Genomic DNA, 117,931 nt, shown 5'->3' with positions numbered 1-117,931 from the left:
AGAGGCAGCCTGCAGAACTTGTTGGTCCAGTCTCCGGCTGCTCTTGAAATTGAAATCGCTCAAGTATTATCTATCTGACTTGTCTTTAGAAGAAAACTCAGCTTCCTCCTGAGCTAATTTGAACATCAAACAGTTCACATGAGACAGAAGGAAGTATGTGTGCAAATAGCTGAGAATTTGGAACAATACAAAGGAAAACTTTTGAGTAATGATGTAGGCCCTTACGTTAAGTTTAACCATTGACTTTATGTAACTCCCCCACACTGTAATCCACAACTCAAGAACCTGAACTAGAATTTATCCTGCCCTAGCATTGCCAAATGTCTGCACTGCTGAAGTTACATGTATAGTTACTCCAGCTTTCCAGATCCCTGGTTGTCAGAATCCCTCTGCAGAAACTTGCTTGTATTAACTACAGAGAAAACGTAGGGCTATTATGCTTGTCACATAGGCATCTTGAGCTAACGCCTGAAGTGGCACAGAATGTGTGGACATGAGGCATCTGAAGAGTTAAATCTTGCTGAATGTCAGACACACTTAGCTGACTTGGTCCTTCCACAGACTGTGGTTCTGGTGTCTGGGTGCTACCTGTTGGACTTACACTAGTGATGGTGTTCAGCTGCAGTAGTAGCGTGTAATACTGCTCACGGCCTCACCACTGATGAAAATAAAAGCTATCAATCAATCATCAGCTCAAATTGGCTGTTTAGTCCACTTGTTTGGGGTAGAGAAAGGTAAAATGCATACAAAGCGACAGGAGAGAGCTACTAGATTGCAGTTTTGAACAGCGTCTGAAGTTTATTTATGTCCTGTTGCATCTTGCTCTGTATGTGTGGTTCTTGAAAAGTGCTTAGTTTTAAGATCGGCAACATGACTGAGTTTGTGGACTAAGGGCTAAATCACGACCCACGCAGTGCATGCAGCACCGCGGCACTGGTGGCTGTGCGACTGTGACAGCAGGGTAAGTCCCTCCAGCACAGGCCTAGAGTATCATGGTAGCCCAGCCCCGGAGTAAGAAAGGGCAGCTGTCAAACTGTGATGAAGATTACTGCAGTTTTTCCCCAAAGGCTGTTTTCAGTAAACAAGCAGTCCTTGGAGTAGAAACAAAAGCTAGCTCTTTAATTAATCTTCTCATCTCTAAGTCCTGTGCGGTCTTTCTTTACCTCCACAAGAAACAGCTTATTTTCTCCTTTAATATAATTAATATTCAGTGTACTTGCATGGAAGAAAGTAAGTGTGGGTTTAAGTTCCTTCAGATACAAGAGGGCAATAAGGAAGTCTCTCGCCTCTTCTACAAACTTGAAGTGGGGTATTAGAAATTCTTCTGTGTTCGGGGCATATAGGGGGAAGTCTCAAGTTACTGCATGAGTGGTGCAGGTAAGAGACACTGAAAAGTTGGTGGAATTTTTGAAGGGACTTTGAAGTACTAAATTGTTCGTGAATTCCTTTTGTCTTGACTGATCATAAGCAACCCTACCTTAGAGTATACTTAATAAAAGCAATAAAAGCAGAAATAGGGTGAGCATACTCAAAATAACTGAGGATTGAATTAACCTGAATAAAGCAAAAATGGATAGTACAGCCCATTTATAAACTCTTATACCTATGACATTTAAACACAGAATGGAATCATAAATAAAATGCATTTAACATGTATCATGCTGCTGTAGAATGAGATTTATTTTAGGATGTCTTTAACTTCCCAAAGGTCAAACGTAGTGTAGCATCGTGCATTGCCTTTTGAAGTTTGATTCGGGTTCTTACAACCAACATCAGCTCCCGTAAAGAACAAGGCTAACAAATGATTTGGACACAGACATGTCACCGTGTCATTTCACCTAGACATGGTGAATAATCACTCTCTTACAGCACGAGATTTAGGACACCCTGTGTTGTAAAACTAAATAAAGTAATTGCATAAAAAAAGTTGTGGAACTTGCTAAGAGGACATTTTTGATGCTGAAAATAAAAGTGGCTTCAAAACACAGTTGGACAGATTACTGGAGAACTGAAAGAACCAAAGGTCAAGGAACAATTTGCATCCAGTTCACAAAGTCTAATACAGCATCCAGAGCTGGGAAAAATACCAGACTGTATTTACCTTATACCTGCCTTAACGCTTGCTATGGGCAAGACTCATCTGTCTCGAGTGAATTTGGGGTGAAGAGGCCTGGAGAATGGTTGTATCAGATCCAACATAAAACGTATTTATCTTTTAACACTGAGAAAAGCCAGAACGTGTCTCAGGTTCTCCCCTTTGCCATCCATTTCACTTCATCCGTCAGAACACCACCTCAGCGCGACGTAACTGCGTGACACGTTTTGAAACAGTGGTCCCAACCCATTTCTTGCTCCCTGGCCATTCCACACATCCCCTTGGTGAGAGAGGTGACACACTAGGGCAAATAAGACTGAGATGGTGCTGCCTTTCCTACTGCAGTTGCAACTGTTCCAGGACCGTTCCTGTCTTCCCAAGTATGTACAGTTCTTTCCCGAATGCTAAGGTGATACTGCTTTCCTCGCTTTATTACCTGTGCTCGTTCTTAATTACTCCCCTTCTGCCCCCCCCCCCGAGAGCTTTCCTTGTAACTTCGTATTCAAAGAGTCTGCCTTGTACAACTGACTTCACTTTCTATTTGCAAGAAAAGAACAAAACCACAAGCTGAGTTTATCACCGATGTAAGCAAGACTGTTTAGCCACAGCGTTCTGTTAGCTGGTTACATAATTAGTCTCAGCTATGTCTTAAATGAGATGTATCGCTATCTGCTTCACATGGGACACAGAAGATTAAAAGGGTGTTTGCAAAAATTCCTGAAGTTAAATGATGAAGAATACCTCTCCGTGAAGGTTTTCTTTGGTTTTTATTTAAATACGTATGTTTCCTAATTGTAATTGATCCATTTTGTATGCAACTACTTATTTTAGATCAGCTCTTTAGATAAGCGTGAGCAACAACTGCTTCTGGTGGTTCATTTCAGACCTTTGTTTGTGATGGCAAGGACAGCCAGTGTTTCTTCTGAAATTCTACATCTTACTGTCACGGGCAGTCTTTCACCAATTCTGCTTTATTTCAGCTGCAACTGCCCTTGGTTCTGCATCCAGTTATGTCAAGTGTAAGGTAAAAATGCTGCCTGAAATGAAGTCCATCTTTTCCTTTAAAACTGATGATTAAATCAGGAAATTGGAAGAAGGAATTGGTTCATACAGGAAAAAAAAAAAAAAGGCAGGCAGGGACTGCTTAGGCATTGATCTAGCCCTTGGAACCCAAGTCGATACCCGAGTTGGGGACATCACTGTGGTTACCATTTCTGGTTGGTATACTCATTTTATGAAACGAAGCACTTTTGGGTCAGTTTTGCAAGGAAACCAAGAAGGTAAAGAATCACTCTTTCTTGTCACTAAGAATAAAGTGAAGGATGAATATATTTGTGGAAGACCAAAATGCTTAGTTTATACAATCTAAATAATCTGTAATTAGAAAGTGTTACTTGCTAATTACGTATTTCTTTTCTCTGTGTTTGGAGATAACTAAATGCAAGTTTGCTATGGTCAGCTCCGTATAGTGGTGGAAAACAATGCTACTGTAACGGACAGATCCCTCAACAACTGTAAACATCTACTTTGAGCTTGTAATTTATATTTACATTTAATCAATCAAATCCTTATGCTGGAATTTAAACTGCTCTAGATTGAGATCTCAGTTCTTTGTAAATTCATAAGCTGCTCTTGGGGAGCAAGGAGAAGCTATGAGTATTCCTAGTAAATGCTTGCTGGCCAAATTCCGCAGTCAAACAGGTTTCCTTCACTTGTACTTGGTGGGTAGGGAAAGAGCCCAAACGGAAAGGGGCAATGCCAGGGGAGCATGAGCACAGGTTTCTGGAGCAAACATAGATCTCAGTTGATACTTTCCATTACACACCCTTCACAAGACTCGAGTTCTTTGAAAAGGCTGTTGCAGATCTGTACTTCTTCCCCTTCCTAGCTTTGGTACTACAAAATATTTCTCGCTGCAGCGTGTACTTAGGTGTTACACCTGCCAACTCTTAAAAGAGGCAAAAGCTGTAAGATTCTTACGATGACACAAAGTATCATCTTAGTATCCTCTACACTTTTTACTGTAAAAGGAAAAAACACCCCTCTGCTTAATAAATTTATTTCTAAAGTTCCTAATGTACTGAAATTAACTGTTCAAATGAAACAGGTATCACTGCTGCAGGTTCACTGTATCATTATGCATTGGGGAACTGCTGCTGCAGAGATTGTTCCAGCACAAACGCAGCTTGATGAAAACTCCCACCGCTAACACAGCTTCTGCTTTACTACAGTCTGACAGAGAGCAATGTAAAAATAAGGGAGTTTCTCTACATTACAAATATGAGAAGGGTCGGAATGAAAGGTTTAGCAATCATGACGATTTTATATTAAAAATCATGAAGTAAACTCAACACAAACCCCACCCACTCAGTAACTTACCTCAATACTTCAGTGAAGGCTTTCAGCCCTTCTTTTGAAGTCATTCTTTCCTCAAAGGCAACAGTGCCTGAACTGCAGATGCTCCCATAACTCCTATAGAAGAATCAAGGCTTGCATCCAAAACATAGCAGCTTTGTGCTTTCAGTCACTCCTATTTTAAGTTTTTAAGAATTACATGTTTCGATTTTAAGGCCTTTTGCACCTGCCTATTAGCTTAAAAAAAATCTAACCTAATTATTAAATCTTAGCCAAGCTGATACTGAAACAGCGTGGTCTTAAGAACTAAGCCCTTAAAAAAAATTAAAAAAATTGCAGGTACAAATAAGTAAGACTAACTGGTACTATTTTACTTTTAAAAATAGTGACTATTAATAGTGACTAATAGCTCTCAGGAAAAAGTTTTTATAAAAAGCATGATTATACAATTAAGTATCCATATGAATAAGAAGCAAATTGGGGGCTGCAAAATGCTGTCACTTCAACTTTCCACATGAGAGTTACGTAGGAGCCTTCAGAGCACCCAACTGCTTGTTTCCAGAGACCTGGGATTTTCAGGTAAGCTTGTTCACTGCCCGCACTCCTGCTGGCGTGATGTCGCTCCACAGTGCTTTAAGCCAAAGGCCGTATTTACAGTCAAGCCTTGAGGGAAAATTGTATCACTTGTTTAAAAAGAAAAAAGTTTCTTCATCCTCTATGTCCCCCTCTACTGATTCGGAGAGATTAAACATCTCCTTTACAAAGGTCAAGGTTATATTCACAGTTAAAATGTAGGGGAAAAAATGGAGATAATAATTAACCAGTAACCATTGGAACACGTTTCCCAATAAGCTGCTTCAAACTCACCTAGTTCAAACTATACATAAACTAGAACAAATTGTTTTATTACTGCAGAAAAAGCATGTGCTGTTCTCATTTAACCCTAGAAGAACAAAGAAATGCTGACTGTTGATAGAATTAAAAGTTACCTTTTAAAATACTGGAGACAAAATGCACTATTAGTTTCTCCAAAGTACACTATATAATAATTTACTTAAATAGTACAGGTGTAAACATAACTGATGGAGTAACAATTGAAAGACCTGAAACCACAAAATGGTTAGAGAAACATCACGTGGAAACCAAAGCCACCTGGGAAAGAATTCAACAGATTTTCCTGAGGTTGAATAGCTTGAGTGAAATGAAAAGAACCAGAATCGAGGCTTAAGTCCAAAGAGCTAAGTGGAAAACCAATCTTTTCAAACAGCATGTTCTGTGGTATATTTATGATTACAATCATATCAATTTTTATTCAATAGTTGTCTTAAATCCATCTGAAAATAAAAGGCAGTGTTGACTACCACTAGAAAATTGCAAATAAAATGTTTAATTTCAGAAACTGAGTTCACCATTTATAAATACACTAAAACATAGTAAATGCAAAATTAGATTAGGCATAGGTACAGTATTTTAACAAAGCTACAACTTTTCTAAAAGGTCATAGGCAAATGATGACTTGTTTCCCAAAAAGTATTCAATGAAAACTGAAATGAGAAGATCAATCTTTCTAGAGTTAAAAACCATGGAGAACATTCCTTTCAAATTAAAATGCTGGCTATTTCTTTTCCATCTTATTTGAAGTTTTGAGGGCTCTACATCCCATTTGCCTGATGGACACCAACAGTTAAGAATCAACCCTACTACATAAAATTCTAAGCAGTGCACCATATCCATAAGGCTATTACTGAAAATCAGAAGATCAGTTATTTCTGAACTAGGAGCTTTAAGACAGGCTGTTCTACACAACTGAAATTAGGTTAGAAGTAAGGGCTCAATTTTTACAATAGGGAACCTTATAGTTTCGATGCACTAAAGATTAGAATAGGCTTTATAATGACTATTAGAGTCTTCATGGTAAGTTTCTTGCCTTTTTTGTACACGGCATTAAATAACAAGCATTAATTCACAAACTTTGATAAGACTTCCAAAGAGCTTTTATAAATACCCAGAATATTTCTGTAGTTCAGTTAAAATGTAAAACCTGAACAGGAGAACCCAGAATGGGAAGTTTTACTACCGATTGCTGTATAACTGACATTCCATATCATCTCAAATTTAAGATTTTTTTTCAGATACTAAGTCAATAGTCTCCTGTAAACACATCTTCTTCAATAACTCTTCTTAATCCTCTAAGTACTTTAGGGCTTGCAGTTAAAAACACCACATGATAAAAAGACGGCTTGAACCCCCATCTTTCATGTACAGCTTTCTTTTGACAACTACAAAAGCTGTTTTGTTGCAATTAAAGCAATGTTTCAACTAAAATACAGTACCTGGTTTATGGTTTTTTACATAATAATTGAATAAAAAACTACAGAATAGAACTGTTTACATCTTTTTTTTGCCATTCTATTAAAACAAACAACTGAGCTTTTTTAAAGTTCATTTACAATTATGGATTAAAACCTACATAATTTTGTATAATTTGACAAGACAGGCTATCTCTAGTGTGAACTTTTAAAAAACATATATACAATATCTGGCCTGAAGTACTATGAATAAGGCACATGTAGACATATTGAAAGCTGAAAAAAATGAAACTAAAATTTGGAATTATAGTCACTGATTAGATGTCATACATGGCCCCCATTGGAGCAATTTAAAAATTGAAGTTATAGATAGTTAATATCCAGTGAGCAACAATAGATTTAGTCTAGCAGTTTGTTCATTAGTTTCAATACTGGAAGTATATTAAAGGAAGATTCACTTTCAAAAAGATAAGCTTTTCAAAGTGTTCAATCATTAACCTTGACTGACTAAAGTTGTTGCTTTCATTGGATGTACTGAACAATCTCTCTGAAGGAACAATGCTTGGTGGACAACCCAAGAACCTGACAGCCAATTTTGACAGTACTGGCCAAGATGACTTCTTAAAATTCCAGTAAGTTAGAGGATCACAGTTATGCTCAAGCACTTCTTCTTCCAAGTAAGAAAGCACCATTTCCTCTGGTAACTTTGCTCTTTCTTTCAGGTCTTTTGTTTTCTTCATGTCACCCATGAGTGACCAAAGATTATCTTCCCCATATGAGTTTGTAGATGGTGAACCTATATCACATCCATTGGAAACAGGTTTATCATCATCTGAGGTAGAACTCATTATTTCCAGCTCCCTGATTAAGTCTTGTTTATATTGTTCAGCCTCCTCTTCTGAAAATAAGGATGTTTTATACCGGGGATCCAGAAGTGTAGCAAAAATGTACCTTGGATCATGAAGCGTGGAGGACAATCTACTCACCATAGCTTCTTTCAAAGATTTCAGCATAGTATCTATGCCCATTGTTTCCTCAAATAGCATTTCTATTTTCCTGTTAAGTATGTGAATCATGGGAATCACTTGGCTTAGAGTAGACATGTGTGTGCTCATCTCCCTACTTGCAGCTTCGAAAGGTTTGAGAGCATGACACACCGACTGCATGACTTCCCACTGATCACAACTAATTAGCTCCCGAAAGCTGCACTCTATTGACATTTCATCAATTGCTCTTTTCTGTTCGATAAGACGTTCAAGCATATGAAATGATGTATTCCACTTTGATGGAACATCTTGTATTAGCTGATGCTGAGGCAACTCATACTCTTTTTGCAACTCAGCTAACTTCTCTTTTGCCTTTGCTGACCGATGGACGCGTTCACAGATCTTTCTTGCAATACTAAGCAAATTCTGAACCATTCTCTGGCTTTTAATAGCCTCATTTACAATGACATTAACAGTGTGACTAAAACATTGTACACTTGAATGATCACCTTCATTTAAAGTTTTCTCTATACTCTGATTATCGGTAACAGTAATCCCAATCTGAAGGCCAATGGAAGTAATCCATGTTTCCCACCAGTACTCTAACTGCTTTTGAATACTGATACCATTGTAGTCGCAATCAATCTGTGATACATTTAATAGTGCTGAACAATGGTAATCCTCACACTGCGGTCGAAATGAAGACTCAAATGTTACCCAATGAGCTGTCAGGGTTAGATATTCTCGTGTTTGGTTGCTCATCCATATTCCGGATGTAAAATGGATCACTCCACTTTCAGCTTCTTTAAGATGTGAAATAATTATTTGCTTTACATTATCATACATATCTGGAATTGCTGTCCTAGAAAAGTAAGATGGAGAAGGTAAAGAATACTGAGGTTGCAAGTATTCAAGCAGCCTGTTAAAGCCAATGTTGTCTACAAAAGAATATGGCTGAAGGTCAAGTGCAATCATTTCGGCTACAAGACTTGTGATTTTTTTGGCAACTGGGTGAGAGTCACAAAACTTGTCATTGGTTTCATCAAAGTTTGAAGATCCTAGTAATTCTGTGCTCAGTGGCACGTGATTATCCGTAGATGAGGATAATACCGTCTCTGAGACATCAGTTTTCAATACATTGTTATGAAACCGCTGCAAATGTCTTAAAAGGCAACTTGTGCCTAGATTTGTTGGCTTTTTCCCCCTACTTATTGTACGTCCACAGTGCATACATATCACTTTAGTTGAATCTGCAGAACAAATTGAAAAGTGATTCCACAGTTTTGAGGTCTTCTTACTATTAACAGGAAATATAATTTGATTATCATGTGTAACCATTGTAGGCAAGTCAGTCAACTTTGAGGACGAACATTCTGCAGAAGCCAAAGTAGCGTAAGGAGAATTTGCCAAACTCATATCAAGAAAGCCCTTTTGGTTTCCAATTACATCGGGATGGCGTCTATACAGATGTCTCATCAAGCAGCTTGTGCCCACATCTCCTTTCTTACCACGGCTTATCATACAACTGCAGTATCTACATACTGCTTTTAGACTGTCTGCAGGTGACAGTGAAAAGTGGTGCCAAACTTCAGATTTCAGCCTTTTCATAATCCTTTTATTTTGCTGAAATACAGCAGTAGGTTCAAATATTAGTGGACCTAATCCCTCACACTGTTTCTCAGGAGATGAAACAAAGGAGACTTCACCTATATCATCAGAAGATGACAGCATTGAGTCTTCCACTAGAGCATCTCCAGAAGAGAGATTAGTATGGATCTCCTCAGAGATTCTATCTGGAGAAGAAGAAACAGAAGTTGATTCTTTCATTAGTTTTCCAGGAGAGGATGACATAGAATTCAGATCACTATCTGAGGGTAGTAAAGAAGGCAACAGAGTTGGAGGTGCAGTGTAGAGAGGTGGTATGCTGGTACCACCCCCATTCTCTTGCAGGACAATGGAACGATGGGCTCTCCACATGTGTCTTATTAAACAACTCGTTCCCAGGTCTTTTCCATTTTTTCCTCTACTGAATTCATTCATGCAGTGGATGCAAACAGCTTTAGAATTATCTAGCGGCGACAAATAAAAGTGTTTCCAGACAGCAGATCTCCTTCTGGAGCCCGACGTGCTCTTTGGAATTACAACAGTTTTTTCTGCTACATTCTCCACAGTGTCATCATACTGGTTGTTGGGTAGCTGTGGAGATGACCCAACCATGACTTCTTCTTTGCTGCACTTTTCAGAAACTGAGAGATCTGATATTTCTTCAGAAGAAACAATAGAAACAGATTCCTCGATTATTCGATCTGGAGACGGTATTTTGGAAGCCATTTTCTTGACCAGTTTTATGGGGGACAACATAGAACTCAGATCTCCAACATCTGCGGACTGAGGCTGCAGTAACAATGTAGATGAAGAAAAGGAGGATATACCTGGCATACTTCCATTTTCTTGAATAAGTACAGTGGGGTGGGCTCTCCTCACGTGTCTCATGAGACAACTTGTACTCAGGTCCTTTTCATTTTTACCCCTGCTAAATTCTTTCATACAGTACATACATATTGCTTTAGTGCTATCTCTAGGAGATATAAAAAAATGGTTCCAAGCAGGTGACTTTTTTCTGGAGCTTATGTTTCTGCTAGAAAGGAGGCTTTGTGTCACAGCTTCCATTGCTACATCATACAGCGTACTACTATACTGAGAAAAAAGAGATCCATAATCATCTTCACTTTCTGTAGATAAATATTTGCCAGGGTTGTTGGTAATGAAGTTCTTTTCTTTGTCTTCCTGTTCATCACCGCTGTCTGCATTTTTGAAATCATCTTGTTCTGTCTTTATATCCATTCTTTCCAGAGTACAGTTAATGCCGTCTTCCTCTTGCTCTACTTTTAAGTTATTGATTTTACCCAATACAAAATTACCATCCATTCTGGGGGAACCTGCTCTACTCTTGTCCATGGATGACAAATTCTTCTTGCCAAGTCTTCATTGATTAATAAATACGATAATTTAAAAGATTATTTAAAATTTGATTAAAATGATGTATCTTGTATACTGGATGCACAAACACAAATGTGCGTATGTGTTAAAATAATCTCTGGTTTATAAATTCTGTATCCGTGTTGTGCAGAAGCAAATATGATTAGTCATAAAAATGCATTAAAAATTATAGAATTAATTAATGGAATCTCTTTTTTTTCCCCAGGATCAGGACATTTCAGGTCATAGATGAATGTTCTCAAAGACAGCTACTGTTAAATGCTTCATGTTGTAGACATAATCCTAAAAAATGAATGTTCTATTTTCTTGTTGAAGGAAGCCATTCTGTTCATCTTGATTGGACAACTGCGATTCTTTTGCACCATCTAGAAATAAAAAAAACCAGAAGACAAAGTTGACTAACACATTTTAAATAACTACAGTAAAGGTGAACTGAAAACATGCACTAAATATTCTGTAGGGCTTTTTTTAATTCCCTTTGAGATAAAAACAATTCAGCATGCTATTGAAAAAAAGAAGAAACTCCAACATTTATTCAACACATTTGTTGTGAGCAAATACATGTCCACACATGCAGCTCTGGTTCAGCTTTGACAAAATCTAGAGTCCAAGCATCACTTTTGTACTTGCTTGGACATCCTACATCAACCACTGCATAATTGTATTACACATATATATACAAACATATACTATATAGGTCTCTATATCTACAGATATATATGAAGACAAGCAGGCATTTAATCACATTAGCACAGAAATATGTACTTAAACCCAAATGTTAAGTTATATACTCTTGTACATGCAAGCCCTTCATTGCTGACAGCAGTGTGTAAAAATACAACATTTTACAAGAAAACTCTGAAAGGGTGTCCAGTGTTGTCACACTAATCTCTCTCCCTCTGATCATAGCTTTACATGGTTATATTCATGCCGTAACACTCGCAGACAACACCATACTACAGAAAAAAGCTACTTTTAGAGTTTCACAATTGAAAACTGAAATGCTTAATTTAGGCTAACTGGGCTATACAAATGCCATATATAGACTGAGGTGTCCCAAAAGCATTACATCATCACTCAGAAGCAAAGACAGATACGGTTGCATACGCTTGTGCATAGTGCAGCACTGCCAGCTCAGGTTCCTCAAGTGCCCAAGGATTATACTAGAAAACCCATTTACACCAAGACAGCTTGTTCTCTTCATGGGTAAAGATTTCCCCCACCAATTCCAGTACAAAGAGCAGGTTTTGGAAGTACAGCTGCATATAAATCACAGGGCAACAACAGGCTCAAAGAACAGATACCTCCCACCCACCCTATACAAAACTGAAGAAGCTGTCTGCATTTGTCAGCCCCTTTTTTCTTCTTTTTACTGCAGTTCTATCAGAATTCTAAATTTTACCAAACCCTTTCTCACTTATTCTCTTGTGTCATTAATACAGTTATTGGTACCTTCATTCAAAATAACATTTTTTGACCCTGCAGCTGATGCTACACTATGCACTCCAATTATGCAAACTGGATTTTATGGGACTCTCTCCCCAGCTGAAGACAAAACAAGTTTGAATTGGTTATTTTAAAAACTTCTCACACAATTTTCATGTGTTACTCAAACCCAAGAAGGATTTCAGCACGCAAAAGGTGAAATAGCCATAGCTACAAGACACATAAAAGAAAAAGTCTAGGTTGTACTCAGGCATTTCCCCCTGTATCAAGACCAATGTCGTATTAGCTTTGTAACCTATTTTAATTAATATTTCTCTGAGGTCTATTTACAAGAGGGACCAGAAACACTTATTTTCTGTGGATTTCAGACTTCCAGAAAGCCTACTGTAGCACTAACTTTCTTTTCCAGTGCAGGGGGAGGGGCAGGGAAAAGCACAGCAATCAGTTTATTGCAGCTATTTTCATAAGAAGGACATGGAGCTGTTGGAGCAAGTCCAGAGGAGGGCCATGAAGATGATCAGAGGGCTGGAGCACCTCTCCTGTGAAGACAGGCTGTGAGAGTCGGGATCGTTCAGCCTGGAGAAGAGAAGGCTCCGGGGAGATCTAATTGCGGCTTACCAGTACCTGAAGGGGCCTACAGGAAAGATGGAGAGGGACTGTTTATCAGGGAGTGTAGTGACAGGACAAGGGGTAATGGGTTTAAGCTGAAGGAGGGTCGGTTTAGATTAGATGTTAGAAAGAAATTCTTTACTGTTAGAGTGGTGAGGCACTGGAACAGGTTGCCCAGAGAAGCTGTGGATGCCCCATCCCTGGAAGTGTTCAAGGCCAGGTTGGATGAGGCTTTGGGCAACGTGGTCTAGTGCAGGGTGTCCCTGCCCGTGGCAGGGGGGGGTTGGAACTAGATGATCTTTAAGGTCCCTTCCAACCCAAACCACTCTATAATAAAATTTTAAGAAAAGGGAGATGGAGCAGTCAGAACCTACAAAAAGGAAGGCAGTAACTCTGGTTTTCTTTCCGTTAAAGTTTTAGTATTTGTGCTCTGCCTTCCTCTCTCCTCCTCAGACACATGAAAAAAAAAAAAAGTTTTCAGATACCAAAAAGATATAAGGGTTGAACATGAAGAACATCAGTTCTAACAAAGTGAGAGACTTGAATAAAAAGAAAAACCTTAAATTTCTAGAAGAAATTTAAACACAGTACTTTCCACAAGTTTGTGAAATCACATCTAAGAACAACTCTGGCAACAGAGACTAAGGTTATATCACTCAGTAGAAAAGTGAATGAAACACAAGTTAGCGATCACACGCACACTGATGATATGGAAGCCTGTGCATCTAGGACAAGAGGGAGAGAGTGTAAGATAAATTTTTATTAGAAATCAATCTAAGAGGATTTTTTTTCCAATCTTTATTTCGATCTAATCTGTGAATTTGGAGCTTGTACAGCAAACAGGAAGAGCAAGTATATTAAGCTTTTGTGACTTAGGATCACAAAATAAAAAGGCTCACAAGCAAATGACTCCATGCAGAGCTTACAGAACATAAATTATGCATCTAAGTGCCAAATTACAGTAGGCACATTACAGATTCCTAGCTAGAGTTGCACAAGATACACGCACACATCCATGGCATCAGGTTATCTGAAGTTGTGCACAATTTCTTTGCCTCAAAACAGGTAATCACATCTCTAGCCTGCAAGTCCTCTTACTTCTTAACTATGCAAAACCAGTTGTAGGCTTTGAACAGAAAAATCCGTGGAGATGCTTCACTTGCCCCTGTCCTGATATGCAGTTAGTGCTTAACACAGCTAAGCATAAGGTAGCTGTAATGGGAAGATTTGGAAACCTGATAAATGAGACCAGTCGCAAACTTCCTAACAATACTTAACTAGATTGACATTCATTAACAATACACACTGCCAATGGTTAAGTTCTTAACCATTATCATCCATTATCACTACATATTCAAACAGTTAGGCCCTAATCATCTTATCCTAAATTAGCTTTGAGTACACACCACTGCTGAGATGATGCCATGTAGTTAAATACTGATGGCTGTGGTCCTTGATGGTCTTAGGTGCTGAGTTGAGGTGAATAGGTGAGAGCTTGTGTGGACTCTGAAGCAGGAACTGTGGTGGTGGACTTCTTTCTTCCTTATTTCTCCTTGCTGTTGCTGGGTGGTTTTTAATGCTCATGATCTCCTCCACCAAAAAAGGGTATGGGAAGCAATCTCATCTGTTTTATTTATCTTCTTTAGGACCAGAAACTGTTCTGGTTCCACCAGAAGTATTTTCTCCTTATTCTGTATCCTTTGGTTTTGCTTGCAGATTTTACTACTTGAATTGTTGATTCATGGTTTTCTGTCCCCTATTTGTGCAATTAAACATAGGACTCCCTCTGCATCTACATATTATTTCTACACTTATGCTTAGCTGTAATATAACATGCTTTCATGCTGTTAGGAGGGTTGTGCTATTAGCAGTGTTACAAAGTGCTTATATACTGTGGCCAGTGACACTATTTTAGTGTACTTATGATTGAGTTTAGGACACTCAAACATTAATTATCTTTTTTCAACTTTATGGCCATTACAGGTCTCTGGTTACACAGTACATATTTTTCTATGCATTGTTGCTGCCTTCTTGGAATGCAGAATAACCGAGATTCTTAGAGGAGACTCGTTAGGGCTGCTAGATCACTTCCTGGGAAATCCCCAAAATTGGATGCCCCTTAGAAGATTTAGCATGCATTTTTTTTCCATTTTCTTTCTAACATCTAAGCATGGTATCTATTAATTTGAGTGTTACTACATCATAGTGTAAATTCAGTCAAGCTCCCTCCCTTCAAATACCCTTGAGGGTTCAACCCAAGTTTTCTTTAGAATACAGTCCGCAAAATGCTTGAAGTTAGAAAAATAGGTATGTTTTTCACCTTCCCCCTCCCATGCCAGCTCTATGTAAGAGTCAACCTGTTTTAAAAACAAATAAAACACTCCATCCCATGTTAAAATTTTATAGTAACCTAGACAATGAGAATTTGCTTATGAGCACCTTTACACAGCTTATTTATCCTTGGACACAATCTACTCGAAGTTAAGGACTACTGCTAAACAGGATATTCAAGGAGAAAGAATGTTTTCAAAGGTACAAAAGGCTACAGGCAGTGAGCTCAAAATTAAAGTGATTTATGCCTTTGAAATCTCCTCAATTAGATACAGACAAGCAGGGATACAAAGAGATGTAAGAGTCACCTTGCAACAAAAATCTTCAAAGAAAATAAATGGAACTAGAGAACAATTATCTACTCAAATGTACTGCTCTAGACTATTAGCTCCTAAGTGGCTGTAGACAGTCAGTGGTTTGCTGTGGTAAGAAGCCTACAGAAACATTTTATAGGATTTTTTCATTCAAAATGGGATTACTGAAAGCCTATGGTGGTTGACAAGAAATGTTAGGAGAATGTCACTGATCCAGAGTGCCACAGCAGACTGCCATGACCAGAAGAAGACAGCACTGAAGGAAGGGGGGGGGGGGGGGGGGGAAGAGAGAGAAACACTGGTGTTTTGGGATTGCAGAGACATACATTAACATACAGAGAAATATGGAAAGTATGCAAGAACACTGAACCATGAACAGATTATTTGTTTGCAAAGGAGATAGTGGCCTGCAAGCTTTAAACAATTTTAGGTTGAGTAGTCAGGCAATAATCACAGACTTGACTATATTACAGAATCTTAGAGCAAATAATGGTCTAGAGAAAGTAATTTAAAACAACAAAAAAAATTATTACACAAGTGCATATAGTATAAATATAAACAGACACACCTGCAAAATGTAGGAGTAGTTGTTTCAAGAATGACACAAAATATGGACAAAGTGAAAGCAAAACTATTTACTATTTTGCAAAAAAAAAAATCAAAAGTAGTGACAGATTTTATGTGTAGGAGGTATATAAAACCACATTAAAAATAATTTGCACAAATGGATGTCAGTTTTAGAATGAATAGTGCTAATCCTGTTTATTTTTGGCATAATTAAGAATATAAAGTAAAAAAAAATCCCTAAAAGCAAGCTATATAAGCAATAAGGAGGAGATATTTTAAGAATTTATTATTAGCTTCCACTTCAATGGCAGGTACTATGCTAATTAAGGAATACTTGCTTAAAAAAACCCAAACACCACAAACAAACCCCAAAACACACTAAACCAAAAAAACCAAACCCAGACCTCCAAAAAAATCTGAAAACAAAACACACCTTCAATAACCTGTACCAAATAAGCAGAACATATTTTTATAAACGTATAGCCTAGATGAACCTTACCGCTTTTAAAAGTTACAAATCCCTTGAAGAAGGAAAACTGAGAATAGTGACATATTTTTTACAGAAATTTCCTATGACAAAGTATCAGTACTAGCTCACCCATAAAGAACTGCAGAAGTTTGCAAGATACTGAGCGATTAAAGTGTGGTATTAGAAGAGACTGCAAAATTAGCATGTTAGTCACACTCTGAAACAAGGCGAGCCCTACGCTCAAGTCTCACTGAAGCTCAAAGGAATCTGCACAAATGTACAAGCATGAACTAGTGGATGTAATAGTGTAACTGGGATCAAAGTACAGAAAGTCAGGCTTAATAAAAGAAACAAGTTGTTTTGGACCTCATGGGAGGTACAGTTTGTAGAGGACTGTTGGGAGAGGAAGTGAAGATGACAAAGCCACCTTTACTATTCCATTACTTTTCCAGTCACCTGAAAGGCAGATCTTACATTAACTGATAACTTGTGATTTTACAAAGGAATTCTCTCCAACTTGCAAACTAACCTCTCATGTCCATGACCCCAAATGCTCCATCTGGACACAAAAGAGTAAAGTGTGGAAACAGCATCACCAACACTGTATTTTGCTCCTTGTGGACAGAAATAGTCTTCACTTGGAGCAGAATATAACAACTAGGACAAGTAATAGTAGACATTTTTATTAATTTTATACAAAAGAGTTGAAGTTTATAGGAATCTGTGTACTTAACAGAAAATATGTAAAAAAGTTAAAAAAAAGGGGGGGGGGGGGGGGGGGGGGGGAAGGGAATTCTGTCCTCCATGGCTGGAGGATTTCACAGGTGTGTGGCCAGCCACGCTGGATGCCATGCACAGAAGCTGTAACAGGCGAGGAGGCAAGAACCAGGCAGCTCCTGAGGATGCTGTGACTGCTGGGCTTCAGCTGCTGGAAGAAACGGGGCAGCATCCTGGCAGGGCAGCTGATGCCCTCAACTCCCTCATCCCTGAGGAGAAGTGAAGCCCGGAAAAATTACAAAGAGAAAATAACATATTCAGAGTAACATATAGGGAAGGAAATGAAAACGTGCTTTGAAAAGTAACGGGACTAAGGTACATGCTCAGAAGCTTGAGAGACAAGGCAGGAAGAATGAGAGCCCTCCAAGAAAGGTATGTGAGCTCCCCAGTGTGCTCACACTACTTGTCAGGACACGACACAGAGACCTCCAATTTATCCAAGTATAAAGATCATTCATGCCTCTTCACGTTGCTGAAAAACTCACTGCTTGGTGTAGGCTAGGGCCTAAATCAGTCATCCCAGACAGACAAAAAACAAGGTGTGGAGAGCCTATCACCATTAGACTCTGGGTACTCAACCCTAGTTAAAAATGCAGGAATTTAGCTGAAGCAGAGACTGAAAAGTTAAAAAGACTACCAGCTAAATGTAAATATTCCCCCCTTCCTTGCCTCCTGTCCCCCAAAACATCAAATTTTACTGTGAACGCAGACTATTTTATATTAAGTAGTAAAACAGACCTGCTAGTGCAAAGTTAAATAATTTTGGTTTAGCGATCTCTGGACTCTTTTCTCTGTCTTCTGTTTTCACCACCACCACCAAGTTAACAATAATGCAGGAAGATAACAATCAGCAGCACAGCTCAGAAGTGACGGTTGCTAAAGGGACAGCATCGAGTTCAAATCTAACCAGCACTCAGAAAACACCTAACATTGCACACACACAAACTCCTCCAATTCAAATTTAGCCTCTTAACTCTTTTAAAAGCCTGTTTATTTTGCACATCTGTTTTCTCCTCTTGCTGCTGTAAACATCAAAAAGTCTATAGGACTGTGTTTACTGATCATTTTTCTGATATTCCCTGAAACCTCAGGAAAGACTCAAGAACTAAAAGTCCCAGCTTTGTACAAGTATCTCCATCTCAAACCCTAAATCATCTGCTTCATGGTGTATGGAAGAAAGCGTGCACAACAGCTCCCCCTGCACAAAACTATACTGGCTCTTACACCGATGTGTAAAAGGAGTGAGAATAATTCATGGCAATGGCAAAACTGGAGAAACAGTATGATTTCCAGATTAGCACTATTTTAAAAAAATACTTTGAAATAGACACAAGCAGAAATTAAGATTTCATTTTCAAAATCAATGTGGGGTTTTTTAAAAGAGGATCTAGTTCTTAATTCAGTTCTTACGCCAATATATCCTCAACCATAAAACTTCTTTAAAAGATTGAGATACTACTTTTTTAACTATTATACATTTCATACTCATTATTTTTGAAGTCTGATATAAATAAGGATGTTTGTGTTACCATGCATATTATTCGCATCTGGCTGACATTTAGTTCCGGCATCCTTGTTCAGTGTCCAACCAGATTTGCTAAACATACTCAGTACCTGAATGTTTCATCACACCTCAATGACACAGGCTGACTGCTCAGAACATTTAAGAGTAAAATAGGTGTCTGATATATGGTAGGGAGTCAAAATTCAAACTTATTTCTGGAGAAATCAGACTTCATAATTTATCTGACAATTTATTAAGCATATAACTATTTGAAGCATCATCCTCCACCTCCTAAGTTTAAACAGCACCATTAAACACTATAAAGCCCATAGCACAGAACTCGCCATTCCATGTGATTTCCAACAGCATTTATCTGTTGGAAATGCAAAGCTAAAACAACAAAAAAAATCACCTCAGCCAAAAAAAGTCACTCCCAAGTTTTATATAAAAAAAAAAATATCACTGTTGCATGTACCACCATACATAATATTATGTATCACCACAAATAGTAACACTACTCACACCTACAACCACCTCATAAGCCTTTAATTGTTGCTTTTTTCTCTTTAGTGCACTAAAAATACCATCAGATCTCAATGGGGCTATCTTCCTTCACATGTCTTTTGCTAACTTCCCATAGCAGCACACTCTAAGAAAGGAGGAGGAAAAAAAAAGAAAAAAAAAAAAAAAAAAAGCAGGTTGTACACATGCTAATGATTTCTGTCCCAGCTTTTACAAAGAGATTGCTCATAAAAACTGGATCTGTCACTGTAAGTAAATTATGTCAACATTTGTCTGGGATCCAAACTGTCTCTTAAGCACTGAAGTGTTCTTTCTCATTATCTGGTATGATACTACTGTAGCAATACTTGCAGGCTACATTTCTATGCTATTGTTCACATCTACCAAATGTCAGATCTGTCTGTTATTTGTTAAAATGCTGATGTTTTAAGCAATAATTTAATTAAAAACTTTAAGCAGGATTTTCCTAAGTCTTACACATCAGTTCAATGTTGCTCCAAGTGGAAGTTATAGATTATACTCTTATTTTGATATTTTTTCATTTGCATTTTTGACAAACATTATATGCTAATAAGATGGGGCAATTCTCAATGTTACATGAGATAAGGTGGTTTTCTTAAGGAAAAAAATTAGATTTTTTTAAACAGCTGAAGCATGTATTGTTTGGTTTATAGCATTTTTAGTGCAGAACAAGAAAGGTGCTTTTAGTATCTCGTGCTGCACACTTCAGGGTTGCAGGAAGCAGAGATGAACAAAGGTTGCAGTAACACAACACGAGGGTAAAATGCAGAAAATAAAAATAAGAACAGAGTAGGGAAGATGCATAAGTATTATCATGGAACAGGAAACAACACACAACCAAAAACACAGTAACAACAGATAAGTTCCAAAAGAATGAAAGACAAAACATTTACTCCACGTTGCTAGAGAACAGAAGCCTGCTTTCAGAAAAACGTCAGAAAATTCAAAGCAGAGCTCCTCTGACACTTCTCTTCCTCAAGTGATCAATTCCTGTGCCTAGCCCATTACATCTTCTCTTCCCCCTCCTTTGCAGTCCACAGCTGACAAAATAAATAGGATAGGATTAGGACAGGAGATGCTTCTGACTAGCCCATCTTTTTAGCTTGCAACATACTAGAAAACATACGCTTTTTAATTTTAAAATTTATCTTTAAACTCAGTTACAGTGAAACCTTAAGCACTTTAAATATGGTTTCAAATAGTTAAATTTGAGACACCTGTAAGAAGAAAGCTGAGAGTTACAAAGTTGAATAGGCAGGATGACAAAGAATGAAAAAGCAGTTAGGAGAGGTACGCCATGTCTTGTGTACAGTAAGTCTTCCTGGAACTCTTGCTGAAAACATCCATGTAAATATAATGTGGAAAAAAACCCTCACAAAATGCTAACAGGGTCCTTTACAGAATGTAATATTAACCTGTTTGAGCTATAATTTTTCTAAAACAAAAAAACTGAGTGATACCTGTTGAACTGCTAAGACTATCATATACTAGTATCTATTTTGATACTAACCATATCAAGTCTGAAGAGGTCCGTTTTAAAACCCTTCACAGCTACACATTAATCCAATTCTGTGTTCACATTGACATCACTTAGTTACATGTCCTCAGGTAGTTTCACTTGTGCTACAGAGAAATTTTCCATGATTTACATATATCATATTCGTATATGTGTAATATGACCTAGTACTGTGCTTACGTGTTTGTATCCTGGAATGTTTGGGCATATAAAGGCAGGTTAGAAAGAGTCATAGTCCCTGAAAAGATAAAAAAATATTTTCAAGAGGATTAACAGTAGTTTAAATACTTCGTAGGGATTTTTTTACAGCTAAGCCAAATCATTCTTTTGTCACAAAACTTTATTCAAGTCAGAAGATACCTGGTACAGAGAAGAAACAGATTTCTTTGGAGAATCATTTACAGTTGAAGGTATCTTCTTTCTTCTTCATGTAATAATTTGAAAAAATACATCTAGATTTTACTTGAAGCGAGGAAGAGACCATTCCTTTAATAAATATAACAGAAAATAATATTCACAATACCATCCAAAATAATTTTTATACAGTTCAGAAATACTCATTTTCATATTGCCAATGAGCGCAAGAACAGCAACAAAACCAACCAGGAACTTTAAAGCCAAGCTTCCATATCATATGCAGGCATAATCGATCACACCCATGACAGGGGTGAACTTCTTATGCCCCCGTCAAGTACTTTTTGTCATTCGGTATTTTCTAAGTAAATTCTACCTATATCGGTAGCATCTGACAGTTTCGCCTGATATCCCAGTTTAAAAACCAACAACCTCAACTCTGTCTTTCTCAAAACAAACATTTCTATTCATACAATGAGGGGGAGTGAAATGAGTGTACAGATCTCCCTATTCACTTGCCAACCAGCCTGTCCCTAGCATCCATGACAAGGGGTCTTTTCCCTCTTAATCTCTTTTGGGGACATATTCTCTTTGCCTTCTTCAAGGTAAGGTGACCCTGCAGCAAAGACCCAGCCGACATGCACAACCAAGCCAGGAAAGACGACATTGTTTCCACTAGCATCACACTGAGCATTAGCAGGAAATCCAAAGAGACACTCCTGTCCCTGGTGAACAAACAACTCAGTCTTCTTCTCCCAAAAGAAATGGTTTATAGGAGAACCATCCTACTGCCATAGACACAGATTCTAATTTGAGCAAACAAGGTTTTGCTTGAGGAGCTAACAAAAAATACAACAAAAATTGTAATTGAGAATAAAGCTTTTTGTAGTACTTATTCCAACCAGTGCAGTTTATGAGCTTTAATTCAAGTAATCAACGTGTAATTTAAATAAGTTTTACAGAATAAGGTTACACAGGTGTTTTATTCAGAACAGGATCCAAGACATTTTTAGTACAAGAGCAGATAAAGAAAAGGATAGCCCTTGCTGTTCTTATTTGCCTGATTTCTATTGTTATACAGCCACCACAATAACTATTTTAATAAACCTAATATTTGCAAGGTATAGAAAAGGGAAATAAATAAAAACGTTTAGAGAAGGGAAAAGGATCAGAAAACTCCCTGTTCTTTATGAGTATCATTGTATTTCCTGTCATAAACGGATTATGGTCTCCCCACCACACAGTAAGCCGCAGAAGGCAACTTAAAGTGACTAGGAAAGGAAAAGAAGAACGGAACCTCAGTTCCTCCCACTTCCCAGTGTCAAATGCAAAGATGCTGCCGACAGCATGGTCTGCACACCGTGTGGCTCCCCGAAAGCTGGCCCAATCTTCTTAGTATTTCAGCAGCTACTAATGCAACTCACAAAAAGCGAAAACCTCTCATGTAGTGAGTATTACCCTGTTGTCTTTTGGGTTTGGTTTTCTTTTTCCCCGTCTGTAGATACGCTCTGACAGTTACTAGCATATCGTGTTCCCACCTTTAACACAGAAGAAAGAAGAGGAACCACAGAGTAAAAACAGAAAATACGATGATTGCCATTACCTATGCCACATTTTAGCAAGGATTTGCAGTCCCAAATCTTAAATAAGAAAAGCTCTCAAGAGCTGGGAGCAGGTTGTTGGGAGTTACAAGCAGGCAGCAGTTTCAACACTGCTCTTTATTCTCCCACCTCCTCACGGCACATCTAACACCACTAGATCCCTTTAAACAGGAACTAGGTTTTCTTCAACGACCTAAACTGCACATAAAAGCTACTGCATAGCATATGCACTGGAAGACTTTCTTGGAGTGGATGCTAAAGGATGTAGACCTATAACATTTCTGACCTACTGAAACTTAAAATTTTAACAGAGAAAATATATCTGGACAGCAGAATATTCCCATATGTTCTCAGGACACTCCAGCTCTATACAAGTACCCATTCTACTAAAACAGTCTTCTTAATCACAAATGAAGAAAGCATCATGGACAGAAGGAACATTTGCAAAATGCTAGCTCTCTGGGCTGCACTGCTCAACTCCAGGAGCTTGTATGCAATAGCTTGTTTATAATACAGTGCATGGTGCAATCTGTACTGGTGAATACCTCACATATTGCATACTGATACGCTGAAACACAGATGAAAAACAAACTCAGCTTCAACTACCATGCCATGAAGGAAAAATACCCCAGCAGGAAGTAGTATGCGATCACTTAAAATATTATGTATTTGATACATTTCTCACATTTCATATTTCCCAAAATAAACATATAAAAATGACTGTGTTCTATAAAACCGTAACAAAATAGTTAAAGGAAAAAAAAACATCACAAGGAACTCAAAATATGTTCTGTAAATGCATTTGTTAGGCTGACCAAAATTATCTAAGCTCTATTTCAGGGTGCTTACAACCTGAATTTCAATGAAGCACATGAATATGACCAAAAAACCAGGTGATAAAATGTATATACTTCTCTGTTACAGCCCATATTGGCATTTAATTTCTTCCCACTTACAGATTTTATTATCTATCAGAACAACTGAACTTGCAGTCAACAGTTATTTCATCCGGGATTATAATTCAAGAAATAGTTCTTGTAGATACCAAGACCAGATACTTTTTTTCAGTAGACAGGTAGTACTGAAGTGGATATTTTCATTGAAGGGTTTTAACCTCAAGAACCACATTAGAAAGGCACTTTAGGTACAACTATAAAATGTTACGGTGCTTGACATCATGTAATGAAATGGTGCAAAGCATACAGTGACTCTGAGATGAGTATATTAGAATTCAGCATTAAATACATGAGAGGGAATTTTTGGACATTCTGGCAAAAGCAACATTGTCCCTTTCGTCAGATTTCTTTACAGTGGTCTAGAATTGACTTGAAAAGCTGTTGCAAACAACAACTACTCTTTCCTGCTCTTTGGTTATGCTATGGACTTGGAAACACTAGCAGTTCATTTTTGCTTAGGCTAATGAAGAACGATTCACAAGCAGATTTAGTATGTAACAAAATCCCCCACACCTTCTATATCTGTTACCTAGGATCACTTTCCTTCAATAAATGAATCTGAACCATGTTTTTATTTTTCTTTTCCTACAGAGGCCAGAGTCTTATGAGGAAAGGCTGACAGAGTTGGGGTTGCTCAGCCTGGAGAACAGAAGGCTCCAGGGAGACCTTATTGCAGCTTTTCAGTACTTAAAGGGGGCTTCCAAGAAAGATGTGGACAGACTTTTTAGTAGGGCCTGTTGCGATACGACAAGCAGTAACGGTTTTAAACTAAAGGACGGTAGATTCAGACTAGACACAAGGAAGAATTTTTTTTATTTTATTTTTTTAGGATGAGGGTGGTGAAACACTAGAACAGGTTGCCCAGAGAGGTGGCAGATGCCCCATCCCTGGAAACATCAGGACAGGCTGGACAAGGCTCTGAGCAACCTGATCTAGCTGAGGCTGTCCCTGCTTATTGCAGGGGGGTTGGACTAAATGACCTTTAAAGGTCCCTTCCAACCCAAACCATTCTGACCTTGCCAAGACTTGCTAGCTCAACATTTTACTTATCTCAAACATTTTGTCCATCTGTTGCTAACATGCATGTTAACCAATAATATAGGCAGCCTAAAAGTTGATCTATTGTATTCGGCGTGTGAGGGAGGGGAAATAAACAGAAATTTCTGAAACACTATACAAGAATATCATTTATTGTTAATCTCCATATAAATGCTGATCTGCATATGAACAATTTTTTCTACTGCATCAAGAATCTCAGACTTCCGAAAAATCGGTACTCAACAGCTCAAACTGAATATATAAAGAAAAAAATATGTTTCAGACAAAAACCCTAGAAGAAAATATTAAAGTTTACTTTATCAGTGAGGACATGACATCCGAATGAGTGTAATTTGAGTACAGGATGAATGTAGCATGTAAATTACTTCCCCCTTTTTAAGAGGTAGACTGCAGGGTAAAGATGTATATATGCCAGATGTTACTACAGAGTAAGAGATGCCCCCACAAATCATAAACTAGTTACTATTACTGTAACTCTGTAAAGAAATTCAGGCTTCCAAACTTAATTTTTAAGTCTCAGGCACGCCTGCAAGCCTCCTGCTGAATTATTAAGCTCCATACAAGTCAATGCACAGGCATACAATTATTCATTACCTTTATCCATTGGATTACTCTAAATTAGTAACAACGACAATGACACAAGACCTAAAACAAACAAGCTGCCCACTAGTTTGAGAAACAAAACAAAAAACCAAACAAAAAACTTACACATCTGTTCCACTGCATGCAGGCGGCTTCATTTGAAGTTAAATACTTGCTACTCAAACTTAATGATGATGATTGTATCTAAGGAAAAGAAGAAAGTAATTCCTTTTAATAAATATTTTTAGTTATGTTATCTGTCAGAGTGGCAAGTCATGCGATGTTTCTCTTTAGGTTTCTCTTTAGGTGACAGCTCCAGGAGTTGCACTTACATGATGAGCTCTCGCCTTTTTTTCAAAATCCCTAGCCCTCATAATTGTCAAGAAAAAGTAGATATTTTCAACTCTAGAGCTCCAAAGCAAAAAAATAAAATCCTCCCCTGCCGATGAGTACTAAAAGATTTAAAAGTCAATTTTTTGTACTTGTCTTGGTGCTGCTCCATTTATTTTTTTAATGCTTAGGGATGACTACGTCTCATGATGAATGAAACCAAGTCTACACTACTACAAGATTTCAAAGAAGCTTGCCGACACCTTTCAGTGCACTACAGGATTCATCTGGTAGCTTGTTACACCTTCTCTTCATGAGCTAAACATACTGCTTACACACTGCACCCAGCACGTGTATTAATCAACATGCAATAGCATGGGATCAACACAAGATTATCATTCCCCATGTATGAGAAAGAAATGATTGCAAGCAGAGCATGTTAAGTCAGATATTTTGACTTAGCAACAAACCAGACCAAAACAGTCTAACACAGGATGTATTTCTGGAGTTTTGCAACTCCAGTCCCACTGACCATTATACAGACATGAGGTTCATTGTGCAGAGGCCCCAGCTGTTTCACTGCCCCAGCACGCTGAAAACAAACAAGCCAAAAAACAGCCAAGAAATCTTTCTGCCATCCCATAAAACCTGGAAAGTAAACTTTGACTCCAAATCTGAATGCAGAAAGTGCTGGACTCTGCAATGCTTAGTGGTTAGGATGATGCTTTGACCTCTTCTCTAAACTTCGTATGGATCAAGCATCAACAGGGGTTAAATCAGTTCTCCCCACCAATCAGTGCTTACTGCTCTTACACTGAGAGACAGTGATTGATATATACACATATACACACACTTTTTTTTTTTCTTCTTGAGAAGGACAATGCCTCTTAGAGGGTGGAAAGTCCTGATTGCTGGCTTACTGTGCATTATGGAATGAATTATATGTAACTTCTTTTACTGACATTTTAATTTAAAAATACTTCCATGCTTCCTCTTGAGCAAGTGAAAGCATCTCCAGAGCTGTGCAGCTGGCTAATTTGACTCTTAAGATGAGACACTTCAGCTGTCCCTACTACAGCCAACACTTAAATAATGCATACAAAGAGGAAGGTGTCAGCCAAGGAGACAGAGACCCACCCGCGCAGGGTGCTCAGCAGGAGCAGTTAGGAACTCTCTGGAGATGTGGATTCAGTTCCTCAGGCAAAGCAGGGAAGTGAACCTGGCTCTCCCACATTCCTTGCAAGTGCCAGAGCCATCAGGCAAGATAGTAGTACAAATAATGCATCTTTATCCTCCCGATGCCTTTAAAAAAAACCAAAAAAACCCACCAAAACTCCACAACCCTTCCATTCCCATTTTCCTGTTCTTTCATTTGTTCAAGATGACTATAAAACAGTTCAAGCCATGCCAAACATTTCATTCAATTCAAATTAATGTTTAGGTTTTCCTGATTGTTTATTTTAGTGAGAAGAATAACAAAGAAAAAGTCATTTTAGCTGGATCTGAGCTTATTTTCTCTAGAGGCAAACACTGATTCAGAAAATAGCATACAGAATTACAGCAGCAGGTAAGCAGCATAATTATTGAAATTATTAATTAAATGAACTTATTTGTTCATTGTCATATGAGACAAATACATTATTAATTTTAAATATCTTTTTCCATACATTTTGTAAAAAATTGCAAAAGAGTATTGCTAAAGCGTCACAGCTGTTAAACCAAGCCTATTTTCAGCCATAATTTTCAAGCTACTGACTACTGAAATCCAGAACTGGCCTTTGTATTAAATGTACACAAAATCTGAGCACTCAGTGCAAAAAAATTATTTTAACACAGCAAGATATATATATACACACACACAAATACAAAATATATCTGTATGACACTAGCAAATGTAAACTAGCAGACATTACCAAAAAAAATCCAACAAGTTTTCAGACAGCTGTAACAGTGAACTAGTAACCTTCCAAACCTTCGAAGGGGGATCGTCCAAGCCTGCATGCCATTACAAAGCAAAGAGAGAAGGGAAAGAGCTGAGAGATGGGAGGGAGGCAAGCCTGCAGTAATAGCTAAACACAGCATGCAGGTTGCAAGTTGAAATAAAGATTATGGTAATACTGTAATATTTCTTATGTCAAGATCCACCGAAAACCAGTCTTACACAGGTTATAGGGAAGACTGATACTTCACTTCTCAATATGTTCAATATAAAAGATTCGCAATTTTTTTCTCAATTATCACACTTGAATGAAAATAAGAACCTTAAAAATCAAGTTATTTCACTGCTGTTGCTTTAAGAGACCATCATATTATGCTCTGTCTTATCACCAAAAAAAAAAAAAAACCAACCCCCAAAAAACCCAACCCACCAAAAAACCAAACTCTACCATGGTTAAACTATGTATCACACTAACTTAGAATGTAAGTTCCTCCACTTTGGGGGCGGGGGGGAAACCTCAACAACACCTCTTTCTTGTTGTGTGTGCTTTAAACTCTAGATTTCACTTGACAGCTATCTTTAGGCCACAGAAACTACTCAATTTCTTTACTGATTGGCTGAAATCAAACAATCCCATAGCTGTGAATTGACAGATATTGATGATGCCAGTAGCAAATGCAAAATAAACAGCCAAAGTTGTACAGAAAACAATGTCCATCTGCCACATACGAGAACACCTTTTTCTGAAGCCTGTTTTGAAAGTGTACGCTCAAAAAGAAAATATTATGTAAATTACATTAATTTATGTTGATACTAGTAAAATACCCAGATTGTCCCTACTTAGGAAAAAAATGATAATCATGATGATGAGTTAAAGACTATGGTCTACGTTGTGCAAAATCCCTGACTAAACTATCTATAATACTGTTTTCTATCTAAACGTAAGTTAATATACACGTATCATCACACCTATTTGCATAAAGCTGATTATTTTAACTTTACATTACAGTGGCAGCCCCATAGTACAATATGCTCATTTTGAAGATGAAAACTCCTACAAATTAAAAGCGAGCCTCAAAAGACAGGATTTACAGAATCCTCTCATAGAGAGTCTTCACTGTGAATGGTAGTAAAATGCAGCAAGGTGTTGGGAGATAGATCATCTGCATTCCTTAATTCAAATTTTCTTAGAGCCATAAAAAAAACCCTCTAAGAATTTACAGTATTTAGGATTCTAAAAGTTAGAAGATAACAAATTCCAAGGAAAAGGGGAGAAAAAAAAATACAACCGGCTCAAAGGCCACTCAAACCAGCAACTACTCCCTGCAACCTAAGAGTTTGCCAGGACTTCCTTCTGTAATACCTAGTTCTTAATAATCTTTGATAGGAGGATATTCTACTTTACATGGATAGACAATTTTAAATAAACGTGTGAAACTCAGCTGCCCTCCTGTATTTCCAAAGGACCTGTTATAAGCCTCAGTAATGTATTATGTGTACTGAAGTGGAGCCCCTCTGCACTAACCACCCGTGACCCCATGGACACTAGCTGCTCTGCAAACACAATTTCTTGCTCAGGATGTTTGCAGTCTAAGTTTAAAATGAGCCAGAATAGGTGGAACACCAAACAGAGAGAGAGGCCGCAGCAGACAGGTAACAGAAAGACGGTAAGTATTACTCTAAGCTCATCACTTGTCTAGCCTTCTAGTATTATATGCTTTGCCTTTCACATTATCATTGAGGATGCAGTACCTGTCACAATTTTGCCTTCTACAGCATAACAGTAAACGAGTTATGGTTATTCCAAAGTACAAACGTTTAGAAAAGTTTTTTTGCTGAGATCCTTACTTTAGGTATTTCATTTTACTTTCATTTTGCTTATTCTCAATCAATTCTTACATTTGTCTGCTCTGGCGAACTTCTATGGAATAAATTCTTCAATATCTGTTAAAGTTGAAAGATACTAGCAACACTCTAAGTACAAAAGCAGACAGACACCCAACCGTACAAAAAACTTTCAGCAACTTGCCTGTTGGTCTTATAACTAGCAGACAGCACTCAAATTTCTAAGAGTCCACAAAAGAATTTCTGCAGCTTTTAATATACAATGAAGACATGTAAGATTTTTTTCTCCACAAAAGCAATCTCCACAGTAAATAATAACTGTAATGCCCCTGGCCAGTATTAGTACAAACATAGGCTTTCTAGTAGCAGCACTGTATCTTGGGGATAGTTGATAAAGTCTTCCAGACTTCACTACCCCCCATATGTACTCCACGAACATCGTCCCAAGAGTGCACGGCTGCACTTTAAGTGAAATGTTGCATTACTGAAGATAACCTTTTGAAGAAAAGAACTGCGCTCAGTCTCTTGAAAAGCAAAACACATGCACAGTGGGCTATACAGACAACAACACATAAGGAAAGCCTGAGAAGTATGTTTATGTTATGCGGGCTTGAAAGTCCTTCTCTGCTTGGCATTATAGGCATAGCATGAGAAGTCATGCTAAAGTATTGAAAGCTCTCAAAGATACCCCCCAGAAACAAGACACAACTGCTTCTAACACAGAAGCACCAGGGAAAAGGGACTGGGGAAAGAAGACTTTTTTTCTACACTGCAAAGTCAAACACCACTAAACTTAGGAATGATAATTAGAATCACCATTAATACAAAAGAGGCCTTTTACCTTTCATTGCATTAAGAAATGTTTTTACACTTTTAGTAGACTATATGTGCAGCAGATAATTTTAGGTGTATCAGACACCCTCCAGAATTCAGTAAGCATTATAACATACCCGGTGTCTACCATCAGCAGCTGTCTCAGTGCAGATCTAGAAGTTACACAAGACGGTTTAAAGCAAAATTACCACATCCCAAGTAAAAAGCAAGAGAAGCAGCAGAGGAAAGTTAAATTCTGCAGTTTTTCCATGTGCATCTCTCTTGAGCGACTTTGCCCAAAAGGGACGGGGCTGGGAACTTCACCCCACACAGGAAGAGATGCGGTGTTTACGCCGCGACCGAAGCCGCCGGCGGGACCCTGCCCTCCTCGTGTCCCGCGTTCTCGAGGGGGCACGCTTTTGGGGATTTCCTGGGGTTTTCGACCCCGGCGCCCAGCTGGCAAGCCTGTGCCCGAGGAGCTCGTCCGCCGGTCGCCCCGCAGCCCCGGCCCGCACCGTGAGCCCTGCGCGGAGACACGGCCGCCCGCTGTGGGGGGCGGCGGGCGCTCCGCCCCCGGGGCTGCCCGGGCCATCTTAGCTCGGGATAGCAACGGCCACATGGTCACCGCTCCCCCCGCGGGCCCGGCTCCCGCGGCCTCCCGGCGGCGCGGCCCCGCCAGGTGGGAGCGGGCACGGAGCCCCGGCGGGTCCCGCCGGCCCGGCCCGCGCGGCGCACAATGCCGGGCGGACTCGGGGCGCGGCCAGCGCCTCGGCGGGCACCCCCCCGGGCGGGGCGGCAGAGCCTGCCGGGCGGTCCGGGCAAGCGCCGAGCCCCCGGGGACCGGCGACCCCCGCCCGCCAGGCCGGCCGGGCCCCCTCCCGGGGCCTCGCAGACAATGGAGCCAGCACCGCGGGCCTAGTCCCCGGATTCCTGCGCCGCCCCGCCGCCACACGCCCCCTCCCCGGCCTGGCGGCGCTGTCCTGCGGGCGCTCCCAGGCGGGACGGGGCGCCGCCGGGCACGGAGCGCGGGGCCCCGGCTGCGCAGGCACCGGCGCTGCTGAGGCAAAACCCGGCGGCAGCGGCGGACGTGGGGTGGGGGGGTGGGGATGGGGGGTCCGCGGGAGGGCGAGCCGGACTGCCCTGCCCGGCCCCCTCCCGGTGCCGGAACGGGGCCACTCACCTCCCCGGGCGGCCGCCGCAGGGCAAGCCGGAGGTCGCCGCCGCCGCCCGGCCGGGCCCGAAGGAGTTAAAAGGAAGGGCCGGGCGGGACCGTCCCATTCATTAGCCAGGCGCTTTGTCTCCGGCCGCCGCCACCGCCGCGGCGCTGAGCAGGCTGCCCCGGCTCGGCCGCCACGGGGCGCGGTGCGCAGGCGCCCGTCGCGGGGGGCGGTGCGGTGCGCGGCACGCACGACGCGCAACATGTCATCCGGGCCGTGGGCCGCAAAATGGCTGCCCCCGGGGCCGCGACGTACGGGGGGTGGCCCCGGATCCGGATCGGGCAGGCGGCGGCCGCTGGGAGTTGGGTGTCGTGCTGCGCCGCCTCCGCGGCGGGGCCGGGGTGAGATGCGAGCCCTCTCCGCAAAGGCGCGGCCACTCGCCTTCGCCCGCTTTGTTTGGGGGGCGGCGGAGGGGGGCGGCAGCGGCTGCCGAGGGAATTGCCGCGGCCCCGAGGGCGGCGGGGACGGGACGGCGCCGGCCTGGGGGTTCCTGCGGTGCCGCAGGCCTCGAGGCTCTGCCGGGGCCTCTGCCCGGCCGGCAGCGCCTTCCGCGGGAGGGGGCCGGGCAGGGCGCCCCGAGCTTCCCCCGTGCTGGCCGCGGTCGGAGCGGCCCTTCCCGTCCTTGCAGCGGGGCCTGGCGGGCGGGTCGGCGCGGGGAGCTGGTGCCTGGCTGGCGGCTTCAGGAAGGGCCGGCAGCATCCCCAGGCCGCAGCCCCGAGGGGAGGCCTTCGTGGGCATCGCTTCGCTGGAGCGCGGGCACGCCGCTGGTCTGAACACAGCCCTCGCCTTTTCAGGAATTTAATACCCGTTATGCATATCTGCATTTAAAACAGCCCACCTTGACATGTATGGTGGGCTAAAGCACACTTGACTTGGTTCTGGGCTCAGTTTTGCTGTGCTTGCAGCTGCTGTCTGCCTCAGGAGGGGCACTTCACATGACACTTCAATCTGATCTCCTGTGCAGCCATTGCAGGGAAAGTCTTTCAGGGATGGAGGATGTGCATTGCATCGTTTCAGTGAAGCCGTGGCCTGCTGTATGCTCAGGATCTTGGAACTTTTCTGGATAAGGCTCCTGCAGTTTTGGTGTTCAGTTGTGGGTTGGTGGTTGTCTTCTGTGATTAAGAAAGATTAGTCAAGGTTGTCAAGTGGACTGAGTGATTCAGACTTTTCAGGTGGGGTGGGGGTGAAGCAAGCAGGGTGGTTTGCTGGGGTTTTTGTTTGTTTGGGGGTTTTTGGCTTTTTTTTTTTTTTCAAATGTATGTCATTTCTACAGAGAGCTGGGTAAAGATATGATCTGGTGAGACTTTGACATTTATTGTCAAATTCCCAGTGGCAGTCATAGATTTCTGCTTCTTTGACTCCAGTGTTGCTGGTCATAATAACTTGCATCTTACCTTTGGGAGGGGAAGCAGGAGAAAAACATTAACGGCACTGGTTTGGAAGCAATGCTTTTTTGAATTAAGACAGTGTTTAGAGAGAGAAATAGTGCTTGAGCAAGTACTTGGGTTTTGATCTGAGTTGTTTTCATCAGTTAATTGACTGGTTTGGGTTTTTTTTTTTCCCTAATTGAACAGATTTAGTCAAAAAATGCTTTGGTGGATATATAAGTTGATCATTTTTTGATTTAAAATAGTGGAGCTCTTGAACATTCTTCGATAGTATTTGTATGTTTGCACTTCTGTAGTACTGGTGTGGTCTTCTAAGTGAATGGTGCCAGTCAACAGAAAGTAAACGATCTGTTATGGTTAATACTTCCTTTGGAAATCTTATATCAAGGGTGTTTTGTTTTGGTTTGTTTTTCATTCATGTGCTACTCAGAATCTCAACAAAATAGCTGTTACACTGTGTGTTGGCAGTTCTTCTCTGTTCCATATTACAAGTTCTTAACTTACAGTGTATTGTCACTGATACAGTTGAACTGCTACCATAGGTGACTGAGGCCAAGTAACTGAGGCCAAAGTGATTTGAGGTGAAGTTACTTTGACTTACGCAGTTTCCACTGTTACAAAGTGCATGTATATGAATAAAACTACTTAAAAATGAAGTTTGGTCTTGGCCTGATCTGCCAACTAGACTCAGTAATAGACGTGTGTGAGCTTAGTTAAGAAGCCTTTATCACCACTCTGTTGACAGGAAATTGATGATTATTTAACATGCAATAATAATAAATAGAAATATATTATCTCCTAAAGCATCTCTTGGAGAACTATAAAATTGTAACAGTTATGTTAAATTTTACTTGGAATTACATACTTATATTTATCACACCACAGAAAGCCTGATAGTAGAATATGTAATAGAATATGTAACTTTATTAACTGCTTTCTGTTTTTTAACAGCTGTGACTTTGAAAATTTGTAGTTGAAAATTGTACAGTAAATTAAAAAAGGCTCGAAATTCACTTAGTGCTTTCCCACTCCATGTTGCTCTTTCTGTATGCACCTCTCTATACCTCTTCATTTTTTCATACATTCTATTCTGAAAATTTCATTGAAGGTCAGTGAAAGTTGAGATTAATGAAAGTTAATTATTTATTTAAAATATCTTCTAAGTGGCTTGAGAGCCAGTCAGTGATTCAGTATATAATCTGTAGATGTATATCACAGATTGAGTGAAATAGCTGGAACTTCTTCCTGTTTTAAAAACAGGAAACTTAAGAAAATTGGTCTTAAAAACCTGAGCAAAGCTGGGGCCAGAAAGTCTTCTCACAAACAGCCAAGTAATATGAAGAATGAAGAGATGATGGTGATCTGGTGCCAGGCAAGGGAAAAAGTAACTACAATTCCTAGAGAAGGCTCCAGACTGCCAGCTTGTGGTGAATGTAGCAGCACTGGTGTAGCGATAGTCTAAAGATACAGATTCTCCATAAAGCATGCAGTCTGAGGTGTAAGTATGTGAAAGAACGTAGTCATGTGGCAAGGTGGATATTAGGAAAGTCGGTGCAAGGCACCTTGACAGGAAGAAACCAAAAATTTTCTTATTTAACTTCAGAAGAGCGATTTTTTTTTTTCTTCATTTCCCCCCATTTATGCCTTTATAAACTTCTTATCAGTTTCAGATATTGTGAATAAACATCTTTATTTGCATGTTTAACTGAACCTGGCATGAATTAAAAGTTATTTGATATTAAATGAATATAAAAAAGTAATTTCTCACTCCAGTCCCTGGATCGAAGTACAAGCATCTGTCTCCCTGTTATGTTTTGTAGAATTTTGGAAAGCTAAGAGAGCATGCTTCCAAAGAGACTGGGTTCTCTGGAGAATAGTGTTACAGGTTCAGAGAAGGAAATGTCACTGCAGTAACCGTAAGTAACCAGCTCTCTGTCATTGTCAGTACTGGGGTGCACATCAAACTCAGAAGGCTCCCAGGGAGGCTATAAGAACCTAAAACCAGTTGGAAACTAGACAAAATCCTTGTATCCCTTCCTACTGTGTCAGAAATTAAAATATGGCTTAAATATACCTATTTCTCTGTCAATATTAATGTTACGTGTTATTAGACAATGGCAGATGTTCAGTTGCTGCAGACAGAGTGTTGTGTTCTGTGGTCCCAGAGTCTCTCCAGTCACTGAGCTGTTCATCTTAATCTGATTTTTTTTTTGCTTCCTTCCATCCCTTTCTTTCTACGTAGTAAAGATAACATTGATACTGCAATGATAAAGTGGTGAAGTTCTGCCTTTCTGAATTTGTATACCTTTTGAAATATTAAATGTTATAGTGGCATATTGATAATATTCCATTGGGAATATTAACCATTTTTTTGCTGTTACCTTGTTGTAGCAGAATTGGGCAGTTAATGTATTTATCTCCAAACCTGCTCTGACAAGTTTATTTTCCTTACTGAATCACTGAAACCTTTGGCTTCACCTCTAGCAACTTCTGCATCAACGATGCATTTTCCATATGAAATCATGAAGACAAAAACTGTATCAAGAAATAATAATTCTTCAGTCAAACACAAAGAATTGCTGCCTTTTGTATGCACTGAGGTAATATATTCAATAAAATTATCTCTTTTCCTCCTTGTCTAGACTCTAACCTCTTCCAGGACCCTATCTAGACAGTGTCAACTTAATGATCAAAAACCTTAAAATAGAGGTCAGAAGTCCTAAATTTGGATGTCCAATTTAGTATCACAAGGGTACGATTTCTAAGAACACTTATGGTAGGAGAGTACTTACATGTTTAGCATACATACCCCATTAACTTCAGCGGGCACTTGGCTCTGCTCATCAGATCCAAGGTGTCAAGTTGGGTGCTCAGAAAATAAAGAATGAGCAATTACACAGTAGTTGTGAGCAACTTTAAGTGGCATTCACTGCCAAAAGCATGATGCCTTTGTGCTTTTATATTAATTAGCTCATTTGTTACAAACACAACTGTCTAATCGCTTTATCATCGTGGATTTATAGCACATCAGAGGTGTACGTCAATGATTTTTGACTTGGAGTTGAGCACGTGATAAGGACTTTCACAGGATTTATTCGTACTTACCCTTTATGTGGAGTGAGGATAATGCTGGAATACATCTTCAGGAGTCCTCAATTTGAAGTTTTAATTCTAGCTTTTTTTTTTTTTTTCTTTTTGAGTCTACTGAGATTCTGTCTGCATTATGAAGCCATATTATGTATCAGTAAGTGATTTATATATGTGTGAGTTTGGAAGATCTCTTTATTAGCCAGCAAGCACTGGCCGAGGTGGTAGACGTGTCTGAGGCAAAGCAAAGCAAACTTGTGTAAGGCTCATTAGTTTGTTAAATGATATATACAAGTTGGGTTTCTCTGAACAGAGGAAGCTATGAGCCATGTCTGATTCTCTTGTTTGTTTGGGGGTTTTTGTGGATGTCCTGTATTGAGTCTTGCTTCTGACTTATTTTTTCACTTTATTTTTCTTCCCCAGATTTGGGTGTCACCTTGCTTTGTAGCCCTTCCCCATGTAAATGAGGAGTCAAAGTTTTAATTCCGAATGAGCCCATCTATTTTGGGATTTCTTCTGCAGCAAATGACTAGGGATTCTAACAGCAAAACTTCCTCCATTGCGTACAGTCTTAATCATCTGCAGACCAAGTTTGTCCTCCAGAATGAATGAGGAAGAGGTAGAAAAGTAATTAAGTAATTAAGACTGCATTTGTGTGTCACTGCTGATTGAATTTTAACTTAATTATACTAAGGCTGAAGTATTAACTCATTGTAAACATTGGAGATCGTTTCTTGGAGATACACATTTGTGAGTGACCTAACTAGGAAAACCAGTATAAACTCACCCAGAGTTTATATTTTCTTGCATATTACACTTGCAAGTTTTGATACTGACAGCAGGGAATTAAGAATAGAGAAGTCACTCTGAGGGATGTAATAAATAAACTAAACTTTATATATTATTAAAATTTATGAAGACAGTAACACTTCTTTGCTTGGATGAGGGATGTGTAGAGGGTCCTTTTTAGTGTTGAGAAAAGGATCAAGGAGTAGGAAAGGGTTATCAGAGAAAGTAATAATGTATTTGCAATAATATTGTTTACATGGGTTTTGCTGGCTTAAGCAGTTACCTGAGTTCATGCTAAACAAAGTATCTTCTGAAATCCAAACCTGATGAGGAGAACAACCACAGAGAGAAATTAGAAATAAAAGTACTGAAATTGATGTTTGATTTGAGAAATATATTGTGTATCGAATGTTTGTGTGGAGAGCACTTTGTTTTCCCTCAGCTGTGGCTGCCTTTGACAAAAAATTTCAGTTCAAATAGATGCTTTTTTTTTTTGTATTAACTTTCTATAAATTCTGTCTTCATCTGCTACTGAGGTTTCCTTAACAGGTCTTGCAAAAAAAGAAGTCAAAATGCAACGTAAATTGTTCAGCTACAGTGTTTTGTAATTCTTTGCTATGCAAGTATGATATTTTTAGAACTTTTCACATAGCAATTATTGTTTTGCTTTTTTGATTCCTACCCATTACCAGTGACATTTTGTCTTTGCCCATAACAGTTAGTTATACTATGTGAATTGACAGAAACTTTGATTCCAAACATGCAGCTTCTTTTGTTAGCTGAGCTAATGATGGCTAATAACTAGGGATGCTGAAGGGGCATGCCGAAGAGGCAATGATGGGAGAGAAGGGGCAAATTATTCCCTTTTTTATGGCTCTGTCTGCTCTTTTGTAAAAAAAACCCCAAAAAACCCCCCAAAAAAACAACCAACAACAAAACCATAAATATCATTGTACATAAGAGCGTAAATAACTCTGCTCCAAAGGTTTGTGCTCAATAAAATAGTCTCCAGTAGACAGTAGTTTTGCTGTTTGGAAGACCTACAGGTGAGTAGATGGGCAAGCTTTGTGCTTTTGCTGCAGCATTTTGTAATTTGGGGATTTTTTTGTTTTGTTTTGTTGAAGTGTAGTTTACATATGCTTTCATGTATATGCTAATACCAAAGATTTTTTATTATTACTATCTTTGCAGTGTCTGTAGGGGTGAGCTCAAGCTCCACCTTCCATCATGCAACAGTTATGAACACATATGGTAGAGAGCATCCTGTAACTGCAAAATCCCAAAGGTACATGATGTTAAAGGGTTCAAGCTAGATAGTGGAAGGGTAAGTAAGGCAGGAAGTATCTCAGCAAAGTGCTTAACATATCTTTCTGTCTGCAAGTGACAGTCTACATAGTTCTTCTTGCAGTAGTGGCTCCAAGCAGTAGTTCCCACAACTGCTTAAATGGAAATGGGGTAAGGGCCTTTGCATAGCAGCTGTATAGCTTAAAGACCACTCTGTCAAATGGTCTTTAAATATTATCTATAGATAACATTCCATAGGACTGCTTAGCAGATGCAACTCACAGAGGTATTTCTTAGCAAGCACGCTGATATAGCTTGAGCTCTAGTGGAGCTCTGATGATAAAAAGGCTCTGTCTTTATCAGTACCATAAAAGGCATTGACACAGCCTCCGGTCTGTTTCAAAACTCATGTTTCAGTGAAGACCATTCATTTGGATCAACATGAACTGTTCTGGAGATCTAAAGGGTCTTCTTACCAGTTTTATAGAGAACAACTTTGATTCTGAGGATGAGAAGGATGGTACTTGTAGGAAGTAAGAGTGAGGCCGTAAGAAGCAAAAATCTTTGATTCCTTAGCAGTTGGTGAACATGGATGAACACCAATATTATTTCATCTTTACTCACCCTTTTGTCGTAATACGGCTAAAACTTCAGAATCAGAGGAATGAAAAGGAAAATGCAGACAATTCTTCCTAAGCAGAGAACAAGAAAGATAGCAAACATGTAGAGGTAAAAAGGGCCAAGACTTTTATTCCGTATTTGAAGCCAAAAGGTTGATCCCCATTCTGGAACTGTCATCTAGGACTTTGGAGCACATATCCCACTCAGTCTAATACAAAAAAGAAGCCAGTCTTTCTGCCAAAGTGTCAGTGATACCTAGGAGATGGATTAATGATATGTGGGTTTTTCTTTAAGTACAGTAGTTCGCAAAGATCAGCTAGAAGAGGTGGAGGGACGCTACACCACCTCACGGACTGAAGATACACAGTTGTGGTTTTGTTTGTCAGCACGCTGCCGTAACATGTCTTTTGATAGGGTTGCAGCATCTTTTCCACAGTGCGTGCTGTTCTGGCTTCTGTGAGGTTTGAGAACAACCAGCCTTGCAGAGTCATGCCCACGAATGCTTTGCCAGCACCATATAACACGACTGATGAGGTAAGTGAGATCAAGAAGCATCCCCTTACAGGATAAGGGGACCATGGTAATTTTGTATCTTATGAGACAGTATTCTAGAGTGGAATATTAATCATGCATAGATGAGTCTGAAGGTGTAAACCATATAGTGGGGAAACCAGACTTAACGGTGGCTTAGGACATCATACAGAGGCGTCACGTGATGCACATTAGGCAGATTTGTCATCGTGATGGGAAGAAGACCCACACACATGTTATAGCAGTCTAAAACATATCTTGAAATGGTAAGATTCTCACAGGTTCTTTAGAATGTGTGGAGTGGGCTCTACCTCTTGCTTGTCCCTTCACTAGCCAGCTGTTCAGGCCAGGGGAGGGATACAGAGTTCCATCCAGGGAAGAGCAGCACCACTGCCAATATTTAAGTGCTGCACCAAGTCTGAGTTGATTTTTATTAATTGTAAAACAAAGGTGATACTGTGTAGGTGATACACTTTATCAATGTAGAAATGTGTCTCATGAAGTTTGATTCTGCAAGGAAGGAGAGGAGGATGCCAAAGCAGATAAATAGCATTTGTGTTTGTTTACATGATCCTTACTTCTTGAAGTGTTTTTCTTAAGAATTTGATAACTAATGCAGGTGAAAGCTGGTAGGCAGAAGATACTCCTTCTATGGAAGTCTTCCATGCAGGGTGAGTCAGCAGTGGCAACTTGAATAAAAACTTGATGCTGCCAAATACAGGTGTGAAGATTCTGATGGACTGGGACTGAAGCCCAATGCATGTGTTGAGACAGTGCCAAAAAAGGTGGTTAGGGTCCTGTTGCCATTAGACCATGGTTCAGAGGGTCAGTTATTTTTCACTACGGTATCCCAGTAGAATTGTTTCCTCCTTGTCCAAAAATAGAAAAAATACTATTTTGAGGCACTAAGTCTCACTTGTGAGATGGAAAAGGCAAAGGAAACAGATCTTTGAGATCATAGAAGCATGTGCTGAGAACTGGTCAAATGCCCCAAACAATACTACTTACTGTTACAGTTTGAAATAATACAGGCTAACGTACTAATATTTAACGTGGAGGGGTGGAGGATCCTGATCTCAACCTGTCATAAGGTCAATGAGAAATTATTTGAAAGTGTAAGGTTCCTAATACTGAACTGAGCCTGCCCTGATCTTTGTGCCATGGCTCTGAGGTACTGTCACAAGGAATGACATGCATTCTGTGTCAGAGCCGGGACAGTCCATAGCGAAAACTCCTCATGCTTTCTTAATGAGAGGATCTAGAACACTGATAAACCTGGCCTGCATGCTATTCATTTGAGGTGAAGACACTGTCTTCAGTATGGGCACCAGGAAATTAAGCTCAGCAGTTCTGTGAAATTCTGTAGAGAATCTGAGGAGCAGGGAGGTCTTTCTGCATTAGGCTGACGTGGATTAGAAGCTTTTCATTTCAGATCTGCTAGGACCATAGCGTGCTGTCGGCATTAATTCAGGCTGTACTATGAGTCCTTGGTCAATAGGCTGTGGGAACCGATGGTGCTGCCGCTGAATTTTTAATGGGATCATTTTGGAACTGCCACTTCCTGTTTTTATCAGCATGACGTTTAGGACCTTGCACCTTATGAATGGAGTGTTGTTACCTAATGTGCCCTGTGCACAGGGCAGGTGGAGCTGGAAGATGAATGTCAAGAAAACTTGTGTAAGTAGAGCTTAGTAGGGAGAATAAAGCATGAGTTTAAACTACAAAAAAATGGTTAAATGATGGAAATGCCCATAAGGAACACTGCATTATTGAAGGGATGTCCAGCTATGAAGTGCTGTACTCCACGTAGCAGAAAGAAGAAACTGGAAAAGTGCCAGACATATGTGCGCACCAGACACGTGAGAGTATGGACACCATCAAGCTCTCGGTGGAAAAACTTGTCTCCAGTTATAAAGCATTTGTACAGATGCAGGGCAGATAACACACATGGATTATCACTTAAAAGATAAACAACGTGTTTTCTATCATAAATTAGAAATTATTATTACCTTCTTGACAATGTTTATAATTTCTAGTCATTTTTATACTTTGTGTGCTAATGTATATGATTTAGTATGCTGCTCCCTCTTTAATCTTTCTTTCACAAACTGAATTCTAGTGCAACAACATTAACTTAAATCGGCACGTTGTAAGACTTCTGAGACCGATGGTAGGATCCCTTAACTGATACAACCAGGGAGTAATTCCTCACGGGCAAGTACACAAATGACCAGATGGCCTCTACGTTTGATACAATCTTTTTTTTTTGTATCGGAAATTGAAGTTACTGGGCCTATCTGATCCTTAAGATCCATTTCTACACTGAGGGCGCTGCACAAATTGTACTGTTTTAATAGCTTCTGTTTAGTTAAGAGATCAGCATGCTGTGGATGTTCCCTGATGGGGAAGGGGTTGGAAAGTACTTTGGCTGTTCTACAGGATTCAGGACCTTAATTCACTTTCTACAAGTAATGACAGGTGTATCTATTTCCGATTTCCTAGTCATAAATTTATTGAACTAACTGCTGTTTGAGGCAAGGAAACACACTAATGCTAGAGAAAACATGAAAATGAATTAGTAAGTCATTTGGAAGGCTTTACTCAGTGGATGGTTGTTACAGATGGGCAGAGAATCATACATACTTGTGACCGTTTGCTTTTTACTGCATGCAGGACTTGTTCTGTATGATCGGCAAAGGCAAGTGTTTGTCTCAGGCTGGGCTAGCTTAAAGTTTTTTTGAGCATGTGGGTGCAGCTGCCTTGCAGAAATGTATTGCACTAAAATCCTCCAGATGTCGAATATGGTTGTAATGGTTGTCTAAAAATAATACCCAACAAGGGGTGTCCTTTGCAGGCAAAGCCAGAAATAACTAGCTTTTGCTTTGCCAAAGTGCAAGGCTATTATCAGTTAACTTAAAAGCAGCAGCCTCACGCGGAGACCACGCAAGAGCTAACTTTCAAGTAAATTTTCTACGTCCGGCTCCCGAGCTTGGACTTCCCCCAAGGAAATAATAAAAACCACTCGCTTATAGTTTCGAGCCTTGGTTTCGTAACAAGCCGCGGCCCGCCCCCGTTTCGTTCACCCTGCGCTGGGGCGGTTAAATGTTCTCGCTGGGGGCGCCGCGGCGGCGCTCGGTGGCCTGGCTGCTGCCGGGCCCGGCCGGCCCTGGGCGGGAACTCGGCGGCCGGAGCTAGCGCAGCACGTTCCCGCCCTGTCCCCCGAGGCGCGGCCAGGCCCCGCCCGCTCCTCGGAGAGCCCCGTGCCGGCTGGTGCCAGGCCGCCCGGCCCTCCGCTATCCGGGGGCGGCGGAGCGGCGGCGCGCAGGCCCCGCCCCGCGGCGGCGGCGGGGCTGGGCGGTGCCTGGCGCCCTCACGTCCCTTCCCTCCCTCCTTTCCTCCTCCCTCCCTCCCTCTCCTCCCCCCCGTCGGCGCAGCGCTGTGGTGAAGCCGCATTGTTTGTGCCGAGGGGGGAGGGGAGCTTCTCAGCCCCGGGAGCTGAGCGCCGAGCCCGCAGCCGGACGGCGACCTGCGCCGCGCCTCACGAATGCGCCGCGCCCGGCTGCAGCAGCAGCCCCGCACCCAGCGCCGGGTCGCCGCCGCGGGCAGCGCGGCCCTCTCAGCGCCTGCTCGCCCGCCCGCGGCTGCCGGACGCGGGGCCAGACGGTAGCACCGGCGGGACCTCCGCCATTAAACCGGCCGCAGCGTCGGCCGCAGAGGCGGAGCGGGAGGTCTGTCAGCCGCGCTTCGGCGGCTCCCACAGCGTGAGTGAAGCCGGGCGGGCGGCGGTGGGCCGGCGGGTGGGGGCTGCGGGGCCGGGAGCCGGCGGGTCCCGCCGCGGCGAGACGGAGACCGGTGGGGGGAAGGGCAGGGCGGACTGGGCACGGCAGCGGGGGAGGGCGCGGGGGGGAGAGGCGGGCGGGCGGGGAGGCTGCGCGGGGGGGAGCCGAGCGCGGCGGTCTGGGGGAGGGCGCCGCTCGAGCTGTTTTGTCAGCCGCCATATTTGTGGGCCGAGTATTTTCGCGGAGGGGAGGGAGGTGACTGTTGGGAAGGGCTGGAGATGATGGGCCTGGGCAGGAACCATCCTCCCGGGGGCCGAGAGGGGGGAATGCCGGGGCCGGGCAGGAACCATCGGCGCGGAGGGGTGTGTGCACGCTGGAGGCTCCCTGGGCGTGGGCAGGAAGTGTTCGCGCAGAACCGGCGAGGGCGGGCCCGTGGGCGTGGGCAGGCCCCGTGCGCGGAGCGGCGGGGGCGGTGGAGCCGCGCCGGTAGCCGGGATGGCTGCGTGATCCCGGGGGGCGCGGGGGAGGGGAGGCGCTGCCGGCGGCGGAGGCAGTGGCGGGGGCGGTCTTCCGCCGGCTCGGGGGAGAGCGGTTCTGGGCATCCCGCGTCGCTCAGGCGCCCGTGGGCCGCCTCGCTGGGCTGCGCGCACCCCGGTTCGCGTATTGCCCTGAGGCGATTGCTCCTGCTCCACGGCCGAAGTTGGGGGTGGCGTCCGCCCCGTCTGCGTGCAAGCACTGTTTGCTTACCCTCCCGCATTGTCTGGGACTAAAGAGCATTCCTGTGTCTTTCTCTTTTTAATGGTCTGCATGAAAGTGTCCTTTGAGAATGAAATTCCCTTTTCCATTGAGCAGGGGATCCAGGGACCAAGGGCAGTTTATTTGAAGAGGAGGAAGGTAACCAGGACAGAGATTGTAAAAGAAATTTGTAATCAAAAAGTATACGTTATCATACTTTCCGTGTTGGTTTTAGCTATCCTGCACTTCGATAAAAAGTATTTTTCCCCTCATACTGTGCATTCCACACAAACAGCTGTCTTCATGTATTTTCGTTGTGGTGAGGGAAAGCGTCTGCTGGTGACTTTCTTCCCAAGCAGCTGATGTAATTCCAAGAGAGTAAAGCTGTGGGTAACTTCCCTGTTTTATCTCCTGCAGCCTTTGAGTTGTTGTAAGAGGCAGAAAAGTGCTAACAGAAGTATATTAGAGTAACTTCATTTTGCTGTTAGTGTAGTATCTCTATTAGTATTGAATGGAAACTCTCTTGGTTTACTTTTTTTTAAAACTTCGGTCCATGGTCTTCATTCCTGTGGATCTACACGGGGGAGGGAAGAAAGATGTCTGATAATTAACTAGGAAAAGCAAACCAGTTGCCAGTCATGAATTTGCTGTGCAGAAATCTGATCTTCCTCTGAATATTTATAGGACATTTGCAAACAGAAGAATTTTGGAGAAACAAAACAAAACTCTGCTTTGGTTTCCAGAGCATTTAAGTTTTTCACACTAAGTTTCTATGAAATTTGGCCAGAGTATTACTAGTTCCAATTCTATACTCATTGCATTGTGTTTGTAGGGTATCCATTCTGCATTTAACTGTGATTGCAATTTGCTTCCTAATTTACCTTTATTTACAGTTGAGTATTACAGGGAAAATGCCTAGATGTTAGCTCAATTGTTTTTATCGTTCTGCTTCAGACAGTTTGACTTTTATGATAGTAGCCCTAAATCTTAAAGCAAGACTACTTGTGCTTTTAAATATTTTCTTCCATACTTGCAGCCATGCTTAAGAATCTCAGGAACAGGGGAGTGGAGATCTTGGAAATGTTTTTTTCTGTAATACTGGGTTACGTTAGATAGTGTGGACAAGTTGCACTTTTTTTTTTTTTTTTTTTTAGATTTCTGAGGGCTACCTTTCCTCCCTCCCCTGGTATTTTGTTCAAAACAGTCACTATCTTCATGAGTCACTGTGAACAGATACACAACCAGCCAAGATGTAGGAAGGGACATTTAAAAAAAAAAAAAAAAGTACAAACTTTTACATCTACACAGAATTAAAGTGCAATTATATGAGGTAAATATAATGTAAATAATTTGTTTTTCTTGATTGGCGACTAAAGACATATAAAAAAACCCACATAAAATGAAACCATTCTGATCTGTAGTAGGTTGCTGTACTTTGACACATCAGTGTGTTTTAGCTGAAGAATTCCTCATTATTTGTTCACAATAATAAACGGGAATCAGAGCCACTGTATTATCTTTGGCCTCTAAATTATAAAATCTGTAGTGAAACTGGAAACTAACTTTATGTCTTTGTTTCTAGTTATTGGACCTTCTGTAGCAGTATTAGCAGTTTAAACTTCTTCTGTAGTTAAGAAATCAGTATGGTTTAATCCTATGTTGTTTTACATAATTAAATTATTACATACTGCTTCCAAACTTGTTGGAGGAGGTGGAGCCTTTTTTATTCACCTGTTGTTTATATAGCACAGATCAGAGGTCTGTCATGATTAAACACTGACCGTTGTTCGGTTTTGTCCTTTTGCTATAAAAACAAGTAATAAGAGCTAAGGATTATTTGTGTAAAAGTCAGATCTATGAGCAACACAATTTTTACAGGAGTAATAAAAGCAGCTTAGACTTCGTCTTTTTAATTTCTCTGGGAAAACAAGGTCATTTTTAGAGAGCTGATAGATCAGACCCTCTCAAGAACTAGTTTTAACGCTAGCTGCTTAAATTATTTAGTCTTCCTGTAAAAGGAGTTCCTTCAGTACTTTGAAGGTGCACCTTTAGAGATTGTCATCATAGACTAAGCAAAAGGCAGGCTACATGGAGTCGTTCATGTAATGTTCCAGTCCTTGCTATTTTCTTCCTGAAACAGATACTAGTCTCTAATGATAATTGTGTTTTGATCTTTATATTTCTCTGCTATTTTGAGAATACATGCTGACACTAGTTGTGTTATTTTAACACAACATTGACTTGAAGTGCAGAATTTCCGATTGGTCAGAATTGAAACGGTGAGGACCTAATAATCCTTTAAGCCAGTGATTAAAGATCAAGAGTTTTTTCTGTAGCTGAGGTTGAATTTTGCTATTTATTAATGATTTATTAGGAAGAAGGAAGGAGGGGGATAGAACTTTTAGACCTGACTTTATCAGTTGGTTTTATGTTTTTAACCCTCATAGGAAAAAAAACCCCAACATTAAAATGTCAAAAGGCATAAGTATGGAAGCTTTTAATGAGAAATTTTGTGATCAAAATGCATGCTTGTCCTAGTTATGGTGCTTCATGGTGTGTGTGTGTGAAAGCTATCTTTTTGTACAGTATATGGAACAATCTTTTTGCAGGAAGTAATGAACTTGAAAATTATGTTAAAGAGCTTGGGATTGGATTTAAAGACAGGGAGATTTTATCTACTCCAGTTGCTCTGAGAACAACTCTTGAAGAATCTCTTGAGGGAGAAGGGTATATATACATGCACACTTACGTGCACAGAGCATGTTTTTGCTGTAAGTCAAATTGCTGTATTCCACTTGTAAAAGTGGAATATTTCCTAGTTACAGTCCATGCTGCGCCATACTGGGCACTGCAGGTTAATTGTTGTCTTGTCATTTTGTAAAGAGTAATAGGCTAACTAAGAACTGAGAAAAGTAAAAAAATAAAGAGCTGTCAAACTTGCCAAAGTTAGAAGTATGCGTATTTTTCTGCCTTTCAGTATAGCTCTAGTAATTGAGCTGTTAACATGACTATATCTAATTGCACTGGAAAACATTGTGGGGAATACTTGTTTTTCTTTCACAATGATGTTCTTTTGGGGAGAGATACGGAGAAAGTAACTTAAAACTGCAGACACCCTTAAGGTATTAGGAAATACTGTATTAAAGATTTTCTTACAATGTAACAGGTGTAATTTTTTTCTGTGGCACTTCTGATTTTTTTTTTTTTCTCACGTGGAGTTCTTACAGATAGCTTTTCTGTAGGATTTTTGTATCGGGGATTTTGTATAGCTGTGTATATTTAGAGAAGCTGTTATTTAGGAGGTTTGTTTACCATTAAGGTAAATTTGTACAAAACAGTGTGAGCGGTCCTATTAAATAAGGGTGACAGGCTTTTTTTTTTTTTTTTTTTTAGTTGAGTAGATAAGTTGGAGGCTGTAGAACTGAAGGTTTTTTTTTTCTTGCTATGGTAAAACTAATATTTTAATATGATTGTTTGGAGTTCATAATATTAACTGTTGCTCTAATTTTAGGTAAACATTACCAAATGAGGAGAAAAGGAAGATGTCATCGAGTATCGGCAGCAAGGCATTCTTCTTCCCCATGCAGTATTAAGCACTCCCCCACACGAGAAACCTTGACATACGCTCAAGCTCAAAGAATGGTTGAAATAGAAATTGAAGGTCGCCTGCATAGGATCAGTATCTTTGATCCTTTAGAGATTATATTAGAAGATGATCTTACAGCCCAGGAAATGAGTGAATGCAACAGCAATAAAGAAAATAGTGAGAGACCACCAGTTTGTCTAAGAAGCAAACGGCATAAAAATAACAAAGTGAAAAAGAAAAATGAAGCTCTTCCGAGCTCACATGGCATACCTGCTACAACAACTCCTCTTCCAGAACCAAAAGTACGGATTGTTGAATACAGTCCCCCTTCGGCTCCTCGGAGACCTCCAGTTTATTACAAATTCATTGAGAAGTCAGCAGAAGAACTTGATAATGAAGTTGAGTATGACATGGATGAAGAAGATTATGCGTGGTTAGAAATAATAAATGAGAAGCGGAAAAGTGATGGAGTGTCAGTTGTTTCACAAAACATGTTTGAATTTCTTATGGATAGGTTTGAAAAAGAGTCTTATTGTGAGAACCAAAAACAGGGTGATCATCAGTCTTTAATTGATGAAGATGCGGTGTGTTGTATATGCATGGATGGTGAATGTCAGAACAGCAATGTAATCCTGTTTTGTGATATGTGTAATTTAGCAGTACATCAGGAATGCTATGGGGTGCCATATATACCTGAGGGCCAGTGGCTCTGTAGACACTGTCTGCAGTCCCGTTCTCGGCCTGTAGACTGCGTGCTGTGCCCAAACAAGGGAGGTGCCTTTAAAAAGACTGATGACGATCGTTGGGGACACGTTGTGTGTGCTTTGTGGATTCCAGAAGTCGGATTTGCCAATACAGTTTTTATTGAGCCAATTGATGGTGTCAGGAACATTCCCCCAGCCAGATGGAAGTTAACATGCTACCTCTGTAAACAGAAAGGTGTTGGTGCCTGCATCCAGTGCCACAAAGCAAACTGCTATACTGCATTCCATGTGACGTGTGCTCAAAAGGCTGGTCTATATATGAAAATGGAACCTGTGAAAGAACTAACCGGCAGTGGGACAACGTTCTCTGTAAAAAAGACTGCCTATTGCGATGTACATACTCCACCAGGTTGCACACGGAGACCTCTAAATATTTATGGAGAAGCTGAATTTAAAAACGGTGTTTGTAGAAAGGAGGGATCAGTGAGAACTGCTAGGTCTACATCAAAAGTCAGGAAAAAGACCAAAAAGGCCAAGAAAACAGTGGTTGAACCCTGTACAGTTATGCCAACAGTATCTGCTCCTTATATCCCCCCCCAGAGGTAAGCAAACCGTCCAAGTGAGAGAAACCTTTACTTAATTATCTGTTCAATATTAAGCCAGTGCTTTTAGATGCTGACTTGAAGTTTTTGTGCATTTCTTAGGTGCGCTCCCTAAAGGCTATACTCAGATGATTAATGTAAATTATGTATGTTGTACTTTTGTGAAATTGCATTAAAAATGCAGTAACTTCCCCAGTAAAATTAGTAAGTGGTCAAGTGGTCTGTCTTGTTCTCAGAAACTTTTTTTTTTGTCAGACCAAATCGTATTGTGTGCTCAGTTGTTGTCATTTGTTGTACTTTTGAGAATTAACTATCGAATTCAGAATAGCATATGTAATTGACCTTCATATTTAAAAACCAGCCAAGCTCAAAGTTAACTGTATTTATAATTTGGGAATCTGAACTTCTCTTCCTAGTTTTAAGACCCTCAAACTGAAAATTACATTTGCAATATAAGACTTAAATCTTGTTCATCTCACCTAAATTAAGTATAAACTTGTCCTGTAAGATCTGTATTAGTAGTACAGAGAAACCCTCCAGGAAGTATTTTCTTTCTGGGGCAGAGTAATTTTTCAGGAGGTTTTTCCTAAATCTACATTTTTCCTTCTGCAAATGCAGTAGTGTTTATCATGGCTTGGATGAATTTGGTACCTTCCAGACTTTTTTTAGAAAAGTTAGCAAGTAAGTGATGGTAAGTTAGCTGGTTAATGTATTCTTTAGTCATGGAACCTGAAATGAATGTGCCCTCCCTTTCAATGATGTTGTCAAATATCTGTTCTATAACTTCAGTGAAATGTTTACGTTTGAGCAAAAATTAGTTCACCCATGTGACAATCTTAATCCTAATCTTGTCTTTGCTTACTAATATATACTTTGTCAGAAGTTCTGTTTAAGCTGATTTTTATAGTGGTGTGTTTCTTGCAGTTCTTACAGGAACTTTTGTCGTGCAAATACAAAGCACAAATACCGGAACTGTAATTGCTCTTTCCATTTAACATGCAGTATTCTTGTATTTTAACAGTGGTGATGGGGGGGGGGAGGGGGGGCTGGCAGATGGCTCTAGATCTGGTGAGGCTAGTGAAGTGATCCATTGGAAAGCAGGGATGTTTCAAGTGGTGTATCCATAAGTAATAACAGAATTGGAGCAAACTGAAGATTTTAATCTTTATTTCAAGAGTTAAACTCAGCATTAACTTCAGTTAGCTTAGCTATATCTTAATTTAAGAGAACAGTAGCATCTCTTTTCAGACTTCTTTCAGTTAAACAGAGTTGCAGTGCATTTCAACAGTGGAAACAAATTGTTTCTGGGATTTCAGCAATGACAGAAGGCTCTGGAATAGAAAGATACAGTTTTGGCTTTGCTGAGCATTTGAGATGCAATATACTGGGCTGAGAAGTGCAAAATTGGACTATTGGGACTAAAACCAAGCTTGTTTTTATGGAGTATTTGTTTCGTTTCTAGCATTTACAACATCCATATGTTTGTTTACCCCTTGAATTAAATTCTTGCTGATTTAAGAACAGTAGTTTAAAAAGTTTCTTCAAACAGGCACCCCTTCCATGTGCAGGTTCATTGTACTGTGACAGGACTCTGAATGCTCAGACAGTGAGGCCTCTTAAAATAATACAAATACACCATGCTTTTTTAAAAGGTGACTCCCAAGTCTCAGGCACTGGACAATTAAGGCTGGTTAAATTAATCTAAATAAATACATGTTTTGAAACTGCAGTCCTTTCCCATAATAAGTTTTGTTAACACAAGTAGCTATTGACCGACTTTGACAAACAGCCTTTAGCTCCTGTGTGGTGTTTACAGACAGATTGATTGCATTGTTCTCTGTTATGATTTGCTTGGTAAAATGGTATTTTTATTCAGTGATGAACTGCAGAAAAGCTTAAGTTGACAGTAAGCAACTAATATTGTTATTTAAACAGGTACTGTTGTCTGGGGGTGGGGAGGGGGAAGAGTGCGTATGAAAGAATTTGCTTTTGTCTTAATTAGGATAATCCTGATTACTGCTGTAGTGTGTTTTGGTTTTTTAAGACAAAGTAAGAACATGAACTGAGAGTTGAGGATTAGAATACGTTGTACTTTTGGCAATTTTTTCCATTAGTAACTTTCATAAAAGCCAGACCCTAGAAGGCTGTTACCATAGCCAAATCAATCGTCAGATTTTTTTTTTTTAGCAGTGTCATTAGGTGCCAGGAACAGAAATATAAAGACTTTGTTTTTTATAACAACTACATTTCTTTTCAAGACTGCAGAGAGATTCAGCTTTCTTCTATTTATACTTGGTTTCATGTCACCGGACACAAGTATAGTTCCTATATTCTATGTCAGAAGTGTACAAAAAATGGACAGAGTTTAAAACTACTTTAAAGTTGAGCTTTATTATGAATTGCTTGCCTGCAGCTGAAGGAGACTCTTACTTAAGTATTCTTTGTAATGTGAATTAGAAAACTAATACCTGAATTAAAAGCAAAACAGAAATGGGCATATTAAAAGGAAAAGACATTATGCTGCAGACCCAAATCTCAGTTTTCTAATTTTCTTCGGCTATCCTTCTTTTAGAAAAGCTTGTGTGTGTGTTTTAAATACATACCCATACACTGATAATGAATGATGTGGATCATTTCGCAGCAGTCTTCATTTAAATGATCCCTTTAATCTGTTTTTTAATGTGCATTTTTTCCCTTGAAGCTGAAACATGATTTGCCTTTCCAGAGATCTCGAGAAAGAGTAATTAAGCTATTTAAATCATCAGAGAAGAAACATATACGTTCAGTGTTTAAACACTTGTACTTTTTTCCTGAAGAATTTGAAATGAAGATGTTTTAAACATCTCTGGAAATTGAGGCCCATGTGGAGATGTTGGTGTACTTTCTTACTCATTAATAACTAGACTGTATGTTTCCTTGGCATATAGCTGGTGCTTTAGAATTGGTGGTTGGAGAAGTATAGAAATACGAAGATTGTAGTGAGGAATAAGTGGTAGACGTAGCCCCTGAGCACACCTGCTGAAACTTGAGGAAAACCCTCTTGCCATTTATGTTTAGTTTAAGGTAGAAGATTGTATGCTGTTTCCTTAACTGGATAGTGAGTGTATATGAAAGACTGGGCATTTTAATAACACCATTTTTAATAATTCTGTTTTTCAAAATGCCTGTCTTAATGTTCAGGATATGTTAAAAAGACAGGTGTAGAACAACATATGTCATAATTTCTACACAACTTTCTGTAGCTCGTGAATTTCTGTATCAGGTTATCTGTAGGTTTCTATGCTACTGCCTGGAATGATTTTGAGAGCTGTACACTTTTTAGTTACCAGCATTTCTTACACAAATGTCATACTCTAAGCTTTTTGTTGTTAAATTACATAGATAATATCATTCTGTAGGTCATTTGTCATCTAATTATGGGGCCTCTCAGACTATCATCTGTGAACTACTGATTTAAGAGTGTAGGATTAGAAGTTTTTAACCATTGATGATAGCAGATGAATGCTTGTTTCCCTGTCTCTTCTTTTTTCTTTTCTTTCTCTTTTTTCCCAAAATGCTGAACATCTATCTATCCTGTGGCCTAGGTGTTTTAGAAAGTCTATACCCAAATATCCACTTCCAAAGGTGCAGTAGGTCATGTTAGAACCTTAAGGTGAGTTCAGTTTTCAGTGCTGTCAGCACTGACTACTTAGTAACTTGCTTAGCATTTGGAATAGTGTGTGGGACCACTGGGGAACCTCTTATGCATATATGATTTGCATCAGGCCTTCTGTGTGGTGTCTCTTTACTAGGAAATTCCATTCAATTTTTCTTGAAATACAGAACTGTTGAAGATTGTTGCTTGCATTCATCAGCTTTTTTTTTTTTTTAAGGGAGAAATGAGCTTAGTCTAAAAGTTAGATATTTCTGGGAAGTGTCGGAGCAGCTATGTTACATGGGGGAGCGAGTGGAGAAGGACACTCCCTCAAACTGTACTTCTGTATGGGAGGGACAGACAGACAGAACCTGCACCTGCTAGCAAATGATTGTCAGAAAAGTGGCCTCCCACTGTGACCAGCTAGTTTGGTTGAAGACAGTGGCAAATTTGTTCTTGCGGTGGTCGTACTCGACTCATGATGTGTGATGGTTGAATTTTGCCTTAGTAGATAAATAATTTTTTTTTTTCCCCTTAATATTTCTTTTAGATTGTAAGTCCAAAATTTCCAGGTTAGGAGATCCTGACTTTTAGGGCTGACTTGACAATCTAAATCTAGCATTTTGTCTGTTAGTTGTCTTGTACTGGCTCTGTGCTCCATTTCTTGTGGATTTATTTTTTTTTCCCGTTGCTGCTCATCCTTGTCCCTTATAACAACTGCCTTAGCCAGTGAGTAGGATGGATACACAAAGGAGAAGAGTTGCAGTGTTAGCTGTGAAAACTGTCTGGTTTCTCTTACTGTTGAGTGCTTGATTCTTCAGGACATATAACATTGTTTTGGTGTAGTCTCTTGATCTCGTGTGTTGAAAGAGGCATTTAAAATCTGATTGCTTGGTGAAAAGCAAAGCCAGTGTTAATATTCGTGCTCTTCAAAAATGTGAAACTAAGATATTGTGCCTATATGCTTGGGTGGAAATTTAATGTGATACAAAATATTTAATCTTCATTATTTTCAATGTAAATGCAGTGTAATCTGCTTTATTAAATTACCATTTATGCAAGTACTGCTCTATTAAGTGGAAGCAGATATTTTAAAATACATAAATACTTGCTTTCATCTTTAGTTCTGGTTTCAACATGGTATATTTGTAGTGTCTGAAATTAAGAAAGCATTTGAAATGCAGTAATTGTACAGAGAGCAAAAAAATAAGCAAAGAAAGCCCCACTTTCATAAGCAGGAATGAGGTGTTACACGTGTTTTCTGTGTTGTATGCATCAGTTGTGTTGCATCGTATTATTGAAAGAGAATGAAAATACCCTTATGAAAGTAGGTAGTGGGCAGATAACTGAAAGCAAAAATTCCTCAGACTCTTAAAAAACAATTTTCAGCTGTCTTTAGAAATGAACATTTGTGCTGCACATTAACTGATTTTTCTATATTGACCTTTGCTTTTATTAGAAAGCGTGTTGCTCTGGGTAGTAAAACTTGATTTCTGTTACTGTATGTCTCAAGGCAGAGCTAGTATTTCCTTTTGGTTTATAATTTATGCAATCGAACTATCCTGAACTATCTTACCAAATAATTAAATGTAGCCTTGTTATCTCAACACAGAAGTCTTGATTGTCTCTAAAATGGAGTATGGACCAGAAAAATAAACAGAAAGTGATGAAACACAATGTAAGCGGAAAGGAACATTTGGAAGGTCTTTAAGACACTGTTAGTCTGAATGCACAAATGATGCTTCTTAATCATACAGTGGCTTGTGGGTTTCTTTTGGGGATTTGTTGTAGTGTTTTTAGGGTACTGGGTTTTTTTTTAATACCTGGAGAAAGTTGCTAAGTGGGGGAAAAGAATAAGAAATGCTCCTTAAAAATCAGCATAAAAAAGTAATTAAAAAATACTACTACCAGTGTTGCAAAAAAATTGAAAGTTGAATAAATCCAGACTAATGTCTGTTAGCTGTTTATCTTTGAATATACGTGTATGTATACTTTCACAAAATCATGTGGAAATATTTTAATTACAGGAGAGCCTTAAGGCTGTACCTAATAATTAGATGATAGAATCATTTATGTAAAGTGGAAGAGGATGCTAGCAGTCATTGTCCAGTAATGTTTCTTGTAAGACTGATTGACTTTGAAACCTTTCTGATACATGCGGAAATTGCTGCTGATGTCATCCTGACCTCTTTGCTTACATAAAAAAATAATTTTCCCGAAATCAAGAAAAGAGCTACTACAGTGTTCACTAGCTTTGCAAGCTAATGTGTCTTGACTCTGGTCAGCTTATTAAATAAGAATTAACTAATGTGTTTGAGAAATTGTGACTTACTAAATAGGTTGTAGGAGTGGATTTTGATTTTGAGTAAAAATAGTGGGGAAGATACAGGTGTATATGTGGTATTAAAAGCCACATGTTGATTGATTGATGTCCTAGCGGTGATTCCCCCCCATTAAAAATTCAGAGGATGGATGTGCTCTCATATTTAAATATGACCTTTTAACAAAAGGAATATAAGAATATGCTTTACCTAGAATTCTCTTTCTTTTTTTTTTCTTCTTTTCTGCCTTCTGTTTATTTTGCATGTACAGGGCAAAGAAGCTTAAAGCAGAAATTATTACGTTAGATATTTCTGTAAGGTGCATCATTAGTATTCAGTGCATCCTCCGAGAGTTTCGGTCCACAATGACTATATATGTGATAATGTGGTTATGATCATAATTCATGTGTTTTTCTTTTTCAGTACTTCTGAGTTTCACCAGTTATGTGAACTTTCATTACATTTTTTTGGTGGCAATTAGAGGGTGTTATGTCTTCTAAGTGCCATACAAATCATGATTTACAGTACACATTGTCTGAAGAACTGTCTCCTGGCAGTTTTTTTACTCAATAGTCAAGTTAGAGTGCACAAAAATGAGTAGATAAAAACCGAGTTTTCTTTTATTACAGATAAAAAGGTGATTTTTGTATTAATACTGCATCTTCTGCTGATGTGAATTTGGCCTTTTGAGATTAGATTTGAAAATCATGTGTGGTATGGTTATGACTACTACAAAAAAAGAAGCACAGAAAAATATTTTGAGTAATTTTAAGGAAAAGTCATGACTCAGTATTCCGTATAGGAAGTGGCAGAAGTAAATCTATGCATGTGATATTTCTGAGAAGACTAAGGAGCTTTTCCAGTATGACAGGGTGGGATTTTTTTTTATTGTTTTGGTTTTTTTCCTTAACCAAAGCTTTGGAAGAGCATGAACTTCATTGTTAGAATAGGAAAAAAGTAACCTGTTAGAACTAACAGAATTGACTGAAATAGCAGTTTCTTAACTCTTGAGTTCAATGTTCTACTTTCCTGTCCAAGAAAAAATTTACTAGTTGTTTTTGCTGAAGAAGAAAAATAGATGCTTGGTTTCATAGTCATGTGAAGCAAGAAGTGCTTCCTAGATGTTCAGTCAAAACAAAATATTATTTAAGGTCCAATAAATGTAGAATAAAAAATAGGAACCTACAGAGACTTTCAGGTTTCAGAATATGGATTGGTAGATATACTGTTGGATTCTCAACCTAGCAGAGAAAGGCAAATTCAATAACTAGAATTTTAAAACATACAGACAGAAAGGAGTAACTGTGAAGGTATTAAACACTGCGTTAGACTAGTAAGGGAAGTGATTTGGGAACGGGACATTCCTGTTTCTTCAGATCTTTAATGCAAAAGCTGGAAAGTAGTTATAGTTAAGAAAGTGTGTATTTGTCACATGGGAATTCTTCAAACTTGTGTTGCACAGAAGTTTAAATGAAATCACTGTCAGTCTTTTCAGGATTTGATATGTACTGTGTTGGGTACATAACTGGCTTCTGCTAGTTGCAAAAGAAACTTTATCCTTTTTTGAGAGGAAATGAAGACATGCAAACGGACTCCAGTTTTTACATAGTTACTCATCTACCTGTGTTGATCTTAGCTGATCAGAAGGTAGGGTTGTTTTTTTGTTCGGGTTTGGATTTGTTTTTTTTTTTTTAGTTAAGAAATCATATAGAAGTTTTTTTTGAGAGGATGACATACAGACACCAACAAAACTGACTGTCTCCACTGGTTTTTTTGGTTTTGGTTTTTTTTTTTGAAAAAGGTATATCGAAAGGCAAGTTTTACAGACACTGATAGGCAGCTGCTGCCAAAGGTTCAGTGTGGGAAGAACACGGTTGCATCTGTCCAGGCTTTCTCATCTTCGAAAGCTGAAGTTTTTGGATACAGAGCTAGAAGGAAGAGTTGGCAAGGCCCCAGTATTAATTCCAATTCCCAAAATAGACACTTTCATAGCTTTTTGTTCTATTTTTCTGCTAATTCTCTTCCGTTTAGTGCCAGTGGAATTACTGTAATTGTCTGTCTAATTTTTGTCTTTCCTGTTTCCTATGAGTCTTGGTATGTTCTGTGGAACTTTGCTGAGCAAGGCTTAAAAATTCAAGTGTTGCTGAAACTCAGTTTACTTTGTTACAATTTATTCAATTTACATTTTTTTTATGTTTTGTTTTGACTTTTTTTTTTTATGTTTTGTTTATATGTTTTGTTCTGACAGGTTTTAGAAACATATCTACAATCTCTGTGTTGGAAAATAGGGATATTTTATTTGCCCAGTAAAGTGGAACATCATTTGATTTGATAAGTATTAACCATGGGTCAAGAGAAACTAGTATTTTAGTGATAATTTTAGAGTATAATTTAGTTTTGCTAGTCTTTTGCATGTACCTTTAGTACAGTTATGTTGGATAATGGAAGATTCAAAATAACAAATTAATGAAACTGGAGGCTCAGGACAAGTATAGTAATTAAAATACTAGGTTTAGTTCATGTTTAAAAATTGTTGGGTTTAGTGCATATATGATCCTACTTAATCTTACAGATTTTCATATTATTTCCTTTTGCCTGAGTTACTACAGTAATACTGGCAAAATCACATACTTTCTTAACAGAAATTTTCTCTCCAGTTTGTATTTCGAAAACTTGAGAATGGAGAGATGCTATAGAAGTCTTTGTATGTTATAATACTAAAATAATATCTGTGGGGTGAAAAAGCATGTATGGTCTGTGGAGCGGTTAGTGGTGATTAATAGAAAAGTGGCTCTTTATCTCTCGTTGTACGTTAAACTGCCACATAGTTAGTCACTAAAAATACTGTTTTCACTTTTTCTTGTAACCATTTGCTGTAGTTGCCACAATGACATGTAACTGAAACTGGGAGAGGAAGGCAGTCCTGAGTAGGAAGGAGGAAGCTGTGTGATTGCTAATATGATGAGAGCAGATGTCTTATGTTGATGAAAATAATTTTATGCATTTATCTAAAAGCTGAGGAAACACAGGACTGAGTAGCACAGCTTTCTCTGAATGCTTTCACCAGTGCATTAAGAGTATCACCCTTTGGAGGATAGATTATGTATCAAATGCCTCCATGTGAGGAGAGAGTGTAGATCAGCAGATAAATTACACTATCTCATCAAAGCTGTTGTATATTAACTTTCATTATTTGTCTTACCCTTTCAAAACAAACCAGTTTCCTCTCCTCCTTCTGTTGCTTTTGTAAGTGCAGCATAATGTTAATGCCGTAATTTACACTTCACCCTAAACTACGGTTTCAGGCTGGGAACTGCAGGTGCTGTTGGAAAGCTAAGTTGAAAAGGGACCTTTCCCTTTTTAAAAGATAAGCAGGGAATTGTACAATACTTCTGTATCATGTTTGCAGTGCATGTCACAGTGTTTCACAGTCAGATACAAGTAGGGCTGGGGAGGGGAAGTAATACTGGCTTTCTCAGTTGCGTGTGGCACAAATAAAACATTGAAATTTTGAAAAGTGTTTTCATATCTGTGTAGTCTTGGAATGTAGCCAAAAAAAAAACCCCAAAAACCTGGAAAAAGCAAGAGGGAATATGACTGGTGGTGCCAAAACATCAAAAGGTTGCATTGGTTATCAGCTTGAAACCTAATGCTTCTTTTATGGGACCAGTTATATAACAGCAGCTACTGAATTTCATGGGAGCACAGCCACCTATTTAAGAACTCTCAAATTCTTCTTTCAATATACTTTATTTTACATAACTGATGAGGGAAAAACAACATACTGTGAACTACACTGAGCTGTTCTTAAGGCTTCAGAACAGTAGTTCAGGTTGCAGCAAGTTGCAGCGTAAGAACTGTTCTGCTCTGAGTTTAACTTGTGTTAATTGTTTAAATGTTTTGAGAGAACAGTATTTACTGCTTAGCTTGGTCCATTTCAGAATGCTCCTTGGGAATTTTGTCTTAACAAATTTTCTGTTCCATGCGGAACCTGGACAGCAAGAACACTTCTCGTCTCCCTGCTTGCTTTCTGTAGTCCTTATAGTTGTGGCTTCTTCCCCCCCCCCCCTTGGTTTATCTAAAGCCAGTTGTGATAGGGAAGACAGTAACTCTAGTAGTATCTTCCAGATGTATGTTCCTACATTCTCTGTAGGCTGTCTTTAATAGTGGTCTTGCACTTATTTCGCAATCTTAACAGAGAGATAAAAAAATATTAAATAATGAGATTGCTCATTGCAATGAGATCTATTTTTTTCTGAAGAGAAAGCACAGGTTCAGTTGATACACTTGTGTTTAAATGTGTGGTTTAAGTATCTGTTTGATGTTTTTTTTTCCTCCTAGTACTTACTTTACTTGACTTGCCATTAGAAAATAAACCATTACAGAAAGCTGTTCTTTCCTGATATTCTTATACATGGAAGAAGTTCTAGGGTGGACCAATACCTTCGCAAAAACGTGCCTTTGCTGAGGTGTTTTGTGTCGTTCTGGCAGGTGACCTAAGTTCTGTAAGCCTTGCCTCCGCATGGGGGATTTGTTAGTGTAGTGTAGCAGTTAATCCTGTCTTGTGTTAAGTCAGATCCTGTATTGCAAAACTAAAAAGTCTTCAAATAGCTCTCCCTTACCTGCCTCAAATATATACATTTTGTTTATTCTTCAATAACTTCTTTTAAAGTACATCTCTTTATTAAAAAAAAAAAAAAAGGAAGTGGAATGTGTAGCAAGCTCCTTCAAGACCTCAAAAAATTCAGAATTCTAGTTTGAAAATTTAGTTTCAACATTTACAGATTTACTTCAAGCTCAGGTAGCAGAAAGGAACTTACTCAAGACTGGTGCATACCTGTGTGCCTTATTTCATGCTTGTGTTCATCTTCACTGCAGCTGAATGTATCTTTGTGAGCGAGAACCTCTTTCCCAATATGGTAGCGCACTCAAGGGCGGGAGCTTCAAAATCAATACCCAGTCTATGCTACTTCTAGGGTTCTACAGCAGTGGATAATTTGTATCTTATTTCCCCAAAGTGATTGTATTGTCTGTCAAAATCTAAAGCGTTTCAGACAGTACAATTCTACCTGGGAGTATCTGACTAAGCAAAAAGATGATCAAAGAACTGTGCTATAGTTAGTGGGTTCTTAGGGTCTAACAGCAGGTGTAACATCCGCACCGTATCACTAAGATCGTAGTGTAGAGGCTCTGTAGATACCTGCCATGTGAAGAGCTTCTGACCTCTGTATTTTGAGAAATTAAAGAGGCGATTGGTGGTATATTGCCACTGCCGAAGTCTAGTGTCTAAGTGAAATACGAGCAGCCAGTATTTGTTTGGTTTTATTTGGAGGCAAGGCAGAGAGGAGTAGATTCCTACCCTTTGTTTCTGCACTCCGAATTACCTTCTGTTTATTTGTATTTTGAAAGTTGCAGAGTATCTTCTGTGAACATCTTTCCTGAGCTTATTCTAGCACTTTACTATTGTAATTATCTGTGAATAGAATGGTTTGTTATGTGCATGGGCAAATGTACTTAAAGCTATAATTAAAGATGTTTACTTAGTCTTGCCACATCTGATGGGCATGAAGCCAAGGCACCTTTCTTTAAGTGACGATTCTCAGATCTTTCCAAATAGATATATGTTTAGCTCTACTTTTTTTTGACTCAGTTCAGTAGGTTTTGCTTTTTCCAAGAGAGAGATGTGAAAGTAATTATTTGATTGTAATTGTATTCTGTGATTAATTGTAATTCTGTTGTGTTTGAAGTTTAATATGGTCACATCAAGGCCTGTTCTGCATTGAGTAAGTCTTTGTGGAGCCTGCCTCTGCCCTTCAGTCAGACTTACAAGACAGTCCTAAGTCCATCTGCAGACTTTCTAAGCTTTAAGTCAAGCTAAAATTTTTCAAGAATGCCTAACTGACTTAGTTGTTCATTGAAAAACAATGTCACTGAAGAACCAAAGGACACAATGGCACAGTATTTTGAAGAAAACCTGTGTTTGCTCTGCCTTTACCCTGTGATGACCAAAAGCTCTCTAGCTGTAGTTACCATAGCACTGAGTAGACCTATTGGACCTTATCTTATGTGCAGCCCAGAAAAAAAACCCTTTGGTGAACTCTGGGTAGACTCATTTATATGTCTGTCTGAAAAATATCATTCAAGTTTCTCAGCTATTCTTAAAAATCATTTTACCCAAGGTTTACTTATAGCTTTACATTTTGTTTAGGTATTTTACTACTGTTTTTCTATCACTTACCTGAGAAAATGCTTTATTCCTAATACTAAAAGGGAAAAAGCAGAAGAATACTAATATGTGTATATGTTTGTGATTTTTATTTAAATGCCTCATGGTAGCTCTACAAATCAGGCATTTCTTGAATTTAGTTTTGCTTATTCTGGTATTAAATTTCATTGGAGAATCTCTGATAAACCTACCACTATTCATTGTAGAGTTTTGCTATGGATAGTAATATACTGAGTGGAGAATTAACAGATTTCTGTTCATTGATATTATCCTTTCTGTAATTGGTTTACATCCAGCTCAGGGAAAGCCTTTTCTCTCTCTCCAACTCACTCCTGCACCATAACGAATGAACAATCCCCCAGGTTGTTGGTGCCTTGGGGCATCTTGTGTTAATTTTGCAAGGACTGCCACCAGTGACAAATCCCTGCGGTATCATACAAAGACAAAACCTTTCATTCTACAACCATCAACTTTTTTTGCATTTTTTTTTTTTGCTGTGATTTCAAGATACAGGGAGTTGACTATCTGTTTCAGATAAACTTGTTTTTGAAAGTAAGTTTTGACAGTTTAGTGTTGTGTGTGAAACTTGGACATTTTAACGTGTCATTTAAAAAATAGGAGGCAAGGTTCTTGCATGTGATTTTCATGTAGCACTTTCCTAGAGTATTTGTAAACAGTATTGGCATCTGTTAAAGCACAAGTTTGGTCAAAATACTATTTATTTATTCAAGATACTTTGCTTAATTGTTTGTATCATCCTCTCACATCTTTTGTGTGTGGAACTTTTCATCATATGTGTGGTGTAAAACCGTAAGTGTTCTCTTGTTTTGCATTTTATGTTTGTTTGATTTACAAAAAAATTAATATTAGTAGATGAGTAATACAAGCTTTTTGTTGCATGTTTTTATGTAAAAAGTTTGAAGATATATTCTCTTTAAAATAAACTACTAATTCTGTATGAAGATGGCAACAAATGATCTGAAAACTTTTGTAGCATTTTAGAGCTTTATTTCTGATTTTATTTTCAATAGGAAAATTATTCTAAAATGCACATTAGGCTGTCTTCTCAGCCCTAATCTGGCATTGCTCTTGAGATAATGAAAAAAAGAAAATTATGCCCTTAGCTTTATAAAGCACTTTAATATGAAACTACAGTGTTATGTGGATGTATTTGATTGTAATCTACTGCTCAGAAATAATTGTACTGAAAAGGATGTCACTGAAATAAATTAGTAATACGGTGATCATTGCTGTTGTTACATTATACATTCATAGATATATGTGATTTTTAACTTCCATAGACAAATATATTTTATGCTTTACTGTGAAAAATACAATATCAGTTTTTCCATATTTTAGATTAAATAAGATTATGAATCAGGTGGCCATTCAGCGGAAGAAGCAGTTTGTTGAACGAGTGCACAGTTACTGGTTGCTTAAAAGACTGTCTAGGAATGGTGTTCCTCTGTTGAGAAGGCTGCAGTCCAGTTTACAGTCACAAAGAAACACACAACAGGTATGTGCCACACTTTTTACTTGTAAGTAAAGAAATCAGAACATCTCTAGTTTTTATAAAGTAAAAAATTAACCAGGAAACATTGCAGAGAGTATAAACTTTCTTTTATTCAGCACTGACTAAATTCTTTACCTTATTCTTAAGTAATATGTCCTATATTGGAAATTGGGCATTATCTAATCCTTTTTAATTTGTGAGATATTAAAAAAAAAAGAAATATTTCTGCGAGTTCTTTTGTTTTGCTTAAATATTTCACAAAAATACTGCCAGCAAAACTATCGTAATACCATTGTTCATTGACTAATATTTTGGGGTTTTTGTAACTCATTCCTCAATGTGCTATGAGTTCATAAGTTAATAAATTTTATTTTAATTTCATCAAAAGATGCAAAGCAAATGTTGTCTTTGACACATAACTGAGAAAAATGGGGTTTTTTACAGAGTAATGGTTAGACGTGCTAGTTTACAGTTTTCAAATTCACATGCTTATTGCTCACCTTATTCGGTAGTAACAGAACAAAGAGGAAGTTGTTGGTGAAGTTCAAAGACCTGTTTCAACTTTTAGTTTCACTTTTGATGTAGTTAAGTGGGATTGTAGACAAGCATAAATTTATGCTGATATTTTATTCAAGTAAAACTCATCCTATCTAAAATGCATCTAGGTTGGGTAAAGTCGTACACATTTACCAGTCAGAATTGCTGAAAAACAGAAAAACAGTCATTCCAGATGTGTATCAGATGCAGAAAGTTGTATTCTTCTGCTTCCCATTTTTTAAATGTCAACAGTTTCCTATTTTTTGTAATACTAACAGCTCTTCAGTGACATTAGATATTTTGGCAGGTCTTTTATTTTTTTGGTTTAAAGTCACTGGTTAGGTTCAAAAATAATTAAAAATTCTGTTCTGAATTCTGTATATGGATCCATGCGTGTAGACCTTGAAATGCTCTGAAGCATCATGATGTGGAAATTCTTCTTGCATCCCAGTAACCTTTTTTAATTGTGCTGAAAACGTAGTTGGCTCTGCTTTTTCCATTCTCCAGGTGTTTGACTACCAGTGGAATTGTTCCTGCAAAATAGGCTCTAGAACTTAAGAATGCATTTTATAATCATTTACTTGTATTAAACTGAGATTTTTCTTCCCCTTTAAAGCTTAACTATTTTTGTTTGAATTGTGTTGCTATTTGCTGATTAAGTTATTAATTGATGTAGTCATAAAAATACCATGGTCAACACTGCTTCTTAATTATTTGATCTGTCCTTTTTGTGTGTGCTTCTTTTCTTAGCTGTTCATGAGAAAAACTAATTAATAATTCCTAGAACAGTTGAGGTTGGAAGGTTGGACCTCTGGAGTTAATCTGGGCCAAACCCACTGTTCAGGCAGGGCCGCTTAGAGCAAGTTGTCCAGGACCATGTCCAGACAGCTTTTGCGTATCTCCAAGGGTAGAGGCTCCACAGCCTCCCTGGGCAACCGGTACCAGTGCTCTGCAACTCTCACAGGTTTGAGGGGTTTTTTTTTGTTTGTTTGTTTGGTTTTTTTAAAAAAGTGTTTTCTGATGTTCAGAGGGACCCTTCTTTTTTTCACTTTGTACCCATTGCCTCTGGTCCTGTCACTGGACACCACTGAAAGGAGCCTGGCTTTGTCGTCTTTGCGCCCTCCCTTCAGGTGTTTATTATATACATGGATGAGATTTCCCCCACTGAGCCTTTTCTTCTCTGGGCTGAACAGTCCCAGCTACCTCAGCCTTTCCTTGTAGCTGAGATACTGGAGTTTCTTTTAGGTGGAATTAATGTTGAATATAAATTGGCCATTTGTTTATCTTTCTTTCATTGCTTCTGTATTACTCCATTTTAACAGTATTTTTTGGGTTGTAACTTCTCTAAAATATTTTGTATTCTACTTCTAATGTTTGATTAATATTTTAATTATGTATGAGAAGTTTCTATTCTGAAAGCGATGTCTGGCAGTTACCTAATAATAGCTGAAGTTAATTTATTCAGATAGTAGACTTTTTTTCCTTAAATCAGCTTGAGTCCTTAAAAACAATAAAATCAAACACAAAAGTCTGGGGCTCATGTGACTCAGTCGGTGTCTGAAAAAGTTATACTTGCTAGTTGGTAGTTGGGAAGTTTTCCTACTGAGATGGCATGATGAGACTGCAACATTTCTAAATATTTAAATAGTAACTACCAAGGTAAAACAATTCTTCTAACTGATGTTTGGTTATAATAAAATAAGGCTTAGGTAGGAGCTGTTTAAAATCCCTTTGCCTGCTAGCACTCCTGTACAAATGCTATTTCTTTCTTTGCTAATTTCAGAACTATGCACTATTCTTAAGAAAATAATGAAAATATTTTCTAAATTAATTGGAAACTATTTATATTGGTTTATTCAAAATAGGGGCACTTCTGAGACTTCATTCATAAAAACTTATAATTGAAATTAACTTTGTCTTGAAAAGAAAAAGCAAGTTTCAAGCAAAACTGAGTATTAAATGATTCTGTTGATGAAAAACGTGTAGGTAGTGCTTTTCTGTGTCCTGTGTATGATGATGTGTCTTCTCCGTAGCATCTTCAACAAGTATTTATAATACTTATTAAAGTAGTCATAACTACAAAGCATTTGATGCCTTAGTCATCTTCGTTACCCCAAGTGTAAGCCAAACCATACTGAAGACTAATAAACGGCTGTGGGATAGCTGTTGTGGAATGCCTCCATTTTTGAGATATAGATGATTATTTTGTTCATTTTGGTTTAGATGGCAAAATTCTTTTTACCTTACTTTATGTGAGAGGTCAGAACATCAAGAAGCCTAAATAGGTTTTCAGTCAAAGAAACATAAACACTGATGTAATACAGATTCAGAGGAGATTTTAAAAAAAATATAACTATTATTATTAAAACTGAAAAAAAATGTTGAGATGAGGAACCAAAATGCTGAAAATGGTTTCAAGATGCCTAATTGAAGGTGGTTTTGATCTGTCTCTAATGTTTGTTTACTAGAACAAATTTGCAGGGCGGGAAGCCTTCATGATTTAGAATTACATCCTAATGAACATATTTCAGAGCTCAGTTATGATATGCTTTTGAAGGTGACGTTATATCAACTAGCAGTTCTAAACCAGGCAAGATGATCTTGGCTTATATACTACCTCACCATCTTCAGGAGCAAGGAATTCTCTGAAAGAATGGTTTATACTATCACTTCTCTCTCCACCTAGAAATTCAGGAAAGGTATTGGAAATACTCTTAATAAATTTACAACCCCATTATTTTAGTTTTTTTGCTGTACTTGGAATGCTTGAATAAAAACAAGTCGTGAAATTTAAGTGTAGTAGCTTGCTGCTGCTGTAGTGAGGTTGGTTTAAAACTGCTGTTTGGAGAAATGAAGTGGAAGGTGCTGGTGACTAAGGTGATATATCTGCACTGAAGAGTTCAGTAAGAACACAAGTTGCAACCAGTAAATGGTTTTGAGTGATTGGCATACAAGTGCCATGAGGATTTTAATAAAACTAACTGTATTGATCAGGATCTGATTTCAGCACTATAATTCTGTTTTTGTTTGGCTTATATTAAGTTACAGTCCCTGTAGGAAGTGAGGCTGTCCCCATGTATTCACATCCAGCTTAAGGAGTGATCTGTTGGTACACTGACAGTATTCTTGCTAGGATGCAGAGACTGGTACCATGCTCATGGTGGGAGTTGGAGCTGAACACCAGTTCTCAGTTAATGCAAGTTCAGTGTATGGACTTGGAAGTGTTTTCATCCAGTATTAATAAATGTGTCGGGTTTAGCTTTTCTAGATAATATTTGGTGTTCAGCAAGAACTAAGTCCATCAGAAAATACCACAGTCTCTTTCTAAATTTTTTTAATGTCATCAGCCAGAAGAAATTTTCTGGCTTTGTTATCGAAAGAAAGATTTGGAAGAACTCCTTTACCAGGAGGTTAATGGAAGCTTTCCTTGTCAGAATGCTATTGAAAACTAAAAATTTTGAAAGGAACTATTTTTATGCAAGAATTTACTGATTAGATATTGGAAACCAGTGCATCATGCTCTTCTCAGCTTGCTTGGATCTTTTAATCTAATAAAGGTACATGTTGTATGTTGGGTAATAATTAGATTAGAGTAAAGGGAGTTTGTCTTAGCTATTAAACCCTCTGTGTCGCCATTACTCGCATAGAAGTGTCAAAAAATTGAAGGCTTGGTATTAATCCCCAAGCCCAAGTGACGTTCAAGAAGAGAGTGTATGTGTGCATTAAAAAAGCAAACAAGGTGTTCTTGATGCTTTAGGTCACATCTGCAGATTTACACCTCCCTGCCTATTTTATGGAATGAAATTGGTCAAACAACTGATTCAACTAAAAGAATCTTTTTTTCTTAAAAAAAAAAAATAAAAGGTGCAGCTGCACCTTCAGATTTAGCCAAATACTTAAGTCTCTAGTGAACTTCCCCAAGACCTGGTGTAACAAAGTAACATTTTTTTTCTTGCTGTATTTAAGTTTCCTGACCCACCCTAAAACTGGTATGGTTTTATTGACACAGCTTTCAGCAGGGTCAGTTCCCCAGTTTCATGAACTGTGCAATTATGTAGGGCAAAAGAACGACCTCTGAATGGCTGCAAGCAAAGGGAGGACAAGCTTTCCACTTTTAGCAATAGCCACAACATAATTCTGGTCCTGAAAAACAGTAAAACTATGAAAAAATTATATAGCTATGTCAGTTAACAATTAGGTTGCTTTTCCACACATAGGATCTGTACTTGGAGATGAAGGGGTGTAGGAGACCAGCAGTTAGTGGCAGTGTAGACTTTATAAATCAGTGAGTCTCTGAGAATTTTAAGGAATTGAAAATCTGCATATTAATATTCTGTCAAAATTTACTTTGTATTGTTCTGGCCCTCAACAGTTAAATGATTACGTGTGGAAGTCAAGATTTAACTCCTTAAAAGAAATTAAAACTGTCAGTATTAACAGTCATTAGGAAAGGGAACTGGAAGTTTCTAGCTACAATTTTTTGGTCCTTTTTTTGTGGGGTGGGTTTTTTTTTGTTTTTTTGGTTTTTTTTTTAAAGAGGAACAAACTTGTTTCAAGATTGCTTTATTGTAATACAGAGATAGTTGATAGTTAAGGATTTTCAGCTTAAGTGAAGTCAAGAGGTTTGAATAAAACTAACTTCACAGCTTCTACGCATTCAGTTTTAAAAAGTATATAAACCAATAAAATACAATGCAGAACATAGAGTCATAGCACTTTATTAGATTTTTTTTTTTAAACTGCCAGTTTTTGCAATTCTATTTCTGGAACCTTCTGTCTGAAAAATTGCACAAGCTTTCCTTTAGAGGACTTATGATATTTCTAAATTATCCTTCTGTTAAGGAGGTTTTTGCTTTGAGTGTAACAATCTGTAATGTTGGTTAGTGTTCATCTGCTTTGCCTGTTTTCTTTATTCCTCTGTCTCCTAGTTTTTATAACTTATGGAATTTATTGTTTAGTTGTGTTAGGTTTGTTTTTTTTTTTAAAAAAAACACTACCTGATGATTACTTATCAAGTGTATATTGCATTATGCTAATTACAGGCAAGCATACAAAGCTTTGGATCTCTTTTATAAAATACTCATTTTAAATGTAATTTTCCAAAGCAGATGTTTCTTTTGGATACTTGGTACTAATATCAGGACTTTTACTATTTTATGGCCTTGTTTCTGGTGAATTACCAATACTATTTGAACACTATAGGTAGTATTCCAATATCCTCCTTTTTCTAATGAAAAATAGTAAAAACAAACAAGAAAGGCTATTTATTGTGTATGTACAAATCAAACTACATACTGCAAGTATTTAAACACTACTTCTTCCTAAAAATGTGTGAATTAAATTCTTTCATCCATTCACTGAAAGGTTGTATTACTGCATTACCCATTTGCAGTACTATTTGAAGTTCCTGTATTATTTAATAAACTGTTTTTCATTTCCTGTCCTCAGAAGTGGTAATGATTTTGTTCTGTTACAAGTATGTCCTAATTCTGCTGGGTGTGGGGGAAGTGGACTGTGTTTAGCACAATTTGTTTCTACCAGGCTTGAGTTTCTGAAGAAGCTGATGATGTTCACCTGGTTTGCATTTTGATGTGAATATATCAAATTTTATTTTGTAGCTTGTTATACTGCTAGGTTGCTGTTTGCTATGTAGCTTTTTCTGATGTAAATAGCCTTCACCATAGGATTGCTTTCCAGTTTATAGATTTTGTTTTCAGCTAGACAGTTGAGAAACTCTGTAAGATACTCTGACCAAAGGTTTTCTTTCGTTGCAGTATGAAGTTTATAACCAAGTGACATAACTGTAAGACAATAGTTTCTCCTTTCCTGTGAATACGTTCTATAATTGCATAAAACTACCTTATAAAAAGAGGTTAACATTTTTCATTTCATGAAAACCTTTTGATTCTTTCTTAGAGAGAAGATGATGAAGAAATGCAAGCCTTAAAAGAAAAACTGAAGTACTGGCAAAGGCTGCGCCATGATCTTGAAAGAGCACGTCTGTTGATTGAACTTATACGTAAGCGTGAAAAATTAAAAAGAGAGCAGGTAATTGGAGTACCTTTTAATTTGGTGAAACTTTCCAGAAGGAAAGATAGTCTAAGTATTCTCACACACAGTTTTTGTAATAGAAGGACTGCAGTGTTTCTTTTAATCATCAGGTAGGATCAAGAAACGTATGTACATGCGTGCACTCATGCAAACTGTTTAAAATATATAAAATTGTCATACAATCATAGAATGGTTTGAGTTTGAAGGGATCTTTGAAGATTATCTAGTCCAACCCCCCTACAATGAGCAGGGATGTCTTCAACTAGATCAGGTTGCTCAGGGCCCCATCCAATCTGACCATGTGTGTTTCTAGGGATGGGACATGGGCAGCCTGTTCCAGTGCTTCACTACCCTCATTGTAAAACACTTCTTCCTTATGTCTTGTCTGAATCTACCCTCTTTTAGTTCAAAACCATTACCCCTTGCAACGAGCCCTACTAAAAGTTTTGTCCCCATCTTTCTTATAAAGCCCCCTTTAAGTACTGAAATGCTGCTACAAGATCTCCCTGGAGCCTTCTCTCCTCCAGGTTGAACAACCCCAACTCTCAGCCTGTCCTTATGGGAGAGGTGCTCCAGTCCTCTGATCATTTTTGTGGCTCTCCTCTGGACTCACTCCAACAGGTCCATGTCATTCTTGTACTGGGGACCCCAGAGCTGGATGCAGTACTCCAGGTGGGGTCTCATGAGAGCAGAGTAGAGGGGCAGAATCACCTCCCTTGACCTGCTGGTCATCCTTCTTTTGATGCAGCCCAGGATACAGTTGGCCGCCTATGCTGCAGGTGCATATTGCCAGCTTACATCCAGCTTTTCATCCAGCAGTACCCCCAAGTCCTTCTCCTCAGGACTGCCCTCAGTCCCTTCATCCCCAGCATGTATTGATACTGGTAGTTGCCCCAACTCACGTGCAGGACCTTGCACTTGGCTGTGTTGAACCTCATAAAGTTCACATGGGCCCACTTCTTGAGCTTGTCCAGGTCCCTCTGAATGGCATCCTGTCCCTCAGGCATGTCAGCTACACCACTCAGCTTGGTGTCGTTGTCAAACTTGCTGAGGGTGCACTCTGTCCCACTCTCTGTGTCATTGATGAAGATATTAAACATTGCCGGTCCCAATACAGACCTTTGAGGGATACTGCTCATCACTGATCTCCATCTGGACATTGAGCCATTGATCACTACTGTCTGGATGCAACCATCCCGCCAATTCCTCATCTACCAGTCTATCCATCATATCTCTCCAATTTAGAGAGAAGGATGTTATGGGGGACCGTGTCAGAGGTCTTACAGAAATCCAGATAGATGATATCTGTAGCTCTTCCCCTGTCCACTGATGTAGTCACTCAGTCATACAAGTCCATTAGGTTGGTCAGGCAAGACTTACTCTTGTTGAAGCCACACTGGCTGTCTGACATAACCTCCCTGTCCTCCGTGTGCCTTAACATAACTTCTAGGAGGATCTATTCCAAGATCTTCCCAGGCACAGAGGTGAGGCTGACATGTCAGTAGTTCCCAGGGTCCTTCTTTCTACCCCTTTTAAAAATGGGTGCAATGTTTCCCTTTTTTCAGTCGTTGGGGACTTGACCTGACTGCCATGACTTTTCAAGTATCATGGGGAGTGGCTTGACAACTACATCAGTCAATTCCCTCAGGACTCTGGGATGCATCTGGTCGGGTCCCAAAAATTTCTATATGTTCAGGTTCTTCAAGTGGTCTTGAATCTGATGTTCTCTTGCAGTGGGGAGGGACTTTGCTCCCCCAGTCCCTACCTTGAGCTCCATCCACTCCAGAGATGTGGGAGGAGAGGTTGCCAGTGAAGACTGAGGCAAAAAAGTTGTTGAGTACCTCAGCCTTCTCCTCACCTGTTGTTACCCGTTTGCCAGTTGTGTTCATCAGGGGGTACACTTTCTTTAACCTTCCTTTTCTGGCTGACATACCTGTAGAAGCCCTTCTTGTTGTTACTTGCATCCGTGGCCAAGTTCAGCTCCGGCCATGCCTTGGCCTTCCTGACTTCCTCCCTGCACAAGCGGGTAGCGTCCCTGTACTCTTCCTAGGATACTTGTCCCTGCTTCCACTGCCTGTGCATTTCTTTCTTGCCCTTTAGGTTGACCAGCAGGTCTTGATTCATCCATGCCAGTCTCTTGCCTTCTTTTCCTGTTTTCTTACACCTGGAGATCAAGAGCTCTTGCTCTCTATGGAAAGCATCCTTAAAGATCTGCCAGCTCTGCTCTGCTCCCTTGTCCCAGAGGGCAGTTTCCCAGGATGTCCTATAGATTAAGTCCTTGAACGTCTGGAAGTTTGTTTTCCTAAAATTCAGGATCCTGATTTTACTCTTTGCCTGACCCATATCCCTCAGGACTGCAAACTCCACCAGTGCGTGAAGACTGTAGCCTAGGCTGCCTCCAATCGTGATGTCCCCAATCTTGCGTTGGTGACCATCAGTTCCAGTATCACATCCCCTGTGGTAGGGCTGTCTATTACCTGGCTTAAGAAGTTATCCTCAATGCACTCCAGGAGTCTCCTGGATTGCCTGCAGCTTGCCATACTACTTTTCCAGCAGATGTCAGAGTGGTTGATAGTCCCCCAGCAGGATGAGAGCCTGCAAGCGTGATGCCTCCTGTAGCTGGAGTAAGAAGGCTTTGTCAGCAGGCTACCCTTGATCGAGCGGCCTATGGTAGACACCAGCTACAAAGGTTCCCTTTGTTGCTTTGGTCTCTGATTCTTAACCATAAACTTTCAACGCGGTTGTGGCTATTCTTCAGAGACAGCTCTTCACAATCTATCTATGTTTTGATGGAGAAGGCAATCCCTTTGCCCCTCCTTCCTCGCCTGCCCCTTCTGAATAGCCTGTAGCCACTGACAGCCATGGGATTCATCCCACTAAGCTTCAGTAATGGCCATTAGGTCGTAGCTTTCTAGCAGCATGGTGGCATCTAATTCCTGTTTGTTGCCCATTCCTCGTGCATTGGTGTAGAGAAAGTATTTAACAAACCATTCTGTTAGACGTGTAAAGATAATTGGTTTCTGAAGAACTGTAGAAAATTTGATCTCTTCAGGTTCTCCCAATACACATGCCTATACTGAGTAGCACTTTTATTCTTGTCACCAAATAAAAAAAAAGCTGTATCTAAGTTCTACGATACTCTAGAGTTAACATTGCTGTGAGAAGAGATTTGAGGAAAGCAATAATACAGAAAGATAACATTTTATATGAAAACTGTGAAAGCAAAATGTTTGCACCTAGGAGTCTTTAATTGTCCTTATTTATAAAAAAACATTCCATTTTTACTTTTTGCAAGCTGTGAATATTCCTTGCAAGCTAATATAGTTTGAAATTCTTGAGTGCTTTCTGGAATTCCGGGCATCATTCCTGTACATTCATATATCACTTGCTATACACATGTATTACGTATTATTATTTATACACATGTGTGTTATGTGTGTGTGTTTGTGTATACTTCTACATGTTTGTATTATATGTATACACACACACCATTAAAGTGTTATTAAGAATTTATTTTTGCCATAACAAGACTGTTTCAATGTTGATGACTCTTTAAATGGCCTGAAAATAAAAATACAGAGGAGTTGTAATATTGTCAAAAATAATGAAAAGTCTGAAGGATGATGAAGTATTTGAAGATGTTGTTGATCCTAGTTTCTCAAATTATTTTCTTGAAGTTTACATAGAACATTGTCTTTAAAATATCTCTTTGTTCTGGTCTTAGGTAGCCTGTATATGTTCATCAGATTCTCTTTTAACACTTTGAACATGACACTACAACTGAAATTTATTTTTAACGTTACGTTTACATTCTTGTTCTTATTTTCACATTGTTGGCAAAATATAAAGCTGTTATTATATAACATCTTTTAAAAGAAAAGAAATAGAGTTAAAAATGCAACTAAATTAATTTATAGTTAAAATATAAATTTGATTTCTGAAAAGGTGGAGTTGGGTCTACAATGAAAGGATGAGAATGATTTTTCTTACAAACTCATCAGCAGAAAATTATGTCAGACAAATGCCAACCGGTTGTATTGAAAGTACCACTGAACTAATTTACTTAAATACATTGTGTTTCATGTCTAAAGTACTATTGCTGCAAAACAATTTTAAAACAGTATCTTAATGACAAATGCTCAATTGGATAATTATTACTTCTTTAGGTCAAGATTGAGCAGGTTGCTATGGAACTTCAGCTTACTCCATTTACTGTACTTCTGCGATCGGTTTTGGATCAGCTGCAGGAAAAGGATTCTGCTCGTATATTTGCTCAGCCAGTGAACCTTAAAGAGGTATTTTTTAAGCTGTATTTCCTTACGTGTAGATATGACTTGGTGGCACTTAGGTACAAGGAGCAAATCATTGTACCTAAGAGTTGGGAGCAGCGTTCTTTTAATCTTTATTCTGGTAATTTACGTTATGAGTTATGACTTACTGTAATGGAAGTCTATTTATGCTCATATACCAAAATAATTTCTGGGAAATACTTGTATGGAATAACATGGGTACATATTGATCTTTTGCAATAAGATGATTTGATTAAAACAAACTCAAAGGGTGTCTTAAAAATTCAGATGTGGATACTGTGTTCTTACTTGCAGATGAAATTCCTGTTCATTTACTGATAAACTAGGTAGAGCGTACGTGTGTGTGTATGTGTACATATACATGTGTATAAATAACATGTAGACGTGCATACATGTCTATATAAATTGTATATATATGTGTGCATATACTACATACACGTATATATTATACATATGTACACATTTAGTATGTGTAAATACATTTATTAATGTGCATATGCGTAATTACATGTATAATATGTACATAAAAATGCAGAATGCTAAAAATCTGTACTTTCAGCATCTGTTAGTAGAGTCAAACTTGTTACCGAAGATGCAGAACCTTGTAATATGGAAACTTCGGTTGGGGTGCAAATGTTTGCAATATCAAGATGTACAATTCAAAGCTATATTTTGAAGTTCTTGATTTGAGGCGTTACAAAATACGTTAAAAAATGTGGATCAGCTAGTAACTAATGTTACTTTGTCTGTAATAGGATAATTTTACCCATTTGTGTTTTAAATGTTTATTCAAAGGTTCCAGACTATTTGGATCACATTAAACATCCTATGGATTTCTCTACCATGCGAAAACGGTTAGATGCTCAAGGCTATAAAAACCTCAGTGAGTTTGAAGAAGACTTCAATCTTATCATAGATAACTGTATGAAATACAATGCAAAAGATACAATATTCTATAGAGCTGCAGTGCGGTTAAGAGATCAAGGAGGTGTAGTTCTCAGGCAAGCTAGGCGAGATGCTGAAGGAATCGGTTATAATAATGAAACTGGAATGCACTTACCTGAACGGCCTAAACTTGAGTCACCCCAGCCTTTCTCTTGGGAAGATGGTAAGATGTTTCTGGATTATTTTTTAAAGTTGCATTTCTCATTACACGTTGTGCATACATTCCATATAGATGTTTGTTGCTGTTCAGTTTACTGACTAGATCCCGCCCCCCCCCCCCCCCGCCATTAAAAACATTGCTTGAAAGATTCAAGTGTTTCTGTTCTATTAGATCTGTCGTTAGAAAAAAGGTGTTAGTCCAGATTCTGATTTTGACACTGCCAGAGCCTAATTTAACAAGATACATGAAAAAGGTTTTTTAAATTGAGCATTTTCTTTCACATGATTGTATATGCTTGTAAGTCATGGAAAATTACTATCAGTGCACATAAACTTAAGCACGTTCTTAAATAACCTACCAAATCAAGCACGTTTGTAATACTAGGAATTAAATTATTTGGATGTACGCATCAGTTTTCTGAGATTTTGGCAGCGAAGGAGAATAATTAACATGTTTCTTTTATAACCATAATCTTGCCCTTCTCTTTGACAAGAAGGAGATCATCTGTTAGAGTGGGAAGGATTAATTAAGTCTTCCTTCTGACCTTTTAATTCTTTGCTCTACTACTTAGTTTTCTTGAGCAAAATGCTGATCAAGAAGAACAGTAATTATATAGCAGGAATTCATTTCAACATTCCTTCACTGGTAACAGTGAAGCTACTAAGACTGTAATCTTAGTAGCTTTTTGATGACATTTTTAAATTCTGGCAAGTGAATTTTATTTTTTTTTCCTCCTGTTGATGATATTATTCTGGGAAATATTCTGGGAAACACACATTTTAAATTATACATCTTTTGACTTCAGTGGATAGGTTACTGAATCCTGCAAACAGAGCCCATATGTCCTTGGAAGAACAGCTGAGAGAGTTGCTAGAAAAGCTTGATCTCACCTGTGCAATGAAATCCAGTGGGTCAAGGAGCAAAAGAGCAAAGCTGTTAAAGAAAGAAATCAGCATTATTCGCAACAAACTAAGTCAGCAACACAACCAAGCTCCTCAAATAGAATCAGGTATTGGAAGTTTTGAAGAAGAAAGTGCAGCATTAGAACAAGATGGAGAAGAAGAAGGTAAGATTTTAAACTATGTTTAAATCTGTTCTGAACCTCTTCAGTCAGGTGGTTTACTCATGTGAGTTAGAGTGTAATAAATGAATATTATACTTAAATTTTAAATGGACAAATAACCACTTACAACAAATATTTTAAGAATATGAGAATGATCTTTATAAACAAAACCTCCCTCCGTTATTTTCCACAGTAGTAAGGCTTTTTAAAAATTTAGGTGTTACAAAATGAAAGTACAAAGAATCTCATGTGAAAAGGAGTCGGAAATGCCCGAGTGGAAAACATGTTTGTACTTTTGGAAATTCACTGAAATGCCAAAATATGTATTAGGGATCATGTGACCCTAGGTCACTGGTGCTGAAAGCTATGGCTATTGTACTGTCTTTGGTAGCTTTTTTAGTCTCTACTCCAGACTCCAGGGAGGGTGGAGGGTAGGTTTGGGGGTTTTTTTTTGGGGGGTGGGGTGGTTGGGTTTTTTTGTTGTTGTTGTTTTGTTGTGTGTGGGTTTTGGGTTTTGTTCTTTTTGTGGTTTGGTTTTTTCCTAATAAAGCTAAATACTGATAGGACTTAACAAACTTCATTTTGTAGAATCAAGTCAGCTGTATCTAACCAGCCCTTCCCCTTGTGCTTCTCTTCCTCCTCAAAACATTGGCCTCACAACTGCATCTACTCTTGGCTAATTCCCATTGATTTCCATGACAGCGATATACTAGAAAGACCTAGCTTTCTATTTCAGTTGAACATTGTATTTGCATTTTTAGTTTTTAAATCAGTTACTGAGGTCTTTATTGCTCATGTTTAAATCTGGTCTCTCTAAAAAAAAGAATAAAAAAAATAATCTATTGAGTTTGTTTCACAATCAGCTCTTCTCTAAAAAGCTAATGTATTTTTCTTTAGGCAAGTTAGAGACATGTTTCATTTTGATTACATGTACTGAATAGAGGGAGGAGGAAAGAGCTCAAGGGAAAGTGGAAGCATGGTAATACATAAAACCGTCTGGGTCTGGTGCAGCTTGATGCTATCAAAATTTTTGAAAGTTGAAGTCAATAAAATGACTGTCCTTAACTGCCATTCAAACAGCAACTTGGTGTTTAATTCTTAGTGTGACTAAGAGAATGCTTTTCAAACATATAACTTACTTGAGATTTGAATGACAATAGTAGAAAAAGTGTACGTGAATCAGCATGCTTATCTTGTTCTGAGGTCATTAAGTATTCTTAAAATGCTTAATAGATTTTTTTAATTTTTTTTTTTTTTTTAAATCTTCAAGCAATGATGCTACTGAATATAGTTCTTTAGGAATGTAGTTTCTGGCAGATAATGGATACACTAACTTTTTTACTTATAGCTTAACATTTTTATGACACAGCCTTTCACTGCAGTGGTTGTGCAAAAAATAGTCCAAAAGTGAGCAGTAGCTGTTTTCTTCCATTTAAACAAAGCATAATGAAGAGCATGATCCAGAGTTCATTGGCATTGTTACAATTCTGATCTAGTGAAGAGTAATAGTCATTAGTTCAAATTTCGATTCTGAAGTGGGAAGGTACTTAGAGGAGTAAAGAAAACAAATTTCCAAAAAGAAAGATGATTAAAGTAGTAGAATCCTGGTCCAGGATCTCTACAGGAGCTGACTTTAGAAGAGCTGTGAATTACCCCCTTGCAATTCAGTTTTCAGTTTCTGATTATGTGAAAAATACAATACCAGAATAACCCCATGAAATGTGGGGTTTAGTGTCTAAATAGTTCTCAAGTGTTTTTCTGTGCTTAAATCTTTTGTGAATATTTTCTAATTAATTGTAAGAAAATCAGAATTTGTTCACAAAGAACAGTCACCTTGGACATTGTAAACTGCAGGCTTTTTTAATTGGTGGTACTTTAAATGTGCTTATCTGACTGTAAATTTCATTCTAAGTGTCTTCCTGAAACATTATTTATCAATTCTGCTACTTGTATGCCTTCAAAGTATGTGAGCATAGTCATGCTTTAACTGTGTTTTTAATATGAACTATGCTATTGTTTAATTAAACCTTAAACAATGGGGCAGAGATCTTTCTGCACTTAGAAGTCATGGATTTCCAAGTAAGCATTGCTGAGCCAAAACCAAAACAATACAGAGATAATATTTAATCCATTACAGGTACAGGGCTTAGACCCTTGGATTTTTTTACACCTTTTTTTCGAGTGGCTTAGAAAAATTCACTAAATTTTAAAATGTCATGTGATAGCATAAATATTAGGTTGGTCACATACAGTTACTCTAGCATAAGCATCTTCTTTCTTCTTCTTAATTTATATTTACAAAGATTCTTTTGAAAGATAGAAGGTTTTAACATCTTTTTGGGTTGATAATTATGGAATAGGAAGTTCTTCTACTTGTATTTGGGAATGCTGCAACAGTAGAATGTTTATTTTCTTTCCCATCACTTGGGATGGAAAATTGAAATTAGTTTCATATGCTCGAAGTTATATCTCCATTGTCTTTTCCCAGCATGGAATTACTAGAATTGACTGGGACATGATCATCTTTAAAAGAAAGAGGGGGGAGTGGTGGGGGGAGGAAGGAAGAAGAAACTGTAGAGGGTGTTTTTTCTGATTTCTCCTATCAAGTCCATATTGTCAAGTGCGTATTTGTCAACTAGTTGGCAAATAATCAAGCTGTGAGACTTTGGGGTTTGGGGTTTTTGGGGTTTTTTTTCTTTCTCCCCTTTTTTAATTTCTTTTTGGGTAGATAAATTTCTAGCCACAACTGTAAAACAGCTTTGCAAATCTTGCCTTTCTTTAAATTTTATAAAACACTTTAGCTCACTTTAGTAGATCAGGTTACAAATACTTTTTTTTTTTAATGCTTATCTGATAAATTTTATCTTAGGCAGGTAAGGTGAACATTGATAAGGTGAAATAGATAAAAACGTATATTATCAAAAATTTTACTTGAATGGCAGTGTAATTGCATTTAACAGATAATCATCCACCACCCCAACTTTCTATTTAAAAAAATAGATTTCTTAGTTTTTAGTTAATGAAACTAACATAACTGCATGAGAAGTAAAAAGTATTTATCCAGGTGTAAATTGTTAACACCAACTATAAACATCTGCTTTTCTATCCCTGTTACATTCCCAGTATAAAAGTAGGAACTACTAACTAGGACAGATTGTTGCTAGACAAGGTTTGTTTTTAAAATGTTATGCTTTGTTTCCAAACAACAATTTATTTGGTGGGCTGCACATTTATAGTGAGTTTTATAATAGACTTTATAACTACAGGTTTTCAAAAATCACACTCTATTTATAATTTTTTCAGGAGATAAATCTCCCCCTAAACTTGAACCATCAGATGCATTACCTCTTCCTTCAAACTTGGAGACTAATTCAGAACCACCAACCCTCAAACCAGTAGAACTCAATCCAGAGCAGAGTAAGCTTTACAAAAGAGTAAAATTTGATAATGAATTATATAGCACTTCCATTCAGAAAGAAATAAATGGACACACTCCAGAACACTTACTTGACAGTAATCTCAATGAGTCGACTGTTTCTGCTGTAGCTGAGTCATCAACTGATGTAAACAGACGTACATCCATTCTCTTCTGCAAATCGAAAAGTATAAGCCCCCAAAAGTCTGCAAAGAACACTGAAACCCAGCCAACTTCTCCACAGCTAGGGACCAAAACCTTTTTGTCTGTAGTCCTTCCAAGGTTGGAGACACTTCTGCACCCAAGGAAAAGATCAAGGAGTGCATGTGGAGATTCTGAGGTTGATGATGAGTCCCCTGTAAAGCGCTTGGACACAGGTAAATGTTACAAAACTTATTTGAATAGATGCATCTCAAAAGTTAACATACCTGTTAATTTTTTTTACATACATGTAATTGTTAATCTTCAGATGTTAGCACTTGAACAGTTTTTTCCTCATAGTTGAGTAGTTACAGTTCAGAAAATTACTGATTCATTTTTCTCTTGGCCCTATACAATTAGACTTAGTGAACCATATTTTACTTTTTCACAGTTTTCACTTTAGCAATGGAATCTTCAAATTTACATGTATGGTTGGGTGATTTTTTTTTTTAAGCTATTTTCTATTTCCTTTTGTTGCAACCAATAGGAAAAGTGAATCAGCTGCTTTTTTGGAAATTCCATGTTAAATTACGTGGAAACTTCATATATGGTGCCAAAACTAGAACTCTTAGAAAGAGGAGCATGGAAAATACATGTTCCATGTATTACTTAATTTTTGCTGTAGTGTTACTCCAAGCATATTTTCATGTTATGAAACTGATGACTGTGCTTTGTAGACCCATGTATTTTATGGAAGTGGTAAAAGCTCAGAGCATAATGTGTTTCTTTAGTCTGTGCACTTAAATAATGTTGAAGAATCTAAGTGTAAGATTTTGCTCTTAATGAGACTTTTATAAAGAACAGTAAAAAAAAAAGTTACCTTGATATGTTGGTGCAGTACAGTTGAAGACATTAATTACACCTTTTCTTAGCGAACCACAGTTCTATGTATTGGAGAAGTCTGAATAAAAGCCTCTTTGAGGAAGAACAGCAGCATAAGGAAATGTCTACAGTATATTTCCTTCACGTTATCCATAGCCATTGCTATGACTTGCATATTACCTTTGAAATAAATACTTGGTTTCATTGTCATGTTGATAACCCGTATACAGGTATGAAAACAGCATATGGGATTTTTTGTGTCTTTGAATGAAAGATACAGGAATTTAATTTGAACATATATTGTGAAGATATGTTTGTATTTTGTGGGGGTTTTTTGTGGTTTGAGGGGGAAGGAGGATTGGTTGTATGTTTGGTGTGTTTTTGTTGTTTTATGTTTGGGGTTTGGGGGGGGTTTAGGGTTTTTTGGGTTTTCTTTAATGATCAAGTGAGGAGGAAAATTATTCTAGTGCTGGAATCATAGCACGAGAAAATGATCAGTAAGATTTTTTTTGTGGGGGGGGTCTTTATGTTTTTGTTTGTTTGTTTTTGCCTCGTTGGAAAGCCCCAGTTTCCATTCCTTTTCCTAATAGTTTGGAAAGACCATATAGATTTGATCTGGTGCTTTAGTTCTGAAGTACGAATTGTGTGAAGGTAGTGTGATGATAGAAATGAGTTAATCTTCATTAATGACATAAAAAGCTTTGGTTTCCAAATATTCCAATTTACCAGCCTTTAATCTAGGTAATTTCATTATGTACCTTTATACAGATTGCTTTTTATTGCACACACAGCAAATCATTTTTATGCTAGATCATACCACTAATTCCTTGAAATTTTTATCTTAAACATTCTGAATTGTTTCTTTGGGGGAAAATGTTTTTATTATATAGGAATATATATAAGAATATTTTGAATACATTTAAAATCTGTCATTTTCTTCCTTTTCTCTCTGTGGAGTTAGGTGTATGTGAAGCAAATATGCTTTTGATAAAAACAAAAACAACTCACCCACAATTCAAACAATTATGGATAGTTTCTTCTAAGTTTCGTACTCTTCCCATTTCAGAATTTCTAAGGTTTGGGGGTTTTTTATGTAACATGTATGCTAGAAACAGGAATAAAATCCAAAAGGTTAAAAAAAAAAAATATATATAAATTATTTTTTTTTTTTTTTTTTTTTTTAGTTTTTAAATAAAATTCTGTAGCCTCTTCCTGAAATTAATAAAGATATGCACAGAATTAAATTTATGTAGAACTAATACTTAGGGAGCATTTATATTTAAACTTTTTATTTGTTCAAGAAACAAGAAACTATGTATGTGAGTTGAAATGGTTTAGCCATTAAATTAAATTCACTTGAAGGTGTTCTAATTATTTTTTAATAGTACGAGGGTTTTCTTAAGCATATATTGTTCATACAGATGTGTCAGCTTATCAAATCTTACTCCTGCGATTCTTTTTCCATTTACAACCAAATGTTTTGCTTTCATGTTGGAGATTTTATTTGTCATGTTATTTTCAAACTTGTGTCTCCACACTAAGCAATTTGCAATTGGCAGCTAGTTTGACCTACAATTCAGCAGGAAAACTGCACAAACCTCAGATGCTTTCCAAGATCTAAAACCAGTTGAATTGTTTTACTTTTGCATATGCAGGCTGGTGTCAGTTCATGAAGATGTCTGTCTTCTGATAAAAATATATGAGATGATGTGTATAGGAATATATTTTTTTCTATTTGGTTATTTTTCACAAAGTTCTAATTTCATGCTGCTGTTAAAAATGCTTTTATTCAAAAGAATTGAGCAGACATGAGCTTGTATGCCCTCCAAAGCTGTACCATGATAGAAAAGGCAAGCTTCAGGCTTGAGTTCTTGTGAGTTAGCAACTTCATGAGCAATCACTGTAGTTGAAAATGAATTATTCTTGCAGTTTTCTTTGACTGGTATGAATGTTAAATACCTTCAGTTCTAGTGGATATAGGGAAAAAAATCCTTGAAAAGGACTTTGCTTGATAAACAAAGCATTGAAATTTTTAAGTGGTCAAGAGCTGCACTGTCACATCTGGTTTTTTTTCTTCCTTACCTGTTCATAACCATTGTGGGGTTTTTGCCGTTACTTAAGGATGCCTTATTGGTTTGTTGCTCTCCTTACTCTGTCTCCTCAATGTTTCCCCCTTTCATGTCACTCATATGTATTCTTAATGAAGAAGTTCAAAGACTCTAACCCTTACTTCGTTAGGTAAAACCACACCTACTTTGATGTTTCATTATTCTCATAGACTGCCTTTTATTATGCTTTCTTAAATTACATGTGAGGTTGGTGTGCTTGCCACTTAGTTTCAAGAAACACACATACAGGATCCGTTGGCACACTACTCCGTAAGTATGGTGTCTTGTGTGTTGTTGGTTTTCATGTACAAAATAATTACTGAAATATTAGCTATTTTCAGAAATAGGGGACTATTGTACAACATGACTTAACCTTCAAAGAGGAGTGAAAGCAGTTCACTTTAATACTCTGACCTCCTTTTATATGTGCATCTTTGTTTAAAAAATAAGCAGCAATAATGTAATGTAACCTTAAATTTTAATTTCGTAGTGTTTGACTAGGACGTTATCACTTACGGCACATCTTTCTCCGTAGTTGCTATGTGGAAACTGACAACTACATAGAGGAGAGATATTTAAAAATTTCCTAGACATAGTTGATGTATCTTGGGTTTGCTTCATATCTTATCTAGCAATTTCAAAAAGATGATAGGTTGTTTTTACTTTGGAAATTTTGGTCCTATCAGACATTGATGTATGATTCTTGAAGACGTCCCATCTTAACTGTGACAAGTTCAATGAGCTTTTCAAAATATCCATTGTACGCTTACCTTGCTCTTCTGTTACAAATATTAATGCTTTTCAGCAGGAAATTAGTTGGTGCAAGTATTACATGTGAGAAAAAGAAAGCTGCTTAATGGATAGAAGGTAGATTGTACCGACCATTTAAAAATTTGCTTCTATCAGTTGTGTATAGGTAAGATAAACTCCTGGAACAAATGACTGTTTTAAGATACCTTCTGAACATTGTAAAATGCTAGATGATGTTCAGAGTAAATTTTTGTGTTCTTGATTTTTATCAGTCACCTTTTAAGCTTTCATAAATTTAGGCTAGTAATTCACAGTTACTGTGTTGGTACCCTCTATTTTAATTAGAAACTTAGTATTCAGAATATACTATCCCAAAGCAATCGCTTCAATTTAGGATTGCAAATAGTGATTATTATAGTGCAGTATGTTGCTTTCCTGTTATTTCTTGGCTAGATAGCAGTAATAGAAAATTTCAGTGAAACGTGTCATTTACTTAGTATTCTTGCTTCCAGCTACACAGATTTTCTCAAGGCACTGAAACAGATGTAAACAAATATTTGTAGCCTGGATCAGTGAATTGAAGTATTTAACACAGTAAAAAGCACAGTTTTTTGGGGGGCAGGGGAATTTATAATTTCTTAATATATACTTTGCCTGTAGTTGTCAGTATATAACAAACATAATTATACCTTATTAAATCTATTAGTAAATGTTGGGCTGATTGTGTTTCTGCCCTATCGGTATAAAATGTTTGATGGCACTTAAGAACTGTCTGCAAGTAACCTGTATATGAATTCCACTTGCATTTGATATAGTTTAATATTGTAGCAATGAGCACTCTCAATTTTATTTGGTGTGATAAGGATAGAGGTTATATCTGGGATAAAATGGAACACAGGTTTGGTTTGGTTTTTTTTTTTTAATTCTTCAGTACTTGATTTCTAATAAATCCTGGAAGTGTTCAAGGACAGGTTGGATGAGGCTTTGAGCAGCCTGGTCTAGTGGAGGGTGTCCCTGCCCTTGACAGGGGGGTTGGAACTAGATAGGCTTTGAGGTCCCTTCCAGCCCAAACCATTCCATGATTCTATGAAATTTTTGGCTCTCTGGAGCACAGGCCAATTTGATTAAAAGTTAAGCTTCATATGTGCAGCATTCAATTACCATTCTCTAAATGGAAGAGACAAAAGTAAAACATGCATATCTACGAACATAACTTACATCCTCTAAATAAATAACAAACTAAACTAGAGGTTGCTCTGTGAAAAAACACATTGACATAGTTACTCCTCTGGTTAACACAGGAATGATAGTGTATACATATATTCATGAGTAAAATGCAGTAATTTGACTAAATCTACTGACAGATCCAGAGCCCTTATATTTTGACTGAAAACTCTTCTTTTTGTTTTCTTTTTTTTTTTCCCCTTCAGATGCATAGTGATTCTTTCCTGTAAAATCTGATGTGAAATTTAGTTATTTAAGCACTTAGCGATGTCCAAAAACTTCAGCTGCCTGCCTTCAGGAAGTTTCAAAACAAAACATTTTAAGGTGTATATGCAAACAAACAAAGCATTGGAGATTGTGAAGGCCTAAAAGGAATTAACCCCGGCTTGTTAAATTTGTGAGTGTAGAGACTCGGGGACTACAGAAGCTCGACTGCTCAGTTGTCAGGATAAAGCCAGACTGCACAGGAGCACATAAGTACCAAAGAGGCTGAGAAAGTGAAGTTTTGACTAGAACACAAACAAAATTATTGGGGGGGATGCTAGTGTGTTTTTGCCTGGTTTTTGAAAAGTTTGTGGGGGAGTGTGTGTGGAGGGGTTATTGATTTTATTTTTGTTTTGTTTTTTAATGGGATGATAGACCACAGAGAGACTTTGACCACTTCCTAAGAAAATCAGGCAAATTATGGAGAGAAATTTAAAAAAAAAACCCCAACCGTGAATGCTGCATTTCTTCATTTGTATTTGGCCTGCCCAAGCTTTAGACAGGAATTCTGTCTGGCTGGCTAAAATTTTTGCCAATTTTATTTCTGGAAAAATTTTGAGAAATAGGAAAGGATTTTTGTAATGTAGAATTAAATAAGTGCATAAGGCAGAAAGAGGGGGAAGGAAACTATTTTATGCCAGTCAGCAATTGGAATGACATTTAAGAGAATAAATGTTCCTTTTGGTTTTATTTCATCTAAAGAACCATAGTATTAACTTCCTCACCATTTAAAATCTTTTGATTACTTCTTGATTTATATAATTAGAATAGAGGGAATTTTGAGCAATGTAGTCAAGAATGGTGGGGCTTGATGAACAACTCTATATGGGGATTTTGTCCTTTTTCAAGGCTTGTGAAGTGTATGCATGCATAACTTAAAATATGCATTAATATTTTTTTTCTTGGGTCTTAAAACTGTTAATTTCTTTGAAAGTACTATCTTTTGGTTATTTTTAAGGGATTCATTATTAGCACCCAACTTAGAATTGTTGTGTTTTCTAAGATCAGTATAACTGAATCTTCTGTAATAATAAAAAATATTTTGTAGATGCCCTTCTGTTTTTCTTGATGCTGTAGGAATTGTAGAGCCTTTTACTGTATTCTGGCATTTCTTTTTTTTTTTTGAATGCTTAGCTCATTTCTTGGCCCAGGTTTGGCTTTCTGAAAAATAAAATGTCATAGTCCTTTGTGTGCTTCATCTGTGGCATTTAACCCTAATTTTTCTGTGTGGCGCAAATGGTAAACAGACAACTGTGGGATTTATTGAAGGTATTAAAAATCGTGAATTTGGAGATCTCACTGTGCTTATAAATTAAGAACACACTTGCCATGGAGTTGAGGCTGAGTATATATGACCTACCTTCAAATTCACAGGTTTAGATATCATGAAGTCCCCTGTATCAGGTACATAAGGTACTGGAGTTGATCAAATCACCATTGTATTTGACCTGTTTGGAATATTGTAGAATAGTTTGGGTTGGAAAGGACCTTGAAAGGTCATCTAGTCCAGCCCTCACGTACTGTCCTACAGGTCTTATTTAAGAGATGCATGATAATAAAAATGAATCCAATGACTCCAACACTAACTTCAGGCACTGGACCTGGAAGTCAAAAATACAAGTGACTTAGGGCTCATTCTGCTGTGAGTGGAGAGAGAGGGAGATGGTTCCCACAGTATGATTGACTGCAAGATGAATGTCTCTCAGAAGAGGTTTGTGTTTGTTTTCTTTTTTTTTTTTCTTTCCACTTTTTATCCTCCTAGACGAGAATAGATTATGTAGTTACATGCATAGAGGGAGGTCCTCCATAGAGAGTAATTATGGTAGCATGTACTCTTTTAATGTATCATACATGCAGCCCAATATTTTGGGACACTTTTAATTCATAGCTCTCTTCTGTGTTGCCCACTGTAGTACCCATACATAGTTTCTTTGGTGTGCATAGAGGAAGTGTACACATAAGAAGGTATCCCATACAAATAAAAACATCTATTAGTCAAGAATAGGTAAAATACTTGAAACAAAGTTGCTTTTATTTTATTGGTACCAAAACAGTGTTCTTTGGTCACACTGGCACTTGAATTTTGTCAGGCCATGCTATCCTATCCTAACTCTTCTGAGTTCAGTGCTGCCGAAAAATAGCAAAGCTGGGTTGGCGTTTAATTGTCCTTGATTATCTTTGCTCGACAACACTTCAATCACTGTCAGGTTGACTACATGAGCAGTGAAGCCTCCTGTTTTGTCTTTGCAGCTCCTTTGGTTGAAGCCAGGAAGACAATCTTAGGATTGCAAGCATTGTTAATTTTTGCTAGGCTGAAATAAATTTATAGTGTGTTGTTAGGGTCTTTTAAAGGATTTGGATCATGCACTTCCTCGAGTACAGTGCAAGCTGTCATAGAAGGAGGCTGTTCCACGCCTATAGTAAGCACTGGATCTTTTATACTGAATCACTTGAAGTTTTCATCTCCCTGTGTGAAATACCTCTGAAGGTACAAAAGGTCTGGAAAATTAGATCCAAAAATGCAGCTGTGTAACTTAATGAAGTAACTGGCTGATTCAAGGACTTGCAGTTTACTGTGTTGTCCTGTATGTTGTCTCTGCAGTGGCAGATCTCTGGTAAACATTTCTGCCTTCATCTTTCTTTCGGATGCCAACTTCAGTTTCAATTTCTGGTCCCTGTCCTAGCATGAGACACAAAATTAAGAACCAATTTTTCTAAATAGCTGCAAAAGGCAAATAAATGGTAAACAATTTGTTTCCTTTTTAATAGAGTAAGATTGCTGGACATGCATCTCTTGTAAGAGAGCTCTGAAGTTCATCTGTCTGTTTCCTTTTCTTTGGATACCATGCCCAGCAATTGTGTTCTCACAATTACAGGGAAACATTTACTTTCAAAGAAGAAGAAAAAAAAAAAAAAGTGTTGGTAAAAGCTTTGTACAAAATCCTTTAGGTAGTAATTTAAGAAAAAGAAGTTAGTTCCATTTAGGAAATGGAATAGCCTGCCTTTGTAGGTCCTGCTGGGCTGCTCTAAAAGACTGCTAGGCACTAGGGTCTTGATGCAATATATTGATAGATAATTATCCTGTTTTTTTTCATTATATAAGTTGAGAATAAAAAGAATCTTTATTGGTCTAAGTTTTTAGTAACTCTTTAAGCTTTCTTTAAATTTATATCAAGATTTAGTAGGTGATAAAATGGAAATCTTCAAATGGAAAATGTCTTAAGTATTTTTTCTAAAGGATCTTTACTGTTTGCATTACTGCATAATTCAGAAAAAATGTTTGGAATAAAGGTTCTGATCTTAAATCCTTCAAAGTAGTCTTTGCCAAGATAATTAGAAGTAAATGGCTTTAAATATTAATGACTTCCTGTAGTCATATTTCTTGGATCCTGAATGACATACTATTGATCTGTGTGTGATTCAGGCACTTAAACAGATGATTGTAAAACACAAATCTTATGTTTTACATGTCATAAATCATATAAACTAGAACTGACTAAAGAATTCAATTTGTAAAGTTAGTTTTAAAGTCTTCAAGTTTTGTGCTTGTAATTTTTAATGGCATTTTCTACTACACTACTACTGTCATCAGTCTTTTCTATACCACTGGAACAGCTGATATTCTCTAGAAGTTTTAAAATTTATTTTGAGAAACATTTCTGCTTGTATGGTTTTTTTTTCCTTTCAGATTTTTCTGGAATGTTTTCAAACTCCTCCACTAGTGTTGCCTCCCACTTGAATATTTTAAATTGTTTTGAACAATTGTCTTACAATACAGTGATCCTATTGTTGCAATGCACGGAGCAACAGAAAATCCTTACCTTGTGGAAGCTGTAGTCACTAAATGTTGATTAATTTTCTTTTCGGTTGTGCAATTCAGATTCAGCTGTTTCAGCAGACTCTCATCTATTAGCCAGAGACATTTCTTATTCCCACATTTTGAAGAAAAATAGTATTACAGGATGAATTCTTAAGCATTCTTTTGAAACATATCAAATTTTGACTATGCGGTGAGCCACCAAACTGTATTCATTGTGTATTACTTAAACCAGCAAAGATGGAATTTTTCTGTTTAGGATCTTGAAAGCCACTGCTGTTTAGTGTGTAGGTACCACGTCCTGGGCTGATGCTGAGCTTTCTGTGCTATCTTTGGCCACGACCAAATTTTAAGCACTTTTTAAAACCTTTATTTCCAAGGGGACTCTTTACACCAAACTTTGTCGTCTTTGTGAGTCACTGGCTCCCATTTTGTCTGCATACTGAAGACTGTTTTAAGAACTGTAAACTTTGACATGCTCAGATACTCATCTGTGTATTCTAAAAAGAAGGATTGTGTCTAATACTCTCACTGCACTCCAGAATTTGCTGTTGGAAGTAAGCATTTATAGGGTTACTCTAAAGTTCACTTTTTAAAAACTTTATGGATACCTTCCTGTTGCTGCAATACACCCATTTTCAAGGTTTGCATATTTAAAAATACAAAACTTCTGATTATTTATTACCTTAAAGTAGTCCTTTATCCTGTCTGTGCATACCTGTATATAGAAATCCTCTTAAATTAGGTTCATCCCCCTCCTTACTCTTACAGGAGGGATTTTTAGGTAGATTTCGAAATTATGTTCTTGATGCATGTCATGCACATGGAGGTTGTATTCTGTGCTTTCAATAGCTTGCATATATTTTCATTTTCAAGAAAGAGGACTGAATAAAAGTGAAACTTTTAATCTAGTTTTGCCCCTTTTGAAACTTTAGCTGAGTATTAGTGTTAGAATACATGGAACGCTTGTATCATTCTCACTGTCTCTGGACACTGCTGTAAGGATGGCTTATTTATTTGAAAGCTCTTGTTTCCTTTCAGAGAGACTTAATGGCTTTTTCACTGTCTTCCAGGTTCTCATATTAACTAATATCATGCTGGGTATTTATCTCTTTGGATCCTAATTATTTTCTGTTATCCTCAACATGGAATGGAATTCAATTAAATGATCATTTTGGAACGCAGAAAGACAATTACATTTGAAGTAATTATTTTGGATCATGTTGGAGACACCAGCCATCCTTAAAACAAAAAAAATATGAACACTGTTGGAGGAAGTCTTTGACATATATGAAACTATGCTCTTCATTCAATATATTGCCCCATTTCCGTAAGTTATAAAGTTGTACATGTTGTACTATATGTGACACAAATTGGTCGCAGATTTTTACCAGTCCCAGCGTTCTTATTCCCAGAACATGCTCTGTGAGAGCAGATTAGTTAAGAATGTTCCATCTCCATCCTCTTCCCTTCCCCAAAATCCAGTCTAATCTTCCTTGGAGAAGTAAAGTGTACAACAAATGTTTTACCTATTTTTGTGCATTTATGTAGTTTTAATAAAATACACATTTTTCTTTATATATATTTTGATGAAGACTAATGTCACTGTGCTGGGTAAGTCCACAAGTCAGGACTTGATTAGTCCTTGCTTGGTAAAATGAACCTAAATAGTTGTATATGAGTGCTGGTGCGCTGTGTGCAGTTGTTTTTTTGAATGGTCCCACTTTTTTAGTGGTTGAAATTATTTTAACATTTTTCATTATTTCTCAGCTCTTCAACTGTGGTTTTAATTGAGCACTTCATCTTACATTTGGATATGCTTGGTTTTGCATCAAGCAATGCATAGTAAAGTTTTAATTGCTTTACAATAATTTTATACAAGTTCTGCTTCTTTATTTTTGTTTCAGCAGAACCACAAGATGCAATTACAGTCTGAAATGCACAATTCTGTAGTCTGTGGCAGCATTTTGTACATTCATGGAGCATGCTGCTCCTTGGATTATCCTGAGATTTGTTTCTCTCTCATTTTTTCCAAACTTCTGCTGTCTTTCCAGAGTTACCTTTTCCTGTTTCCATTAATTTTATATGCGCAACAAGATTCTAACTTGCTTGATATAGGTTGTCAGTGAAAGTTTTAATTGCAGTTCAAGAACAAACTGCTACTGTTGAGAAAATGTTGAAACTTTCCCTGAAAAATAAAACTTTCAGGGCAATGAGAAACCTGTGAAAAAGTAACCAGCTGATCATCTTTGGCTTACTTTTTTTCTTCGTAGTTTGCAGTTGTTAGTGTTTGTTTATTTTTAAAATGGTTGTGTGTGTTATATGCCATGATTGATGTGGCAGTAAACTTCCTGTGTAAATTGAAGTCTAGAGCTGGAGATTGGAAGTGGCAGTAACCCTACATTTAAGATTGATAACAGACTTCACTGTTTGTGACTTCCTTCTTCTTGGTTGGGTTTGGGAGGTTTTTTATGAAAAAAAGTTGAGTTCTTCCTCTTAGAGTGGACTACTTTTTGAAGAACTTACGAACAGAGGTGAAAATAAAAAGGAATCATCCACTACTGAAAGGTTTTAGTTTGATGTTTGAGATGTTTGGTTTGTTTTTTTTTTTTCGAGTGGGGGGGGTGTTCTCAGTCCGAGGTGTTGATGAGGGGATATGTGTGAGAAGTTCAGTACCTGACCTAATAAAGTTTCTCGCCATGACTGTAGAGAAAGCTTGGTTGATCTAACAAAAAGTTTTTTTGAAAATTTAAATGGCTCATGTCAGTTTGTTACCCAGGCTACTAATGCTCAAAAGCAGGATGAGTTTCTTCTCCCATGGATTTTCTTTATTTGACCTTCTTAGTAGTATCTTTTGAGCCAGTAAAATGCAAATTCCTTAAAGCAAATAGGGATCTTCTTTAATCTCACTTATTCTAGTAGTTACAGGAGATTGGGTGTTTCTTGATTCGTGGAAGGAAAAAGTTTTGTAATGATCTAAAAAACCAAATTCCTGGTTATAGTGTGTAAATGTAGATATCTGTTCAGTTTTTGCACATCAGTGATACCATAAGGCACTTAACATTTTGTTGCCTGGATTTTTCTGTCAAGCAACAAGGTCACTTGGGAACTGCTGCATCTGTGACTAGATATGAGTGGGTGTCGTTTAAAATAAGCATTGAGGTCTTCCTTTCTTAAAATAATGCCTGTTCCTTACAATTCATGATAAGTAGGCTGTATAAACTTGAGTCCTATGGATTGCATAAGCTCATGTCATTCAGGGCTTGATATTCAGGAAAGTTACTCCTGCTGATAGCCTGCATGTTCTTTGTTTTTCATACTTCCACAAGCAAGAGAGAAATGTGTCTGAGCAGGTCTAAATTCTTTTGCACTTTAACATTCCTTATTTGTCAGAAAAGGGATTCCCCCCCCCCCCCCCGTTAGTAACCATTCTACAGATTGAAAAGCTTTGCTTACTGTAATCTTAAAAACCTACATTAGTGAATTAAAGGAGTCATTAAACTTGTAGGTTTTGTCTAAACTAGTGTAAGACTGGACTACCACTGCAGAGAGCTGTTTCCATTGCTATAGTTGAATGTTTCTGTTATGTCCGTTGTTTCTCAACATCAGCAATCGGGCAGAAACCATTGCAGGGACTGAGAGTGCAAAAATGTCCATTTCAGCCACAGCACTATCATAAACTGATTGAATCAATCAAAATGTGAAGCTACTGCCTATTTTTTTTGTCCTCGATATACATATACATACAGAACTGGTGTATGTAGCCAAGTCATGTTTGGCATAGATATGGTTAAACATTTTATGCATACTCTTACAAGAATAAACAGATGCTTCCTTCCACTTTCTTAGTCCATTGGGAAGCTGAACTGTGATCTGGTTCTGGTAGCAATAATTACTTGATCTGCCTTTAAATTTAAAATTTAATCTGTGATCTAACTTGTTTCTGCTGATAGCTGATTTATATTAGCTAGATGCCTGAATGATAACTTGAGTAACGTGTCTCTGGCTTGTGGCAGGATGAAAACAAAACTGTTTCTACACCTCACTTGAAAAATAGGTCTGACAGGATATCTAACAACAAAAAATAGTTATTTGCAGAGACTGAAGAGATCTCCTTTTTATCTTTGCAGAATGTTTTTTTTCAGCTTTTCATTTCAGATGCTATGTGAAGTGTACTGCGATTGTTTATAGGGCAATTTAAGCTTTCTCATAAAGCATACTCTGTTTTGACAGATTTTTCAGCATAGTCTAGGACTGAACTCCTTAATTTGTACTGACTTGCTGAGAACAGGATAAATCAATAGCATGTAGTTTGGTGCTTGAACCAGACAATGCAACCTTTATCATGTTTTTCTAGGATAGGAAATCAAAGGCACATACAGGAGTTACAGAACAGATGCTCTTAAATGAATGTTCTACAATGTCAACTAAATGACAATGAAAGAGGATGATTATCTGTAAATCTTTCAGACCATTGAATAAATTTGCCATTTTCTCTTAAAAATCTAAAATTATGTTAATAATACAAATGGTAGGTCTCCTGGGGGTGGAGGGGGAAATCCCTTAAATCACTGTGTGGAAATGCCTTGAAATACGACTGGATTGTACAAAGTAAATTGCTAAGCTCAAGTTCCTTAGTTGTCGGCCTTTTTTGCAGAGGTCTTCATAGCAAACAGACTGAAAGAATTAGAGCTTAATAAAGGGACTTCTGCCATAATTGTTTTACAGAATAACGCTGCATAGAGAGGCACGTGAAGTTACATAAGCTTATTTGACTATGTCTGAATGAACAAAGATCATGATGACCTTTAAGACTCTGATAATAGGATGGCTGGGATGGGTAGCTCGCTCTTGCATTATGAGAAGCATGCTGGTCTTAAGTAAAAACTTTAATTTATTGTAAGGAAATAAGTGTGCTCAGAATTGAATTTGTGTTAAAATTGTGTTCTCTTTGCAGTCTACAGCTTGCAGTAGCTGATCACAGGCTAGTACTGTTGTCTTTAGCCAGTCCATTTCTGTTGATAGTCTCGAGTCTGTGTTGGATTTTTTTTTTTTTTTTTTTTTTTTTTTTTAGTTCTAATTCCCCCTGCCCCCCCTTGGGAAAGTCTTCAGAATGCTGTCATAAACCTCTTCTTTTGTGTCTTTAATCAAATGTGGAAATGGCTTCAGAACTGTACTGTTTGTGAATTAGCGAACCCAGAGCAGGATTGGTGGCAGTCCATCAAATCAGTAGCTTGTAATATAAAAGCCTTTTTATGTTTTCATTACAGTTTATGAAATTTAAATATAATACCCTTAGACTTATATAAACTTGTGCCAGGGGAAGGGTAGGCAAAAATAATGTGCATATTATTGATTGTTGATCACAGGAAACAGACATGATAATGTCAGTCTGAATTTACAAAAATGGAAAGGCTTTGAGGAAGAACTAGTTAGCATCAGAAGGGAATCCCTACCACTCTTTACCTCCAGTGTTTGAAAAGGATTTTCAGTATTTCTTGGCTTATGGTTATAACATTGTATTCAAATGAGTCTTATGTTGACTTGGTAAATCTGCCTGGTCTGTAACATTTTTTCTTTCTTGTTTTTTCTACCCAGCGTCTGCAGCCTGACTGTCTTAATAGTTGAAAATATTACATATAAAGACTGATTTGATGTTCCATTCGGCATTTCCCATATTATAATCTTAACTTTTCTTTAATGTTACCTAAATTTCCATCCTATCTTTAAAATCTGGATGACAGGAGCCTCCTATTTAAAATACTATGTTTTGAAATTAAATATTTTGTTAATGTTCAAGTTCTTTCTTTTTTGTCACATCAAAATACTTGAAGTACAGAACAATGATGATACAATGTGTGAATGCGAAGAATTGTTAATGAAAATGGTGTGGTTTCCAGTTTGATGCAGTTTATTTTTGTGTTATGCTGTAGGTCTGTCAAACGGTTTTGGAGATGGAAGCAAAGAGAGAGCATTAGATGATACTCCAGGAAGAAAAGTTGAACCTCGTCGCCGCTGTGCATCAGAATCTAGTATTTCATCTAGTAACAGTCTTTTGTGTAACTCAAGGTAAAACTGTAAATCTGAAATATAAATTTGAGACTGAATATATAATTTTTCTATGTTGCTTGTGGCCCACATCGGATAAATTTTAGAAAAAAGTATATTTCAGTTTTCTCAGTTGTGTGTCAAATCTGAGACTCTCTTCAGGATTGTTAGTCTTCTTTTGTTGAATTCAGGTTATTCCAGATCCAAGTAGTTATGCTTTATACTTGACTATGCTTCTTTTGCTCTCTATAGATACATATACATGTTTGCGTGTATAGTATCTTGTTTTAATTACCTTCCTAATCCTGAACACTAAAAATGAATGTGTTTGTTTTGGTGAGGGGAGGAGAAAGGTAATTTCCAAAGCAAAGTCTTCTACACAGGGAAGGCAAATTCAGTAGCTGTGGAACTGTAGATTATCAGCCTGTGATTTGGATTACTATCTAGTTACTGTGGTGATGATAGTATCTGTAAACCAAGTATTGACCTTCTCTTTGTGAGGTCTGTCGTTATAGATAGGACTGTCAGAGCAGTCACCTCTGCCACCGTTGATAAGTACCATCACCAGTGGTGCACGTCTTCCAAAAGCACACTAATCTCTGAGTAAAAGGTAGCTGTCTCCAGTCCTGGCCTATGAGGATGGGGCATACAGGAGTATAGGGTAAATATTTTAGAGAAAAAAAGAAGGCTTTATTCATGTGTTTAAGATCAGTATTAAACTGTTTAAGGGAATGGTGTTAATGCACTCATGTCAAAGAGGCTTTCAGAAACAAAGAGAATTTAATATTGCATCTCTTGTAAATGATATATATTGAAGATTTGATCTAGAATAATTGCTGTTCAGAGTCTATGATCTCTTAAAGAAAACTCAAGTATGCAGAAAACAAATCTCCCATTTTGTGTATAGACATTCCACAACTGAAAGACTTGAATTTGTAGTGAAAACATGAAAGAGAAAATAATTGTATTTACTATGTGGTGGAACTGTTGGAGCAGAGGGAACGTGTTTTCATTTGGCGAGTATGCACTGTAACATTGGAAACAAAGCAACTTCTGTCATTTGTTCATGTATAACCTGTACAGCAGTTGAGGTGCAGTTGTTTGTCTTTTACTGATAACCAGGCAATTCTGTGCATGCAAATAATCTGCTTTTACGTTGATGTTTGTGTTTGTTACATAAAATTTGTTAGAGCTTGCTGCTCTGATTTTACTGTGTACTGATGACTTTTCAAAGTCTTGATTTATAGTGAACAATGTTAATTATCAAGTAATGGCTTTAATATTAATACTTTTCATAGTTTCAGCCTACCGAAGTGTGGTAAAGGTAAACCTGCCCTTATACGAAGACACACACTGGAAGACCGAAGTGAATTGATATCGTGCATTGAAAATGGAAACTATGCCAAAGCAGCAAGAATTGCAGCTGGTAACTATAAATAATTGTGTTCTTAATAATATTGTATAACTATAATTTATCCATTTGTTTGACAGATTCTAGCGTTCTTATTTTCACTGCTGAAATACATTAAACCTTCTGACAGTGGTGTTAATAGCATTGCAGAAACTACTGGTTTCTGCTTTTGACTCTTTAAAGACTTTGAAGAGAAAAGAATAGTACCTGAGTTTGGTTTCTGATTAGTAAGTGGTATTTAAAGTGATCAAGCAACTCTAGTAGTACAAGCAAAACTTGGCCTGAAGTACTACTTACAGTTCCATCAATATTTTTCTTTGTTGGGTATTTTGGTTTAGAGTTTACTAATCTCATATTGTTCTGCGTAAAACGTGTTGACAGACAGGTAAGACTTTGTCTGCTTTGATTCAGAAAAAATTGAAATACGAAGTGAAATTCCTAGGAATGTAGAGGATAGTTATTTCCCTAAAATTTGTTAACTTACTATGTTCTGCCGATACGTTTTCCACGTATTTCAGTATTTTATTTGCATTACAAGATTTAAGTAGGTCATCTCTTCCGTAAGAACAACTGTGTTTGTGTGATGGAGTGCTCCCACACTGAAGTTAGGCATCAGCCTTGCAGTGTCTAGCAGGCCTGTCTTTGGTTTCTGACCGTACAACTCTTCTTCCCTTCATCCTGGGTGTCCAGGACTTGTCCAGGACTCTTTCATGTCTTTCTAGTGCTTTCATCTGAGTCTTTGTTTGCCTTAGTCTGTTCTTTCCTCCCCATATTACCAGTTTTGTTTTTCTTTCTTGCAGCTAATCTGTTTTCAGCTACTGCTTCATTACTCTCAGGTTTAGTATCTTTTCTGTATGCTAATCTCTTATATAGGACTTAACCTTTTCCATTTGCTTTTCTTACTCTGTCCTGGATAGTCTTACATTTAACACTTTCCACTTGGAATTCCTGTACCTGTGTTTTCATAGCTCTGCTTGATCTGTCTTGATTCTGTCTCTGTTCTCAAGACACATTCGACAGCTGCTTACAAGGAGGATCAAATGGCATTTGATAGCATTATTTTATATATTGCTGTGTATTCTGTCTAATTTAAGCTTTTTTGGCTGCCTTCTGCACTTTGTTACCTCAATAGATCAAGAAGAGGAAATAAGTAGGAGTGAAGTGAAAACTCCTGCTCACATTCTGTGCATAACTGGATTTTTACCGTGATTTATTAGTAAAATCCCAGATTTTACAAAGAAACTTAGAGTTGTTCATTCTTGGCAAAATGTTTCAAACAGCTGCTCTGTTTGACAGAGCATATATGCTTTAGAAATAAACACAGCGCGTACAGTTATGCTGTCTTTAGGCCCAAGGAATATCTTGTTTCTAATTACAAGATGCTATCTCACAACCTATGGCATGGTATGTTGTAATACTGCAATTATGATGAGATGCAGTTTGGCACTGATTAATGGATGTAATCGCTGTAATGCACGCACACTGAAATATGTTAGTTCAAATGCAAACAATATTACAAGAGTGCTATTGAAATCACAAAGCCAAATGTGCACGTTAGGGCATGCTGGTTTTTGTAATACTGCTGCCACATTCAGCATTTTTGACTTGTGAGACTGAGGTATGCTATGTCCACTCAGTGTAGTGGACAAGTTAAGACTGTTATGGAAAAATATGTTCTACATTGAAATATAAAGATTATATTGAGATATAAATGCAGAGCATGAATTAAAGTTTCAAAAGTGACTCAGAATTCTGTCTAACTTTTGGGGCTTGGACTTGTAGGCTTGATAGGGTTTTCTTGGTTTTCAGGTGGAATTATCTGTATGTAATAGCTTGTTGTCCTTGGTGTGCAAGAGCACTGGAAGATGAATAGACACATGGTTTTCATTAATAGCTGCTCTATACAGATATGTGCTTGGGATTGTAGGTCTTTGATTCCTTTATAAGGCCAGGAACTTGCTGTGCTGAAGTGGTTATGTATTATTCTGCTTGTCCCTCCTGAAACCTTGCGCAAGCTTTTGCCTGGCTATTCCTTGTTCCTGATCCAAGATTTTTATCTAGCTCTCCTGTTCCCAGGCGCTCTCATGCTTTTTGTCCAGTTTTCAATTCTTTGTCCCTATCTTTGTCCAGTCAGTTGATCCACCTTCTGGACAGATATCTTTATTTTCCCCCTCAGTAAATCTTAGTGACGGTATTTTTTCCAGCAGTGTCTAGATGCTGTATGCTGTCTTTCCCTTCAGTCACATCAGACTGGTGAGCAACAGTGGGCAGGGGACAGGTTGTAGGGGAGTGTTTTGCTGCATTTGACTCAAATAGCTTTTCCCTCTTTATGGTCTTAATTTCAACAGGTAACATTGACAGCAGAGAGGACACTTTGTCCAGCCATGAGTTACACAGTGAAAGGAAAGAAGGAAAGTCTTGATTTGTCATTTGTGCTAAAGAATGATCCATCTATGATGCAGATATCACAGTTACCTCTTAGGTGGCACTAGTTTTGGAGCTTAAGTATGCTCAGTGACAGTGGATTTGTGTACAGACTTAGGTGTTAAAATCAATTTCCTTTATGTAATTAAAACACAAAACAGAAGAAAACACCACTGTGCACTATTAACTGGGTCGTCTTTCAGTAAAGTAGACTTTCCTGTTTGTGGCTAAAGTTTCTGGTTTAAAATAAAATTGGGTATGAAGAGCTCGCATTCCTTGCTGAAAGCTATGCAGATACTGGGTTTTGAAGTTCTTAACTGTCTTTGAAGACAGAAGTGCCTTAAAGTTTTGAGGCTTGTGACTCTGGCACCTAATGGATGTTTTGCTCAACTTCCCACAAAAAATTAAATGCATTGACTTTATTATGAGAATGATACTGAAAAAACCAGTACTTCTTAAAAAAACTATTATAATAAGTAAAAAGTCTGTAAGAGGAGGAAAAATGTAACAAGATATCCTTATCTTTATCCTGAACTGTGCAGGATCTTAAGTCTGGTTTGTGGTATTTCAGTGCTGTTGGTTTTCAGCTAGTGGATGTACTGTTACTTAAAATCTTTAGCAGTACATTGTCCTGACTGCTAACTTAAATTTGTTGTCTCTCATAGCTTGAGGAATAAAGAGTTATGTTGTAAAAGAAAACTGGTAACTGTATGTGCTAGTGTAGTAACCCCCTATCACCACATGGAATAAATTCTGACCAGGAAGAATTCTGAGACTCTTCCCTACTGTGTATACATACATCTGAGAACTCTCTGAGGGAATCTGTCTGTGTGTGTCCTGTCAGATTATGTAGGACCTTCTACTCAACATTAAAATACCATTTTCTGTTCCATATCAACTCTGCAGCTAAGAATAACGTAGGTTTCTTTTCTTTCTTGTTAGCTGCCCTGAAGAAGAGGACTTACACTGTTTTTATGTATCTTCATGACTCTAACTGGTGTGTTAATATTTAACATACTGATATCAATAGAACAAAGAAATAAAGAAGTTTGTCTAAATTGTTTTTTCTGTTGTGTTAGCATTTGCTATGATTGTTTTATTCTGAGATACTACCAAAATGGTTCATCTGGATTTAACATGTCTTTCCATAATACCCAGTATTTTCTGTATTCAGCTATACTCTTAGAAGTATAAGAATGCCTGTATGTACTATATTTGTTTATAAATCTGAAGAATATTATTATGGCTTTTAATGAGAAAGTGAAGAATGTACTAGAATGACCTCTCTAAAAATATACAGAAAGGAACAAACAAACTAGTAAATAGATTTAGTAACTGCTTTCCCAAGGTTATGTAGTTCAGTAAGAAATAGTGTAAATAAGACAAATTGTTTTCATGGTTTTGTATAATGGAATCCACTAATTAAAGATCTCTTCTGTAAAGCCCGCTGGGATTGATAGGAAAGATCCCTATCTTTCGTTTTCTTTAGGAGACGTGTTCAAGGTCTTAAAGACACTGGAAAAACTGCATTTATTTCTCTTTCTCCTATGATACTCACACATATAATGGAACATATAACAACTTTTAGTTTCGAAACCATCTAATTTCTTTGTTATGCTGTGGTAGCAAGTTTTTATGAACTTTTTCATTTTGATAACTGATGTTACCTAGTTGTGAATCTCTAAAGTTAGACTTCCCAATGAAGTATTTTCTTGAAATGTTGATACCATTATAGATTAAAAATAAATTATAATTGAATGAATTAGCCTATGGCTGAAAATTGACCTAGAATATATTGTGGAGAATGATTGGGTTTGGGTTAGTTTTTTTGTGTGCGTGTGTGATCACCTTAAACACTTTTCCCTTGCTATTTCTACTCTTACAAGGTTAGAAACCACTTTTTTCCCAGTATGTTTTTGTGATGTTGAGATAGAATTTATATCTGCATGCCACATTTCATTTTAAATAAGCATTGCCCATTGTAAATGGGAGCAGATTGGGAATAATTGAGGAATAAATTGTATTTTGGCAAGTAGAGAGCTATTCCTATTAAGTATCGCCTTATGGTTGAAAAAAAGCGCAACTGCAACCTCTGAACCATATTTTGGTAGCACGTTCCCCCATACAAGTGCCTCCTCAGCTTGTGAACTTCCATTACCTCTTCCTACTTTTTCTACCCCCAGTTTCCATCTTGAGGGGATAACTCACTGGTTTTTGCCCAGTCTCTTGACTGTATCCCTGCATGTGTAGGGGCCAGTTGTGGTTCTGGTTGACTGAAAGGCTTAAACCTATGCCATGCTTCAATCTAGTGGTGAGCAACAGAGAAGAAAACAGAGGATTCTGGTAGAAGCGATCAGTGTCATAACTCAGTTTTCTGTTATGCTTTCTCCTGAGAAGGAAAAAAAAACACCATTGCAGCTGCTTCCTTCAGCCCTGTTGGTCTTTTTGAATTTTGCTGCTGGAAAAGGGCTGGGCAGAGAGACCAAGAAGGCTGATTAAAAATAAATAAGTAAATAGAAATTACAATGCAGATTAGAATTTATGCATAAGAATAGAAAGGTACACCAGACAAGCATCGTAAGTTATCAGGTGCTAATACTACTATGGATATCCAGCATTTTGGAAACATACTGTGCAAATTGGATCTTCAGTACCATCACTTCTTTGACAGGATTGTTGTAGTCTCGAAAGAAACTGGTTATTTGGAGTACCATAATTTTATGTTTTCTTTTGAGCTTTTTCAAAGGGAAAGGATTATTAGAATTTGGCAAACGCTCTCTGAGAATTAACGTGTTTTAAGATATGCTGTTTCTGGAAGTGTCTAAAACCTTCTTTTTTATCTGTAGGCTTGGATTAAAGTACTAGTGTAATTTAAAGAGCTGTTATGAATATTACCTGCTTTTTATTAGTATGTGCATGAAAGGTGGTATTGGTATTTGGAGTCTAATGATCGTGAGATATTGATGAGGGAACATAGAACTGCAGATTTCACTGAGGTTTCATTCTTTAACATTATAATTATTATTTGTTCGCAGAAGTTGGGCATAGCAGTATGTGGATTTCAACTGATGCTGCAACATCTGTTCTTGAGCCTCTAAAAGTAGTATGGGCCAAATGCAGTGGATATCCCTCTTATCCAGCTCTGGTAAGTACACAGCTTTCTGTCAGTACGCTACTGATGATGTTTCTGGTCTGAAAATATTGGTGCATGAACTTAAGGTAATTGACAAATTCCCCTTCACGTTGAATAAAGGTGGATTATTCTGCCCTCTTTACCATGCATCCAGTTTGCAAAACTATTGCAATATCAGATGTTGAGTCAATAATCCGTACTACCCTACCCATCTTTTGAGATGTGCAATACCTGTTGTTGTGGTTTAACCCCGCTGGCAACTAAGAAACTATGCAGCTGCTCACTCGCTCCCCCCAGTGGGAGGGGGGAGACAATCAAAAGAGTGAAAATGAGAAAACTTGTGGGTTGAGATAGAGAGTTTAACAGGTAAAGCAAAAGCCACACACACAAGCAAAGCAAAACAAGGAATTCATTCACCACTTCCCATCAGCAGGCAGGTGTTCAGCCATCTCCAGGGCTCCATGACACATAATGGCTACCTGGGGAGACGAACACCATCACTCTGAACGCTCCCCTCTTCCTTCTTCCCCCAGCTTTATATGCTAAGCATGACATCATATGGTATGGAATATCCCTTTAGTCAGTTGGGGTCAGCTGTCCCGGCTGTGTCCCCTCCGAACTCCTTGTGCACCCCCAGCCTACTTGCTGGTGGGGTGGTGTGAGAGGTAGAAAAGGCCTTGATTTTGCAGGGAGAACATTGTTGATAAAGTGTTTGCCTTCAGGCATTTGGGGTTATAGAAATAGTTCATACACTGTGTCTTGATTTATACAATAGGCTGGACAGTCATGTCTGGTTTAATGTGTGTGTGCTCAGCACATCAGGAAATGTAATCATACAGAGTCAGGTGAAAACAGGTGCCCTCAGTGGGCGACTCGAACACTCTTGGGTCAGATGCTGAAAATTTGATGATTTGATTGTCTCTTGAATGGTGTTAGCACTTTAGTGTTAGATTTAAGCTGATCATGACCAAAGGGCTCCTTTTCTCCCTGCTCCTTTGTGTCTGCACTGGTGTTTCTCTGAGTGTGTGATGAGTTGATTGAGGAATTAAACCTCAGTCAAGAGAAGAAAGTTGTTCTCCTGATTTCTACAAACTCTGCACAGTGTTAACTTTCTGTTGATTTACTTCCCGTAACCGGTTTACTGTGGATTAAGATTGGTTCCAGTGTGGATGCTAGAAAAACAACAGGAGTTTGTAGGATAGGAGATGGGTGGAACAGGCATGGAGTAACATAACCCTTCTTTGGTGGAAGATGAGCACGTGATAATGCTGTGATCTGCCTACAAAGGAGCTTTCCTATTAGTTTAATGTTAGTAGCATCTTTCCCCCTTCCCCAACCTTTGTTTAGGAAGAATTTCTGACTGTAACTGCATGTTTTGCTGAAAAATGAGTCATTAAATCGGATATGCAAGATACTTGAAAGTGATTCCTGGTTTCTTTTTTTCTGTTCGGGTTTTTTGCTTGTTGAGAGGGTTATTTGCTCCAGATTTTGAATGTGGAGCTTGTATATTGCAGAAACAAATATTTATACTTTAACATAGGTTGTTTCTCTAAAGTATCTGAAAATCAAACCCACGAATTTGAGGTCAGTTAGGGCTTTTAGAAAACTTTCTCCTTTTGAAACCTGCTTGTCAGTCTGCAAAATTGTACTAAGTGAAATCCAGATGTGACTTCAAGAAGAACTGATATGGGTAAAAAATGCTGTAGAGATCGTTTTTTCAGTTAAATCTACTGGTGTGCCTCCACTATGCCTATTCAGCTTATGTCAAGAAGTTATGTAAGTGTGTAACACAAAGCCAATTTATATGCAGTGGCTGTTTAGTTTATGATTCTTTTCCCATTAACTTTATTTGTAATACCTCCTTAAAATAAATGATGTAATTGAAAAAATAAGAACTATCCTTTCTTCTCTTTTTGTAGATCATTGACCCCAAGATGCCTCGTGTTGCTGGCCATCACAACGGTGTTACTATACCAGTGCCACCTCTGGATGTACTGAAAATTGGAGAACAAATGCAGACCAAATCAGATGAGAAGCTATTCTTAGTACTATTTTTTGACAATAAAAGAAGTTGGTACGTTACTGAAATGTGTTGTTTGATGCAGTGACTTAAAATCTTAGAAACCTGTACCTTTATTCTAAAAGAAAATGGAAGCATTATCTTTCCATGGATATCATTCCTATGGAAATATCAACTGTAATGTTAAAATTTCGTATTTGAGTCTATTCTTGGACCAAAGTATATCATCCCTGAAAGATACTTTTTTATGGTCAGTTTGGAAGAAAATAACCTAGGTTGTTAAATAGTCTTTTAGTGTGATTTACAAGCTGGTTTCATTTATTGACCTGATAAAATTGTTTCTTTGGCTAAACAGATTTTTTTAAAGGGTAATAATCTTCAGTATTTATCTGTATCAGTCTTCATCTCATTGCTTTCCGAATGACAACACTTCCCCTGCCCCGCACCCCCCTCCCCCCCTTCCCCCCCCCCCCCCCCCCCCCGCTCAAGTGCATTTTCTTGAAATCTTTAACCTCTCTAGTTAAATGCTTTATTAACACTCTCATTTGAAGTTCTAGGCCCTTTCTAAATGTTTTTTATGAAACTTTCCCTTTTTCCATTTCTTTCAGTATCAGCAATATGCTCTGTGGAGCCTGAAGGGATAATTCATGCAATAAAACATTCTTTTCCCCTTCCACTAGCTTTTTTTTTTCCTCGCTTTTTTTTCCCCACTTTTTTTTTAGGTTTTTTGTTTGTTTAGTATTTTTGTTTGGGTGGGTGGTTTGGTTTTTTTTCTTGCAGATGCAGAAACATTTGATCTACCTCTCTCTCTCTTCCTTTCATCAAATTATGTATTTCTTTCCTGTGTTGTTCTTAATCCCTCTCCTTTCCAGGCTTCCACATAGGTCAAGCTAGCTTTAAGTCTTTTTATATCTCAATTTTACTCTTGAATTTGCTTACACTTTCAGATACCAGTGTTGTCTTTAGCTGATTATATGTGATGTCTGGAAGTGCTGCCATTCTCCTGACTCTCTCTGTCCCAGTATACTATAGCTTAAATAACTTCTTGCCTGAAATTTAGAACTGATGTTTGCTTTTCTGTCCCCATAGATCCTTTGCATAATCACGATTCTTTGGCTTGCTTTCTCTGTTCTTCAAATTTTTTCTAAATTAATTCATACTTTTTCATGATCATCTTTGTTCAGTTGTGCAGGATTCCATCAGATCCTGCGTTCTTCTGCCTTTGTTCGTGGAGAACATCCACATTTAAACATACTCAGTATTCTGTTTCTCATTTTTCTCTTATCGGTGTCACAAGTGTCATGCATGCTCTCCCTAGCCACTTTCTTAATAATTGCTGTGATTGCTTGTTGATCGTAGGAGTCCTCTGCAGCTTAAACCTTTCTGATTCATCGCTATATGCAGGTGGTCCTAAATCTTGAAAATACTATGCAAAGCTCTCTGTATGGACAGGAAAGGCTAAATAATTTTCCAGCGCCTTTCCCCTCCCCCCTGCCATGCCCTCCAACTTTTTTTGGAAATGGTTCTTTTATCCTGATTATTTTGGCCCTCATCACTCTAACTTACTTTTGTCTCTTTTACTCCTGAACCCATGTCTATCACTTTCATTCACTTGCAGGGTATATGTCATCTTCAGTCCGTGATACCAGCTTGTCACCTATAGATTACCTTTTCAGATAGTCACATTTGTTTCTTGTCCTTTGCCACTTGCATCTGGAGGACTTGGCAAACTTTCTGTTAAAAATACCTTCTTAAAACTTGCCTCTGATCTGTATTAAAGCTGATAATGGTTAGACTGCTGTTGTCATGCTGATGTTACTATTCTTTACTGTTCCGTCTGTATCCTTGTACTGACTCTTTACATTTTTGTTTTGTTTCAGTGCGTGTGAGCAGTACAATAGGGCTGTAGTTTAGAGTGCTTTAATAAAAAATAATATTTCAAGAGACTATTCAGTTAAAATAATCTTTGAATAAAATGTTTTATGTCAGACTTTACCATCTGATTTGAGGTTGGTTCGGCTCCAAATGAACTCCCAAACTGAAGTTCTTAAACAGAAGCATGGCTTCTGCCTTTTGCAGGGTTAGAATTACAGGCTAGAGTAACATACTTTAATAGATACTCATTAGTTTACCTGTTTTTTGTTTTCTTTAACACCTGTAACATAATAAAAGAAGATTAAGATGAACATTTATGGGAATGAAGTAAAATTACTTTATGCTTTTTAATTAAATATGTAAAATACTTTAACTAGAAGAATGGGATGTAAAGCTTTTTTCATTATCACTCCTCTATGCCCAGCAATTAATGATAATCGTGGAGGTTAAATTGGGGAAGTACTGTGAATACTGAGTTAGTGGGATTTCATACTGTGGGGTAAAAGCATACTAAGCAGAACTTCCTTGATAGTTTAGCTTTCTGCATAAAGACCAAATTTAGATACCTTAAATGTCAGGCAAAAATTCATCATCCGCAAATTCCTTGTAATAATGGAAATGAAAGAATGAAGAGAAACAATACTATATCAAGTGAATCTTGAGCCATGTTCGCTGTTAGTTGCTGCTGCTTATTGTTAAACTAAACTGCATCAGTATTTCATGCTAATTTTTATTCAGTTGATACTTAGTATCAATGATTAAGTGTCATTGAATTGGAATGTATTCTCTGTTCTGTGGAAGAGACTTTCTTAAAATTTCATGTTCTAAAAATACTTCAGGCAAGTAAATACTATCTTAAAAGCAATTTTATCACTTTTTAAGATGGTAAAGCTGATCTGCTGTATGAGAAACACAGTATAGCAGCCCTGACATTTCTGGACAAACTTCTTGGTTTTATTCTATATTTAACATAGTTATTTCACCCTTTCTTACAGGCAGTGGCTTCCCAAATCCAAAATGGTTCCCCTTGGGATAGATGAGACCATAGACAAGTTAAAAATGATGGAAGGACGTAACTCAAGCATACGAAAAGCAGTAAGAATTGCTTTTGATCGTGCTATGAATCACCTGAGTAGAGTCCATGGAGAACCAGTCAGTGACTTCAGTGATATTGACTAACAGAGATTCTACCAAGGCATGAAAAATACCCCACAGACTTGAACTCTACTAACGAACCTCTTTGTCTAAAAGAATGTATTGAAGATACAACCCCTTAATTGTTGATTCAGTGGCTGAGTTCTGCAAACTTGAAATAGTTGAGCAATTCTTCTAAATCACCATTGCCATATTGATTAATGATTTTATCGTGTTGTAGTTTGGAGGATTTTCCACTAAACCTGTTAAAATGTCTTGTTCATAGTGTTCATAATTGTACATAAATGTATATTCAACACTTAACTTATTCTGATTTTAGAAGTAGTTCTTTAATTCCTCTTATAATTTTGCTGGGGAGGGAGTTGGTTTTTGTTTCCATGCGTTTTTTTTTTTTTTTTCTCTCCTTTCTTTTTGAGGTTAAGTTACCTAAGCACCATCTTCCAGCTTAAGGTGTTTAGTAGATATTAAAGCCTAATATCAAAATGGCATCAAATATATGTTTGCCTAAATCATATACAATATGGTGCTGCTTGTATCATTTTTTCCTTGGTCTGTAGCTTCTGAAAAAGACTTCTGAATGTTTGTGTAAATCATTGCTCTTTGCACAAAGTACCACATATTTAAGATTGATGTAAATTTACAATTACAAATATGTATTTTAAGAAAGGAAGTTGCATTATTTTGGAGGGTACTTTGTGGGAAAGACATCAAGAAAAAAAATTATACTATGTACATCACTTGCAAATCACCAAAAACACTCCATTGTTGCCCAAAATAGCTTACGATTGTTTTTGTTTTAAACAAACCTGGCTTAAAGCCTTGCAAGCACATTATTTCTTTCAAAACCATATCCCATTTATCTCCCATTGATTTAATTTTGTTGATATGTGTGCCTCCCTGTGTTTTATTTATTGTAGAAAATGTATTAATTTGCTTTATAATGAAAAATAAAATTGACAAATATATTGATATGCATTTTTATACAGGCACATGAGAAGACAACTTGCTTTGGGAGAAAAATGTATTGGAAATTGTATAAAATAACTTGATGGTTTGTGTGTAATTTGATTTTTTTGTAACTTGTAATCTTCTGTTTCCAATGAGGGGATTTATGTAACTTTTAATTTAGAACACTTTGGTAGCAATAGAAACTTTGGATACATTTTTGTATGGTACATGTGATGTATATAGAATTAGTACTTTATTTTTATTTTTAAGAAGTAAAGCATTATGTTTGGGCAGGGGGAAGAAGGAGGGTGGGTTTCCAGAACTGCATTTTTATATTAAAAAGAAAAAAAATAAAGTCAAGATATTGATTGTTGTAGCTACTTTATTCCTACCTTCACTGAGATACTGAATTTGTAACAATGAAAATGGCAAGGTATGTTTGCAATGTGATTTATAATGACTCCATTATTTATAAATGCACTGTGTTTGAACTCTTTTGCAGTGATATCTTAAATACTGTACCAAGTTATATAATATGAAACACCAAATAATGCATATGAATGCACGAAGTATTTATGCCCAGCTTTTTTATAAAGGATTAGCAAATACAGCAAAACCAATACTTTTTAAATCTTTTTTTAAAACTTCATTGAATAGCATACTTCATTGTTAAACCTGCTTGAATCTTTATTTTAAAGGGACAATTACTTTTTAAATAGTTTTTAATGTTTTTATTCTCTATCGTTTGTAATACCCCCTTAGAAGCTTGAAATAAAATTTCTTTCTCAACTGTTAATTTTGTCCTGAATTCAGCCCCTGAGATTTTGCTGTAGTGCCCATTTTCTTACTCCGTGACTGAGCTGTACAGAGGTGCTAGTTCAAGAAAGAACCTGACTCTTTTCTCGCTGTGGCATGCAGTGTCATCCTTACTGAGCCTTCTGCATGGTAGGTATTCTACTTAGGCTACACTAGCTGAGACCAGTCACCTATAGTTGACTCTAATAATTACAAAGATAATTTGATAAGTTTCACAAATGATCAAGTAAATAGTTTTCTCAGTCTTGACAGTAAGCGGAGCTTTAGGGGGAGTAGTGATGGCAGGTTATCCTGTAAGGGCTGTCATTGAGGTGCGCGGCTGTGGTAGAAACAACAGCCACATCAGATAGGGAAAAAAAAAAAATGGGGGTTTTGCCTTAAATAGAACTTGTGTGTAATGACTTGAAGGATCTGCCACGTAACCATGCTCACCTTTGAAGGGAATGGAACTTAATTTGTGCAATATTGCGGCAGTAGAATCACTTGCAGTCTTAGGACTGCCTGTTAAGAGTCTTCAAAAAAAAGCAGCCTGCATCAGAGTGTGTTTCAGACTTGTTTCACTAAATATACTCAAATTTGGTGTGTGTGAAACTGGGTAATGATTCACAGCCTCATTCTGGCAAGCAGAGAAAATGCTTGGTGGTTTGGTTGGTTTTTTTTTAATGTCGGAGCTTGGAAAGCTGAAATTGCAGTTACAATAGGAATAGCAAGATGATAATTTGGTACTTGTAAGATAAGAATTTTGATACCTGTAAAATATGAAGTCCCAGTTGGAAAAAAAAAAAAAAGATACAGTTGCAAAATGATTGATTAGAAGGCTTCCCAAGTTCTCGGCTGCTTCTGATGGTAGCAACATTGGAAGGGGAAAAAAGAGCTTTTTTTTTTTTTTTTTTCCAAAACAAGCTGAGCATTAATTTAATTATTCTGTAACATTGTTTAATCACATCTTCAGTGAAAGCTTTAGTTTGAATTTTGCTCAGGCTTCCAAGTTTCATTGTCTGGTGTTTATCTGCAGAGACAGCTGCGTCAGTTCTTGGAGAAGGTCACTTTGCTGCATTGATCTTGCAGGTGTCTGCACTGAAGAGAAGTCTGAGCTGGAAAACTTTACAGATTAAAAGAGGCCCGTTAAGCATCCTGACGAACCACACTGTGTATTTTGATGAAACGAGCATGAGGTTTGCAGTGGTGGCCGCGGCTGTTACCGTGCTCTCTCACGCTGAAGTCAAGTATCGTCCAGTGGCTCTGCAGACTGGGTTAAAGTCTAAAATAATTCCTGTCTTCAGTGTGGCTTGTGTGTTTTTAAGGTATTTCATACCTATTTAGGAAAGGAAGTCCGGACTCCTAAACAGCTTTATTTCCAAATTCTAGGGCCTAACTGGGTACAGTAGTCAGATGAATACGTGCATATCAAAGTGTGCTTCACTACATTTTAGACCAAGTTCTATGACACATTAATAACTGTAACATTGTAATAGAGTGGAAATCAGTATTTTAGTGGAGGGGGGGACAAAAAGGGAACACCACATTGTATCTTACTGATTTCTTGGGGAGCGTGAAAGCAGTAAATACAGGGTGTAGATCTGCATATTCACCACTCCATTCTGGTAGGATCATTTCCTGCTAATAGTGTGAGAATCCTGGATCAGAAGCTGGAACTAAGTTAAAATTTATTTTCTCTTGTATTAAAATGTGAGAAATCATGTTACAAATATTTAGGGAAAAAATGTGAATAGAGAATGACCTTTTTTTAAAGAAAAAAGTTTGTTACTAAACGTGATTTTTTTTTTTCTTTTAATGTTTGTTGATGGTGATTTTGTATTTTTTACACTAGAGGGAGCAATACACACAGACCATCATCATTCACAAAATTAATATTTTCAAAATGCTATTGAAACTTTTTACTGGTAAACAGTCTTTTCTGCTTCTAGTATTTGTAGTCCATCAAAACTAGTTTTCTCTGATGTTCTTCCTGCAAGTTGGCTGCTTTGGGAATGCTTATTTTTATCTGTAGAGCCAGCACATAAAACAACAACTCTGGATTTTCTGGTTCTCTTTGTGTCTAATTGCTAGTGACAGGCGAGTTACTTTTTACACTGTTTTATATAGTTGTTGGTTTTCTTTTCACAGGTGTACTGCTATGGGTGTGTTCTATAGCATTATAAACAGAAAATTACTCAGAGCTAGTAACACAGTGCAAGAAAAACACACACACAGCAACCCCCAACAAAAATATTCCAGTTTGGAGATGAGACAATTGGTCTGTCCTGCGGGCTGCTGAAGGAAGGTTGTTTTGGGGATGTTCACAGGGGAAAGAAAGAAACTTAGCTCTGAGGTGTGATTGTGTGGGTACAGGTGGTTATCTGCAGAAGAAAACCACTTTCTTTTTGCCCTGTAAGTCTGTAACACAAATAGAGCAGTGAAATGTAAATGGAGAAAGCATTCACTGCCTGCATTCTGCTTAGCACCTTTTGGTTTTCTTGTTTACATTTTTGTGTATCAACATTCAGTTATGCTGACTTACCTGGTTTATCGGTTCTTCCATGAGAGACTTATTTCCTCTTAATCTTCTCTTATATGGTAGAAAAAGAGTAAATTCAAGCTAATGCAAGTTTATAAAGTTGAAAATATTCTTTTGGAATAGCATGAAATTGGTAAGTATTGGTATTTGATGGGAGGGGGCTGTAAATTTATTTTTATCTGCCTACTTTATTCAGTAGTTTTCATCATGAACTCATGAAGGACTTTGGGGCTTCCTAAAGAACAGAAGTGCTGAAGGAGTGCCCTCATTTAAAAAGGGGGATTTGGAGCATTGTCCACCAGCGTTCCTGAAGATAAAGCCACTGCAAGGACATGGTGAGAGAAGCAATGGTGGCTGGGTTTTGGTGGAAAGGTAATAGCTGAGAGGTGGGTAGAGAGAGGGCAAAAGTACTTTCCTACTTAGATAGAAATTATGTGGATTTATAAGCAGTTAAAGGATATGGACAACATAAATATTTTTGAATTAACTAAAAATTATTGTGTAGGGTAGGATAACAGTCCTAATGGTGGGTAAAAGGAGAGGTAATAGTTGGAATTATGCTTGACCTCACCAATGCTTTTGATATTCTTAATCATATTTTCTTAGGGAAACAAGAAAAATATCACCTAGAACAAACGATTTTCAAAAACTGCCAACAGTTCACAAAGTAGTTGTCAATGGTTTGATGTGAAACTGGGGGAACACTTTCAACAGTCTGCCTTTTGGGTCTGCACATCTCTAGTGACCAGTATTGAATACTTTCATGCCAAATACCACTGCAAAACTCTGAAATACTTGTCTAGATTTTTTGTGTGTTTATCTACATCTATGTTTTGAATGAGCTTTTATTTTGCTTTAGTAGTTCTTTGGCTCATACTTCGCTTCCTACTTGGTGTGACTTTTCTATTTATGACATGTAAGTCCCAGAATTAGTTTCTTTACAGACTGACATGCAGACTTCACTGAACTAGCCATAAAATGTCATGCTTGAATGCCAGTAGGGGTTTTTTTTCCCCAGCACAGAGGGAACTTGGAATTCAAGAGATGTTATTTGTCAAAACAAGGACAAGATGATGCATTTGGGCAGCAGTTCCTTTAGAAAGTAAACACAAGACCTGTTGTGTTGTTGGTTTGGGTTTGGGTTTTTTGTTGGTTTTTTTCTTTTCAGTGGAAATTGCTGTCTGTGCACAAGGAAAATGGCTCTTACAAGATAAACAGAAAGCAAGCAAAACTACAGTCAGGTTGAACATGATCTTAACGGGCAATCTAAATTTTATGCCGTTTCTGTAACTGCCATATTTATGATGGTGAAACTGAGTAGTCCTTAATTCGTACATGTTAGAAGAAAAGTGAAATTGAAGTTACTCCTCCACACTTCTGCCAGATGATGATCATGGGGAGAATGTATACAAGATGCTGATAAGACACTGATGAACCATGAAGATCAATTTTTCAGATCAACTTCATCAAATAATTTGAACCAAGCTAATCCAATTTGCTGCATAATTGTCTGCTTCTTTCCACAGATGTTTATTTCTTCTGAAAATGTCTAATACAGTACTTGTCAGCAGGTGTTCCCAGCTGAGAAAAATATGGGTCTTGGTTGCCTTGTTGATTATATTAGAAAATAGCTTTTTTAATGAAAACGTTACTCTAAAAGGGGATTTCAGCAGTGTAGAAAAAAGGCTCTTTGTAGTGTCTGCATGAAAGAAGAAATGTACATATACATTTTGTGTTGTATTCTTGAAACTCACAAGTTGGTATATTTTTGTCCTGAGGGTCCATTTACTTCCTTTTCAATCAAAGATCATTAAACCAACTTACTTTATAAGATCTTTCAAAATTCCTGTATTTATCTTGAGTGTGATTTATTATTAGTTACTTGTTTTTAAATATTTCAACTGCCATAAAAGTGTTGAAGTGTGTGTAAATAAATTACAGTCTTAACTATAAGACGTTTACAGTCTTTGGTACTAAGTAGGATCAGGAGCCCAGTGCGTGGCTTCCTCTACACAATAGATTTCACCCAAATTCTTTGCTGGTTCTTTTGGGGAGAAGAGTAATACTTTCATCCAAGAGAACACATAAAGGCATCTCTTAAGTGAACCCATCCCAGACTTCTTCATTCTTCTTAAGCATTCTCAGATCTTCCTCAGCTGGCAAATTAATCTAGATGAGAATAGGCTCCTTCTCAAAATCTCCGAAGCCTAATGTTGTATTTCATAGCTCCAGTTTGTTGACAGGCAGCGCTGCTGAGCCTTTATCTCTTGTCACTTTGTATGCCACCATGCATATTCTTACTGTTACAAAGGCTTTCTTAAAATCTTCTGCTGACCATCAGATTTACAAATTGTGCCCATGATAATTGCTCTTCAATCCACTTTTCTGACTCTGGGAAGTGAGCAATGTAAAGTAAGGAAAGGTAAATTTGAGGCACCTGGTATAGACTAGATACACTGATGATACACTAGATACAATGTTTCACTTTTGGCCTTTGACACAGGGTAGATCTGGCAGTGAAGGATGGACCTCTGTAAACTGGATTTAAATTCCTGGATATTGCTTTGCACAAGATTAGTCCTGTTTCTTGGAGCTGGGGTTTTTGACTCTGAGGGTTTCAGGTATCATAAGTGGAGGATTGTGTCAGACTGCTAAAAACATGGTAGGTGCCCACAGAATGGTTGATGTTGGAAGGGACCTCTGGAGTTCATCTGGTCCAACCTCACTGCTCAGTCAGGGCCACTTACAGCAGCTTGTCCAGGACCATGTCCAGACAACTTCTGAACATCTCCAAGGGTGGAGACTGCACAAGCTCCCTGGGCAACCTGTGCCAGTGCTCCATCACCCTCAGAGTGAAGATGTTTTTTCTCATGTACAAATGGAACTTCTTGTGTTACAGTTTGTGCCCGTTGCCCCTTGTCCTGTCACTGGGCACCACTGAAAAGAGTCAGGCCCCATCCTCTTGACACCCACCCTTTAGATATTTATAAGTGTTGATCAGATCCCCTCTCAGTCTTCTCCAGGCTAAACAGACTCAGCTCTCTCAGCCTTTCCTCATATGAGAGATGCTGCAGTGCCCTAATCAGCCTTGTAGCCCTCCGCTGGACTCTCTCCAGTAGTTCTTTGTCTCTCTTGAACTGGGGAGCTCAAAACTGGACACAGAACTCCAGATGTGGCCTCACCAGGGCAGAGGGGGAGGATAACCTCCCTCAACCTGCTGGCCACACTCTTCTTAATGCACCCCAGGATACCATTGGCTTTCTTCCTGAAGATCGTCTCACTTTTCAGTGTGCAGATGTGTTGGGTTTGCGTGGCAAGGTTTTGGTAGCAGGTGGGGGCTATAGGGGTGACTCCTGTGAGGAGCTTCTAGAAGATTCCACTGAGTCTGACAGAGCCAATGCCAGCCGGCTCCAAGACGGGCCCGCCCCTGCCCAATGCCAAGCCAATCAGCGCCTCTGGGATAACATATTTAAGAAGGGAAAAAAAACACTGAGGGGGGAAGTTTTTGCAGCTGGAGAGAGAAGTGTGAAGATGTAAGAAACTCTGCAGACACCAAGGTCAGTGGAGAAGGAGGGGCAGGAGGTGCTCCAGGTGCCGGAGCAGAGATCCCCCTGCAGCCCATGGTGAAGACCATGGTGAAGCAGGTTGTCCCCCTGCAGCCCATGGAGGAAGGATGAGGGGGTGTAGAGATTCCACCTGTAGCCCGTGGAGGACCCCACGCCGGAGCAGGTGGAGACACCTGAAGGAGGCTGTGGCCCTGTGGGAAGTCCCCGCTGGAGCAAGCTCCTGGCAGGACCTGTGGACTCATGGAGAGAGGAGCCCACGCCAGAGCAGGTTTGCTGGCAGGACTTGTGACCCTGTGGGGGACCCATGCTGGAGCAGTTTGCTCCTGAAGGTCTGCACCCCGTGGAAGAGACCCACATTGGAGAAGTTAATAAAGGACTGTAGCCCGTGGGAGAGACTCCATGCTGGGGCAGGGGAACGTTGAGAGGAGTCCTCCCCTTGAGCACAAAGAAGGGGCAGAGACACTGTGTGCTGAACTGACTGTAACACCCCCCCCCCCCCCCCCCCCCCCCCCCCCCCCCCCCGGTGCTGCTGAGGGGGGCGGAGGTTGAAGCCGGGAGTGAAGTTGAGCCCAGGAAGATGGGAGGGGTGGGGGGAGGTGTTTTAAGAGTTGATGTTACTTTCGCATTGCTCTACTCTGTTTTGCTTAGTAATAAATTAGATGAATCTCCTTTCTAGGAGTTCAGTCTGTTTTGCTCGTGACGATAATTGGTCATCTCTCCCGGTCCTTATCTCGACCCAAGCCTTTTGTTACACTTCTCCTCCCCATCATGCTGGGGGAGGGGTGAGCGAGCAGCCGTGTGGTACCTTGCTGCCGGCTGGGCCTAAACCACGACAGCCGAGTTCACAAAGATTTTGTAACACTTTAGTGTAAATTCTGTGGCATCTTGGGGAGGTATGAAGTTATGAGGAAACCAATCATGTCTTCCATTGTTTTCTTAACTCATTTAAAAAAATAATTTATGATGGTGTTCCTAAAGTGCTGCTGCTTAAAGTTTTCTCTTTAGCACATTTGTATGTATCATTTTATAATGAAAATAATTGAGATAATATCATTTTATGTTGTAAAACAAAGTTCATTTGGAAAAAAAAAGGGGTGGGCAGCTTTATATACCACAAGTTTTTTTTTTTACAATAATTCTGATTTTTAATGCTACCATCAAAATCTTCTTCCTCAGCTGTTTCACTGAAAATGAGTACTATAACAGCAGACCAATACATGTTAGGAAGCATGAAAATGAAGAAAATCACAAGGTGTGATGCAGAAGAGAGTAGACATCCTGGGGTTTGGACAATGTGATTTATGCAGTGCATTAACGCATGGGCAAGGAAAGAAAAGCTTTCCACAATGGATTTGACATGTGGCCATTGAAGCAGTAGGGTAGAGGCAACTGGCACTAAAATTTAATGGGGCAAATCAATGAAAAAGGCAGCTTAATAATTTTGTGACAGGAACTATGCAACTCAATTGTTTGCAATAACAGGTGATTGCCTTTGATGGCCCAGAAGGCCTCTCCAAAGCTGTGTTCTTACTTCCTAATTGTTAAGCTGCCCCATGACAGGTAAATATGATTTGGTTTTGGCTTTTTAGCTAATTTTCCTAAGTCTAATTCTACTATGATTTTCACCCTCTCCCCCAATTCATATGTTAAAATAAAGCCAGAATAAGTCATCAGAATTAATGGTTCCCAAGATGAGAAAAGCAAACATGCTGGGTTTTTTGCTCTCCTTTTTGTTTATTTACTCTCACATTCTGTTTATTATTTACTTCATAATACTTTGCATTCTTCTAAGGGTGGTTGTGGTGGTGTTTATACAAGCCATATCATTAAGATGTATTAAAGCTCTAGTTTATTAAAGATAATGGTATTTGAGGTAAATAAAAATGTATAAACCAATATTGTGGGTTTTTTCTGTTTTCCGGAAGATGATCTGGAATGAAGAACACATCTAATCAAAATAAGCAGTAAGAGAGAACTGTTAGCAGTTAGAGATGTTACTGAATTATTTATCTGAGACTATGTTTGTCAACAAGAAAATAAAAGGCAAATAGAACTGAATTTGACAAACAACAGTAAAACAATTGTTGTTTAATCAAGTCCTAATTTCTAGGCAGGGAAAAGAAGGCTGCATAGAAAATGAGGACAGACTTCTCAGTTTAAAGTCAGAATAAAAAATAAATAAGGTCAAAGACAATAGCATCAGCTGATAGTTGCATGACACCTCTTCCAGAGCCTTGTATGCTCATGCTGCTTATTACTGCAATTGCTCAAAGTGTCTATCAAATCTCCCATGCTTCATATAAGCTACTAGCATAAAAATAAACCATTAGCATTTGAACACCTCAGCAATAAAAAGTTTTGGCTTTGAAAACTCTGGTCTTGTTTCATATTTAGCATTCAGTATGTTCATTAATCTTAGTGTGACACTATCTTCTGTGTCCAAGGTTACTAGAGTTGACAGTGATGTATTCAATCAGTCCCAGGGTTAGGCGTAGTTAATGAACTACGCAAGTGTCTTTTATTACCTGTCTTTCTAAAATTAGTTTTGAGGACAGTCTGAAGTTCATATTAGCTCTTGTGTTCAACTGTCTTTTTAATGTTAGCCATATGTGTACGATTACCAGCTAAAGAACAAACAGCCGTGGAAAGTCAAAAACTAGTTAACAAAGCTGAAGGTGAGCCTGCTTAGCTGTCGTGTTTGCAGTCAGAGAATGTGTGAAATCTTTGTACTACATGTTAGTCCACTCAAGTGCACATAATCAAATTACCACTATCTTTTCTGATCTTCATGGGATCTGCTATAAAATGAAGCCAGAGGCTTAACAGCTATAAGCTTAGATGACCACTTATTGATTAATTCAAATGCAAACAGGAGGGAAACCAGTTCTAGAGCAAGACAAAAGCAACGCGTGGCTTAGTGCTGCTGCTGACATTAAGTTTTAGTAAAAATAGAAACCTCCTGTTGGTGGAAGACTATTTAAAGGATTGAGGGAAACTGTGTCTCAAAGGATGGGAAGAAAAAAACTTAGGAAAAAAGCCTCCTAATTGGGATCATGTGGCCACACATTGGCCACATATAGAACTGTGCAACAACATACAAATACTGCCTGTAGCTGACATCACAGGTGAAATCCTCTTTGGATCGTCTATGTAAGTCTGCAGCAAGAAGTACTAGCTGGGATGGCCCCATACTTGAGTCAGGTATGCAGAACTAATCAACAGAGTATCGTGTACGCTTGTGTGCAGAGAGAGATATGTGTGCATGTGGCATTATGAAGGTGTACGTGAAGGTGCTTGTAATGATCGATAAAGGGAAATGCACTTCACTGCTTGTGTTCAGCGTTACGTGGTATTGCTTACCCTGCTGCTTGGGCTTCTGATCTCTCGCTGGTGTTTGGTCTGGTATTGCACCATGCCCCACACCCTTCTGGGGGCTTGGCTGTGATATAGATGTGAAGGCAGAACGTGATAGGAAGTGGTGTTACCTCTGGCTAACAGAGAAGGGAGTCAAGAAGAAATTCAGTGAGTTGTCCAAGGCCACGTGCAGAGCTAGGAACTGAACTGAACACGCTTCTGCCTCAACTGCCAAATTATGGCTTCTTTTCCAATCAGCTGGTAAATTTGGAACTTGATCACTATCCTAGCTGCTCAGTGAGTTTTGTTACAAAAATAAGTGTGGTGGGCTGACCCCAGCCAGTGGTGAAGTACCAGCACCTCTGCTTGGTCACTCCCTGCTCCCAGTGGGAGAAAACCCATGGGTCGAGATAAAGACAGTTTAATGAGTATGGCATATGCCTTTGGCCAGTGAGATCAGCAGTCTTGGCTGTGTCCCCTCCCAGCCTCCTGCCTGGCCCCAGCCTGCTCGCTTGAAGGGGCAGTGGGGAAAAACAGAGAAGACCTTGATGCTGTGCAACACTGCTCAGCAATAGCCAAAATACTGGTGTGTTATCAACGCTGTTTTAGTCACAAATCCAAAATACAGCACCACGCTGGCTGCTGTGAAGAAAGTTAATTCCATTCCAGCCAGACCCAA

General features: G+C 38.2%; 2 protein-coding genes across 18 annotated transcripts; one reads left to right on the top strand and one right to left on the bottom strand.

Annotated features, from left to right (window-relative positions):
- Positions 1-5,816: 5,816 nt before the first annotated feature.
- ZBED4 (zinc finger BED-type containing 4) lies at positions 5,817-31,673 on the bottom strand. 6 transcript variants are annotated; one of them, XM_075742546.1, is made up of 4 exons: positions 31,481-31,652; positions 30,438-30,473; positions 25,500-25,577; positions 5,817-11,110 (listed from the first exon to the last, which is right to left on the bottom strand). In XM_075742546.1, the coding sequence occupies exon 4, from the start codon at positions 10,701-10,703 to the stop codon at positions 7,185-7,187; it is 3,519 nt and encodes a 1,172-aa protein (XP_075598661.1). In that variant the 5' UTR covers positions 10,704-11,110; positions 25,500-25,577; positions 30,438-30,473; positions 31,481-31,652; the 3' UTR covers positions 5,817-7,184. The 6 variants fall into 6 exon arrangements, 4 of the variants coding, with proteins under 4 accessions (XP_075598661.1, XP_075598678.1, XP_075598670.1 ...); XM_075742563.1 differs by lacking the exon at positions 30,438-30,473 and having other exon boundaries at positions 31,481-31,661; XM_075742555.1 differs by lacking the exons at positions 30,438-30,473; positions 31,481-31,652 and adding an exon at positions 27,617-27,637.
- Positions 31,674-31,722: 49 nt separating this feature from the next.
- BRD1 (bromodomain containing 1) lies at positions 31,723-107,789 on the top strand. 12 transcript variants are annotated; one of them, XM_075742486.1, is made up of 16 exons: positions 31,723-31,858; positions 34,726-34,821; positions 36,416-39,220; positions 39,837-39,888; positions 47,243-48,623; positions 62,164-62,320; positions 68,771-68,902; positions 73,072-73,200; positions 74,011-74,323; positions 75,126-75,386; positions 78,687-79,175; positions 93,918-94,053; positions 95,331-95,458; positions 100,903-101,012; positions 102,920-103,074; positions 105,891-107,789. In XM_075742486.1, exons 3-16 carry the CDS (start codon positions 39,176-39,178, stop codon positions 106,072-106,074), a joined length of 3,672 nt encoding a protein of 1,223 aa, XP_075598601.1. In that variant the 5' UTR covers positions 31,723-31,858; positions 34,726-34,821; positions 36,416-39,175; the 3' UTR covers positions 106,075-107,789. The 12 variants fall into 12 exon arrangements, with proteins under 12 accessions (XP_075598601.1, XP_075598560.1, XP_075598550.1 ...); XM_075742445.1 differs by having other exon boundaries at positions 35,390-39,220; XM_075742495.1 differs by lacking the exon at positions 31,723-31,858 and adding an exon at positions 32,757-34,289.
- The last annotated feature ends 10,142 nt before the right edge of the window (positions 107,790-117,931 follow it).

Source organism: Balearica regulorum, chromosome 1 (genome assembly GCF_011004875.1).
Source record: "Balearica regulorum gibbericeps isolate bBalReg1 chromosome 1, bBalReg1.pri, whole genome shotgun sequence".
NCBI lineage: Eukaryota > Metazoa > Chordata > Aves > Gruiformes > Gruidae > Balearica > Balearica regulorum.
Note: the sequence above shows the minus strand (reverse complement) of the source record. Positions and strands in the feature narration are given on the sequence as shown.

Excerpts from the sequence above, each read along its gene's own strand:
- ZBED4 (XM_075742563.1), bottom strand. The coding sequence starts at position 10,703 with ATGGACAAGAGTAGAGCAGGTTCCCCCAGAATGGATGGTAATTTTGTA.
- BRD1 (XM_075742486.1), top strand. The coding sequence starts at position 39,176 with ATGCCCACGAATGCTTTGCCAGCACCATATAACACGACTGATGAG. Across the intron at positions 73,201-74,010 it reads AGCCAGTGAACCTTAAAGAG|GTTCCAGACTATTTGGATCA; the intron begins GTATTTTTTAAG and ends GTTTATTCAAAG. Across the intron at positions 101,013-102,919 it reads ATCCCTCTTATCCAGCTCTG|ATCATTGACCCCAAGATGCC; the intron begins GTAAGTACACAG and ends CTCTTTTTGTAG.